A 123,733-nucleotide genomic window follows, 5' to 3' on the forward strand; every position below is an offset into this window, starting at 1 on the left:
CCTGTATACTGCTGTTCTGAGTATATAGGGCCTGGGGGCCCCACGTCTTTCTTTTTTTTAATATGGGTACGGGGTTCCCCTTAATACCCGTACAAGACCCAAAGGGGCTGGTAATGGGCAGGGGGGCTACCCATGCCATTTTTCTCAATGATTTTCATCCATATTGCAGGAACCAGATATTACATTAAAACCGCAAGCAGTTTTAAATGACTTTTTTTAAATGTCATTTTGTGCAGGGACTGTTCTAAACACGGGAATCACGTGGCACTTCACAGGCATACTATAGACACCCCCAGGCACGATATTTAAAGGAATATTTCACTTTTTTTTCACTTTAATCGTTATTAAAGTCAGTGCTCCAGAAAAAACTGCAGTTTTTAAAAACATTTTAGGCATTGACCCATGTCCCCTGGGGCAGGAGCCAGGTCCCCAAACCCTTTTTAGGACAATATCTTGCATATTAGCCATTCAAATTAGCACTTTTTATTTCGAACATTCGAGTCCCATAGACTTCAATGGGGTTCTAAAGTTTGCACGAATTTGCGGTGCGAACCGAACTGGGGGGTGTTCAGCTCATCCCTAATGTACATGTTTTCTGGAGCACCTCCCCCAAAAGAGAAGCCCTCCCAGCAGGACTGTAAGAATAGCAGGAACAGTCCTAAAAGTCCAGAACTAGACGACAGCCGTTCATGATGGTACTGCAAGAAACAGAAGAAAATACATCCTCAGACTAAACGAATTATCTGTACATTCTGCTAACAGGAGGTTATAATCCTGCTGGCAAAAAATAAAACTTTGTACATAAAAGTTTGTGAAGCAGGAGCCCCTCCGCAGTAGTGATGCCACATGACACTAGGCCTCACCCAAGGATCTTCTTCAGGAGACCATCACTGGAAGCAGATTAGGGAACTAGTCCACAAGAAATGAATTTAAGGGGTAGCAGACCCTTGTTTGCAGCTAGAGTTTGGTGAACAGTTTGAGCCAAGCAAAAGTTCGGGCCGAACATCGCCTGTTTAGCGAACACCTGAATTTGCGGGGCTCTTAGGGTTGCCACCTTTTCCTCAAGCCAAACCTGAACACTTTAGCGGCGCATGGCAAATTTTTTTGTGGTATGCACTATAGGATTTTACTGAAACTACTGGTACCATCCACTGCCCTACCGACACCGTCCTCTGCTCTACCGACACCGTCCTCTGCTCTACCGACACTGTCCTCTGCCCTACCGACACCGTCCACTGCCCTGGTGACATCGTCCACCTCCCTCCCCACAGACTCCCCTTCCTTATATTGGTCACCCCCCTCAATTAGATCAGGGAACCCACCCAAAACCCCTGCCCCAAAAGACCCCCATTGGACTGCCTTACCGAGAGCCGCTTCGAGCCAGGAAGTGTGGGAGCTGGAGTTTGGGGGTGGAGCTCCTCTACTGTAGTGCTGTTTTCCTTCCTTCCATTGTGTGGGGAGCCTTGGGGAGAAGTGTGCCGGCAAAACACAGGATTCAGGACACGTGAAATTGTGCATTCACTCACTAGGCTGCTGTTGGCAATTATTGGGGCCCCATAGAGCTATACTCCTGGGGCCCCCATCCCCTGAGGAGGGAAATAGGTGGGGGGAGGCAGGCGAGAAAGGGGAAGGTAAGAGGAGGAGGTGAGAGAGAGGCGGTGGTGGGGGGGTGATAGAGGGGAGGAGGGTTAGTGAAAGGGCGTGAGAGTGGGATGAGATGGTGGGGGTGAGAGGGATGGGGATGAGAGAGAGGGGGTGGGGGTGAGAGGATGGGGATGAGAAGGTGGGGGTGCAAGAGGGGGGATTAGAGAAAAAAGTGGTGGGTGCGAGAGAGGGGGTGAGCGAGAGGCAGAGAGAGAGAGAGGGGGTGAGAGAGAGGGAATGAGCGAGAGAGAGGGGGTGAGCGAGAGAGAGAGGGTATTGAGCGAGAGAGAGAGAGAGGGTATTGAGCGAGAGAGAGAGAGGGTGTTGAGCGAGAGAGAGAGAGAGAGAGGGTGTTGAGCGAGAGAGAGGGTGTTGAGCGAGAGAGAGAGGGTGTTGAGCGAGAGAGAGAGAGAGGGTGTTGAGCGAGAGAGAGAGAGAGGGTGTTGAGCGAGAGAGAGAGAGAGGGTGTTGAGCGAGAGAGAGAGGGTGTTGAGCGAGAGAGAGAGAGAGAGAGAGAGAGAGAGAGAGGGTGTTAATCGAGAGAGGGTGTTGAGCGAGAGAGAGAGAGAGAGGGGGGGTTTGAGCGAGAGAGAGAGAGAGGGTGTTGAGCGAGAGAGAGAGAGAGGGTGTTGAGCGAGAGAGAGAGAGGGTGTTAAGTGAGAGAGAGAGAGGGTGTTGAGAGGGTGTTGAGCGAGAGAGAGAGAGAGGGTGTTGAGCGAGAGAGAGAGAGAGGGTGTTGAGCGAGAGAGAGAGGGTGTTGAGTGAGAGAGAGAGGGTGTTGAGTGAGAGAGAGAGGGGGATGTTGAGCGAGAGAGGGTGTTGAGCGAGAGAGAGGGTGTTGAGCGAGAGAGAGAGAGAGGGTGTTGAGCGAGAGAGAGAGAGAGGGTGTTGAGCGAGAGAGAGAGAGAGGGTGTTGAGCGAGAGAGAGAGAGAGGGTGTTGAGCGAGAGAGAGAGAGGGTGTTAAGTGAGAGAGAGAGAGGGTGTTGAGAGGGTGTTGAGCGAGAGAGAGAGAGAGGGTGTTGAGCGAGAGAGAGAGAGGGTGTTGAGTGAGAGAGAGAGGGTGTTGAGTGAGAGAGAGAGGGTGTTGAGTGAGAGAGAGAGGGTGTTGAGTGAGAGAGAGAGGGGGGTGTTGAGCGAGAGAGAGAGGGGGATGTTGAGTGAGAGAGGGTGTTGAGCGAGAGAGAGGGTGTTGAGCGAGAGAGAGAGAGAGGGTGTTGAGCGAGAGAGAGAGGGTGTTGAGCGAGAGAGAGAGAGAGGGTGTTGAGCGAGAGAGAGAGAAAGGGTGTTGAGCGAGAGAGAAAGGGTGTTGAGCGAGAGAGAGAGAGGGTGTTGAGCGAGAGAGGGTGTTGAGCGAGAGAGAGAGAGAGAGAGAGAGAGAGAGGGTGTTGAGCGAGAGAGAGAAGGGGGTGGGCGAGCGAGAGAGAGAGAGAGGGGGGGTGGGTGAGAGAGAGAGAGGGGTGGGCGAGAGAGAGAGGGGGTGAGCGAGAGAGAGGGGTGGGCGAGAGAGAGAGGGGGTGTCACGTACCTGGTGTAGGAGCCCAGAATGCAGGGAGAGGCCTCTCGTAAGCCTCTGGCTCGAGAACCCCTGAATGTTGGGACAGGGACTCTAGAGTTCAGAGGGCACAAGTGCCAAGCAGGTGTAGAGCTGGTCCGGACCTCAGGGAAGGCGTAAGAACACACGAGCGCTGGATCAGCAGGCAGCAGGAGATGCACAGGAACTTGGCAGAGCGCTGGATCAGCAGGCAGCAGGAGATGCACAGGAACTTGGCAGAGCGCTGGATCAGCAGGCAGCAGGAGATGCACAGGAACATGGCAGGGACACTGGAGCAGCTGACAGTGAGGAGGTGTCCTGAAGCACAGAAGAAGCTGGAGGCCGGTACACTCGGCAGGCAGGCTGGAGCAGAAGGTAGCAGAAGGAACACAACAGTCGAGCAGGAACAGCAGAAAGCCAGGGGTAGTCAAGGTACAAGCCGGGTCGGTAACAGACGGGCAGCAAACAGTTCCAAGGAAGAGGCAAAAGCGTAGTCAGACAGGCCGAGGGTCGGAGGCTGGCAGCAAACAGACATCATCAGGAACAGGCCGGGTAAACAGGAATCAAGAACAACAGAGTAGCAGAAAGCAGGAACACCGGACACGCTGTAGACTGGACAGCAGGGAGGCACAGTAACAGGTTCCCTTAAGTAGCCTTCTTGGCGGAAAAAAACATTGAACGGCGCGTCTGCGCGCACCCGCGTGTAACCATACGCCCGTTCGTGACCTCGCGCACCCGTGTGCGCCCGTTCGTACCAACGCACACCCGCGTGCGCCCGTTCGCGCCAACGTACGCCTTAGGATACCGGTTAGTTCTTAACATAGGAATTCTGCGGGCAGGCCTCCCATGTACCATTGGATTACCGGAACGACCATGACATTGCCCCCCCCCCCCAAGGGGCAGCCTCCGGATGCCCAACTGTGCCATCTTACCCGGATGGGACTTCTCAAAGGCAACAATCAATCTCCTGGCATGGGTATTGGATTCCAGCTCCCAGGAATTTTCCTCAGGCCCATACCCCTTCCATTTCACCAGAAATTGAATATGATTACATCTTCTCCTGCAATCCAAAATGGATTCAACCTCGCATTCGACTTCTCCATCGACGATCACAGGTTCAGGGGGACCGACCTTCCGGTTGGCAAAGGAATCTGGAACTGCAGGTTTGAGTAGGGCCACATGAAAAACCGGATGGATCTGAAATGATTCTGGTAACTTCAGCTCATATGCCACGCTATTCTACCTTCCTTACAACCGGAAAGGGACCCACAAACCTTGGACCCAATTTCTTGGACGGGCAAGCCAGCTTCAAATTCAAGGTGGATAACCAAACCTGATCCCCGACCTTGAGATCAAGTATCCCCCTTCTTTTTCTGTCAAACACCTCCTTGTTGTAGTTCTGAGTCTTTGTCATGGTCTCCTGTAGAAGCCTATTGTTTGCCTTGAAGAAGTTAAGGTTTTCTTGGACAGCTGGTACCGGGCATTCAGGGAGGTTGTTGGATAGGAACAGAGGATGAAAACCGTAATTCACAAAAAACGGGGATTGCTTCGTGGCAGAATGAACAGAATTATTGTATGCGAATTCGGCAAAGGGTAGAAGCGGAGCCCAGTCATCTTGAGAGAACGAGGAAAAGCAGCGTAAATACTGTTCCAGCGTCTGATTCGTTCTCTCAGTTTGGCCTTTGGTTTGGGGATGATAGGCAGAGGAGAAGCAGAGATCTATCTTCAGAGTCCCACAAAGTGCCCTCCAGAACTTGGAAGTGAATTGCACCCCCCTATCTAACGTGATATTTGCGGGGATGCCATGGAGCCTCACAATTTCCCTGATAAACGTCTTGGCCGTCTCCGCAGCAGAGGGAGTGCCGAAAGCCCGGTATAAATCCAAGGGTGATCGGAGATTCGCTGTCCAAGGGCCTCGGCTATGGAATGCTCTACCAATCAACATCCGCCTGGAAGAAAATCACCTGGCTTTTAGGAAAAAACTCAAGACCTTCCTCTTTTAGCAGATGATCAAAGCTCGCCACAGCGCCTAGAGGCGATTCAGTTCGCATTGTGCGCTATACAAGTATTTCATTCATTCATTCATTGGCAAAAAGTGGGCCATTTTAGATAGTCTATTCACCACCACAAAGACAGTAGAATAATTCTCCGAAAGTGGCAGCTCGACAATGAAGTCCATGGAGATCATCCTCCATGGTCTGTCCGGGACGGGTAACGGCTTTAACAAACCCCATGCTTTAGACTTGCTGCCCTTGTTCTGAATGCAGGTGACACATGCCTCCACATACTCTTTACAATCCTTCTTCAATTTTGGCCACCAGAGTGCACATTGAAGCAGTTCAGTGGTCTTAAGTACCCCAAAATGGCCAGCAAGTAAGTGGTCGTGACAGGAACTCAGGACCGAAACTCGCACTTCCTGGGGGACGTAGATCTTATCCTCATACCATAGGAGGTCATCCCTGGCCAGTAGGGGGGTATCAGGCGGAAAAACAGCACTAGAGGAAGCTTGCTTGATTTGGGACAATAAATCCCCCTGGAGCAGGAGGAAGTTTCCTGAGGACAGGATGGTGTCTGGGGACAAAGGAGTTTCAGGTTTGCTGTACATACGTAACAAGGGGTCAGGCTTGGTGGTCTACGAACCAAGGCGATAGGTGATATGGAACGAGAATCTGGTGAAGAAAAGTGCCCACCTGGCCTGTCGTGGTCTCAGTCTTTTAACAGTCTTCAAGTATTCTAGATTCTTATGATCCATATACACAAGGATCGGGTGGGCTGCTCCTTCCAGAAGATAGCGTCATTCTTCAAGTGCCGCTTTAATAGCCAGTAGCTCACGATCACCTACGTCGTAGTTCCTCTCTGCCTCGGATAATTTACGAGAGAAGAATGCGACTGGGTGCAGAAAGGATTTAGGCCCTTGTCTCTGAGAAAGCACTGCTATCTCTGAGGCATCCACTTCTAAGATATATGGCAGGGTCGAGTTGGGATGCTTTAGAACTGAGGCTGAGATGAACAAGTCCTTCAGAGTAGTAAAGGCTTCTTGAGCTTCGGGAGTCCAATGGAACTTTAAGCCCTGCTTGGTCAGTCCTGTGATGGGAGAAATGATAGTGGAGAATCCCTTTATGAACTTCCTATAAAACTTTGCGAAGCCCACAAACCGTTGGATCCCCTTCCTGTCAGTAGGTGCGGGCCAGTCCCGGATGGCAGAAACCTTCTTGGGGTCCATCTTAATGCCTTCCACTGAGATGATCAGACCAAGGAACTGGATACTTCGTTGCTCAAAGACACATTTTTCTGGCTTGGCGTAAACACCGTGAAGTCGGAGTCGCGATAAAACGTTTCTAACGTGTTCCCGATGTTCGGCTAGGGAGGAAGAAAAGATTAGAATATCATCCAAATAGATAATTACGAATAGATCAAGGTAGTCTCTGAAAATGTAATTTACAAAGTGTTGGAACGTGGCGGGGGCGTTGCACAGACCAAAAGGCATAACCAAATATTCGAAGTGCCCGAAACGTGTACGGAAGGCGGTCTTCCACTCCTCTCCCTTCCGAATGCGAACGAGATTGTAGGCACCCCGAAGATCCAACTTGGAAAATACTACAGCTGATCCCAGTCTTTGAAACAATTCAGGCACTAAAGGCAAAGGATATCGGTTCTTGATGGTGACCTTATTAAGTGCCCGATAATCAACACAAGGACATAGGGAGTGGTCTTTCTTCTCAACGAAGAAGATTCCTGCACCCGCCGGGGAGGTGGAAGGTCGGATGAACCCCTTCTCCAGGTTGTCATCCAGGTAAGACCTCAGGGTCCCTAATTCCGTTTCTGATAGAGGAAAAATTCTTCCAAAGGGAATCTCTGCTCCGGGAAGTAGTTCTATCGCACAGTCGTACGGCCTATGTGGAGGTAGGGTTTCTGCACCCTTCTTACTAAAAACATCCAGGAAGCTGTGATAGACTTCGGGTACAGCTTGTCGGACCTCAGCGTCTACTTCCATGCAAAGTAGAGGAGGAGGGGCTTCGTTGACACCCGGAAGACAATGCTGGAGACAGTAGGGTGAGAGAAATTCGATTTTCCCAGAGATCCAGTTGATTAGTGGATTGTAGACTCTCAGCCAGGGCATGCCTAGTATAATAGGAAATAGAGGAGACTTCATGACGTCTAAGCACAGTAACTCCTGGTGAGTCCCGGCAATGGTGGTAAGCAGAGGTGAAGTCTCCTGGGTCACCGGTCCGGATTCAAGGGTAGAGCCATCAGCCAGATACACAGAAAGTCCTTTTGCCCTAGGCCGAAGGGGAATGTCATATTTTAAGGCAAAGGACGAGTCCATGAAGCCACTACAGGCCCCAGAATCAATTATTGCGCTGGTTCGGAGGTTTAGCAGGGCAAGTGCGAACATAATGTTCTGGTTCTCCGCAGTACAGGCAAAGGTTGCCCGCCCGACGGCGTTGGCGCTCTTCAGGTGTCAAGGAAGGTCGGAGCAAACCCAGCTGCATGGGTTCTGGAGTGTCCAGGGCGGCCGTTGCTGGAGCAGAAGAGGCTGAATGGGAGGAACTAGGCACTCGTGGTAACATCCAAACGGGACGAGGGGTTGCAGAAGAACGTTCCAAGCGACGCTCTCTTAGGCGTCTGTTAATCTGAACAGATAGGTCTATGAGGGCTTCCAGAGTCTCAGGGATGCCCACTCGGGCCAGTTCATCTTTCAAAGGCTCTGAAAGACCCATACGAAACTGGTATCGTAAGGCAGCATTATTCCAGTCCGTGTCGGAACTCCAGCGTCTAAATTCCGACACATAGTCTTCCACAGGTCTGCGGCCTTGCTGCAGCGCGTGCAAAGCTGCCTCTGCGGTGGCAGTTAGCTGAGGGTCCTCGTACAATCGCGACATAGCCTGAAAGAAGGTAATCAAGGTATCCAGAGAGGGATCTTTCCGTTCCAGGAGATGATGGGCCCAGGCCTGGGGTTCATCTGCCAGCAGAGAGATGACAAACCCCACTTTGGTAGCCTCAAGAGAGAGGGTACTTGGTTGCAAGGCAAAGAAATGTTCACAGGAGTTGCGGAAAGCCCTGAATTTACCCAGGTTGGCAGAAAATCTTTCAGGTGTAGGAACCCTGGGTTCAGGCGGCATCATCACCACCGAAGGTGGAGCAGAAGTCCTGGAAACAGCTGGCGTAGATACAGATAGGGCTTGGACACGTTCCTCCAGTCGGCGATAGCCTTCCTGCAGACTCTTCACCACCTGAGTAAGTCCAGCTAAGTGGCGGCAGAGTTCATCCATAGGGGAGGCTCCCTGCGTGGGCTCGGATATGGCTGTTCAGTACTGTCACAAACCTGGTGTAGGAGCCCAGAATGCAGGGAGAGGCCTCTCGTAAGCCTCTGGCTCGAGAACCCCTGAAAGTGGGGACAGGGACTCTAGAGTTCAGAGGGCACAAGTGCCAAGCAGGTGTAGGACTGGTCCGGACCTCAGGGAAGGCGTAAGAACACACGAGCGCTGGATCAGCAGGCAGCAGGAGATGCACAGGAACTTGGCAGAGCGCTGGATCAGAAGGCAGCAGGAGATGCACAGGAACTTGGCAGAGCGCTGGATCAGCAGGCAGCAGGCGATGCACAGGAACGTGGCAAGGACACTGGAGCAGCTGACAGTGAGGAGGTGTCCTGAAGTGCAGAAGAAGCTGGAGGCCGGTACACTCGGCAGGCAGGCTGGAGCAGAAAGTAGCGGAAGGAACACAACAGTCGAGCAGGAACAGCGGAAAGCCAGGGGTAGTCAAGGTACAAGCCGGGTCGGTAACAGACGGGCACCAAACAGTTCCAAGGAAGAGGCAAAAGCGTAGTCAGACAGGCCGAGGGTCGGAGGCTGGCAGCAAACAGACGTCGTCAGGAACAGGCCGGGTAAACAAGAATCAAGGACAACAGAGTAGCAGAAAGCAGGAACACCGGACACGCTATAGACTGGACAGCAGGGAGGCACAGTAACAGGTTCCCTTAAGTAGCCTTCTGGGCACCAAAAACGGTTGAACGGCACGTCTGCGCGCACCCGCATGTAACCGTGCGCCCGTTCGTGTCGTCACGCACCCGCGTGCGCCCGTTCGCACCAACGTGCACCCGCGTGCGCCCGTTCGCGCCCTAGGATACCGGTTAGTTCTTAATATAGGAATTCTGCGGGCCAGAACGACCATGACAGGGGGGTGGGCGAGAGAGAGAGAGGAGGGTGGGCGAGAGAGGGGGGTGGGCGAGAGAGAGGGGGTGAGTGAGAGAGAGGGGGGGTGAGCTAGAGAGAGATGGGGGGTGAGCGAGAAAGATGGGTGGTGAGCGCGAGAGAGGGATGGGGGTGAGTGAGAGGGGGTGAGCGAGAGCGAGGAGGGGGGTGACACAGAGGAGATGGGGGGTGACACAGAGGAGATGGGGGTCGCACAGAGGAGTAGGGGGGTCACACAGAGGAGGAGGGGGGTCACACAGAGGAGATGGGGGGCACACAGAGATGGGGGGTCACACAGAGGAGGAGGGGGTCACACAGAGGAGATGGGGGTCACACAGAGGAGGAGGGGGTTCACACAGAGGAGGAGGAGGGTCACACAGAGGAGATGGGGGGCACACAGAGGAGATGGGGAGTCACACAGAGGAGATGGGGGTCACACAGAGGAGGGGGGTCACACAGAGGAGGAGGGGGGCACACAGAGGAGGAGGGGGGCACACAGAGGAGGAGGAGGGTCACACAGAGGAGATGGGGGGATCACACAGAGGAGGAGGGGGGGTCACAATGAGGAGATAGGGGTCACACAGAGGAGATGGGGGGCACACAGAGGAGATGGGGGGGCACACAGAGGAGGAGATGGGGGCACACAGAGGAGGAGATGGGGGGGGTCACACAGAGGAGCTGACAGAGCAGATGAGACCTCAGGAAACACATCGTGAGGCAGGACTCCAGGAGGAAGCAGGCGCAATGATCAAATCCACAGTGCAGCCCCGCCCCCGCCTCCGCCTCCACACCTGACTAGCACCAGCTCTGCAGGGCCATTCACAGACCCCCATGTCTGCTGCCCGGCCCATGGCCCATTCGGCCAATCGCAGGGCTCCTGCTGGCTCAGAGCACCGTGCACCTGTGTCATAGTGATAGCGGGCATGGAATCATGCGCACAGCCCCTCTAGATGTTGCGGCCGGGAGACAGAGATCTGGCGGCCATAGGTCTGTGGAATGTGTGCCTGGGTTTCCAGCAGGAGGAAACCCGGGCACATGTGTCAAAACCCGGACTGTCCGGGTCAAAACCGGACAGGTGGCAACCCTAGGGGCTCTCTGTGGGATGTTCGCCCACCAAGCACCCTACAATGCACAGTACATAGTAGGGCCCTGATTGGCTGAAGCAATGTATCTGACCGCTGGTCAGGTGCAAAGCTTCACCTAATCGGTGCACAGAACACTGTCAGAGCCATGATTGGACAAAGTCATGAAGACTTTGCTCAATGATTTCTCAGTGATCATAGTCCCACCCCACACTATAAAAGGTTCCTTCCCACAGGAAGCTTTTGCAGTGTGTTGTTGGAGTGGCGATAGATAGAGCAGGGCTCAGTTTGCTACTAGAGAGTTAGTGTGTTATTGTGGCTCAGTGGAAAGTGTTAGTATAGTGTGAGTATAGTTTGAGTATAGTGTGTCAATATTGTGTAGTTTCAGTGTAGGGTTTCAGTATGGTGTGAGTATAGTGTACTGTGTCAGTATAGTGGGATTATAGTGTAGTGTGTCCTTCCTAAGTCCACAAACACAAGACCAATATTTTGGCTATAGCGTGGTCAGCATGTGGTTAACCACTTCCCACCCGCCATATAACAAAATTACATCTGAGAAGTGGTTTAATTATCCTGACTGGGCGACATATAGCGTCCAACAGGATAAGACGCGATTGTGTGCCCGTGAGGGCGTGCATCGCAGCAATCGGTGGTGTGTCAGTTTGACATACTGCATCTTCGATCGAGCTAAGGAGCCTCTGACATAGGTTCTTTACCATGTGATCAGCTGTGTCCAATCACAACAAATGTTAGATGACATGCTAGTAAATTTTTGGCAGACAACGGTCTGTTGTCAGATTTTTGCATCGTATGTACACAAGCTCGTTGCACAAAAGTCCAAAGTACAAACACGCATGAGCGGAATCAATGCTCACCAAACATGACATTAGCAGAAGGTGCCCAAAGGGTGGCGCTCAAGATCTGAAATTCCACGTAGTACATCACTGCATTCGTGTTTGTTGCCCGACAATTGTGTACAATTTTGTATGCAGGACAAGTTCACGGCACACGCCTTTCAGACAAAAGTCTGACGTTTTGTTGGCCAACAATCCGATCATGTGGACGAGGCTTAAGGCTTGGTAGACAGATGTGGCTCGCGGCAGGGGTCCAGTTAGAGTTGCCCTCTCATCGATTTAAAACCAAACACCTGTGAATTTCTCGGGTTCTGTGGCTGATTCAGGTGGTAATTAAACTCACTTGGTGCCTTATCTGCATTAAATTGGTTTCAGAACCTGAGTAATTCATATGTGTTTGGGTTTAAAGGGATGAGGTGGCAACTCTAGGTCCAGTTAGGCCAAATTTTTACCTGAATTCTGCCCTGAAATGGAGCCAAAGATGCACAGGACCCCTGCCACCCCTCCACAGCCACCAGAGATACGTGAACAGGCTCCATAGTAGAGTTGCCCCACATCCCTTTAAACCTGAACACATATGAATTACACAGGTTCTGAGGCTAATTTCATGCAGATAAGGCACCAAGTGAGTTTAATTATCACCTAATCAGCCACAGAAACTGTGCAATTAATATGTGTTCAGTTTTAAAGGGATGAGGTGGCAACCCTACTCCATAGAGAGCCGGTCACAATCTCCTGATATGCAAATTAGCAGTGGGGAAACCCATTTCCAGTTCACACTAGTGTGAACCCAGTTTTATAGCTGTAAAGGGTGGGCCAACTCAATATTGAACCCTAGAGACTAAGACTGGGATGCCATTAAAGTTCATGTGCGTGTAAAGGCAGGTGTTCCAATACTTTTGATAATATAGTATTTATATTATAAGACCTAGAAACAAATCTGGCAGAACATTGTGCTGGGTTATAGGGTTGACCTTACCAACATCAACACCAGTAATGAATCAGATACTCACTCACTGGTTCAGGGATGTGTTGGAGAAGGTGGATCCTCACATTCAGTTTTTCTAAGGGTACAATGGCTACCTGACATCAAGAAGGTAAGACAATGTTAGATTTGGATCACAAACTGTATTTCCATGTACTATGGCTCACGCCTTTCAATAAAGTCTGATTACCCTCCATCCAGCCACCACCATGGAACCAAACCAAGCTTTGTATATTATATCAAGTTTTCCATTGCACCATATAGTAGAAGTTCAAATCTTTGGCTTGCAACCTTGTCCCTGTATCACCCTCTCCACTAGGGATGAGCTCAGGTGCGTTTGCATGGTCCACGTGCAGAGCCCACCAGGAAGTCGGCGCAGCGCTGTGCTAATCACAGCCTGTGAGACATTGCCCGATCTCTGCAGCCGTGCATTCGGGGCAATGTCTCACTGCCTGTGATTAGTGCAGCGCTGCGCCGACTTCCTGGCAGGCTCTGCACGTGGACCATGCAAACACGCCTGAGCTCATCCTTACTCTCCACATTGCATACCCATTTGCAATTTATGGCCACAAAGTGGCATTCAGAGCTTCCGATCTGGAAGATTTTACCCTACAGTCTAATGTACAATACTACGGTGCTGCTTGTAAATTTACTTTGGAGGAGAGTTTTGCCAAATGCTGTGTGTAACTAAATTATCTTCAGGCCTCCTTGACCCCTGTGTATTAGGACGTGTTATATATACACGTTAATGTATGTGATGTTTACCCCCCCTTCATGACCAGGCCATTTTTTTGCGACATGGCACTGCATTACTTTAACCCTTTCATCCCGAAGCCTATTTCTGACATTTGTTGCTAACATGTTAAAATCAGTTTTTTTATGCTAGAAAATTACGTGGTACCCCCAAACATTAATAAATATATATATATATATATATATATATATATATATATATATATATATATATAATTTTTTTTTTTTTTTTTTTTTTTTTACTAGAGACCCTAGCGAATAAATTGGTGATCGTTGAAATTTTTTATTTATTTTTTGTCTCATGATATTTGCGCAGTGCTCTTTCAAATAAATTTTTTGGGGGGAAAAACTACACTTTTATGAAAAAAAAAAACCCCATAAAGTTAGCCCAATTTTTTTCTATAATGTGAAAGATGATGTTACGCCAAGTAAATAGATACCGAACATGTCATGCTTGTGAACATTACTTGAATGGCGACAAACTAAGGTACCTAATAAATCTCCATAGGCAGCGCTTTTAAAAATAATGTAACGGTTACCAGGTTAGAGTTACAGAGGAGCTCTAGTGCTCTAGTATTATTGCTCTTACTCGACGATTGTGGCAATACCTCATGTGTGATTTGAACACCATTTATATATTCGGTGTGACTTATGTATGCGTTTTCTTTGCTGCGCAAGCATGCGAAGACGGGAGGGGGGTGCTTTAAAAAAAAAAAAATCTTCTTTTTTTGCATTGTCCCTTTTAAAAAAAATAAATAAAAATTCTGATCACTTTTATTGCTGTCACAAGGAATGTAAAAATCCCTTGTGACAGTAATGGGCATGTGACCGGTACTCTTTATGGAGGCATCAGGGGTCTAAAAGACCCTCCTTTTGCACTTACAAGTATTCAGAACACAAAAATCAGCAATTCTGAATACTGTTTTTTTTTTTTATAAATCGGTGCCGTTGGGATTTTACATGGGAGACCCGATCCAAACCAAATCTGGCTTTGTTCAGGTCTCAGCCTAGGCGGCGGACGTGCCGACTGGTGGCTCAGGTCTACCAGTGGGACAGGAAGAGCGGCAGGAGGGGGGGTTGGACGCCTCCTCTCGAACGGCATCAAGCAGCGCCGAAACACTGACACAAACTGGAATCTCGATAGGAAAGACCCATCCTCGTGTATAAGGAATGGACCTCGACTTCCCGGCCTCACCTCCCGATAACCCCGAACCGCGGCCACCGGGCAAACTTGTGACCCCACCAACTGGAACAAGCAAATTTCCACACCCTTACCCTGTTGGTCCGTTTTAGATCTTCTAAGAATTAGCCACACCTCCGTCTCCCCCACCCGCACATCCTGATCCCACAGCCCCCTCGGCACCTTCCGAGACGGGCTGACCAACTCCCCGATCCGAAAAGCCCCATAAAAAGCCAAGGAAAAAGCCAAGGAAAACAACCGTACTTCGAACTGCGACGTGCAAATTGAGCCCAAGTTAGCACCTATGGCCACTAAAATCCCAAACGTCACCGGACGTCTCGTGTCGCCCCGTCTTGTCTGCTTACGAAAACCCTGCAGCATCTGACGCACCCAGAAATCTTTCGTCCAGTCCTCCGACCGCAGCAATTTAAAAAGGAATGACAAGCCTGCCATTTTTTTGTCGATTGCGGACGCCGAGCGCCCACCCTCCATATTCCGGACAACAAAATAAAGTACCAGCAGGCGCCAGTCGCCGGCCTCCCCGTCCCCGGACACCTCTTGTACCAAACCCGCCATTACTGCCATACCTTCTCGTATGCCTTCCAGGTAGACCCACTTACAGACCTCCGTATCCAGCCCGCGGCGACTCCAAGGGCAGCGCCCAAATCCACCCCGGGCAAGGAATCCTGACCGGAGCCGCTCCCGGCGCCAATTCCCGCAACTTTTCCCACTGGAAACGAGACAGGGAGTCAGCTAATTAATTCTCCACCCCTGGGATGTGAACTGCATACAAGAATATGTTTAACCGTAGGCACCTAAGGACTAATTGGCGCAAAAGTCTAATAACCGGGGGGGATGATGCAGACATGCGATTCACCACCTGAACCACCCCCATGTTATCACAATTGATGCGCAACTTCAAGTCCCTGCAACTCTCCCCCCACAGCTCCAATGCCAGCACGATCGGAAAGAGTTCCAGCAACACCAGGTTGCCCAGGAAACCCGCTTCCTTCCACGAACGCGGCCAAGGTTCCGCACTCCACTTGCCCTGAAAGAACGCCCCATAACCCGTAGACCCGGCCGCGTCAGTGACCAATTCCACGTCGAAATTGCTCACTGGCCCGGTCATCCAAACCGCCCTGCCATTATAAGAGGACAAGAAAGCATGCCACACACCCAGATCGTCCCTGTGTTCCTTAGTCAAGCGAATGAAGTGCGTCTGTGCTTTCACCCCAACCGTCGCTGCCGACAGCCGCCGGCAGAACACCCACCCCATTGGAATGATGTGGCACGCAAAGTTCAGCTTACCCAGCAAGGACTGCAAGGTCGTCAACTGAACCTTCCGACGGCCCTCAATCTCCCGAATGTCCCTTTGCAAGTCCACCAGTTTGTCCTCCGGCAACCTGCACTCCATGGCCTCTGAATCAATCACTATGCCCAAAAAACTCAACACCCCCACTGGGCCCTCAGTTTTTTCTGCCGCAAAGGGCACCCCGAAAATGCTCGCGATGTGCTGCAACGTGGACAAGAGAATCGCACACACAGCGGAGGCCCGGGGACCAATGCAGAGAAAATCGTCTAAGTAGTGAATGATGGATTCGATGCCCGAAACATCCCTCACCACCCACTCCAGGAACTAGCTAAACTGCTCGAAAACGGAGCACGAAATGGAGCAGCCCATAGGCAAACACTTGTCCATGTAGAACTGCTCCCTCCAGTGACAACCCAACAAGCGAAAGCTGTCCGGGTGCACTGGTAGCAACTTAAATGCTGACTCGATATCTGCCTTGGCCATGAGTGCCCCCCGGCCGTACCAGCGAACCCACCGGACAGCCGCGTCAAAGGACGTATAGGACACCGTGCAGATTTCTGGGTCAATGAAACCATTGACAGATCCACCCTTGGGAAAAGATAAGTGGTGTATGAGCCGAAATTTTCCCGGCTCCTTTTTGGGGATAACCCCCAGCGGAGACACCACCAGATCCTCCCACGGCTTCCCCACAAACGCCCCCCCCATGCGACCCAGGGCCACCTCCTTTCCCAATTTTTCCTCCACCACTGCAGGGTGCAGCAAGGCTGACCGTAGGTTTTTTGCTACAGGCGGCACCACCCGCAGGTCGCAAGGTATCCGGAAACCCTCCCCGAACCCCTCCGCCAACAGCCTAGCCGCCACCCTGTCCGGATACTTACTTAGGAAAGGAAGCATCCTTTCCACTCTCACCGGCGTCTTCCCTCTTGTTAGCAGTGTCGCCAGGATGCTTCCTCTTTTTAAAGCACCGAGGCAACGCGTGGGCCCCCCCGCAGCCGGAACATTCGTGCTTGAATCTGCACGCCCCCCCAAACTTCCAGGCGCCCTCGTTGAATTGCCAGCACACTCACCACTTCTTTCCGGCTGACAGTCCTGAGGAGGGTGTACCCCCGGCCCCCCCCCTGAAAAAACGGAGGCGGAGCCCGGGCCGAGGACATGAGCCTCATCCAGAGGCTGATGTTCTTGTGATCCCATCGCAACTCTGGATGCACCGCCTTCCTCTGCCGGAACTGTTCGTTGTACCGGAGCCATGCCACCCCCCCGTAAACCCGGTGGGCTTCCCCTATGGCGTCCATATAGCAAAACAACGCCGAGCAGTGCTCGGGGTTCTTTTCACCAATGACGCTCGCCAAAATCGCAAACGCCTGCAACCAATTTGCAAACGTCCGCGGGATCAACCTATAACGCCTTTTTTCTTCATCATCTTTTTTTGTGTCGTTAGGCTTGACCCGATCCAATTTAAATTTTTCTAACGGGAGCAGCGGGAATATCTCCACATACTCACCTTTAGCGATCTTCTCCCGGACCTTCGGCTTCAAGTGCGCTCCGAGCGGGCCCTCGAAGCAGACGTACACTTCACACCTAGCCGCATCCCCAATCCTCACCACATCAGTCCGCCTGGCCGGTACCTCTGCCACCTTGTCGCCACTAGGCCCCTCACTCGCCACCGGCCCTGTGGCCGTGGGAACCGGGGGTTCCACACCCACTGCCGGCGTAACCACAGCCGCCCCAACGACCGCACCCGCCACCCATGGCGCTGCTAGGGCTGGAGTGCCCTGACCCCCCCAAATCTATCCACCAATGCCCGCAATCCCTCTAACAGACCCTGCATTGGAGGCGCGAGCCCCGGGTCTGCCGGGCCCGACCCCGGCCCTTTGTCACCCCCCAGAGGTGCCACCGGCACCACGTTCCCAGGCACCCCGTGCACCGCCCCCAGCAACCCCTGCAAAACATCAGTTAAAACATTAGTTACTGACTTACCGGGCCGACCAGGAACTCGTCCCACAGCCGCACTGCCGCTCTCCACCGCCGGAGTCGCCACCTCTTCGTCCGTGGATAGCTCCCCCTCCGACCGGTCCACTGCATCTCGCTTCGCCATGGATTGTAGCCCCCTGGGCGACCCCCCCAGAGGCTGCATCGATCGGGCGGCTGGGAAGTGCTTTCCCCACTGGGGCCTTGCCCCCTGACTGGCGATGGGAACCAGACCTGGGGCGCCCCCCCGCACCACCCTTGGGTGTCTGCCGTCTGATGCCACCTTCCGCCAGGCCCTCCTCCGCTCTGCGTTCCCCCGCCCCCGGCCGAGACCGCCGGGATGCCGAATCAGCGCCTCTGTCCTCCATGCTCAAGCCGCTCGCAGTCCCCCTGCTCGTGCTGGGCCCCCCACGCGACCGGATGCCGGGCTAGATGGCGGGGAGCTGGTGCCATTGCGGCCCGTGACCGCCCTGGGCCCCGAGAATCCCGTGTTCTCCGTTTGGCTGATGGGACCGACCTGTGCTCCCCCGGGCTCCGCTGTTCACGAGGTGGCCGGGGGGCGGGGCCTGGCAAAAAGCGCGTCGAGACCTCCGGGCCACCAGCACAGGCTCCCCGCTGGCATTCCCCTCTCTGTCCTCACCCATTAAGCTGTCCACCTGCCGCGCCAGCCACGCCGTCCCTCGCACCACTGCTTGCTCGCGCAGCCACTCCAGAACCGCTTCAATCGCCGCCATTGTATCACGGAGGAGCAGTGGTAAAAAACTGCCTCCTCCAATGCTTGACTCTCGTGACTGGTCCCGCTCTGCCTCCGCCCCCTTTTATATATGGCTCCTCCTACCCCTTCAACCATTTCGTCTCCACCTATCCCCTATCAAGGCGTTCGTACGGCTACGTCGAGTACGTTATGCGTTCATATCATCACCGCGTATGCACACTTGATCAGACGTAGCGTCGCGTTCGTCTTGGAACTACATTGTACCTCCGTGTGCGCTGACGCGCGTTAACACGAACATACCTCGTGAGGTTGCGCCTATTTCCCTGACAGTGCCTCCCCCCAAGGGGCAGCCTCCGGATGCCTAAACGAGCCCATTTTTCAGGATAACGGTTGCGAAACCTGTGTATAAGCCTAGGAGCATGTACATAACTTGCAGGTTCCCAAGAATTCTCTTCAGCAGAATACCCCTTCCATTTAATTAGAAACGGAATTGTCTTACCTCTCCGACGACAGTCAAGGATAGACTCAACTTCGAATTCAGTTTCATCACCAACCTGAACTGGAGGCGGGGGCACTTCTTCTCTTCCTTAAAAAGGGCTGAAGATAACACGTTTAAGAAGAGAAACATGAAATACTGGATGAATTCTAAAAGATTCAGGCAAAACAAGTTCAAATGCTACGGGATTAATCTCCCGTTTAATCTCGAAAGGACCCAGGAATTTAGGTCCCAATTTCCGTGATGGACATGGCAGTTTAAGATTTGCTGCTGAGAGCCACACCTTAAAGGTAGGGTTAACTCTCTTCCTTTTGTTGTAATGTCTCTTGTACTCTTCCTGAGCATTTGGTAGTTTGCTTGAATGAGGTTTACTCTATCTTGAACTGCCGGGGCAGAGGATTCAGGGATGGTATTAAGCAGAAATGAGGGGTGGAATCCGTAATTTTCCCAGAAAGGTGATTGGTTGGTAGAGGCGTGCACTGAGTTGTTATAGGCAAATTCTGCACAAGGTAGCAAGGAAACCCAATCATCCTGGGAAAAAGAACAGAAGCATCGCAGGTATTGTTCCAACGTCTGGTTGGTTCTTTCGGTTTGACCGTTACTCTGTGGGTGATAGGCCGAAGACAAACATATTCCAATTGAAAATAATTTACAGAGTTCTTTCCAAAACCTGGAGGTAACTTGTACCCCTCTATCCGATACGATGCTGTCGGGTACCCCGTGTAATCAAACAATTTCCTTTATAAAGGTTTTTGCTGTATCCAAGGCAGAGGGAGTCCCTTTCATCGGCAAAAGTGCGCCATCTTGGACAGACGGTCTACCACCACCAAGATGGTTGTAAACCCTTCTGAGAGAGGTAATTCTACAATAAAATCCATGGAAATTTCTTTCCACGGTTTCTCCGGGACTGGTAGCGGCCTTAACAGGCCCCAGGGTCTGGCGTTAGATCCCTTGTTACGTTGGCAGGTAGTACAGGAGTCAACGTATTCTTTACAGTCTGCTCTTAAGGTAGGCCACCATAAGGACCGCTGCACAAGGTCAATTGTCTTCCGGACTCCAAAGTGGCCTGCTAGTTGATGGTCATGGAAAGTTTTTAATACAAGTAACCTGGCTTGCTGGGGAACAAAAATCTTATCCCGATGCCATAGAAGCCCTCCTTGGCTTCTCAGGGAAGAAACTTCAGTTTCTGTACACTGGCTAGAGGCCTGCTCGATTGAAGATCTTAGATCCGGTTGAATCAGTAAGAAATTTTGGGGGGACAAAATTGTACTGGGTGGAACTTCTTCCGGGGTATCAGGGAACATACGGGACAAAGCATCTGCTTTGCTATTCTTAGATCCTGGGCGATAGGTTATGTGGAAATTAAACCTTGAAAAGAATAAAGCCCATCGGGCCTGTCGGGGTCTCAGACGTTTGGTCGTGCGGAGGTACTCTAAGTTTTTATGATCTGTAAAAATTATGATGGGGTACACCTTCCAAGAGATACCTCCATTCTTCGAGAGCGGTTTTAATCGCTAGAAGTTCCCGATCCCCCACATCGTAGTTCCTCTCTGGGGAACTCATTTTTCGTGAGAAAAAGGCTACGGGATGCAGTAATGCCTTGGAACCTTGACGTTGGGATAAAATCGCCCCTGTGGCCACCTCTGAGGCGTCAACTTCCAGCACATAGGGCAAGGCGGGATCTGGATGCTGCAGGATTGGCGCTGTGGTAAAGAGGGTCTTGAGCTGGTCAAAGGCGGACTGCGCTGCTGGGGACCAATGGAACTTGGTGTGTTGATGAGTGGTCTGAGTAATGGGTGCTACAATGGTGGAGAAGTTCCTTATGAATCTTCGGTAAAAGTTTGCAAACCCAATGAATCTCTGGACACCTTTTTTGTCAGAAGGGGCGGGCCAGTCCAGGATAGACTTCACCTTTTGGGGGTCCATGGCAATTCCACCTGTGGTGATGATGAGTCCCAAGAATTGAATGGATTCCTTTTCAAAATCACACTTCTCGGCCTTAACATATAATCCATGTGTTCTAAGGATACATAGTACTTTCTTAAGATGCACCCTGTGAAGTTCCAGAGAGGTTGAAAAAATAAGAATGTCATCAAGATAGGCGACAACAAAGTGGTCTAAATGCTCCCGGAGGATGTCATTAATGAAATGCTGAAAGGTTGCCGGGGCATTACATAGTCCGAATGGCATGACTAGATACTCGAAATGCCCGAATCTCGTTCTGAAAGCCGTCTTCCACTCGTCCCCCTCCCGGATACGGACAAGGTTGTAAGCTCCACGTAGATCGAGGGACGAATGAATCCCTTGGCCAGGTTCTCATCAATATATTGTCTCAGGGCCTCAAGTTCAGTCTCAGAAAGGGGAAATATCCGGCCAAAGGGAATGGGAGCCCCTGGTAATAACTCGATGGGGCAATCATAGGGGCGGTGTGGAGGTAGGGTATCGGCTTTCTTCTTGTCGAACACATCCTTAAATTCCTAGTAAACTGCTGGTATGTGAGGAACTGGACTGGGTACGGGTTGTACGGTCAGACAACTGGACAAGTCTCTCGATTCGGATACCAGACAATGTTGCTGGCAATAGGCAGATGTGAAGGATATCTCCTTCTTGAGCCAATCAATCCAGGGGTTGTGTGCCTGCAGCCATGGAATTCCTAGGATAACGGGGAACATCGGAGAACTCAGAACATCGAATTTAAGGAATTCCCGATGACCTGAATCGGTGATTGTCAGGATGAGTATTGTTTCCCTGGTGACGTGGCCAGAGCTAGGTAAGGAGCCATCGGCCAGATGGACAGTCAATCTCTGTTTCTTGAGATTGAGTGGAAGAGCCAGACTCTTAGCCAGGGTTAAATCCAGAAAACAGCTACAGGCCCCGGAGTCAAGTATTGCCTGTAGAAGAACTCTTTTGCCTGCCACCATCAACGTGACAGGAAGGGCGATATGGGCTGAAGCCGACTTCGTTACCTGAAGGGGAAATGGAGTACAGAGGACTGGTTTACTTGGTCTTGTGGGGCAGTTGTTTATGAAATGTCCTGATTCCCCACAATAGAAACAAAGGTGTGCCTGTCGTCGACGAAGTCTCTCTTCAGAGGTTAAGGCAAACCGAAGGTGGAGCCTGGATAGAACAATGAATCCGAGCGCGTTCAGACTGGCGTTCCCGTAGACGCCTGTCGAGCTGAATAGTGAGTTGGATAAGATCCTCAAGAGTAGAGGGAATCTCTAATCTGGCTAGCTCGTCCTTGAGGGCTTCAGACAACCCCACCCGATATTGATATCTTAGTGCTGCTTCATTCCAGCCGGAATCAGTACACCATGTGCGGAATTCCACTGTATAGTCCTCTGCAGGCCGCTCACCCTGGCGCAGGGCGTACAAGGTTGCTTCAGCTGTTGTTGTCCGAAAGGGGTCATCATATAGGCGTGCCATAGCTTTGAAGAACTGATCCAAAGTATTCACAGAAGGGCTGCATTGCTCCAGCAGGCCATGGGCCCACGTCTGGGGATCGTCCCTTAATAGTGAAATGGTGAAACCCACTTTGGTCACTTCAGAAGAAAAAGTCTGAGGTTGCAGGGAGAAGTATAGATAACACGAGTTCTTGAAGGATTTGAATTTTCTTCGGTCCCCATAAAAGCGCTCTGGAGCTGGAACTCGTGGTTCCGGAGAGGTCGAAATTACGGGAGCAGAAACTTGACCGGAGGAGATGGGCGGCTCAGGAGAGTGCTGCAGATGTTCCTTCAGCCAGAGGTATCTTTCTTGGAGTTCCTGAATAGCTGGAGTAAGGGCCATGACTTCTTGTAGAATGGCCTCCATTGGGGAGTCACCTCTGTGGGCCTCCGGCATGGCTGGATTATACTATCACAATCAGGAGCAAGGCCGAGATGCTGAGAGGGCTCCCCTTGCGGCCGAGTGCAGCACAACCCTGAAGATGACACAGGGATGCAGTGCCCACAGTAGCACAGGTTGCCAGGTAGCAGCAGCAGAAGACGGGGGCTGAGTAAACAAGTCTCCGGGGGCAACCATGCTAGGAAGTCCAAGAGAGGGATAACAGAAGTCCAGTAGCAGAGTCAAGGCCAAGCCGAGGTTCAAGCACAGAGGATCAGTCCTAGGATCAGAGCAATGGGTCCTGAGCTGAAGACCGGAGAGCAGGAATCTAAGCCAAGCCGGGATCGGGTGCAGGGAGCAGACAAGGAACGTCGGGTACAAGCCAGAGGTAAGAGCCAGGAGAACAACAGGAGCAGGTTGAACAAGCCGGGTCGGTACACAGGAGATCAGACAGCAGGAATCACGGACACAGGTACACAGGAGAGCTGATGATAATCCAGCGCTGCAGCACTGTCAGGCGAACGTTTAAATAGGCAAGGTGCCTAGGTCACGTCGTGAGCGCTTCAAGGCGTTCGTACGGCTACGTCGAGTATGTTATGCGTTCGTATCATCACCGCGTATGCACACTTAGACGTAGCGTCGGGCGTTCGTCTTGGAACTACATTGCGCCTCCGTGTGCGCTGACGTGCGTTAACACGAACGTACCTCGTGAGGTTGCGCCTATTTCCCTGACACTGTGGTTCCCTAGGCACCCGGTCATGCCCACCCCTCCATTACCCCTCCCCTTCGGGCGGATCATTACGGGGCTCCCTGGGCCGTGAGTATGCCCTCCTTGTCTGAACCAAGTCAGGAGGAGGAGGTGGATAAGGAGAGGTTACCAAGGTCATTAGCGTCCTCTAGGACAGAGTCTACTTCTGAGTCAGAGGGGGAGGAAGAATCCATTAGATCATCCAGATACAAGCTGTCTTTGGACGATGTGGGTGACCTCCTCAAGGCAATATATGACACTTTGGAGATCAGGGAAGAACAGGTCCAGCTTTCAAAACACGACATGATGTATCAGGGGTCAAGTGTACTGAAAGACAGGGTATTCCCCATCCATAAATCGCTGATTAAGGCGATTCTGCTGGAGTGGGAACAACCGGAAAAAAGGCAATTTTTTTCAGGTAGCCTTAAAAGGAGGTTCCCTTTTGAGACGGATGCGGTGCATCCCTGGAACTAGGTTCCCAAACTTGATGCTCCCTTGGCTAAAATCTCTAAAAAGACAGATTTGGCCTTTGATGATATGGGTTCTCTCAGGGATCCCATGGATAAAAGGGGAGACGTGCTGCTTAAGAGGGCCTGGGATGCCTCTTCCATTGGGCTTAAACCAGCCTTAGCAGCTACCTGTGTGGCCAGAAACTTAAAAAACCCAAAGTGTTGGCTTACACAGTTACAATCGCATATTTCAGCGGGCACTTCCAGGCAACAGCTGTTGAAGTCCTTTCCGCTACTGTTCAAGGCAGTGGGGTTTTTGGCCGATGCCTCTGCAGAATCAGTCAAATTGGCTGCTAGATCTGCCGCATTAGTGAACGCTGCCAGAAGGGCCGTTTGGCTTAAAACCTGGACAGGCGACGCAGCTTCGAAATTCAAGCTATGTGGATTACCTTTTTCAGGGGACCATTTGTTTGGGCCCGGCCTGCAAGAGGTGTTAGAGCGCACGCAGGATAGGAAGAAAGCTTTCCCAGAAAAGAAAAAGAAAGCTGAAGGAAGGCGCTTTTTTCGAGGCTCTAGGCAGCAGAACCTGCAGGAAAGGGAGGTTCGCCCCACAAAACATTGGTCGGGTCACAAGGGAAGGGGCAGAGGAGGAATCTTATTCAATCCTCCTCAACCCTCCCCTAAAACCCAGTGACTCCTGTGTCCCAGTGGGAGGAAGGCTAGGGAAGTTCCTTCCACAATGGGATACTTAAACCGAAAGTCCGTTCATACGAGAAGTATATGCAAAAAGAGAAGGAGGGGTTTTTAGGGACTTTCAGGAAATCATGGCCTGGTAAGGTCACACATTTCCATCCCTAGGGACTTTTATTGAAACCATGGCCCGGTAAGGTCATACATTTCCATCCCAATGTAAATGATGAAGAGAGGGGGCTTTTTCAGCCCCCAAAAAAACGGGGGGGGGGGTTGGACTTTATATGAAGCACGTGACTGCAAAAAAGTAAATAGGTGATCATAAGGGAATTTTATTAGCGTGATCCTAAAGCATACAAATGATAAACACAATTTACATTTATGCATAAAATACAAAAATGAGTCATAGGATAGGTAGACATACATCGTAATATTCATATCAATTGTAAAATGATAAACAATAACAACAAGAGATAATAATGGGTAGAGCAATCAAACACTCAATAAAATTTCCCTAGTTCACCAACAATCCGAATGGAACATAGCAATAATTAGACAAACAGTATAACCTGCAGGACCTAAGGCCTCATTTAGACCTGTGAGGATGAGTAATTAATCATATTGTAGAAAATGTAAAAGGAACACGGCAGATGTTAGCTCTACGCGTTTCGTGGCTTCCATGCCACTCGTCAGGAGCAAGGCACATGTAATATCGATAACTGTAAAGATATGAGTAGAAGCAAGAGCGGGATGAACAAGAGCATGTATAATCAAGGATGAGGTATAAAAACCCCTATAACTACGGTATGTAATTATACTCACTAGAGTTCTATATAATGGTGGTGTAGTGGTGGGGGACCATAAACCATCAGGGGTACCCCCAACCAGGAGCCGCGGCAGGGGGCCCCACAGAGACGAAACGGGCGCCAAACAAGGCTGGCGCGAGAACCGAGGTATATCTAAAAGAAAGGTGGGGTGATGATTAATTCATCAACCTATAATAGTGGTACAAAGGGGTGAAATTAAAAAGCTGAAAAACCGGTTCAGGTAAAACCATCAGTGAAGGTAAGAGGCAAGATTGCCACTGGGTGAAAAGTGAAAAGGAAAGGGGGATTAAGCGTCCCATAAGTAAGGAGTGGAGTGTTAGGAAGTGAAGATAAAGGACATAGAGCCTAAGCTAAAGGGGAGTGGACAAGGAGTGACCAGACAACACAGAAGGTTGTCAGTAAAGAAAAAGAGGTAGGAACCGATTAAATCTGTGAAGATCAAAAAGGCAGTGAGGGGAGTGAAGAGTTTACCTGACAAGATTTTAAATCCCAGGGAAGGAGAATATAAAAACCCAAGTGTAGTGGTGTCCGGTGTGAGGAATTCCTCGAGTGCCCTAACCGCCCAGAGAGACACCCATATAACGCCAACGCGGGACCGCCCACCAACGTCACGCCGTGTGGCGAGAGGGGAAGAGCGTCGCAAGCATGGCCGGAAATATACGACCAAACGGCACGCTACTGACTCCCCTCAAGCCCACGAGTCTGGAAAACAAGCATCAGTGCGCAGCGCCACCGTCAAGGGGACGTCGCACGCATAGCGTGGGTGCGTGACGTTGACGCTCAAAGGCGGAGTATCCACCCACCCCAAGGAACAGAGGTGGGAGGAGACCCAAAATGCACGTCACAGCTCCCGGACAGGGAGAAAAGAACCCGACGGCAAAACAGTCCCACCAACCAACCAACATCAATAACAGAACACCTAGCTAGTTCAGATGATAATGAACATATAAAAATAGATAAGGATATGAAGTAATAAAAAAATTTGTCAAAAAGTTTGAGATAATTGAAAGATATAGACCATAAGTAATTATAAGAACAGGGGAGGATACACAATAGGTCATAGGAGCAGGGGAAGTAATCAAGTTAAACCAATAGAGCAACGACACATGCTTCCATCCCTAATGTATATGCAAAAAGAGAAGGAGGGGTTTTTAGGGACTTTCAGGAAATCATGGCCTGGTAAGGTCACACATTTCCATCCCTAGGGACTTTTATTGAAACCATGGCCCGGTAAGGTCATACATTTCCATCCCAATGTAAATGATGAAGAGAGGGGGCTTTTTCAGCCCCCAAAAAAAAGGGGGGGGGGGGGTGGGACTTTATATGAAGCACGTGACTGCAAAAAAGTAAATAGGTGATCATAAGGGAATTTTATTAGCGTGATCCTAAAGCATACAAATGATAAACACAATTTACATTTATGCATAAAATACAAAAATGAGTCATAGGATAGGTAGACATACATCGTAATATTCATATCAATTGTAAAATGATAAACAATAATAACAAGAGATAATAATGGGTAGAGCAATCAAACACTCAATAAAATTTCCCTAGTTCACCAACAATCCGAATGGAACATAGCAATAATTAGACAAACAGTATAACCTGCAGGACCTAAGGCCTCATTTAGACCTGTGAGGATGAGTAATTAATCATATTGTAGAAAATGTAAAAGGAACACGGCAGATGTTAGCTCTACGCGTTTCGTGGCTTCCATGCCACTCGTCAGGAGCAAGGCACATGTAATATCGATAACTGTAAAGATATGAGTAGAAGCAAGAGCGGGATGAACAAGAGCATGTATAATCAAGGATGAGGTATAAAAACCCCTATAACTACGGTATGTAATTATACTCACTAGAGTTCTATATAATGGTGGTGTAGTGGTGGGGGACCATAAACCATCAGGGGTACCCCCAACCAGGAGCCGCGGCAGGGGGCCCCACAGAGACGAAACGGGCGCCAAACAAGGCTGGCGCGAGAACCGAGGTATATCTAAAAGAAAGGTGGGGTGATGATTAATTCATCAACCTATAATAGTGGTACAAAGGGGTGAAATTAAAAAGCTGAAAAACCGGTTCAGGTAAAACCATCAGTGAAGGTAAGAGGCAAGATTGCCACTGGGTGAAAAGTGAAAAGGAAAGGGGGATTAAGCGTCCCATAAGTAAGGAGTGGAGTGTTAGGAAGTGAAGATAAAGGACATAGAGCCTAAGCTAAAGGGGAGTGGACAAGGAGTGACCAGACAACACAGAAGGTTGTCAGTAAAGAAAAAGAGGTAGGAACCGATTAAATCTGTGAAGATCAAAAAGGCAGTGAGGGGAGTGAAGAGTTTACCTGACAAGATTTTAAATCCCAGGGAAGGAGAATATAAAAACCCAAGTGTAGTGGTGTCCGGTGTGAGGAATTCCTCGAGTGCCCTAACCGCCCAGAGAGACACCCATATAACGCCAACGCGGGACCGCCCACCAACGTCACGCCGTGTGGCGAGAGGGGAAGAGCGTCGCAAGCATGGCCGGAAATATACGACCAAACGGCACGCTACTGACTCCCCTCAAGCCCACGAGTCTGGAAAACAAGCATCAGTGCGCAGCGCCACCGTCAAGGGGACGTCGCACGCATAGCGTGGGTGCGTGACGTTGACGCTCAAAGGCGGAGTATCCACCCACCCCAAGGAACAGAGGTGGGAGGAGACCCAAAATGCACGTCACAGCTCCCGGACAGGGAGAAAAGAACCCGACGGCAAAACAGTCCCACCAACCAACCAACATCAATAACAGAACACCTAGCTAGTTCAGATGATAATGAACATATAAAAATAGATAAGGATATGAAGTAATAAAAAAATTTGTCAAAAAGTTTGAGATAATTGAAAGATATAGACCATAAGTAATTATAAGAACAGGGGAGGATACACAATAGGTCATAGGAGCAGGGGAAGTAATCAAGTTAAACCAATAGAGCAACGACACATGCTTCCATCCCTAATGTATATGCAAAAAGAGAAGGAGGGGTTTTTAGGGACTTTCAGGAAATCATGGCCTGGTAAGGTCACACATTTCCATCCCTAGGGACTTTTATTGAAACCATGGCCCGGTAAGGTCATACATTTCCATCCCAATGTAAATGATGAAGAGAGGGGGCTTTTTCAGCCCCCAAAAAAAGGGGGGGGGGGTGGGACTTTATATGAAGCACGTGACTGCAAAAAAGTAAATAGGTGATCATAAGGGAATTTTATTAGCGTGATCCTAAAGCATACAAATGATAAACACAATTTACATTTATGCATAAAATACAAAAATGAGTCATAGGATAGGTAGACATACATCGTAATATTCATATCAATTGTAAAATGATAAACAATAATAACAAGAGATAATAATGGGTAGAGCAATCAAACACTCAATAAAATTTCCCTAGTTCACCAACAATCCGAATGGAACATAGCAATAATTAGACAAACAGTATAACCTGCAGGACCTAAGGCCTCATTTAGACCTGTGAGGATGAGTAATTAATCATATTGTAGAAAATGTAAAAGGAACACGGCAGATGTTAGCTCTACGCGTTTCGTGGCTTCCATGCCACTCGTCAGGAGCAAGGCACATGTAATATCGATAACTGTAAAGATATGAGTAGAAGCAAGAGCGGGATGAACAAGAGCATGTATAATCAAGGATGAGGTATAAAAACCCCTATAACTACGGTATGTAATTATACTCACTAGAGTTCTATATAATGGTGGTGTAGTGGTGGGGGACCATAAACCATCAGGGGTACCCCCAACCAGGAGCCGCGGCAGGGGGCCCCACAGAGACGAAACGGGCGCCAAACAAGGCTGGCGCGAGAACCGAGGTATATCTAAAAGAAAGGTGGGGTGATGATTAATTCATCAACCTATAATAGTGGTACAAAGGGGTGAAATTAAAAAGCTGAAAAACCGGTTCAGGTAAAACCATCAGTGAAGGTAAGAGGCAAGATTGCCACTGGGTGAAAAGTGAAAAGGAAAGGGGGATTAAGCGTCCCATAAGTAAGGAGTGGAGTGTTAGGAAGTGAAGATAAAGGACATAGAGCCTAAGCTAAAGGGGAGTGGACAAGGAGTGACCAGACAACACAGAAGGTTGTCAGTAAAGAAAAAGAGGTAGGAACCGATTAAATCTGTGAAGATCAAAAAGGCAGTGAGGGGAGTGAAGAGTTTACCTGACAAGATTTTAAATCCCAGGGAAGGAGAATATAAAAACCCAAGTGTAGTGGTGTCCGGTGTGAGGAATTCCTCGAGTGCCCTAACCGCCCAGAGAGACACCCATATAACGCCAACGCGGGACCGCCCACCAACGTCACGCCGTGTGGCGAGAGGGGAAGAGCGTCGCAAGCATGGCCGGAAATATACGACCAAACGGCACGCTACTGACTCCCCTCAAGCCCACGAGTCTGGAAAACAAGCATCAGTGCGCAGCGCCACCGTCAAGGGGACGTCGCACGCATAGCGTGGGTGCGTGACGTTGACGCTCAAAGGCGGAGTATCCACCCACCCCAAGGAACAGAGGTGGGAGGAGACCCAAAATGCACGTCACAGCTCCCGGACAGGGAGAAAAGAACCCGACGGCAAAACAGTCCCACCAACCAACCAACATCAATAACAGAACACCTAGCTAGTTCAGATGATAATGAACATATAAAAATAGATAAGGATATGAAGTAATAAAAAAATTTGTCAAAAAGTTTGAGATAATTGAAAGATATAGACCATAAGTAATTATAAGAACAGGGGAGGATACACAATAGGTCATAGGAGCAGGGGAAGTAATCAAGTTAAACCAATAGAGCAACGACACATGCTTCCATCCCTAATGTATATGCAAAAAGAGAAGGAGGGGTTTTTAGGGACTTTCAGGAAATCATGGCCTGGTAAGGTCACACATTTCCATCCCTAGGGACTTTTATTGAAACCATGGCCCGGTAAGGTCATACATTTCCATCCCAATGTAAATGATGAAGAGAGGGGGCTTTTTCAGCCCCCAAAAAAAGGGGGGGGGGGGGGGTGGGACTTTATATGAAGCACGTGACTGCAAAAAAGTAAATAGGTGATCATAAGGGAATTTTATTAGCGTGATCCTAAAGCATACAAATGATAAACACAATTTACATTTATGCATAAAATACAAAAATGAGTCATAGGATAGGTAGACATACATCGTAATATTCATATCAATTGTAAAATGATAAACAATAATAACAAGAGATAATAATGGGTAGAGCAATCAAACACTCAATAAAATTTCCCTAGTTCACCAACAATCCGAATGGAACATAGCAATAATTAGACAAACAGTATAACCTGCAGGACCTAAGGCCTCATTTAGACCTGTGAGGATGAGTAATTAATCATATTGTAGAAAATGTAAAAGGAACACGGCAGATGTTAGCTCTACGCGTTTCGTGGCTTCCATGCCACTCGTCAGGAGCAAGGCACATGTAATATCGATAACTGTAAAGATATGAGTAGAAGCAAGAGCGGGATGAACAAGAGCATGTATAATCAAGGATGAGGTATAAAAACCCCTATAACTACGGTATGTAATTATACTCACTAGAGTTCTATATAATGGTGGTGTAGTGGTGGGGGACCATAAACCATCAGGGGTACCCCCAACCAGGAGCCGCGGCAGGGGGCCCCACAGAGACGAAACGGGCGCCAAACAAGGCTGGCGCGAGAACCGAGGTATATCTAAAAGAAAGGTGGGGTGATGATTAATTCATCAACCTATAATAGTGGTACAAAGGGGTGAAATTAAAAAGCTGAAAAACCGGTTCAGGTAAAACCATCAGTGAAGGTAAGAGGCAAGATTGCCACTGGGTGAAAAGTGAAAAGGAAAGGGGGATTAAGCGTCCCATAAGTAAGGAGTGGAGTGTTAGGAAGTGAAGATAAAGGACATAGAGCCTAAGCTAAAGGGGAGTGGACAAGGAGTGACCAGACAACACAGAAGGTTGTCAGTAAAGAAAAAGAGGTAGGAACCGATTAAATCTGTGAAGATCAAAAAGGCAGTGAGGGGAGTGAAGAGTTTACCTGACAAGATTTTAAATCCCAGGGAAGGAGAATATAAAAACCCAAGTGTAGTGGTGTCCGGTGTGAGGAATTCCTCGAGTGCCCTAACCGCCCAGAGAGACACCCATATAACGCCAACGCGGGACCGCCCACCAACGTCACGCCGTGTGGCGAGAGGGGAAGAGCGTCGCAAGCATGGCCGGAAATATACGACCAAACGGCACGCTACTGACTCCCCTCAAGCCCACGAGTCTGGAAAACAAGCATCAGTGCGCAGCGCCACCGTCAAGGGGACGTCGCACGCATAGCGTGGGTGCGTGACGTTGACGCTCAAAGGCGGAGTATCCACCCAGTCACGTCACGTGCTTCATATAAAGTCCCACCCCCCCCCCTTTTTTTGGGGGCTGAAAAAGCCCCCTCTCTTCATCATACGAGATGTAATAAGGAACAGTTACAGGTTGGAGTTTGGTTCAGTTCCCCTCCCGAATTTTCAGGTAACCAGGTTACCAAGGGACCAAGAGAAGGCAAAGGCTCTGAGTCTTCTTCTGGGGGATCTGGTGGACCAAGAAGTACTGGTGCAGGTGCCTCCGGAGGAGCGAGGCTTGGGGGTTTACTCCCACGTATTCGTGGTAAAGAAACCTTCGGGGAAATTCAGGCTGATACTGAATCTCCGCCCCCTGAACAGGTTAAAAAAAAACAAGCGGTTCCGTATGGAGTCAATCTTCTCGGTAACCAAGTTCCTGTTTCAGGGTTGTCACATGGCCACCGTGGATCTTAAGGATGCATATTTGCATATCCCGATTCATCCGGAGTCCCAGAGGTTTCTCAGGTTGGCCGTGAGGATGGACACGGGAGTGGTACACCTCATGTTTCGAGCTCTCCCTTTCGGGCTTTCGGCCTCGCCAAGGATCTTTACAAAGGTTCTGGCAGAGGCGCTGGCCCCGTTAAGGTTCAAGGCTATAACGGTGATTCCATATCTGGACGATCTACTGTTTATAGCTCAGTTGGCCCAACAGCTGCAAAAGGACGTGCAGGAGGCCTTGGGTTTCCTGCGCTCACTGGGGTGGCTGATAAACCAGGAAAAATCCCCAAGATCTCTTCGGTGGAGATGAGGGTGTTTCTTCCTGCAGAAAAGATCAACAAGCTAGAGCAGGCGGTAGCCCAGCTTCAATCAGGTCGGGAAGTCCAGATCAGGGAGGTTATGAGAGTCCTGGGATTGATGACATCATGCTTTCCAGCGGTGGCGTGGGCAAGGCATCATCAGCGCCCTTTGCAGAGACTTATGCTCCGTTATTGGGATGGCAGGGAGCAGAGCCTGGATCAGGTTATGCCCCTATCTTCTGCCGTCAGGAGGTCTCTGTGGTGGTGGTGGGCCCAGGTCAACCAGGACAATGGTTTTCCCTGGTCCCCACAAGCTACGGTGCGGGTCACAACCGATGCCAGTGCGCTGGGTTGGGGTGCCCACCTAGAGGGAATCTTAGCCCAAGGAACCTGGTCGAATGTAGAGGCAGGTCGTTCCTCAAACCAGAAGGAGCTTCTGGCAGTTTGGAATGCTATAAAAACCTTCCAGTCCCAGTTACAGGGCAGGGATCTGCAGGTTCGGTCAGACAATGTGGCAGCAGTAGCTTATCTGAACAAGCAAGGGGGAACCAGAAGCCCCGCGCTGCAGGCTATTGCGGACAGAATCTTCTGCTGGGCCGAGAAGAACTTGTCCTCGATATCAGCCATTCATCTGAAGGGAACTCAGAATTTGCTGGCCGACTTTCTCAGTCGGCAGAAGATATGCCAGGACAAGTGGTCCCTCAACAAGGAAGTGTTCGAGGAGATTGTGTCATGCTGGGGAAGGCCAGAAATAGACCTATTTGCAACAGAAAGCAACAGGAAGGTGACACAATTTTTTTGCGGTTCACCCACAGGATCGGGCCAGGGGGATAGACGCCCTTGCCAATCCTTGGCAGTTCTGCCTGTGTTATGCCTTCCCTCCTGTAAGGATGGTGGCGGGGGTTCTTCAGAAGTTCCGGTTGGAAGCTACGGACCTAATTTTAGTGGCTCCTTTTTGGCCAAGGAGACCCTGGTTTGCCAGCATAAAGAAGTTGGCTGTTCATCCTCCGATATTACTGCCAGTCAGGGAGGATTTGCTTTCCCAGGGGCCTATCTTGCATCCTCAGATAGAGAGAATCAAGCTTGCGGCCTGGTATCTGAGGAACAGATCTTAAGATCACAGGGTTTTTCAGAGAGAGTGGTTAAGACCTTGTTAGAATGCCGTAAACCAGTAACTAGAGCGATTTACACCAAGATAGAGAAAAGGTTTAATTCCTGGTTGCGAGAACAGGGGATTGCACGTCCCGGGGTCCCGGCAGTCCTAGATTTTCTGCAAGCAGGGGTAGAGCTGGGCCTCTCTATCAGCACCCTAAAGGTACAGGTGGCGGCCTTAAGTGTTTTCCTTCAGTCCTCTCTCCAGCAGAATCCTTGTGTCAAGAACTTCTTCAAGGCTTTGGCTAGATCCAGGCCTGTGAAGATGAAGACCTGTCCTACTTGGGATTTGTCCTTGGTCCTTAGGGCTTTGACCTGAAATCCATTTGAGCCCTTATAGAAAGCATCACTTAAGTGGATGGTACTAAAAACAGTTTTTTTTATAGCGATCACGTCAGCTAGAAGGGTCAGTGATCTGCAGGCGCTCTCGGTCAGAGAGCCATTTTTGTTAATTTTAGAGGACAGGGTAGTGCTTAAGACTGACCCTAGTTTTCTCCCTAAGGTTGTGTCCACTTTTCATAGGACACAGGATATTATTTTACCAACATTTTTCTCAGCCTCAGACGGAGATGAGGCGAGATCTTTAAGTTTGTTAGATGTCAGAAGAAGTCTATTCATTTTTTTAGAAGCCACTACAGTCTTCAGGAAGTCAGACTCACTTTTTGTTAATTTTTCGGGCGCCCGCAAGGGCTGCAAGGCGTCCAAATCATCTATCGCCAGGTGGATACGAATGGCGATAGTTAAAGCCTATGAATTAGAGGGGAAGCAGACTCCCTTAGTTAAGGCACACTCTACCAGGGCGGTTTCCGCAATCTGGGCAGAGAGGGCTGGAGCCTCTCTGGAGGAGATCTGTAAGGCAGCAATGTGGTCCATCTACTCTACGTTTGCAAGACATTACCGTCTGGAATTATGGTCTGATAAAGAGCAGACTTTTGGACGAAAGGTCCTCCAGGCAGTGGTCCTGCCCTGACAAGGTGAGCTCCCTGCTTATCATCTCAGAGGCTGTCCTGGAAGACGATATGAGAAAACCGAAGTTAGACTTACCGGTAACTCTTTTTCTAGGAGTCTTTCAGGACAGCCTGGTTTCCCACCCAAAGTTGTTTAAGTTGGACTAAGTGGTGAGGATGTGTACTAACGTGATTGTTAGTGTGTTATGTCTTTCAGAGCATTCCGGCGGTTCTTGGAGTAAAACTAAGGGCCAGGTCCACCAGGTGCTCCCCCCCCCAGGACAACCCCTGAGAAGAAGGAGCTCCCCTACTAGTTCCGACGTGCTCCTTCCCATCCGGCAGGAAACACAAAAACTGAGGAGGGCCTGGAGGACCACTCCTTTTATTTGATTGGGTTGATGTGTTTCCTGTCCCGGAGGGAGGAGCCCTATATCTCAGAGGCTGTCCTGGAAGACTCCTAGAAAAAGAGTTACCGGTAAGTCTAACTCCGTTTTTTTTCCCACAAATAAAACTTTCTCGTGGTGGTATTTGATCACCTCTGCGTTTTTGTTTTTTTAATCCATTTTTTTTTTTTTGCAATATAAACAAAAAAAAGACTGAAAATTTGGGGGAAAAAAAAATCTAATTTTCTGCTATAAAACATATTCAATAAAAAAAATGGAAAAAAATAAAAAATTGTCTTCAGTCATTTAGGCCAATATGTATTCTGCTACATATTTTTGGTAAAAAAATAAATAAGTAAATGGTGGATAAATCGGACACTAAGTGCCACTTTTGACACTTTTTTTGGGGACCAGTGAAATTAACCGCTTCCAGACCGCTCCACGCATATATACTGTAGCAGGCCGGCCCGGCTGTGCGAAATCACGTTCCCGTACGTGATTTAGTGCACAAGGTTTGGGGGGCGCGCGTGACTCACTCGCGCTGTGATTGGACACAGTGGGAGCCAATCAGTGGGTCCAATGGGACGCGATGTCCACCAGGACCAGCTGGTTGTTCACAGGAATGGCAGAACGGCAGTCTACCTATGTAAACAAGGCAGATTGCCAATCTGTGAGAAAAAGATAGCATTCTTGTGTTTCTGATCTCTTTCTTTCCCCAGTCACAGCAACCCCCCAGTTGGAAAGCACCCCTTAGGGAACAAGTTTAACCCTTTTATTGCCCCTGATGTTAACCCCTTCCCCTCCACTGTCACTAGTACAGTGACAGTGCATATTTTTAGCACTGATCACTGGACTGGTGTCACTGGTCTCCAAAAAATGTCAAAAGTGTCTGATCTGTCTGCCACAATGTCGCAGATCGCCACCATTACTAGTTAAAAAAAATCTATAAAAATTCCATAAAAATATCCCTTAGTTTGTAGAAGCTATAACTTTTGCTCAAACCAATCAATATACGTTTATTGGGATTTTTTTTTACCAAAAATATGTAGAAGATATATTGGCCTAAGCTGATGAAGAAATTAGATTTCTTACATTTTTTTTGGATATGTTTTATAGCAGAAAGTAAAAAAAAAATTAGTTTTTTTCTTTTTTTTTTCAAAATTGTCGGTCTTTGTTTATAGTGCAAAAAATAAAAACTGCAGAGGTGATCAAATACCACCAAAAGAAAATGAAAGTGAACCTTGCGGGGCTGAAGTGGTCAATGGTGATCAGTGCTAAAAATATGCACCGTATCTGTACTAATGACACTGACTGGGAAGGGGTTAACATCAAGGGGCGATTAAAGGGTTAAATGTGTTCCTAGGGCAGTGGTGGCGAACCTTGGCACTCCAGATGTTTTGGAAGTACATTTCCCCATGATGCTCAACTACACTGTAGAGTACATGAGCATCATGGGAAATGTAGTTCCAAAACATCTGGGGTGCCAAGGTTTGCCATCACTGGTCTAGGGAGTGCTTACTGTGTGGGGGAGGTACTTCTACTGTGGGAAGGCAGAGATCCATGTTCCTGTTTTGAGAAACACAGGATCACTATCTCCCCTCCTCACAGAATGGCGCTCTGCCTGGTTTACATAGGTAGATCACCTTTCTGTCTCTCTTGGGAACAATCGGATCTCATCTGCTGGACCCACTGATTGTCTCCCTCTGTGTCCAATTACAGCGGAAATGGGGTTGTTGAGGGCACCTACAGGTACGTGATTCTGTGCAGAGGAGCCACTTTGCCGCTGTATATATCGTACACAGTCATGTTGGAACAGGAAGGCGCCATCCCCAAACTGTTCCTACAAAGTTGCGGGTATGAAATTGTCCAAAATGTCTTGGTATGCTGACACCTAAAGAGTTCCCTTCACTGGAACTAAGGGGCCAAGCCCAACCCCTAAAAAAACTACCCCAAACCATAATCCCCCCCTCCATCAAATGATTTAGACCAGTGCACAAAGCAGGGTCCAAAACCACTTCAATACCGGGCACTTTCACCCCCTTCCTGCCCAGGCCATTTTTCAACTTTCAGTGCTGTCACACTTTGAATGACAATTGCACGGCAATGTGAAATTGTTATCATTTTCTTCACACAAATAGAGCTTTCTTTTGGTGGTATTTAATCACTCCTGTTTTTTTTTTCCTGAAAGAAATTTAAAAAAGGCAAAAAATTTTGAAAAAATCATTTTTTTTTAGTTTCTGTCAGTAAATTTTGTGAATAAGTAATTTTTCTCCTTCACTGATGGGTGCTGATGAGGCTGCACTGATGAGGAGGCACGAATATGCCACACTTATGGACACTGATAGGTGGCATTGATATGTGGCACTGATGAGTACTGATGGGTGGCACTGATGGGTACTGATTGGCGGCACTGATGGGCAGCAGTGATGGGCATTTATGGGCAGCACTGATAGCCAGCACTGACTTGCATCACTATTGGCGCTGGTGGGCATTAATGGGCGGCATTGATGGGCAGCAGTGATGAGCATTGATGGGCAGCACTGATAGCCAGCACTGACTGGCATCACTATTGGCCACTGATTGCTGGCACTGGTGGGCACTGAATTGTAATTGGGCACTGATTATGCCCCTATCTTCTGCCGTCAGGAGGTCTCTGTGGTGGTGGCGGGCCCAGGTCAACCAGGATAATGGTTTTCCCTGGTCCCCACAAGCTACGGTGGGGGTCACGACCGATGCCAGTGTGCTGGGTTGGGGTGCCCACCTAGAGGGAATCTTAGCCCAAGGAACCTGGTCGAATGTAGAGGCAGGTCGTTCCTCAAACCAGAAGGAGCTTCTGGCAGTTTGGAATGCTATAGAAATCTTCCAGTCCCAGTTACAGGGCAGGGATCTGCAGGTTCGGTCAGACAATGTGGCAGCAGTAGCTTATCTGAACAAGCAAGGGGGAACCAGAAGCCCCGTGCTGCAGGCTATTGCGGACAGAATCTTCTGCTGGGCCGAGAAGAACTTGTCCTCGATATCAGCCATTCATCTGAAGGGAACTCAGAATTTGCTGGCCGACTTTCTCAGTCGGCAGAAGATATGCCAGGACGAGTGGTCCCTCAACAAGGAAGTGTTCGAGGAGATTGTGTCATGCTGGGGAAGGCCAGAAATAGACCTATTTGCAACAGAAAGCAACAGGAAGGTGACACAATTTTTTTCGGTTCACCCACAGGATCGGGCCAGGGGGATAGGCGCCCTTGCCAATCCTTGGCAGTTCTGCCTGTGTTATGCCTTCCCTCCTGTAAGGATGGTGGCGGGGGTTCTTCAGAAGTTCGGGTTGGAAGCTACGGACCCAATTTTAGTGGCTCCTTTTTGGCCAAGGAGACCCTGGTTTGCCAGCATAAAGAAGTTGGCTGTTCATCCTCTGATATTACTGCCAGTGGAGGGAGGATTTGCTTTCCCAGGGGCCTATCTTGCATCCTCAGATAGAGAGACTCAAGCTTGCGGCCTGGTATCTGAGGAACAGATCTTAAGATCACAGGGTTTTTCAGAGAGAGTGGTTAAGACCTTGTTAGAATGCCGTAAACCAGTAACTAGAGCGATTTACGCCAAGATAGAGAAAAGGTTTAATTCCTGGTTGCGAGAACAGGGGATTGCACGTCCCGGGGTCACGGCAGTCCTAGATTTTCTGCAAGCAGAGGTAGAGCTGGGCCTCTCTATCAGCACCCTAAAGGTACAGGTGGCGGCCTTAAGTGTTTTCCTTCAGTCCTCTCTCCAGCAGAATCCTTTTGTCAAGAACTTCTTCAAGGCTTTGGCTAGATCCAGGCCTGTGAAGATGAAGACCTGTCCTACTTGGGATTTGTCCTTGGTCCTTAGGGCTTTGACCTGAGATCCATTTGAGCCCTTAGAGAAAGCATCACTTAAGTGGATGGTACTAAAAACAGTTTTTTTTATAGCGATCACGTCAGCTAGAAGGGTCAGTGATCTGCAGGCGCTCTCGGTCAGAGAGCCATTTTTGTTAATTTTAGAGGACAGGGTAGTGCTTAAGACTGACCCTAGTTTTCTCCCTAAGGTTGTGTCCACTTTTCATAGGACACAGGATATTATTTTACCAACATTTTTCTCAGCCTCAGACGGAGATGAGGCGAGATCTTTAAGTTTGTTAGATGTCAGAAGAAGTCTATTAATTTTTTTAGAAGCCACTACGGACTTCAGGAAGTCAGACTCACTTTTTGTTAATATTTCGGGCGCCCGCAAGGGCTGCAAGGCGTCCAAATCATCTATCGCCAGGTGGATACGAATGGCGATAGTTAAAGCCTATGAATTAGAGGGGAAGCAGACTCCCTTAGTTAAGGCACACTCTACCAGGGTGGTTTCCGCAATCTGGGCAGAGAGGGCTGGAGCCTCTCCGGAGGAGATCTGTAAGGCAGCAATGTGGTCCATCTACTCTACGTTTGCAAGACATTACCGTCTGGAATTATGGTCTGATAAAGAGCAGACTTTTGGACGAAAGGTCCTCCAGGCAGTGGTCCTGCCCTGACAAGGTGAGCTCCCTGCTTATCATCTCAGAGGCTGTCCTGGAAGACGATATGAGAAAACCGAAGTTAGACTTACCGGTAACTCTTTTTCTAGGAGTCTTTCAGGACAGCCTGGTTTCCCACCCAAAGTTGTTTAAGTTGGACTAAGTGGTGAGGATGTGTACTAACGTGATTGTTAGTGTGTTATGTCTTTCAGAGCCTTCCGGCGGTTCTTGGAGTAAAACTGAGGAGGGCCTGGAGGACCACTCCTTTTATTTGATTGGGTTGACGTGTTTCCTGTCCCAGGGGGAGGAGCCCTATATCTCAGAGGCTGTCCTGGAAGACTCCTAGAAAAAGAGTTACCGGTAAGTCTAACTCAGTTTTTTTTTCCCACAAATAAAACTTTCTCGTGGTGGTATTTGATCACCTCTGCGTTTTTGTTTTTTTAATTCATTTTTTTTTTTTTTGCAATATAAACAAAAAAAAGACTGAAAATTTTGGGGGAAAAAAAATCAAATTTTCTGCTATAAAACATATTCAATAAAAAAAAATGGAAAAAAATGGAAAAAATAATAAATTGTCTTCAGTAATTTAGGCCAATATGTATTCTGCTACATATTTTTGGTAAAAAAAAAAATAAGAAAAAAAAAAAAAAAAGTAAATGGTGGATAAATCGGACACTAAGTGCCACTTTTGACACTTTTTTTGGGGACCAGTGAAATTAACCGCTTCCAGACCGTTCCACGCATATATACTGTGGCAGGCCGGCCTGGCTGTGCGAAATCACGTTCCCGTACGTGATTCAGTGCACAAGGTTTGGGGGGCGCGCGTGACTCACTCGCGCTGTGATTGGACACAGTGGGAGCCAATCAGTGGGTCCAACGGGACGCGATGTCCACCGGGACCAGCTGGTTGTTCACAGGAATGGCAGAACGGCATGTAAACAAGGCAGATTGCCAATCTGTGAGAAAAAGGATAGCATTCTTGTGTTTCTAAACTCTTTCTTTCCCCAGTCACAGCAACCCCCCAGTTGGAAAGCACCCCTTAGGGAACAAGTTTAACCCTTTTATCGCCCCTGATGTTAACCCCTTCCCCTCCACTGTCACTAGTACAGTGACAGTGCATATTTTTAGCACTGATCACTGGACTGGTGTCACTGGTCTCCAAAAATGTCAAAAGTGTCTGATCTGTCTGCCACAATGTCGCAGATCGCCACCATTACTAGTTAAAAAAAATCTATAAAAATTCCATAAAAATATCCCTTAGTTTGTAGAAGCTATAACTTTTGCTCAAACCAATCAATATACGTTTATTGGGATTTTTTTTACCAAAAATATGTAGAAGATATATTGGCCTAAGCTGATGAAGAAATTAGATTTCTTACATTTTTTTTGGATATGTTTTATAGCAGAAAGTAAAAAAAAATTAGTTTTTTCCTTTTTGTTTTTTTTCAAAATTGTCGGTCTTTCTTTGTTTATAGTGCAAAAAATAAAAACCGCAGAGGTGATCAAATACCACCAAAAGAAAACGAAAGTGAACCTTGCGGGGCTGAAGTGGTCAATGGTGATCAGTGCTAAAAATATGCACCGTATCTGTACTAATGACACTGACTGGGAAGGGGTTAACATCAAGGGGCGATTAAAGGGTTAAATGTGTTCCTAGGGCAGTGGTGGCGAACCTTGGCACTCCAGATGTTTTGGAAGTACATTTCCCCATGATGCTCAACTACACTGTAGAGTACATGAGCATCATGGGAAATGTAGTTCCAAAACATCTGGGGTGCCAAGGTTTGCCATCACTGGTCTAGGGAGTGCTTACTGTGTGGGGGAGGTACTTCTACTGTGGGAAGGCAGAGATCCATGTTCCTGTTTTGAGAAATACAGGATCACTATCTCCCCTCCTCACAGAATGGCGCTCTGCCTGGTTTACATAGGTAGATCACCTTTCTGTCTCTCTTGGGAACAATCGGATCTCATCTGCTGGACCCACTGATTGTCTCCCTCTGTGTCCAATTACAGCGGAAATGGGGTTGTTGAGGGCACCTACAGGTACGTGATTCTGTGCAGAGGAGCCACTTTGCCGCTGTATATATCGTACACAGTCATGTTGGAACAGGAAGGCGCCATCCCCAAACTGTTCCTACAAAGTTGGGGGTATGAAATTGTCCAAAATGTCTTGGTATGCTGACACCTAAAGAGTTCCCTTCACTGGAACTAAGGGGCCAAGCCCAACCCCTAAAAAAACTACCCCAAACCATAATCCCCCCTCCACCAAATGATTTAGACCAGTGCACAAAGCAGGGTCCAAAACCACTTCAATACCGGGCACTTTCACCCCCTTCCTGCCCAGGCCATTTTTCAACTTTCAGTGCTGTCACACTTTGAATGACAATTGCACGGCAATGTGAAATTGTTATCATTTTCTTCACACAAATAGAGCTTTCTTTTGGTGGTATTTAATCACTCCTGTTTTTTTTTCCTGAAAGAAATTTTAAAAAGGCAAAAAATGTTGAAAAAATATTTTTTTTTTAGTTTCTGTCAGTAAATTTTGTAAATAAGTAATTTTTCTCCTTCACTGATGGGTGCTGATGAGGCTGCACTGATGAGGAGGCACGAATATGCCACACTTATGGACACTGATAGGTGGCATTGATATGTGGCACTGATGAGTACTGATGGGTGGCACTGGTGGGTACTGATTGGCGGCACTGATGGGCAGCAGTGATGGGCATTTATGGGCAGCACTGATAGCCAGCACTGACTTGCATCACTATTGGCGCTGGTGGGCATTAATGGGCGGCATTGATGGGCAGCAGTGATGAGCATTGATGGGCAGCACTGATAGCCAGCACTGACTGGCATCACTATTGCCCACTGATTGCTGGCACTGGTGGGCACTGAATTGTAATTGGGCACTGATTATCAGTGCCCTGACTACATACCTAGCAAGATTGCCTACGGCCATATCACCCTGAATGCGCTCGATCTCATCTGACCTCGGTTGCTAAGCAGGGTCGGGCCTGGTTAGTACATGGATGGTAGGCCGTCTGGGAATACCAGGTGTCGTAGGCTTTTTTTTATTATGTTGTTGGCGTCAACGACCTGTTTTATTTTTCTGCTTGTTTGCCGAGGTGAACATCTTGGCATTTGTCAAGAGGGTTGAGATTGGCCAGCAAGATCGTCTATGGCCACATCACCCTGCTGAGGTGACTATCTTGGCGTTTGTCAAGAGGGTTGAGAGTGGCCAGCAAGATCAGCTATGGCCACATCACCCTGAATGTGCCCGATCTCATCTGATCTCGGATGCTAAGCAGGGTCAGGCATGGTTAGTACCTGGATGGGAGACCGCATGGGAATACCAGGTACCGTAGGCTTTTTTCTAATATGTTGTTGGCATCGACGACCTATTTTATTTTTCTGCTTGTTTGCCGAGGTGACCACCTTGCCGTTTTTCAAGAGGGTTGAGAGTGGCTAGCAGGATCGCTTATGGCCACATCACCCTGAATGCACCTGATCTTCTATGATCTTGGATAATAAGCAGGGTTGGGCCTGGTTTGTTCCAGGATGGGAGACCGCCTGGGAATACCAGGTGCCGTACGTTCTTTTTTTAATATGTTGTTGGTGTCGAAGACCTGTTTTATTTTTCGGCTTGTTTGCCAAGGTGACCATCTTGGCGTTTGTCAAGAGGTTTAAAAGTGGCCAGCAAGATCGCCTACTGTACATCACCCTGAATGCGCCCAATCGCGCCCAATCTCGTCTGATCTCGGTTGCTAAGCAGGGTCGGGCCTGTTTAGTTCCTGGATGAGAGACCACCTGGGAATACCAGGTTTCATAGGCATTTTTTAAATATGTTGTTGGCGTCGACGACCTGTTTGATTTTTCTGCGTTTTTGCCGAGGTGACCATCTTGGCGTTTGTCAAGAGGGTTGAGAGTGGCCAGTATGATCGCCTACAGCCACATCACCCTGAATGCGCCCGATCTCGTTTGATCTCGGATGCTAAGCAGGGTCGGGCCTGGTTAGTACGTGGATGGGAGACCGCCTGGGAATACCAGGTGCCGTAGGCTTTATTTTATATGTTGTTGGCGTCGACGACATGTTTTATTTTTCTGCTTGTTTGCCGAGGTGACCATCTTGGCATTTGTCAAGAGGGTTGAGAGTGGCCAGCAAGATCACCTATGGCCAAATCACCCTGAATGCGCCTGATCTTGACTGATCTCGGATGCTGAGCAGGGTCGAACCTGGTTAGTACCTGGATGGGATTCCGCCTGGGAATACCAGGTGCTGTAGGCATTTTTTTAATATGTTGTTGGCGTCGACGACCTGTTTAATTTTTCTGCTTGTTTGCCGAGATGACCATCTTGGCGTTTGTCAAGAGGGTTGAGAGTGGCCAGCAAGATCGCCTATGGCCACATCACCCTGAATGCGCCGATCTCGTCTGATCTTGGATGCCAAGCAGGGTCGTGCCTGGTTAGTACCTGGATGGGAGATCGCCTGGGAATACCAGGTGCGTAAGCTTTTTTTTAATTTGTTGTTGGCGTCGACGACCTGTTTTAATTTTCTGCTTGTTTGCCGAGGTGACCATCTTAGCATTTGTCAAGAAGGTTGAGAGTAGCCACCAAGATCCCCTACAGCCACATCACCATGAATGTTCCCGATTTTGTCCGATCTCGGATGCTAAGCAGGATTGGATCTGGTTAGTATCTGGATGGGAGACCGTCTGGGAATACCAGGTGCCGTTAGCTTTTTTTTAAATATGTTGCTGGCATCAACGACCTGTTATGTTTTTCTGCTTGTTTGCTGAGGTGACCATCTTAGCATTTGTCAAGAGGGTTGAGAGTGGCTAGCAAGATTGCCTACGACCACATCACCCTGAATTCGCCTGATCTTGTCTGATCTCGGATGCTAAGCAGGGTCAGGCCTGGATAGTACCTGGATGGGAAACCGCCTGGGGATTCCGGGTGCCGTAGGCTTTTTTTTAATATGTTGTTGACGTCGACGACCTGTTTTATTTTTCTGCTTGTTTGCCAAGGTGACCATCTTGGCGTTTGTCAAGAGGGTTGAGAGTGGCTAGCAAGATCGCCTACGACCACATCACCCTGAATTCGCCCAATTTCGTCTGATCTCAGATGCTAAGCAGGGTCGGTGCTAGTAAGTATCTGGATGTGAGACTGCATGGGAATACCAGGTGCCGTAGGCTTTTTTTAATGTGTTGTTGGCGTCGACGACCTGTTTTATTTATTTTTTTGTTCCACAATTTTTTTTTAAATTATTTTTAAAAGTAACATCAATCCGTTCAGGGCACGTTTACTGGTCAACGTGACCTTACATTTTCTCAGTAACAAGCCAATGTTGTAGTAATCATATACAGTAAATTCCAAACAATACGTTTCCAATTAGGCAACTGTAAATATTGTATCACCTGGGTACTCGCCTTCATTCCAGCTTGCCTAAGTGAGTACTGCACCCTATTTGCGCTCCGATCCGTTGCACCCATGATGTCAATTGCGCGTATGGTTGCTAGCAACTCCTACCAGACAGCGAGGGGGCCTGGGAGCCCCAATAACATTTGGTTGTTTGTCCCTAAGACTCCCAAGGGTGAATGATGCCTGCTGACATGGCTCTCCAACCCCACCCACCTCACTGCAATCGCTATTAAGGATGCCTAGATGACCATAGGATGCGGTTGGTGCAGTATATGAGTTGGACAGGAGAAAAGGGAGGGGAAGGAGGGGAAAAAAAAAAAAAGAGGGCAGGGGGTGGAGGTGGGAAGAGGAAGAGGGGGCCAGCTGGGACTTAGAGGGGGAAGACAATGAGCTGGGGGGTAAGGGGGAGAGGCTTGGACAAGCCCTCGGACGGGATGGGGGTGGGGTCGCCAACCAGCTACCCTCTCCATCTCAATTAAGCAGCCAAGGGGGAAGTAACTGTACACTCCAGAGCATCAGCTATGTCCAGATAGGCAGTACCATAGGCACTACCCACTGGGGGAATGGCAGTCAGGAAAAATCCCTCTTTCAGGGTTCTATTTTCTCTTAATTCTGCATTAAAGTAAGTTATCTTTGAGACGATTTGAAAGTCCGCCACGCTTCCCAGACTGCTGAGAAGCTGGCTATTCTGTCATGTGCATGTGCCGTGCGAATCAGCTCCTCCATTGTCTCTATACGGTTAATGTGGTGAATCCAGCTTTTAATTGGGGGGGGGGACATAGATCTCCAATGTACCGGAATACAGAGCCTTGCGGCATTGATCATATGCATCGCCAGGGACTTAAAGCGGAGGTCCACCCTAAAGTGGACCTTCCGCTCATCGGAACCCTCCCCCCCTCCGGTGCCACAATCGGCACCTTTCAGGGGGGAGGGGGGTGCAGTTACCTGGATAATCCAGGTAACTGCACCCACTTCCGGGATAGCTCTCTGCGGAAAGGGGCGTAACGTACGCCCCTTTCCGCAAGTGCCTGCCCCTTCCCGCAAGTGCCCCGCTGCCTGCTGGGAAACCCACAGATCCCAGAGGCAGCGGGGAGCGTCCTTATTGCGCAGTGCGATTCGCGCATGCACAGTAGGGAACCGGGAAATTAAGCCGAAAGGCTCCATTTCCTGATTCCCATAACCAAGATGGCGGCGGCAGGACCCGACAGGCGACCTAGAGATCGGCTTCGGGTGCCGACATCGCGGGCGCGCTGGACAGGTAAGTGTCACTATTTTAAAAGTCAGCAGCTGCAGTATTTGTAGCTGCTGGCTTTTAAAAAAAAAAAAAAACATGGAGTCCCGGTGGACTCCCGCTTTAAAATACTTATTTTGGGGATCTTTAGATAGATGCAGTAGATTTTGTGCAGGGGAGAACTCCAAAGCTAGGGACGAAATGTCTGTGGTTACCTCGTGGACTTGCCTCCAGTAAGGCTAAATTAAAGAGCATCCCCACCATATATGGAGGAGGGGGCCGGGCTCCTGACCACATCGCCAACATTGATCAGAAACTGTCGGAAAGATTCTATGGAGCAAGTCCGGGATTTTGTACCATCTCGTTTTTAGTTTATATCCATTTTCTTGCGTGCTTACGTTAAGGGACCCTTTGTGGATGTATAAGTGTATGCGATCCTACTCTCCACCCGTTACCTCCCGGTCCAGCACGGACCCCCAGAAAGCCTGATCTGAGCGCCTACCAGAATGCTGCGTCTCAAACATGGATGCACACAGAGTTGAGATCACATGGTTCTGGGGAGTCGTGCTTGAACACAGGGCTTCAAACACAGTGGGCTTTGTCAGGTACCCCTGTCTCCTCCCCCGGATCATCTAAGAAATGCTTTAGCTGCATATAGGACCAGTGCAGGAATGACTTTGTGTTGGATAGCGTGGCTAAGTCATGATGGCTCAAAAATTTGCCTCTCCGAAAGAACTGTTTCGCTACCATCTCTGTATACGGCCATTCCCGAGCTAAAAAGCTGGCGGATAACCCCGGGGGGAAGTCAGGGTTTCCCCTAATATGGGTGATCGGTCTCTCGGTGTGTGAAAGCGCTAGCGCCTTGCAGGCCATGGTAAATTCCTGCAAGGTCGCCCCAACGAGAGGGTGCGCAGGGAGCTGGGGTCCACTGGGTTGTTTGTTACACCAGGGAAGCACTCGCAAGTCGTGACCTACAGCAAGTCGTTCCAGTTCCACCCAGTCTTTGCAGTGCGTATGGATCTTCCAGTCAACTACCCTGGTCATGTGTACTGCCCAATAATAGCGCAGACCAATTCCTCCCTTAGCTTTGGGTAAAACAAGGTGATGTGGCTGTAAGCGATCTTGCTGGCCACTCTCAACCCTCTTGACAAACGCCAAGATGGTCACCTAGGTAAACAAGCAAAAAAATAAAACAGGTCGCCGATGCCAACAACATATTAAAAAAAGCCTACAGCAACTGGTATTCCCAGGCGTTCTCCCATCCAGGTACTAACCAGTCCTGACCCTGCTTAGCATTCGAGATCAGACGAGATTGGGCGCATTGAGAGTGATGAAGCCGTAGGCCAACTTGCTGCTCACTCCAAACCTTCTTGACAAACGCCAAGATGGTCACCTCGGCAAACAAGCAGAAAAATAAAACAAGTTGTCGATGCCATCAACATATTAAAAAAAAGCCTACGGCACCTGCTATTACCACGCGGTCTCCCATCCAGGTACTAACAAGGCCTGACTCTGCTTAGCATCCGAGATCAGATGGTATCAGGCGCATTCAAGGTGATATAGCCATAGGGGATCTTGCTGGCCACTCTCAACCCTCTTGACAAATGCCAAGATGGTTACCTCGGCAAACAAGCAAAAAAGAAACAGGTCGTCGATGCCACCAACATGTTAAAAAAAAGCCTACGGCACCTGGTATTCCCAGGTGGTGTCCTATCAAGGCACTATCCAGGCCGGACCCTGCTTAGAATCTGAAATTAGACAAGATTTCGCACATTTAGAGTGATGTGGCCGTAGGCGATCTTGCTGGCCACTCTCAACCCTCTTGACAAACGCCAAGATGGTCACCTCAGCAAACAAACAGAAAAATTAAACAGGTCGTCGATGCCAACAACATATTAAAAAAAAGCCTACGGCACCTGGTATTACCAGGCGGTCTCCCATCCAGGTACCAACGAGGCCCGACCCTGCTTAGCATCTGAGATCAGATGTATCAGGCGCATTCAGGGTGATGTGGCCGTAGGGGATCTTGCTGGCCACTCTCAACCCTCTTGACAAATGCCAAGATGGTTACCTCGGCAAACAAGCAGAAAAATAAAACAGGTTGTCGACGCCAACAACATATTAAAAAAAAGCCTACAGCACCTTCTATTCCCAGGCGAACTCCCATCCAGGTACTAACCAGGCCCGACCCTGCTTTGTATCCCAGATCAGATGAGATTGGGAACATTCAGGGTGATGTGGCCCTAGGGGATCTTGCTGGCCACTCTCAACCCTCTTGACAAACGCCAAGATGGTCACCTCAGCAAACAAACAGAAAAATTAAACAGGTCGTCGATGCCAACAACATATTCAAAAAAAGCCTACGGCACCTGGTATTACCAGGCAGTCTCCCATCCAGGTACCAACGAGGCCCGACCCTGCTTAGCATCCGAGATCAGATGTATCAGGCGCATTCAGGGTGATGTGGCCGTAGGGGATCTTGCGGCCACTCTCAACCCTCTTGACAAATGCCAAGATGGTTACCTCGGCAGACAAGCAAAAAAGAAACAGGTCGTCTACGCCACCAACATATTTAAAAAAAAGCCTACGGCACCTGGTATTCCCAGGTGGTGTCCTATCCAGGTACTATCCAAGCCAGACCCTGCTTAGCATCTGAAATCAGACAAGATTTCGCACATTTAGAGTGATGTGGCCGTAGGTTGTCGATGCCAACAACATATTAAAAAAAAGCCTATGACACCTGGTATTCCCAGGCGGTCTCCCATCCAGTTACTAACCAGGCATGACCCTGCTTAGCATTCAAGATCAGACAAGATCTGGTGCATTTAGGGTGATCTGGCCATAGGCACTCTTGCTGGCCACTCTCAACCCTCTTGACAAACGCCAAGATGGTCACCTTGTCAAACAAGCAGAAAAATAAAACAGGTTGTCGACGTCAACAACATATTAAAAAAAGCCTACGGCACCTGGTATTCCCAGGCGGTCTCCTATCCAGGTAATAACCAGGTCCGACCCTGCTTAGCATCCGAGATCAGACGAGATCGGGCGCATTCAGGGTGATGTCGCCGTAGCCCAGCTTGCTAGCCACTCTCAACCCTCTTGACAAACGCCAAAATGGTCACCTCGGCAAACAAGCAGAAAAATAAAACAGGTCGTTGACGCCAACAACATATTAAAAAAAAAGCCTACGGCACCTGGTATTCCCAAGCGGTCTCCCATCAAGGTACTAACCAGGCCCAACCCTGCTTAGCATCCGAGATCAGATGAGATCGGGGACATTCAGGGTGATGTGGCCATAGGCAAACTTGCTGGCCAAACCCTCTTGACAAATGCCAAGATGGTCACCTCGGCAAACAAGCAGAAAAATAAAACAGGTTCTCGACGCCAACAACATATTAAAAAAAAGCCTACGGCACCTAGTATTCCCAGGCAGTCTCCCATCCAGGTACTAACCAGGCTCGACCCTGCTTAGCATCCCAGATCAGACGAGATCGGGCGCATTCAGGGTGATGTACAGTTGGTGATCTTTCTGGCCACTCTCAACCCCCTTGACAAACGCCAACATATTCACCTCGGCAAACAAGCAGAAAAATAAAACAGGTCGTTGACGCCAACAACATATTAAAAAAAAGCCTACGGCACCTGGTATTCCTTGGCGGAATCCCATCCAGATACTAACCAAGCCCCACCCTGCTTAGCATCCGAGATCAGACGAGATTGGGTGCATTCAGGGTGATGTACAGTAGGCGATCTTGCTGGCCACTCTCAACCCTCTTGACAAACGCCAAGATGGTCACCTCGGCAAACAATCAGAAAAACAAAACAGGTCTTCGACGCCAACAACATATAAAAAGAAGCCTACGGCACCTGGTATTCCCAGGCGGTCTCCCATCCAGATTCTAACCAGGCCCGAACCTGCTTAGCATTCGAGATCAGACTAGATCGGGCGCATTCAGGGTGATGTGGCCTTAGGCGAACTTGCTGGCCACTCGCAACCCTCTTGACAAACGCCAAGATGGTCACCTCAGAAACAAGCAGAAAAATAAAACAGATCGTCGACGCCAACATATTAAAAAAAGCCCATGGCACCTGGTATTCCCAGGCGGTCTCCCATCCAGGTACAAACCAGGCCCGACCCTGGTTAGTATCCGAGATCAGATGAGATCGGGCGCATTCAGGGTGATGTACAGTAAGCAATCTTTCTGGCCACTCTCAACCCTCTTGACAAACGCCAACATATTCACCTTGGCAAACAAGCAGAAAAATAAAACAGGTTGTCGACGCCAACAACATATTAAGAAAAAGAATACGGCACCTGGTATTCCCTGGCGGTTTCCCATCCAGGTGCTAACCAGGCCCGAACCTGCTTAGCATCTGAGATCAGATGAGATTGGGGGCATTCATAGTATCCTGAATGCGCCTGATCTCCGATGCTAAGCAGGGTCGGGCCTGGTTAGTACTTGGATGGGAGACCGCCTGCGAATATCAGGTGCCGTAGTCTTTTTTTTTATATGTTGTAGGCGTCTACGACCTGTTTAATTTTTCTGCTTGTTTGCCGAGGTGACCATCTTGGCGTTTGTCAAGAGGGTTGAGAGTGGCCAGCAAGATCACCTACAGCCATGTCACCCTGAATGTCCCTGATCTTGTCTGATCTCAGATGCTAGGCAGGGTCGGGCCTGGTTAGTACCTGGATGGGAGACTGCCTGGGAATACCAGGTGACGTAGGCTATTTTTAATATGTTGTTGGCGTCGACGACCTGTTTTGTTTTTCTGCTTGTTTGCAGAGGTGACCATCTTTGCGTTTGTCAAGAGGGTTGAGAGTGGCCAACAAGACTGCCTACGGCCACATCACCCTGAATGCGCCCGATCTCGTCTGATCTCGGATGCTAAGCAGGGTTGGGCCTGCCGGGGGGTGGGCATTGTGATACTTGTCTCCACCCGGGCCCAGGGATACGATGCTCCCCTGGCGTTCTTTTGCGGCAGACCTCGCTATGGCTCAGATGAGGCTGCTGTCCTGGAACGTCCGGGGACTGAACGATAAATTAAAACGCTCCTTGGTATGGGCATATCTTAAGCAGCATAGCCCACATGTGTGCATCCTACAGGAGACACATCTTGTGGGGGGTAGGATCTTGAGCCTGCGGAGGCAGTGGGTGGGCAGGGGTTATCACTCTACGTACTCGTGCTATGCACGAGGGGTTAGTATACTGATACATAAATCCCTGACGTGTGAAATACTGAATGTCCAACTGGACCCGGGGGGCAGATATGTGATCCTGCATGCTGTTATAGACACAGTGGAAATGGTAATTGTGGGTCTTTACATCCCGCCACCAGCTGCCACTGCCCTGTTAAAGCTACTGGTTCCCCTCCTGTCTAGTTACCCCACCAATAACATTATTATTGCGGGTGATTTTAACATGGTACCAAACCCTGCATTGGATAGGATGTCCCTGGGGTGTGGAGTGGACTCCCCGCTATCGAGATGGGCTGACCTTTATGGCCTTACTGATGTTTGGCGGTGGAGACCCGGGGGAGAAGGCCTATACATGTCACTCCTATAGAGCTATGTCACGGATTGACCTGGTGTTGGTTAGTGGCGAGATTCTCTCACGGGTGCGGGTGGTGGACATGCTTCCGAGAGGCATATCGGATCATGCCCCCATGCTATGTACCTTTCAAATGCTGACTCCCCCCACGGAGAGAATCTGGCGCTTATCTAGGTATTGGATCTCTGACCCGCTGGTGAAGATGGAGATTTCTAAACATATCCAGACTTACTGGCTAACAAATGCGGGTTCGGCCTCAGAACTTAATGTGTGGGATGCGTTTAAGGCATACATTAGGGGGGCATACCAATCCTCTATAGCTAAGGCCCGACATGAGTTGGCGATTACTTTGGCGGAAGCTGAGGTATCTGCCAGGGAGCTGGAGGCTTGCTATGTCTCCACCCAGAACCCTATTACTTATCTAGACATGTAAATGGGTTACAGGGAGGTGATGCTTCTTAGGGTGTCGGGGGCAAAAAAGCAACAACTGGCTCAGACGCACCGCATTTTTGAGCAGGGGGCTCACCCGCCTGCTGGCCTGGTTGGCTAGAGAGCAACAGCCTATCACCTCTATTGCCTGTATTTGGGGCTCGGATGGCACGGTTCTGGTGGACCCCTTGCTCATAAATGCCCGGTTCGCTTCCTACTATAGCGATCTCTATAGCTCTCGGGTGGACTACTCCAGCGCTGACCTTGACCGGTTCCTGAACCATATCCAGTTCCCTACTCTCTCTCCTGAGGCCCGGGACTCTCTGGAGGCCCCCATAGCGGAGGAGGAGGTTCGGCGGGCGCTGGGGGAACTCCAGGCGGGGGAAACTCCGGGCCTTGATGGGATTCCTCTGGAATTTTATAGGCAGTATGGGGACGAGTTGGTCCCCAGGCTGCACTATATGATAGTCCAATCTCTTCGGGGGGAGGCCCTACCGGCGTCAATGGCTGAGGCGATCATAGTGGTTATACCCAAGCCGGGTAAGGACCCGGAGCTGTGTTCCTTATACCGACCCATATCCTTACTTAATGCCGACGCCAAGGTCCTTACTAAAATCTTGGCGTGGAGATTAAATGAGGTAATCCTCACCCTGGTTCACGAGGACCAGACTGGTTTTATGCCGGGCAAGGGTATGGATATACTGTAAATCTCTGGAGGTTATACACGGTTCTGGGATCTGATGCCCACCTGGCTCCGGCGGATGCAGTGGCCTCCCTGGATGCTGAAAAAGCATTCGACTCTGTCGAGTGGGAGTATCTTTGGGGGGTCCTGCTCCGCTTTGGCCCCAGATTTGTTTCCTGGGTGAAGGCTATCTACGGTGCCCCTAGGGCACGAGTGCGCACTGGATGGGTTGTTTCTCCCCCTTTTCTCCTCCGCAGGGGTACTCAACAGGGATGCCTGCTCTCTCCGGCGCTCTTTGCGCTAGCTATAGACCCAATGGCCATGTTGATCAGATCTTCTTCGGTGATCCCTGGCATCCCCTTGGGCTCTGTGGAGGAGAAAATTTCCCTTATTTGCCGACGACACCCTTTTGTACCTCCGGGAGGTGTCCACGTCATTGGAGGAGGCCCTCTCCCTTATCGACACCTTTGGCAGGTACTCAGGTGTCCGAGTAAACTAGGACAAGTCTGTCCTGTTTGCCCTTCACCCCTCGGATGCTGGGCTCCCAGTTATTGCCCCACTTCAGTTGGTCACACAGTTTAAGTATTTGGGGGTGATAATCCACAGAGACCTGACCCGATTCATACCTCTTAATCTTGACCCGGTTTTGTCCTCACTGACGCGACAGTGCTCAGGTTGGAGGACTTTGCCTCTTTCGCCAGGGGGCAGAGTTAACATGATCAAGATGACGGTCCTGCCCAAGTTCACCTACTTATTTAGACAAACCCCAGTGCATATTCCCCAGGCTTTCTTTCGGAAGCTAAACAGTCTGATTATTTATTTTATCTGGAACAGCGGCACCCCGAGAATAGCACAGAGCAAGATTCAGCTTCCGCTCTCTTTAGGGGGTTTAGCTTTACCGTCCTTTGTTAAATACTACTGGGCCGCAGTCCTGGTAATGGTGCGGTGGTGGTTGTGGGCAGAGCCGGCAAACCCTGCAGCTACCCTTGAGGTGGCACTCCTGGGCTCTTATTCCGAACTCCGGAATTTGGTCCACAGAGGCCCTAGGTCCAATTCCGGGGTTACTCCCTCGATGCGGACCACACTGAGGGTCTGGGATGCAGTTAGGACCAGGATAGGAAAACCGCATAGCTGGTCCCCTGCTACTCCGTTGTGGGGGAACCCGCGGCTGCCCCACTTTCAAACCATTCCGGCCCGCTGTTATGGGCCCGGAGTGGTATCAAAACTTTGGCGGATGTCTCCTCCTCACAGGGGTTGCTTCCATTTGATGAACTGAAACGTAGACACGAGATGCCTAACTCCATGTTTTTTAGATACATCCAGCTCCGGCATGCCTATCGAGCACAGTTTACATGTGCTATCACTCTGGAGGCGACCCCTGTGGAGACCATTCTGGCCCTATCGAATGAAAAGAAAACATTGTCGACCCTATATGATGTTTTAAACAGTATTGATACCTCTGTTTTCTCCCGTCTGTTCTCCAGATGGCAGCGAGATATACCAGAATTAGAGGAGGGGGATTGGGAGGAGGGTGTCTAACAATATCTACCTCTCATGATATCCTCTAGAGACAGATACACCCAGCTTAGGTTTCTTCACTGAGCTTACTACTCCCCGGAACGTCTGGCCAGAATTTACCCTAACAGAAATGATATGTGCCCTAAATGCGGCTTGGCCTCTGGTACTTTCTTCCATATTACATGGTCCTGTGTGTGCTTGCAGACCTTCTGGAGGGGGGTGGCATCGGAGATCAGTTCTATAGGCCAGTTTGAAGTCCCCTGTGATCTGCTACCCCTTTTATTGGGAATTGTAGATACGCTCCCAGCATCGCAGGCTAAAAAACTATTGGTATTCTACTCAGCCTTCTATGCTAGGAAAGCTATCCTAATTAAATGGCAGGACCCTAGTCCCTCAATGGTTTCTCAATGGAGAGCCCTGATTGATGCGGCCTTGCCGCTCTATAAATTGAGGTACCTGGGAAGAAACTGTCCCAAAAAATTTGATAAGATATGGGGCCCCTGGACCAAAGAGAGACCACTTCCTTAGTCACTAAGCTGAAGACGGTATAAGAATCTCTAAGTAGGAAGGTGGTGGTGGTAGGGAGGGCCGGGAAATCTGTTTGCCTTTTTCAGTTAGCTGGGGATGACCTGTGTTTGGTATAGACGATGGTACCCCCCCTGTGATGATGTGTACTACACTGACCTTACTTTCTGAATGCAATTCTGGCTTGACAAGGATACTACCTGATTGTATGTTGTAATCTGATATGTTATCTATGCTGCTTAGCCCAGATTGGATTTTTCTCTCTATATACTCTTCTTGGTCTACCGCTGTAAAATGTCATGACAATCACTGCTGAGATTGTACCACTGTTCTGACATGTACTGTACAAATTTCATAAAATCTTATGTTAAAAAAAAAAACAGGCCCGACCCTGCTTAGCATCCGAGATCAAGCGCATTCAGGGTGATGTGGCCGTAGGCAATCTTGCTGGCCACTCTCAACCCTCTTGACAAACGCCATGATGGTCACCTCTGCAAACAAGCAGAAAAACAAAACAGGTCATCGACGCCAACAACATGTGGATGTGGGGAGGCGGGACGTAGGTCCGCCTCCATTTGTGGGAGGAGCCTCGCTGTTATAAGACGGCCTCGGTTCCGCCCTGCTGGATGTTTCCGGAGGTTGTGGGCGTATCTCGGGTTAGGAGTCTGGGTTTCGATCGCACATGTCATTTCCGGTGTGACCGCGGACGGCATTTCCGGTGCATCTTGTGGAGGTGTTCGGCGGTGGTAGGCTCCTATTCTCTCTGCCGTCGTGCAAGGTCAGGTACTTGGTGGGGGGTTGGTGTTTTCTTGGGGGGCATTTATTCCGGGGGAGCGGGGGGTAGTCGCAGGTTGTCAGAGGGGGTCATTTCAGGTTAGAGGTATGGTTGCGTTCTGATGGGGGTAGGGGGGATTGTCAATGTGTGGTTCATTTTAATCATTTGTAGGGATGGGGGTGGTCACAGCCAGCAGAAGTCGCTGCCTAATTTTTTCATTTTGGGGGGGAGGGGGGTGGCACTGGTGTCATTATAGCAGTGCATTCTATAGGGGTATCACTGGCCAACATAGGTACGTTCTTGCTGGAGGTTGTGGGCGTTTCTTAGGGATCATGTTGGGGGGAGGGTAGTCTGACAGAAGGCGCTGCCTGCTGTTTTGCCCGGGGGGGGTTGGTGCAGGGGGGGAGTATGTCACTGATTTGCAAACAGCAGTGTTTCCATAGGGGCCTCACTGTCTGGGATAGGACATTTTTGCTGTCGATATTGTAAGAAGTAGGGCGGTGTCATGGTCATGCACGGGTAACGGCTGGGGTGTTTTGCAGTCATTTCTTTCCGGTTGTCATTTCATTGTCATGTTTCATTTTATGTTCCCAGGCTCTGGCTCCTCACTGCAGGGCACTGTGGAATGTTGGGGGTTTCTCTTTTCAGTTATACTGCAATGTCATTTTATGCTATGTTTTCCTTTCCTTTTCCCTCAGGAACTACTTTGGAGCTGTGTATGGTTGTGAGTGGCCAATACAAGTTATACTTTTGTCAAAACCGTAGTAAGTGCCTGTGCAGTTGGTTCTGGGTTGGTATTGTCGCTGGGAAAGCTCAGTCGGTGTGGGGTCCAGGCAGGGCACACATGCAGGGTTTAGGGTGTTTTTTCTGGGAAAGGGGGGGTGCGTTTGGTCCAGATGGTCAGGGGATGTTTTGGGGGAGGGAGGAAAGGGAGCCTCTCATGTTGCTGCGATCATGGTGGTCGTTATAAGCTCATTTATCATCAGGGCCTCTCTTATTTCCTTCGGGGTATTTTCTCGGTACGTTTTACACGGGTGGGATAAGTTGTATGTTGCTCTGGTCAGGTCTTGGTTTCTGTTGATTCAGTGGCGAGTCGCATGGTTATTTGGCTTGTCTCATTTCTTTTGTCCTTAGTCAGTTCTACGTACTGTCAAGTGTCGGCACGGTTGCAGGACCTCAGGGGTGTTTTCTTCTTTGGATTTGCAGTCTCGGCTATTCAGGTAGGTTCGGGTTACTTAGGGGTTTGTTACCTCATGGTAAGGGCCAGGTGGGAGGTCACCAAATTGGGTTTCGCAACACGGCTTCACCACTGAGGTACTTATTTTATTTGTATGTTTACAGGTTGGGAGAAGGTCGGTCTAGGTTGTTCAGGATTGCTTAGTGGCAAGTCGTTTATTCATTTCCCTCATTTCATGCTGTATCATTTCACCTTTCTTATTATCCTACCTGACACATTTTAAGGTTCATGGGGCCTGAGTGTATGTTTTTAATTGCTTGCAGAATGACAGGTGGCTCGGCTCTATCCATTTCATGTCAAACACTTTTCCAGTTTTCTCTCTTTATCGCAATTTACGCACGGGAAGGTTGGTATGTTGGCAGTGGCAGCTGGTGAAGTTTTAGGATGGGGGGGTGCAAGACCACGCCCCTCAGATTTGGCCCCTCTCACTTCTCACAAGCCACACCCCTTATCGAATCAACATCATATACCAGGCTGCACATTATACACAGGGCTCTACTGAAGCAGATGAATCATGCTTATCTTGTGTATAACCACATCAGGCACCTTTTCTGTAACCTGTAAATCGCACATATTTGCATTCTGCAACCTGTAAATCGCACATAACTGCATTCTGCAACCTGTAAATTGCACATATCTGCATTCTGTAAATCGCATTCTGTAAATCGCACATATCTGCAATCTGTAAATCGCACATATCTGCATTCTGTAAATAGCACATATCTACAACCTGTAAATAGCACATATCTACAACCTGTATATCACACATATCTGCATTCTGCAAGATGTAAATCGCACATATCTTCATTTTGTAAATCACACATCTGCATTCTGTAAATTGCACATATCTACAACATGCAAATCGCACATATCTGCATTCTGTAAGGCCGCGTACACATGGGCGGACTGTTCGCCCAACTTTGTCCGCTGAACAGTGTTTGGGCGGACAGTCCGCTCGTTTGTGGGCTTTCAGCGGACAGTTTCAGCGGACAATTTGACGGACAAGGTTTTTCGGAATTTCCGAAAAACTGTCTGCTGAAACCTTGTTTCAGCGAACAGTCCGCTCGTGTGTAGGCTTGTTCGTCAAACAAAGTTGCGCGCATGCTCAGAAAGGATTTTCACGCCGAAAGCTATAATGCAGTGTATAGGACGTCGTATTTTTCGTCCCGTCGTACGTGCCGTTCACGTCATCGCGCACGGTTTCAGCAAACTGTTCGTTCGTCGTGTGTGGCCATGTCCGTCCATGCTAATTTTGAGCGGACTGTTTGCCGAAACTGTTGGACGGACAAAGTTGGGCGAACAGTCCGCCCGTGTGTACGCGGCCTTAATCGCATTCTGTAAATCGCACATATCTGCAATCTGTAAATCGCATTCTGTAAATCGCACATATCTGCATTCTGTAAATAGCACATATCTACAACCTGTAAATAGCACATATCTACAACCTGTATATCACACATATCTGCATTCTGCAAGATGTAAATCGCACATATCTTCATTTTGTAAATCACACATCTGCATTCTGTAAATTGCACATATCTACAACATGCAAATCGCACATATCTGCATTCTGTAAATCGCATTCTGTAAATCACACATCTGCATTCTGTAAATTGCACATATCTACAACATGCAAATCGCACATATCTACAACATGCAAATTGCATGTATCTACAACCTGTAAATAGCACATATCTGCATTCTGTAAAAAGCATTCTGTAAATTGCACATATCTACAACCTGTAAATCATACATATCTACAACCTGTAAATTGCACATATCTACAACATGCAAATCGCACATATCTACAACCTGTAAATTGCACATATCTACAACCTATAAATCGCACATATCTACAACCTGCAAATCGCACATATCTACAACCTGTGAATAGCACATATCTGCATTCTGTAAATCGCATTCTGTAAATGTCACATATCTACCACCTGTAAATTGCACATATCTACAACATGCAAATCGCACATATCTACACCCTGTAAATCGCACATATCTACAACATGTAAATCGCACATATCTACAACCTGCAAATCGCACATATCTACAACCTATAAATCGCACATATCTACAACCTGTAAATTGCACATATCTACAACCTATAAATCGCACATATCTACAACCTGTAAATCGCACATATCTACATCCTATAAATTGCACATATCCACAACCTGTAAATCGCACATATCTACAACCTGCAAATCGCACATATCTACAACCTGTAAATCGCACATATCTACAACCTATAAATCGCACGTATCTACAACCTATAAATCGCACATATCAACAACCTGTAAATAGCACATATCTACAACATGCAAATCGAACATATCTACAACCTGTAAATCTTGTTGGGGGGCAGGTATGGGGGTTAATGCTGCTGACCACCGATAATAACCCTTTTTTTTAAAACTTGTTTGGGGGGTATGCTGCGGTGGTCGGCAGCATACCCCCCAAACAAGATTTTTAAAAAAAGGGTTATTATCGGTGGTCGGCAGCATTAACCCCCATCCCTGCCCCCCTAAACAAGATTTTAAAAAAGGGTTATTATCGGTGGTTGGCAGCATTTACCCCCCCTTATTATTAATAACCCTTTTTTTTTAAAAGCTTCTTTGGGGGGGGTGTATGCTGCCGGTCACTGATAACACTATTTCTTTAAATCTTGTTTAGCAGGGGGTGGGGGGTTGGGGTATGCTGCCGAGTGCGACCACCATAAGATAGATCGATGTGGAGGGGGTACCGGTGGCTGGGCGGAATAAACGATCAAGATTGTTTAAGCTGCCATGCGGCAGCCCCTTACCTGATCCTCTCAGGCGGGCCGAATAGAGAAGTGCCGTGCCAACGTCACTTCCTTGAGTGACGTCGGAAGCACCGGCCACCGCTCACTCAAGTGCAAGTCTATGCACTTGCTCGGCCAGTCGATCGCGCCGGAAGCTGTGGCGCGATCGGCTACGCCTCAGAGCACTGTTTTTTTGGGCAAATGAAGCGCCTTGTCTCCAATCTTGTGATTGCATAGACGTGGTTCTTCTTATATTGCACTGCCCCGGCGCCAGTGCACATAGGGGGGGAAATTTGAAAAAAATATTTTTTTTTCTTAAATGGACATGTTTAAAAATATATATATATATATATATTTTTTTACTTTTTTTACTACATGGGAGGGGGAGGCGGCGCCCGGGCACCCCCTATGGACGGGCCTCCACTGTATGTTTGTGTCGGGAGGATTGGGCGGTTGGGGGAGGGGGGTGGGGTCATCATTTCAGGGTATCAGCACTCACTCTAGTCTCGGGTTAGGTTTGTCAGGTTGGTTTTCCTAACTCACTGTCGCTTATGTCAAATTAGATCATGTCTCAGGCGGCAGATATCGAGGATTCTGAGATCGTCCCTCCTTCCCAGGCGGGGGAGTCTGAACATGGCAGCACATCCTCCATGAGGTCTTGGACGGTCCCCAGTTTGATGGCTGAACTTCGTCGTAGAGGTGTCGCTTATCTGGCTTCGGCTCGTAAAACTGAACTTTTCAGACTTTTATTCCCCACTGCTTCGGGTGCTACCCCTGAACAAGTGGGTGCATCACTCACGTTGATTGACTCCTCCCTTAGTGTGTTGGTGACATCTTTTCAGGAGTTACGAGCCAGGGTGGAGGTTTTGGAGTGTTCTCCGTGCCCGGCACCAGTGGCACCTGTGGGTCTTGACATAGCAGCAGTCTCGGGGTTACCTCTGGTCTTGCCATCGGCAGCAGGTAATAGTGCTCGTTCATTTTCGGTCACTCCAGCCCATTTTATCCCGGCCAGTATAAAAAAAGATATCTTGGAGGGTAAGGACGTTGACTTGGCCTCCCTCTTGATCGTGGCCCATGACATCGCGGACAACAAGTCATATGCTTGTGGCGACGTGTTGGTGGTAGCCAAGACCAGGGACCATAGGCTCAGTCGCAAACTTTCCATCCCTGATTTCGTGTTAGCCTTTAGCATCTTCAGGGATGTGGTTTGCTCAGTCACCAAGCTTACCTTTGGGTCTAGAAGTAGTCCTTGGCTTTTTAATGTGTTTGCGGAGGCGCTCAATTGGATTCTCAAGCAGAAGGAGTGTTGTCAGGAGGTTATTCATTACCTGGATGACTACCTTCTGATTGAGAGTGAGGGCCAGGTACCTTCGGATCTTCAGAAGTTGGTAGCTGTTTTTTCCGCTCTCAATGTTCCATTGGCAGACAAAAAAATGGAGGGCCAGTTACCACTCTGACCTTTCTGGGTATCGTTCTGGACTCCCAGTCCATGCAGGACCAGCCTGCCGGAGGATAAGTTGGTCAGGATCAGAGAGCGGATCCATGGGTTTCTAATTTCCCAGGCCACTACTAGGAAGGATTTGCAGTCGTTACTGGGCATGTTGAACTTTGCCATGAGGATCATTCCTCCGGGCAGGTCCTTCATTTCCCAGTTGCTGGCTTTGCTACCAATGGCCCCGGACTCGGATTCTAGGGTCATTTTAGATTCCGCAGCTTTGTCCGATTTGCACATGTGGGATGAGTTCCTCCATCACTGGAACGGGATTTCCATGTTTATCCCAGCAGTGTCGTTGTCTTCTTGCAAGTAGTTACCGATACCGCCGCCTCTAAAGGTTATGCAGCCATTTTTGATACGCATTGGCTGGCGGGGCATAGCCAGAAGAATGTGGCATGATTCGCATGTTCTTTCAGACGTCGGCATTATTTGAGATTTACCCCATAGTGGCGGCAGCCCAGGTTTGGGGACATTTATGGACGGGCAATACTGTCATGTGTTTCACGGACAATCAGCTAATTTAGGAGGTCATCAATAAAGGCAGTTCTAGTTCCTTGCTCATCATGTCTTTTTTATGCAGGCTCACTTGGTTGTCACTTAATTTTAGGTTTCACATACCCTGCAGGTTTATTAGTGGCATGCAAAATTCTGCAGCAGATGCTCTGTCCCGGTTTGATTTTTCATCTTTTTTCCGGCAGGTTCCGGACGCAGACGTATCGGCGACCCCCTCCCCGCAGTTTTCACTTCTGAAGATGGATTAGGGTTGCACTTGACAGGCGCATTGGGGTTGATCGACAGGTCTCTGTCCATCAACACCAGGCGGGCTTACCACACAGCTTGGAAAGCTTTTCCGTCGTTTCGTACCCTGTTCCCCAGGTCGGATTGTTTGGATGTGCGGTACATTTTAGTGTTTGTAGCTTACTATCATTCTCAGCTCGGGTTATCTCACTGCACAATCAGGGGTTACTTGGCGGGCGTGCAGTATTTTTTCTCTTTACAATATCCCCGTAGACCCTTGGTGTTTGCGGCTCATGCGGTCAAGGCGGTTCTGAGGGGTATTAAGAAGGGTGCCTCGCCGAGCCCCAGCAATAGGCTTCCTATCACAGGGGACATTTTCCGGGCCTTGTCGGTCACGTTATCTAGATCTCCTTTCGAGGTTTTACCTAGTCTGGTGCGGATGGCGGCAATTTATTTGGCCTTCTATGGTTTTCTTAGGCCAGGGGAATTTGCTTGTACCGGGGCTGGGTCTAGCACGTTGTCCATTAATCAATTAGTTAGGTATCCTGATCATTTTTTATTACATTTAGAGGTTTGTAAGACGCAACAGATTGGGTCCGGCACAGATATCAGGTTTTTCAGGATCAATTCTAGTTGGTGCCCGGTCATGGTTTTTGATCTGTTGTTACTCCAGTTGGCAGGACAACCCAGGGATGGTCCTCTTTTGCCCTTTAACAGGGCCCCGCTCACATCATCACTTTTCATCAAATACTGCCGCACACTTTTGGGGAGTTTGGGGCTCAACCTTCCCAAAGGTTAGGGTGACCGCCAGAGGATTGTGATCGGTCAACCCCCCCACCAGATATGAGGTCTCAGACACATACGGCAACAACACATTATTCCCAAAGGCCAGGTCAAGTGTGTTTCCTGCAGGAGAACCAGGTGTGGCTTAGAAACTTTAAGAAATTGGAACACTGAGGCCCTCTTAAGTCTGTGGTTTAAGGCCTCGAACCTTCCAAGACACAATTCTCAACTCATCCGCCATTATCAAAAGTGGCTTCTATGGCCAGCCAGCATGACCCAAGTGGTGGGAGTTGACTCTTCCACAAGGTTTGTAACAACATCACTAAGACAACTTTAGCATCAATTACATCCCTGTATCGAGCTGTGACCCCTCAAAAAAACACCCATGCTTGTGTACCAGAAACAACCCCAACATGTCCGGCATTAAGCTTAGTCCCAAAACCAAAAAACGTGACCATAACTGTCACTTTGAACTCCCGCCGCACTAATCGAAAGTCCGGCAGTTCCTTAGCTGGTTCCGTAGCGTCTTCACAAGCTCCGATCAGCAATACGGGAGCCAGGCCCGACAGTAGCACCGACCAGAGACTGGTAACCGGCCCAGCACAGCAATCAGTCATTGGACAGACATCCGTTGCAGTAAATGCCAAAGGGGTCCTGTAGGAGTCCGGCACAGGAAAGGGGGTGGGGGACAGGGTGCCACGTTAACCAAAAAGCCCCCGGTTCAAGAAGAACCCCCAGAGTGGCAGAACATGCAACCCCGGCAGTAAAGTCCAGGAGGTAGCACCACATCCCCACCCTTGTACCTCTGTCCCTTTAGTCCGAAACCATGGGCAAAACAGCATGGGAACACACTAACCCCAGGACCCCATCAACCGAGCAGCAATAGCAGGTGGTAAGGGTTCCTTCACGTCAAATATCGCCAATCCATTGTCAATCCACTAGGCCCAAATCAGATGTAAACCCCCCCCCCCAATGTAGAATGGAACCCCTTCACCACGTCTCCGTAGTTGAGGAGACATGGCCTTGCTGGCGTTAATTGCCTCAAGGATAGGCCGGGTAATATCTGTCACTACTATGCCAGAGGGATGTGCATGGCCTGGGAGGATTCCCTCTGCCTCCTGAAGCTGCGCCATACCCCCCTCCCGAAGCGCGGCGTGCTGTGACCTCGGCGGAGAAGACAACGCGGCGGGGGCGGGGCCAGCCTCCATGATCAGTGAGGTGGTGGATTTCCGCGGGGTGCTGCTAGCCTTAGCCGCTCTCTTCGCGGCCGATGAAGGCATCCTCAGCTGCCGCTCGGTTTCCCCTAGCCGGTGGGATACCTGTCGGGCGCGGAATTCGCTGAACAGCGGTCGGATGGCTGACGGAGCAGTGGAGCTGCGAGACGCTGCTGCTGCCGCGATCACATCTGGCCGGAAGTCCTGAGGTGACCATCTTGGCGTTTGCCAAGAGTCTTGAGAGTGGCCAGCAAGATGGCCTATGGACTCATCAACCTGAATGCGCCTGATCTCTTCTAATCTCAGATGCTAAGCAGGGTCGGGCATGCTTAGTACAAGGATGGGAGACCTCCCGGGAATACCAGGTGCCGTAGGCTTTTTGTTATTTGTTGTTGGTATCGACGACCAGTTTTATTTTTCTGCTTGTTTGCCGAGGTGACCATCTTGGAATTTTTCAGGAGGGTTGAGAGAGGCCAGCAAGATTGCCTTTGGCCACATCGTATGCTAAGCAGGGTTGGGCCTGGTTAGTACCTGGATGGGAGACCCACTGGGTGAACCAGGTGCCGTAGGCTTTTTTTTTAATATGTTGTTGGCGTCGACGACCTGTTTTATTTTTCTGCTTGTTTGCAGAGGTGACCATCTTGGCCTATTCCCATCCAGGCGGTCTCCCATCCAGGTGCTAACCAGGCCCGAACCTGCTTAGCATCTGAGATCAGATGAGATTGGGGGCATTCATAGTATCCTGAATGCGCCTGATCTCCGATGCTAAGCAGGGTCGGGCCTGGTTAGTACTTGGATGGGAGACCGCCTGCGAATATCAGGTGCCGTAGTCTTTTTTTTTATATGTTGTAGGCGTCTACGACCTGTTTAATTTTTCTGCTTGTTTGCCGAGGTGACCATCTTGGCGTTTGTCAAGAGGGTTGAGAGTGGCCAGCAAGATCACCTACAGCCATGTCACCCTGAATGTCCCTGATCTTGTCTGATCTCAGATGCTAGGCAGGGTCGGGCCTGGTTAGTACCTGGATGGGAGACTGCCTGGGAATACCAGGTGACGTAGGCTATTTTTAATATGTTGTTGGCGTCGACGACCTGTTTTGTTTTTCTGCTTGTTTGCAGAGGTGACCATCTTTGCGTTTGTCAAGAGGGTTGAGAGTGGCCAACAAGACTGCCTACGGCCACATCACCCTGAATGCGCCCGATCTCGTCTGATCTCGGATGCTAAGCAGGGTTGGGCCTGCCGGGGGGTGGGCATTGTGATACTTGTCTCCACCCGGGCCCAGGGATACGATGCTCCCCTGGCGTTCTTTTGCGGCAGACCTCGCTATGGCTCAGATGAGGCTGCTGTCCTGGAACGTCCGGGGACTGAACGATAAATTAAAACGCTCCTTGGTATGGGCATATCTTAAGCAGCATAGCCCACATGTGTGCATCCTACAGGAGACACATCTTGTGGGGGGTAGGATCTTGAGCCTGCGGAGGCAGTGGGTGGGCAGGGGTTATCACTCTACGTACTCGTGCTATGCACGAGGGGTTAGTATACTGATACATAAATCCCTGACGTGTGAAATACTGAATGTCCAACTGGACCCGGGGGGCAGATATGTGATCCTGCATGCTGTTATAGACACAGTGGAAATGGTAATTGTGGGTCTTTACATCCCGCCACCAGCTGCCACTGCCCTGTTAAAGCTACTGGTTCCCCTCCTGTCTAGTTACCCCACCAATAACATTATTATTGCGGGTGATTTTAACATGGTACCAAACCCTGCATTGGATAGGATGTCCCTGGGGTGTGGAGTGGACTCCCCGCTATCGAGATGGGCTGACCTTTATGGCCTTACTGATGTTTGGCGGTGGAGACCCGGGGGAGAAGGCCTATACATGTCACTCCTATAGAGCTATGTCACGGATTGACCTGGTGTTGGTTAGTGGCGAGATTCTCTCACGGGTGCGGGTGGTGGACATGCTTCCGAGAGGCATATCGGATCATGCCCCCATGCTATGTACCTTTCAAATGCTGACTCCCCCCACGGAGAGAATCTGGCGCTTATCTAGGTATTGGATCTCTGACCCGCTGGTGAAGATGGAGATTTCTAAACATATCCAGACTTACTGGCTAACAAATGCGGGTTCGGCCTCAGAACTTAATGTGTGGGATGCGTTTAAGGCATACATTAGGGGGGCATACCAATCCTCTATAGCTAAGGCCCGACATGAGTTGGCGATTACTTTGGCGGAAGCTGAGGTATCTGCCAGGGAGCTGGAGGCTTGCTATGTCTCCACCCAGAACCCTATTACTTATCTAGACATGTAAATGGGTTACAGGGAGGTGATGCTTCTTAGGGTGTCGGGGGCAAAAAAGCAACAACTGGCTCAGACGCACCGCATTTTTGAGCAGGGGGCTCACCCGCCTGCTGGCCTGGTTGGCTAGAGAGCAACAGCCTATCACCTCTATTGCCTGTATTTGGGGCTCGGATGGCACGGTTCTGGTGGACCCCTCGCTCATAAATGCCCGGTTCGCTTCCTACTATAGCGATCTCTATAGCTCTCGGGTGGACTACTCCAGCGCTGACCTTGACCGGTTCCTGAACCATATCCAGTTCCCTACTCTCTCTCCTGAGGCCCGGGACTCTCTGGAGGCCCCCATAGCGGAGGAGGAGGTTCGGCGGGCGCTGGGGGAACTCCAGGCGGGGGAAACTCCGGGCCTTGATGGGATTCCTCTGGAATTTTATAGGCAGTATGGGGACGAGTTGGTCCCCAGGCTGCACTATATGATAGTCCAATCTCTTCGGGGGGAGGCCCTACCGGCGTCAATGGCTGAGGCGATCATAGTGGTTATACCCAAGCCGGGTAAGGACCCGGAGCTGTGTTCCTTATACCGACCCATATCCTTACTTAATGCCGACGCCAAGGTCCTTACTAAAATCTTGGCGTGGAGATTAAATGAGGTAATCCTCACCCTGGTTCACGAGGACCAGACTGGTTTTATGCCGGGCAAGGGTATGGATATACTGTAAATCTCTGGAGGTTATACACGGTTCTGGGATCTGATGCCCACCTGGCTCCGGCGGATGCAGTGGCCTCCCTGGATGCTGAAAAAGCATTCGACTCTGTCGAGTGGGAGTATCTTTGGGGGGTCCTGCTCCGCTTTGGCCCCAGATTTGTTTCCTGGGTGAAGGCTATCTACGGTGCCCCTAGGGCACGAGTGCGCACTGGATGGGTTGTTTCTCCCCCTTTTCTCCTCCGCAGGGGTACTCAACAGGGATGCCTGCTCTCTCCGGCGCTCTTTGCGCTAGCTATAGACCCAATGGCCATGTTGATCAGATCTTCTTCGGTGATCCCTGGCATCCCCTTGGGCTCTGTGGAGGAGAAAATTTCCCTTATTTGCCGACGACACCCTTTTGTACCTCCGGGAGGTGTCCACGTCATTGGAGGAGGCCCTCTCCCTTATCGACACCTTTGGCAGGTACTCAGGTGTCCGAGTAAACTAGGACAAGTCTGTCCTGTTTGCCCTTCACCCCTCGGATGCTGGGCTCCCAGTTATTGCCCCACTTCAGTTGGTCACACAGTTTAAGTATTTGGGGGTGATAATCCACAGAGACCTGACCCGATTCATACCTCTTAATCTTGACCCGGTTTTGTCCTCACTGACGCGACAGTGCTCAGGTTGGAGGACTTTGCCTCTTTCGCCAGGGGGCAGAGTTAACATGATCAAGATGACGGTCCTGCCCAAGTTCACCTACTTATTTAGACAAACCCCAGTGCATATTCCCCAGGCTTTCTTTCGGAAGCTAAACAGTCTGATTATTTATTTTATCTGGAACAGCGGCACCCCGAGAATAGCACAGAGCAAGATTCAGCTTCCGCTCTCTTTAGGGGGTTTAGCTTTACCGTCCTTTGTTAAATACTACTGGGCCGCAGTCCTGGTAATGGTGCGGTGGTGGTTGTGGGCAGAGCCGGCAAACCCTGCAGCTACCCTTGAGGTGGCACTCCTGGGCTCTTATTCCGAACTCCGGAATTTGGTCCACAGAGGCCCTAGGTCCAATTCCGGGGTTACTCCCTCGATGCGGACCACACTGAGGGTCTGGGATGCAGTTAGGACCAGGATAGGAAAACCGCATAGCTGGTCCCCTGCTACTCCGTTGTGGGGGAACCCGCGGCTGCCCCACTTTCAAACCATTCCGGCCCGCTGTTATGGGCCCGGAGTGGTATCAAAACTTTGGCGGATGTCTCCTCCTCACAGGGGTTGCTTCCATTTGATGAACTGAAACGTAGACACGAGATGCCTAACTCCATGTTTTTTAGATACATCCAGCTCCGGCATGCCTATCGAGCACAGTTTACATGTGCTATCACTCTGGAGGCGACCCCTGTGGAGACCATTCTGGCCCTATCGAATGAAAAGAAAACATTGTCGACCCTATATGATGTTTTAAACAGTATTGATACCTCTGTTTTCTCCCGTCTGTTCTCCAGATGGCAGCGAGATATACCAGAATTAGAGGAGGGGGATTGGGAGGAGGGTGTCTAACAATATCTACCTCTCATGATATCCTCTAGAGACAGATACACCCAGCTTAGGTTTCTTCACTGAGCTTACTACTCCCCGGAACGTCTGGCCAGAATTTACCCTAACAGAAATGATATGTGCCCTAAATGCGGCTTGGCCTCTGGTACTTTCTTCCATATTACATGGTCCTGTGTGTGCTTGCAGACCTTCTGGAGGGGGGTGGCATCGGAGATCAGTTCTATAGGCCAGTTTGAAGTCCCCTGTGATCTGCTACCCCTTTTATTGGGAATTGTAGATACGCTCCCAGCATCGCAGGCTAAAAAACTATTGGTATTCTACTCAGCCTTCTATGCTAGGAAAGCTATCCTAATTAAATGGCAGGACCCTAGTCCCTCAATGGTTTCTCAATGGAGAGCCCTGATTGATGCGGCCTTGCCGCTCTATAAATTGAGGTACCTGGGAAGAAACTGTCCCAAAAAATTTGATAAGATATGGGGCCCCTGGACCAAAGAGAGACCACTTCCTTAGTCACTAAGCTGAAGACGGTATAAGAATCTCTAAGTAGGAAGGTGGTGGTGGTAGGGAGGGCCGGGAAATCTGTTTGCCTTTTTCAGTTAGCTGGGGATGACCTGTGTTTGGTATAGACGATGGTACCCCCCCTGTGATGATGTGTACTACACTGACCTTACTTTCTGAATGCAATTCTGGCTTGACAAGGATACTACCTGATTGTATGTTGTAATCTGATATGTTATCTATGCTGCTTAGCCCAGATTGGATTTTTCTCTCTATATACTCTTCTTGGTCTACCGCTGTAAAATGTCATGACAATCACTGCTGAGATTGTACCACTGTTCTGACATGTACTGTACAAATTTCATAAAATCTTATGTTAAAAAAAAAAACAGGCCCGACCCTGCTTAGCATCCGAGATCAAGCGCATTCAGGGTGATGTGGCCGTAGGCAATCTTGCTGGCCACTCTCAACCCTCTTGACAAACGCCATGATGGTCACCTCTGCAAACAAGCAGAAAAACAAAACAGGTCATCGACGCCAACAACATGTGGATGTGGGGAGGCGGGACGTAGGTCCGCCTCCATTTGTGGGAGGAGCCTCGCTGTTATAAGACGGCCTCGGTTCCGCCCTGCTGGATGTTTCCGGAGGTTGTGGGCGTATCTCGGGTTAGGAGTCTGGGTTTCGATCGCACATGTCATTTCCGGTGTGACCGCGGACGGCATTTCCGGTGCATCTTGTGGAGGTGTTCGGCGGTGGTAGGCTCCTATTCTCTCTGCCGTCGTGCAAGGTCAGGTACTTGGTGGGGGGTTGGTGTTTTCTTGGGGGGCATTTATTCCGGGGGAGCGGGGGGTAGTCGCAGGTTGTCAGAGGGGGTCATTTCAGGTTAGAGGTATGGTTGCGTTCTGATGGGGGTAGGGGGGATTGTCAATGTGTGGTTCATTTTAATCATTTGTAGGGATGGGGGTGGTCACAGCCAGCAGAAGTCGCTGCCTAATTTTTTCATTTTGGGGGGGAGGGGGGTGGCACTGGTGTCATTATAGCAGTGCATTCTATAGGGGTATCACTGGCCAACATAGGTACGTTCTTGCTGGAGGTTGTGGGCGTTTCTTAGGGATCATGTTGGGGGGAGGGTAGTCTGACAGAAGGCGCTGCCTGCTGTTTTGCCCGGGGGGGGTTGGTGCAGGGGGGGAGTATGTCACTGATTTGCAAACAGCAGTGTTTCCATAGGGGCCTCACTGTCTGGGATAGGACATTTTTGCTGTCGATATTGTAAGAAGTAGGGCGGTGTCATGGTCATGCACGGGTAACGGCTGGGGTGTTTTGCAGTCATTTCTTTCCGGTTGTCATTTCATTGTCATGTTTCATTTTATGTTCCCAGGCTCTGGCTCCTCACTGCAGGGCACTGTGGAATGTTGGGGGTTTCTCTTTTCAGTTATACTGCAATGTCATTTTATGCTATGTTTTCCTTTCCTTTTCCCTCAGGAACTACTTTGGAGCTGTGTATGGTTGTGAGTGGCCAATACAAGTTATACTTTTGTCAAAACCGTAGTAAGTGCCTGTGCAGTTGGTTCTGGGTTGGTATTGTCGCTGGGAAAGCTCAGTCGGTGTGGGGTCCAGGCAGGGCACACATGCAGGGTTTAGGGTGTTTTTTCTGGGAAAGGGGGGGTGCGTTTGGTCCAGATGGTCAGGGGATGTTTTGGGGGAGGGAGGAAAGGGAGCCTCTCATGTTGCTGCGATCATGGTGGTCGTTATAAGCTCATTTATCATCAGGGCCTCTCTTATTTCCTTCGGGGTATTTTCTCGGTACGTTTTACACGGGTGGGATAAGTTGTATGTTGCTCTGGTCAGGTCTTGGTTTCTGTTGATTCAGTGGCGAGTCGCATGGTTATTTGGCTTGTCTCATTTCTTTTGTCCTTAGTCAGTTCTACGTACTGTCAAGTGTCGGCACGGTTGCAGGACCTCAGGGGTGTTTTCTTCTTTGGATTTGCAGTCTCGGCTATTCAGGTAGGTTCGGGTTACTTAGGGGTTTGTTACCTCATGGTAAGGGCCAGGTGGGAGGTCACCAAATTGGGTTTCGCAACACGGCTTCACCACTGAGGTACTTATTTTATTTGTATGTTTACAGGTTGGGAGAAGGTCGGTCTAGGTTGTTCAGGATTGCTTAGTGGCAAGTCGTTTATTCATTTCCCTCATTTCATGCTGTATCATTTCACCTTTCTTATTATCCTACCTGACACATTTTAAGGTTCATGGGGCCTGAGTGTATGTTTTTAATTGCTTGCAGAATGACAGGTGGCTCGGCTCTATCCATTTCATGTCAAACACTTTTCCAGTTTTCTCTCTTTATCGCAATTTACGCACGGGAAGGTTGGTATGTTGGCAGTGGCAGCTGGTGAAGTTTTAGGATGGGGGGGTGCAAGACCACGCCCCTCAGATTTGGCCCCTCTCACTTCTCACAAGCCACACCCCTTATCGAATCAACATCATATACCAGGCTGCACATTATACACAGGGCTCTACTGAAGCAGATGAATCATGCTTATCTTGTGTATAACCACATCAGGCACCTTTTCTGTAACCTGTAAATCGCACATATTTGCATTCTGCAACCTGTAAATCGCACATAACTGCATTCTGCAACCTGTAAATTGCACATATCTGCATTCTGTAAATCGCATTCTGTAAATCGCACATATCTGCAATCTGTAAATCGCACATATCTGCATTCTGTAAATAGCACATATCTACAACCTGTAAATAGCACATATCTACAACCTGTATATCACACATATCTGCATTCTGCAAGATGTAAATCGCACATATCTTCATTTTGTAAATCACACATCTGCATTCTGTAAATTGCACATATCTACAACATGCAAATCGCACATATCTGCATTCTGTAAGGCCGCGTACACATGGGCGGACTGTTCGCCCAACTTTGTCCGCTGAACAGTGTTTGGGCGGACAGTCCGCTCGTTTGTGGGCTTTCAGCGGACAGTTTCAGCGGACAGTTTGACGGACAAGGTTTTTCGGAATTTCCGAAAAACTGTCCGCTGAAACCTTGTTTCAGCGAACAGTCCGCTCGTGTGTAGGCTTGTTCGTCAAACAAAGTTGCGCGCATGCTCAGAAAGGATTTTCACGCCGAAAGCTATAATGCAGTGTATAGGACGTCGTATTTTTCGTCCCGTCGTACGTGCCGTTCACGTCATCGCGCACGGTTTCAGCAAACTGTTCGTTCGTCGTGTGTGGCCATGTCCGTCCATGCTAATTTTGAGCGGACTGTTTGCCGAAACTGTTGGACGGACAAAGTTGGGCGAACAGTCCGCCCGTGTGTACGCGGCCTTAATCGCATTCTGTAAATCGCACATATCTGCAATCTGTAAATCGCATTCTGTAAATCGCACATATCTGCATTCTGTAAATAGCACATATCTACAACCTGTAAATAGCACATATCTACAACCTGTATATCACACATATCTGCATTCTGCAAGATGTAAATCGCACATATCTTCATTTTGTAAATCACACATCTGCATTCTGTAAATTGCACATATCTACAACATGCAAATCGCACATATCTGCATTCTGTAAATCGCATTCTGTAAATCACACATCTGCATTCTGTAAATTGCACATATCTACAACATGCAAATCGCACATATCTACAACATGCAAATTGCATGTATCTACAACCTGTAAATAGCACATATCTGCATTCTGTAAAAAGCATTCTGTAAATTGCACATATCTACAACCTGTAAATCATACATATCTACAACCTGTAAATTGCACATATCTACAACATGCAAATCGCACATATCTACAACCTGTAAATTGCACATATCTACAACCTATAAATCGCACATATCTACAACCTGCAAATCGCACATATCTACAACCTGTGAATAGCACATATCTGCATTCTGTAAATCGCATTCTGTAAATGTCACATATCTACCACCTGTAAATTGCACATATCTACAACATGCAAATCGCACATATCTACACCCTGTAAATCGCACATATCTACAACATGTAAATCGCACATATCTACAACCTGCAAATCGCACATATCTACAACCTATAAATCGCACATATCTACAACCTGTAAATTGCACATATCTACAACCTATAAATCGCACATATCTACAACCTGTAAATCGCACATATCTACATCCTATAAATTGCACATATCCACAACCTGTAAATCGCACATATCTACAACCTGCAAATCGCACATATCTACAACCTGTAAATCGCACATATCTACAACCTATAAATCGCACGTATCTACAACCTATAAATCGCACATATCAACAACCTGTAAATAGCACATATCTACAACATGCAAATCGAACATATCTACAACCTGTAAATCTTGTTGGGGGGCAGGTATGGGGGTTAATGCTGCTGACCACCGATAATAACCCTTTTTTTTAAAACTTGTTTGGGGGGTATGCTGCGGTGGTCGGCAGCATACCCCCCAAACAAGATTTTTAAAAAAAGGGTTATTATCGGTGGTCGGCAGCATTAACCCCCATCCCTGCCCCCCTAAACAAGATTTTAAAAAAGGGTTATTATCGGTGGTTGGCAGCATTTACCCCCCCTTATTATTAATAACCCTTTTTTTTTAAAAGCTTCTTTGGGGGGGGTGTATGCTGCCGGTCACTGATAACACTATTTCTTTAAATCTTGTTTAGCAGGGGGTGGGGGGTTGGGGTATGCTGCCGAGTGCGACCACCATAAGATAGATCGATGTGGAGGGGGTACCGGTGGCTGGGCGGAATAAACGATCAAGATTGTTTAAGCTGCCATGCGGCAGCCCCTTACCTGATCCTCTCAGGCGGGCCGAATAGAGAAGTGCCGTGCCAACGTCACTTCCTTGAGTGACGTCGGAAGCACCGGCCACCGCTCACTCAAGTGCAAGTCTATGCACTTGCTCGGCCAGTCGATCGCGCCGGAAGCTGTGGCGCGATCGGCTACGCCTCAGAGCACTGTTTTTTTGGGCAAATGAAGCGCCTTGTCTCCAATCTTGTGATTGCATAGACGTGGTTCTTCTTATATTGCACTGCCCCGGCGCCAGTGCACATAGGGGGGGAAATTTGAAAAAAATATTTTTTTTTCTTAAATGGACATGTTTAAAAATATATATATATATATATTTTTTTTTACTTTTTTTACTACATGGGAGGGGGAGGCGGCGCCCGGGCACCCCCTATGGACGGGCCTCCACTGTATGTTTGTGTCGGGAGGATTGGGCGGTTGGGGGAGGGGGGTGGGGTCATCATTTCAGGGTATCAGCACTCACTCTAGTCTCGGGTTAGGTTTGTCAGGTTGGTTTTCCTAACTCACTGTCGCTTATGTCAAATTAGATCATGTCTCAGGCGGCAGATATCGAGGATTCTGAGATCGTCCCTCCTTCCCAGGCGGGGGAGTCTGAACATGGCAGCACATCCTCCATGAGGTCTTGGACGGTCCCCAGTTTGATGGCTGAACTTCGTCGTAGAGGTGTCGCTTATCTGGCTTCGGCTCGTAAAACTGAACTTTTCAGACTTTTATTCCCCACTGCTTCGGGTGCTACCCCTGAACAAGTGGGTGCATCACTCACGTTGATTGACTCCTCCCTTAGTGTGTTGGTGACATCTTTTCAGGAGTTACGAGCCAGGGTGGAGGTTTTGGAGTGTTCTCCGTGCCCGGCACCAGTGGCACCTGTGGGTCTTGACATAGCAGCAGTCTCGGGGTTACCTCTGGTCTTGCCATCGGCAGCAGGTAATAGTGCTCGTTCATTTTCGGTCACTCCAGCCCATTTTATCCCGGCCAGTATAAAAAAAGATATCTTGGAGGGTAAGGACGTTGACTTGGCCTCCCTCTTGATCGTGGCCCATGACATCGCGGACAACAAGTCATATGCTTGTGGCGACGTGTTGGTGGTAGCCAAGACCAGGGACCATAGGCTCAGTCGCAAACTTTCCATCCCTGATTTCGTGTTAGCCTTTAGCATCTTCAGGGATGTGGTTTGCTCAGTCACCAAGCTTACCTTTGGGTCTAGAAGTAGTCCTTGGCTTTTTAATGTGTTTGCGGAGGCGCTCAATTGGATTCTCAAGCAGAAGGAGTGTTGTCAGGAGGTTATTCATTACCTGGATGACTACCTTCTGATTGAGAGTGAGGGCCAGGTACCTTCGGATCTTCAGAAGTTGGTAGCTGTTTTTTCCGCTCTCAATGTTCCATTGGCAGACAAAAAAATGGAGGGCCAGTTACCACTCTGACCTTTCTGGGTATCGTTCTGGACTCCCAGTCCATGCAGGACCAGCCTGCCGGAGGATAAGTTGGTCAGGATCAGAGAGCGGATCCATGGGTTTCTAATTTCCCAGGCCACTACTAGGAAGGATTTGCAGTCGTTACTGGGCATGTTGAACTTTGCCATGAGGATCATTCCTCCGGGCAGGTCCTTCATTTCCCAGTTGCTGGCTTTGCTACCAATGGCCCCGGACTCGGATTCTAGGGTCATTTTAGATTCCGCAGCTTTGTCCGATTTGCACATGTGGGATGAGTTCCTCCATCACTGGAACGGGATTTCCATGTTTATCCCAGCAGTGTCGTTGTCTTCTTGCAAGTAGTTACCGATACCGCCGCCTCTAAAGGTTATGCAGCCATTTTTGATACGCATTGGCTGGCGGGGCATAGCCAGAAGAATGTGGCATGATTCGCATGTTCTTTCAGACGTCGGCATTATTTGAGATTTACCCCATAGTGGCGGCAGCCCAGGTTTGGGGACATTTATGGACGGGCAATACTGTCATGTGTTTCACGGACAATCAGCTAATTTAGGAGGTCATCAATAAAGGCAGTTCTAGTTCCTTGCTCATCATGTCTTTTTTATGCAGGCTCACTTGGTTGTCACTTAATTTTAGGTTTCACATACCCTGCAGGTTTATTAGGGGCATGCAAAATTCTGCAGCAGATGCTCTGTCCCGGTTTGATTTTTCATCTTTTTTCCGGCAGGTTCCGGACGCAGACGTATCGGCGACCCCCTCCCCGCAGTTTTCACTTCTGAAGATGGATTAGGGTTGCACTTGACAGGCGCATTGGGGTTGATCGACAGGTCTCTGTCCATCAACACCAGGCGGGCTTACCACACAGCTTGGAAAGCTTTTCCGTCGTTTCGTACCCTGTTCCCCAGGTCGGATTGTTTGGATGTGCGGTACATTTTAGTGTTTGTAGCTTACTATCATTCTCAGCTCGGGTTATCTCACTGCACAATCAGGGGTTACTTGGCGGGCGTGCAGTATTTTTTCTCTTTACAATATCCCCGTAGACCCTTGGTGTTTGCGGCTCATGCGGTCAAGGCGGTTCTGAGGGGTATTAAGAAGGGTGCCTCGCCGAGCCCCAGCAATAGGCTTCCTATCACAGGGGACATTTTCCGGGCCTTGTCGGTCACGTTATCTAGATCTCCTTTCGAGGTTTTACCTAGTCTGGTGCGGATGGCGGCAATTTATTTGGCCTTCTATGGTTTTCTTAGGCCAGGGGAATTTGCTTGTACCGGGGCTGGGTCTAGCACGTTGTCCATTAATCAATTAGTTAGGTATCCTGATCATTTTTTATTACATTTAGAGGTTTGTAAGACGCAACAGATTGGGTCCGGCACAGATATCAGGTTTTTCAGGATCAATTCTAGTTGGTGCCCGGTCATGGTTTTTGATCTGTTGTTACTCCAGTTGGCAGGACAACCCAGGGATGGTCCTCTTTTGCCCTTTAACAGGGCCCCGCTCACATCATCACTTTTCATCAAATACTGCCGCACACTTTTGGGGAGTTTGGGGCTCAACCTTCCCAAAGGTTAGGGTGACCGCCAGAGGATTGTGATCGGTCAACCCCCCCACCAGATATGAGGTCTCAGACACATACGGCAACAACACATTATTCCCAAAGGCCAGGTCAAGTGTGTTTCCTGCAGGAGAACCAGGTGTGGCTTAGAAACTTTAAGAAATTGGAACACTGAGGCCCTCTTAAGTCTGTGGTTTAAGGCCTCGAACCTTCCAAGACACAATTCTCAACTCATCCGCCATTATCAAAAGTGGCTTCTATGGCCAGCCAGCATGACCCAAGTGGTGGGAGTTGACTCTTCCACAAGGTTTGTAACAACATCACTAAGACAACTTTAGCATCAATTACATCCCTGTATCGAGCTGTGACCCCTCAAAAAAACACCCATGCTTGTGTACCAGAAACAACCCCAACATGTCCGGCATTAAGCTTAGTCCCAAAACCAAAAAACGTGACCATAACTGTCACTTTGAACTCCCGCCGCACTAATCGAAAGTCCGGCAGTTCCTTAGCTGGTTCCGTAGCGTCTTCACAAGCTCCGATCAGCAATACGGGAGCCAGGCCCGACAGTAGCACCGACCAGAGACTGGTAACCGGCCCAGCACAGCAATCAGTCATTGGACAGACATCCGTTGCAGTAAATGCCAAAGGGGTCCTGTAGGAGTCCGGCACAGGAAAGGGGGTGGGGGACAGGGTGCCACGTTAACCAAAAAGCCCCCGGTTCAAGAAGAACCCCCAGAGTGGCAGAACATGCAACCCCGGCAGTAAAGTCCAGGAGGTAGCACCACATCCCCACCCTTGTACCTCTGTCCCTTTAGTCCGAAACCATGGGCAAAACAGCATGGGAACACACTAACCCCAGGACCCCATCAACCGAGCAGCAATAGCAGGTGGTAAGGGTTCCTTCACGTCAAATATCGCCAATCCATTGTCAATCCACTAGGCCCAAATCGGATGTAAACCCCCCCCCCCAATGTAGAATGGAACCCCTTCACCACGTCTCCGTAGTTGAGGAGACATGGCCTTGCTGGCGTTAATTGCCTCAAGGATAGGCCGGGTAATATCTGTCACTACTATGCCAGAGGGATGTGCATGGCCTGGGAGGATTCCCTCTGCCTCCTGAAGCTGCGCCATACCCCCCTCCCGAAGCGCGGCGTGCTGTGACCTCGGCGGAGAAGACAACGCGGCGGGGGCGGGGCCAGCCTCCATGATCAGTGAGGTGGTGGATTTCCGCGGGGTGCTGCTAGCCTTAGCCGCTCTCTTCGCGGCCGATGAAGGCATCCTCAGCTGCCGCTCGGTTTCCCCTAGCCGGTGGGATACCTGTCGGGCGCGGAATTCGCTGAACAGCGGTCGGATGGCTGACGGAGCAGTGGAGCTGCGAGACGCTGCTGCTGCCGCGATCACATCTGGCCGGAAGTCCTGAGGTGACCATCTTGGCGTTTGCCAAGAGTCTTGAGAGTGGCCAGCAAGATGGCCTATGGACTCATCAACCTGAATGCGCCTGATCTCTTCTAATCTCAGATGCTAAGCAGGGTCGGGCATGCTTAGTACAAGGATGGGAGACCTCCCGGGAATACCAGGTGCCGTAGGCTTTTTGTTATTTGTTGTTGGTATCGACGACCAGTTTTATTTTTCTGCTTGTTTGCCGAGGTGACCATCTTGGAATTTTTCAGGAGGGTTGAGAGAGGCCAGCAAGATTGCCTTTGGCCACATCGTATGCTAAGCAGGGTTGGGCCTGGTTAGTACCTGGATGGGAGACCCACTGGGTGAACCAGGTGCCGTAGGCTTTTTTTTTAATATGTTGTTGGCGTCGACGACCTGTTTTATTTTTCTGCTTGTTTGCAGAGGTGACCATCTTGGCCTATTCCCATCCAGGCGGTCTCCCATCCAGGTGGTCTCCCATCCAGGTGGTAACCAGGCCCGATACTGCCAATCTTGCTGGCCATTCTCAACCCTCTTAACAAACGCCAAGATGGTAACCTCAGCAAACAAGCAGAAAAAAAAACAGGTCGTTGACGTCAACAACATATTAAAAAAAAGCCTACGGCACCTGGTATTCTTAGGCGGTCTACCATCAAGGTACTAACCAGGCCCGACCCTGCTTAGCATCCGAGATCAGACAAGATCGGGCACATTCAGAGTGATGTGGCCATAGGAGATCTTGCAGGCCACTCCCAACCCTCTTGACAAACGCCAAGATGGTCACCTCAGCAAACAAGCAGAAAAATAAAACAGGTCGTCGACACCAACAACAGATTAAAAAAAGCCTACGGCACCTGGTATTCCCAGGTGGTCTCCCATCTATGTACTAACCAGTTCCGACCCTGCTTAGCATCCAATATCAGATGAGATCAGGCACATTCAGGGTGACGTGGCTGTAGGCAATCTTGCTGGCCACTCTCAACCCTCTTGACAAATGCCAAGATGGTCACCCCAGCAAACAAGCAGAAAAATAAAACAGGTCGTATACGCCAACAACATATTTAAAAAAAGCCTACGCCACCTGGTATTCCCAGGTAGTCTCCCATCCAGGCGGTCTCCCATCCAGGTGGTCTCCCATCCAGGTATTAACCAGGCCCGATACTGCCAATCTTGCTGGCCATTCTCAACCCTCTTGACAAACGCCAAGATGGTAACCTCAGCAAACAAGCAGAAAAAAAAAACAGGTCGTTGACGTCAACAACATATTAAAAAAAAGCCTATGGCACCTGGTAATCTTAGGCGGTCTCCCATCAAGGTTCTAACCAGGCCCGACCCTGCTTAGCATCCGAGATCAGACAAGATCGGGCACATTCAGAGTGATGTGGCCGTAGGCGATCTTGCAGGCCACTCCCAACCCTCTTGACAAACGCCAAGATGGTCACCTCAGCAAACAAGCAGAAAAATAAAACAGGTTGCCGACGCCAACAACATATTAAAAAAAAGCCTACGGCACCTGATATTCTCAGGCGGTTTCCCATCCAGGTACTAACCAGGCCCGACACTACTTAGTATCCGAGATCAGATGAGTTTGGGCACATTCAGGGTGATGTGGCTGTAGGCAATCTTGCTGGCCACTCTCAACCCTCTTGACAAATGCCAAGATGGTCACCTTGGCAAACAAGCATAAAAATACTATACTACTTTTACTATATGCTGCAATGGTATAACTTGATATAATATGCAAAGCTTGGTTTGGTTCCATGGTGGTGGCTGGATGGAGGGTAAGCAGACTTTATTGAAAGGCGTGAGCCATAGTACATGGAAATACAGTTTGTGATCCAAATCTAACATTGTCTTACCTTAAACTGAATGTGAGGATCCACCTTCTCCAACACATCCCTGAACCAGTGAGTGAGTATCTGATTCATTATTGGTGTTGATGTTGCTAAGGTTAACCCTATAACCCAGCACAATGTTCTGCCAGATTTGTTTCTAGGTCTTATAATATAAATACTATATTATCAAAAGTATTGGAACACCTGCCTTTACACGCACATGAACTTTAATGGCATCCCAGTCTTAGTCTGTAGGGTTCAATATTGAGTTGGCCCACCCTTTACAGCTATAAAACTGGGTTCACACTAGTGTGAACTGGAAATGGGTTTCCCCACTGCCAATTTGCATATCAGGAGATTGTGACCGGCTCTCTATGAAGTAGGGTTGCCACCTCATCCCTTTAAAACTGAACACATATTAATTGCACAGTTTCTGTGGCTGATTAAGGTGATAATTAAACTCACTTGGTGCCTTATCTGCAAATTAGCCTCAGAACCTGTGTAATTCATATGTGTTCAGGTTTAAAGGGATGAGGTGGCAACTCTACTATGGAGCCTGTTCACGTATCTCCGGTGGCTGTGGAGGGGTGGCAGGGGTCCTGTGCATCTTTGGCTCCATTTCAGGGCAGAATTCAGGTAAAAATTTGGCCTCACTGGACCTAGAGTTGCCACCTCATCCCTTTAAACCCAAACACATATGAATTGCACAGGTTCTGAAACCAATTTAATGCAGATAAGGCCCCAAGTGAGTTTAATTACCACCTGAATCAGCCACAGAACCCGTGAAATTCACAGGTGTTTGGTTTTAAAGGGATGAGAGGGCAACTCCAACTGGACCCCTGCTGCGAGCCACATCTGTCTACCAAGCCTTAAGCCTCGTCCACATAATCGGATTGTTGGCCAACAAAACGTCAGACTTTTGTCCGAAAGGCGTGTACCGTGAATTTGTCCTGCATACAAGATTGTACACAATTGTCCGCCAACAAACACGAACGCAGTGATGTACTACGTGGAATTTCAGCTCTTGAGCGCCACCCTTTGGGCACCTTCTGCTAATGTCGTGTTTGGTGAGCATTGATTCCGCTCATGCGTGTTTGTACTTTGGACTTTTGTGCGACGAGCTTGTGTACATACGATGCAAAAATCTGACAACAGACCGTTGTCCGCCAAAAATTTACTAGCATGTCATCTAACATTTGTTGTGATTGGACACAGCTGATCACTTGGTAAAGAACCTATGTCAGAGGCTCCTTAGCTCGATCGAAGATGCAGTATGTCAAACTGACACACCACCGATCGATGCGATGCACGCCCTCACGGGCACACAATCGCGTCTTATCCTGTTGGACGCCATATGTTGCTCAGTCTGGATAATGAAACCACTTCTCAGATGTAATTTTGTTATATGGCGGGTGGGAAGTGGTTAACCACATGCTGACCGCGCAATAGCCAAAATATTGGTCTTGTGTTTGTGGACTTAGGAAGGACACACTACACTATAATCCCACTATACTGACACAGTACACTATACTGAAACCCTACACTGAAACTACACAATATTAACACACTATACTCAAACTATACTCACACTATTCTAACACTTTCCACTGAGCCACAATAACACACTAACTCTCTAGTAGCAAACTGAGCCCTGCTCTATCTATCGCCACTCCAACAACACACTGCAAAAGCTACCTGTGGGAAGGAACCTTTTATAGTGTGGGGTGGGACTATGATCACTGAGAAATCATTGAGCAAAGTCTTCATGACTTTGTGCAATCATGGCTCTGACAGTGTTCTATGCACTGATTAGGTGAAGCTTTGCACCTGACCAGCGGTCAGAAGCATTGCTTCGGCCAATCAGGGCCCTACTATGCACTGTGCATTGTAGGGTGCTTGGTGGGCGAACATCCCACAGAGAGCCCCTAGGGTTGTCACCTGTCCGGTTTTGACCCGGACAGTCCGGGTTTTGACACATGTGCCTGGGTTTCCGCCTGCTGGAAACCCGGGCACACATTCCACGGACCTATGGCCGCCAGATCTCTGTCCCCGGCCGCAACATCTAGAGGGGCTGTGCGCATGATTCCGTGCCCGCTATCACTATGACACAGGTGCACGGTGCTCTGAGCCAGCAGGAGCCCTGCGATTGCCCGAATTGGCCATGTGCGGGACTGGCCGGGCGGCAGACATGGGGGTCTGTGAATGGCCCTGCGGAGCTGGTGCTGGTCAGGTGTGGAGGTGGAGGTGGGGGCAGGGCTGCACTGTGGATTTGATCATCGCGCCTGCTTCCTCCCGGAGTCCGGCCTCACGATGTGTTTCCTGAGGTCTCATCTGCTCTGTCAGCTCCTCTGTGTGACCCCCCCATCTCCTGCTCTGTGTGTCCCCCATCTCCTCCTCTGTGTGCCCCCCATCTCCTCCTCTGTGTTACCCCCCATCTCCTCTGTGTGACCCCCCCTCCTCCTCTGTGTGATCCCCCCATCTCCTCTGTGTGACCCTCCTCCTCCTCTGTGTGACCCTCCTCCTCCTCTGTGTGACCCCCCTCCTCCTCTGTGTGACTCCCCATCTCCTCTGTGTGACTCCCCATCTCCGTGTGCCCGCCCATCTCCTCTGTGTGACCCCCCTCCTCCTCTGTGTGACCCCCTCCTCCTCTGTGTGACCCCCTCCTCCTCTGTGTGACCCCCATCTCCTCTGTGTGACCCCCATCTCCTCTGCGTGACCCCCTCCTCCTCTGTGTGACCTCCCATCTCCTCTGTGTGAATCCCCTACTCCTCTGTGTGACCCCCCTCCTCGCTCTCGCTCACCCCCTCTCGCTCACCCCCCATCCCTCTCGTTCACCCCCCATCTCTCTCTCGCTCACCCACCCTCTCTCTCGCTCACCCCCCCTCTCTCGCCCACCCCCCTCTCTCTCTCTCTCTCTCGCCCACCCCCCTGTCATGGTCGTTCCGGTAATCCAATGGTACATGGGAGGCCTGCCCGCAGAATTCCTATGTTAAGAACTAACCGGTATCCTAGGGCGCGCGTTGGCGCGAACGGGCGCACACGGGTGCGCGTTTGTACGAACGGGCGCAAACGGGTGCGCGACGACACGAACGGGCGCACGCGGGTGCGCGAGGTTACGAACGGGCGCACGGTTACACAGGGTGTGCGCGCAGACGCGCCGTTCGACCGTTTTTGGCGCCCAGAAGGCTACTTAAGGGAACCTGTTACTGTGCCTCCCTGCTGTCCAGTCTACAGCGTGTCCGGTGTTCCTGCTTTCTGCTACTCTGTTGTCCTTGATTCCTGTTTACCCGGCCTGTTCCTGACGACGTCTGTTTGCTGCCAGCCTCCGACCCTCGGCCTGTCTGACTACGCTTTTGCCTCTTCCTTGGAACTGTTTGCTGCCTGTCTGTTACCGACCCGGCTTGTACCTTGACTACCCCTGGCTTTCCGCTGTTCCTGCTCGACTGTTGTTCGGTCTTCTGCTCCAGCCTGCCTGCCAAGTGTATCGGCCTCCAGCTTCTTCTGCGCTTCAGGACACCTCCTCACTGTCAGCTGCTCCAGTGTCCTTGCCACGTTCCTGTGCATCGCCTGCTGCCTGCTGATCCAGCGCTATGCCAAGTTCCTGTGCATCTCCTGCTGCCTGCTGATCCAGCGCTCCTGTGTTCTTACGCCTTCCCTGAGGTCCGGACCAGTCCTACACCTGCTTGGCACTTGTGCCCTCTGAACTCTAGAGTCCCTGTCCCCACTTTCAGGGGTTCTCGAGCCAGAGGCTTACGAGAGGCCGCTCCCTGCATTCTGGGCTCCTACACCAGGTTTGTGACAGTCCTGGACAGCCATGTCCGAGCCCACGCAGGGAGCCTCCCCTATGGATGAACTCTGCCGCCACTTAGCTGGACTTACTCAGGCGGTGAAGAGTCTGCAGGAAGGCTATGGCCGACTGGAGGAACGTGTCCAAGCCCTATCTGTATCTACGCCAGCTGTTTCCAGGACTTCTGCTCCACCTTCGGTGGTGATGATGCTGCCTGAACCCAGGGTTCCTACACCTGAAAGATTTTCTGGCAACCGGGGTAAATTCAGGGCTTTCCGCAACTCCTGTGAACTTTTCTTTGCCTTGCAACCAAGGACCTTCTCTCTTGAGGCTACCAAAGTGGGGTTTGTCATCTCTCTGCTGGCAGATGAACCCCAGGCCTTGGCCCATCGTCTCCTGGAACGGAAAGATCCCTCTCTGGATACCTTGAATACCTTTTTTCAGGCTATGTCGCGATTGTACGAGGACCCTCAGCTAACTGCCACCGCAGAGGCAGCTTTGCACGCGCTGCAGCAAGGCCGCAGACCCGTAGAAGACTATGTGTCGGAATTTAGACGCTGGAGTTCCGACACGGATTGGAATAATGCTGCCTTACGATACCAGTTTCGTATGGGTCTTTCAGAGCCTTTGAAAGATGAACTGGCCCGAGTGGGCATCCCTGAGACTCTGGAAGCCCTCATAGACCTATCCGTTCAGATTGACAGACGCCTAAGAGAGTGTCGCTTGGAACGTTCTTCTGCAACCCCTCGTCCTGTTTGGATGTTACCACGAGTGCCTAGTTCCTCCCATTCAGCCTCTTCTGCTCCAGCTACGGCCACCCTGGACACTCCAGAACCCATGCAGCTGGGTTTGCTCCGACCTTCCTTGACACCTGAAGAGCGCCAACGCCGTCGGGCGGGCAACCTTTGCCTGTACTGTGGAGAACCAGGACATTATGTTCGCACTTGCCCTGCTAAACCTTGTAAGTGCTTTTCCATCTCTCCTGCTCTTCCTCCTGTTTTGCCGAACAGTGCTTCTCATCTGGCTGTTCCTATTCTCTTGCAGCTCCCAGGAGGGACTATCCGAACCAGCGCAATAATTGATTCTGGGGCCTGTAGTGGCTTCATGGACTCGTCCTTCGCCTTAAAATATGACATTCCCCTTCGGCCTAGGGCAAAAGGACTTTCTGTGTATCTGGCTGATGGCTCTACCCTTGAATCCAGACCGGTGACCCAGGAGACTTCACCTTTGCTTACCACCATTGCCGGGACTCACCAGGAGTTACTGTGCTTAGACGTCATCAAGTCTCCTCTATTTTCTATCATACTAGGCATGCCCTGGCTGAGAGTCCACAATCCACGAATCAACTGGATCTCTGGGAAAATCGAATTTCTCTCACCCTACTGTCTCCAGCATTGTCTTCTGGTTGTCAACGAAGCCCCTTCTCCTCTACTTTGCATGTAAGTAGACGCTGAGGTCCGACAAGCTGTACCCGAAATCTATCACAGCTTCCTGGACGTTTTTAGTAAGAAGGGTACAGAAACCCTACCTCCACATAGGCCATACGACCGTTCGATAGAACTACTTCCCGGAGCAGAGATTCCCTTTGGAAGAATTTTTCCTCTATCAGAAATGGAATTAGGGACCCTGAGGTCTTACCTGGATGACAACATGGAGAAGAGGTTCATCTGACCTTCCACCTTCCCGGCGGGTGCAGGAATCTTCTTCGTTGAGAAGAAAGACCACTCCCTACATCCTTGTGTTGATTATTGGGCACTTAATAAGGTCACCATCAAGAACCGATATCCTTTGCCTTTAGTGCCCGAATTGTTTCAAAGACTGGGATCAGCTGTAGTATTTTCCAAGTTGGATCTTCAGGATGCCTACAATCTCTTTGGCATTCGGAGGGGAGATGAGTGGAAGACCACCTTCCGTACACGTTTCGGGCACTTCGAATATTTGGTTATGCCTTTTGGTCTGTGCAACGCCCCCGCCACGTTCCAACACTTTGTAAACGACATTTTCAGAGACTACCTTGATCTATTCATAATTATCTATTTGGATGATATTGTAATCTTTTCTTCCTCCCTAGCCGAACATCGGGAACACGTTAGAAACGTTTTATCGAGACTCCGACTTCACGGTCTTTACGCCAAGCCAGAAAAATGTGTCTTTGGGCAACGAAGTATCCAGTTCCTTGGTCTGATCATCTCAGTGGAAGACATTAAGATGGACCCCCAGAAGGTTTCTGCCATCTGGGACTGGCCCGCACCTACTGACAGGAAGGGGATCCAACGGTTTGTGGGCTTCGCAAACTTTTATAGGAAATTCATAAAGGGATTCTCCACTATCATTTCTCCCATCACAGGACTGACCAAGCAGGGCTTAAAATTTCATTGGACTCCCGAAGCTCACGAAGCCTTTACTACTCTGAAGGACTTGTTGATCTCAGCCTCAGTTCTAAAGCATCCCGACTCGACCCTACCATATATCTTAGAAGTGGATGCCTCAGAGATAGCAGTGCTTTCTCAGAGACAAGGGCCTAAATCCCTTCTGCACCCAGTCACATTCTTCTCTCGTAAATTATCCGAGGCAGAGAGGAACTACGACGTAGGTGATCGTGAGCTACTGGCTATTAAAGCGGCACTTGAAGAATGGCGCTATCTTCTGGAAGGAGCAGCCCACCCGATCCTTGTGTATACGGATCATAAGAATCTAGAATACTTGAAGACTGCTAAAAGACTGAGACCACGACAGGCCAGGTGGGCACTTTTCTTCACCAGATTCTCGTTCCATATCACCTATCGGCCCGGTTCGAAGAACACCAAGCCTGACCTCTTGTCATCTATGTACAGCGAACCTGAAACTCCTTTGTCCCCAGACACCATCCTGTCCTCAGGAAACTTCCCCCTGCTCCAGGGGGATTTATTGTCCCAAATCAAGCAAGCTTCCTCTAGTGCTGTTTTTCCGCCTGATACCCCCCTACTGGCCAGGGATGACCTCCTATGGTATGAGGATAAGATCTACGTCCCGCAGGAAGTGCGAGTTTCGGTCCTGAGTTCCTGTCACGACCACTTACTGGCTGGCAATTTTGGGGTACTTAAGACCACTGAACTGCTTCAACGTGCGTTCTGGTGGCCAAAATTGAAGAAGGATTGTAAAGAGTATGTGGAGGTATGTGTCACCTGCATTCAGGACAAGGGCATTAAGTATAAAGCATGGGGTTTGTTGAAGCCGTTACCCGTCCCGGACAGACCATGGAGGATGATCTCCATGGACTTCATTGTCGAGCTGCCACTTACGGAGAATTATTCTACTGTCTTTGTGGTGGTGGATAGACTCTAAATGGATCAAAGGATCTAAAATGGCCCACTTTTTGCCAATGAAGGGCACTCCCTCTGCCGCAGAGACGGCCAAGACGTTTATCAGGGAAATTGTGAGGCTCCATGGCATCCCCGCAAATATCACGTCAGATAGGGGGGGTGCAATTCACTTCCAAGTTCTGGAGGGCACTTTGTGGGACTCTGAAGATAGATCTCTGCTTCTCCTCTGCCTATCATCCCCAAACCAATGGCCAAACTGAGAGAAAGAATCAGACGCTGGAACAGTATTTGCGCTGCTTTTCCTCATTCTCTCAAGATGACTGGGCTCCGCTTCTACCCCTTCCGAATTCGCATAAATAATTCTGTTCATTATGCCACAAAGCAATCCCCGTTTTTTGCAAATTACGGTTTTCATCCTCTGTTCCTATCCAACAACCTCCCTGAATGCCCGGTACCAGCTGTCCAAGAAAACCTTAACTTCTTCAAGGCAAACAATAGGCTCCTACAGGAGACCATGACAAAGACTCAGAACTACAACAAGGAGGTGTTTGACAGAAAAAGAAGGGGGAAACTTGATCTCAAGGTCGGGGATCAGGTTTGGTTATCCACCTTGAATTTGAAGCTGGCTTGCCGTCCAAGAAATTGGGCCCAAGGTTTGTGGGTCCCTTTCCAGTTGTAAGGAAGGTGAATAGCGTGGCATATGAGCTGAAGTTACCAGAATCATTTCAGATCCATCCGGTTTTGCATGTGGCCCTACTCAAACCTGCAGTTCCAGATTCCTTTGCCAACCGGAAAGGTCGGTCCCCCTGAACAAGTGATCATCGATGGAGAAGTCGAATACGAGGTTGAATCCATTTTGGATTGCAGGAGACGTAATCAGATTCAATTTCTGGTGAAAGTGAAGGGGTATGGGCCTGAGGAAAATTCCTGGGAGCCGGAATCCAATATCCATGCCAGGAGATTGATTGTTGCCTTTGAGAAGTCCCATCCGGGTAAGATGGCACAGTTGGGCATCCGGAGGCTGCCCCTTGGGGGGGGGGGCAATGTCATGGTCGTTCCGGTAATCCAATGGTACATGGGAGGCCTGCCCGCAGAATTCCTATGGTAGGAACTAACCGGTATCCTAGGGCGCACGTTGGCGCAAACGGGCGCACGCGGGTGTGCGTTGGTACGAACGAGCGCACACGGGTGCGCGATGACACGAACGGGTGCACGCGGGTGTGCGAGGTTACGAACGGGCACACGCGGGTGTGCGAGGTCACGAACGGGCGCATGGTTACACGCGGGTGCGCGCAGATGCGCCGTTCGACCAGTTTTGGCTCCCAGAAGGCTACTTAAGGGAACCAAAGCAGGGTCGGCCTGGTTAGTACCTGGATGGGAGTCCGCCTGGGAATAGCAGGTGCTGTAGGCTTTTTTTTAATATGTTATTGGCGTCGACAACCTGTTTTATTTTTCTGCTTGTTTGCCGAGGTCACCATCTTGGCGTTTGTCAAGAGGGTTGAGAGTGGCCAGCAAGATCGCCTACGATCACATCACTCTAAATGTGCAAAATCTTGTCTGATTTCAGATTCTAAGCAGGGTCTGGCCTGGATAGTGCCTTGATAGGACACCACCTGGGAATACCAGGTGCCGCAGGCTTTTTTTTTCATATGTTGGTGGCGTTGACGACCTGTTTCTTTTTTGCTTGTTTGCCGAGGTAACCATCTTGGCATTTGTCAAGAGGGTTGAGAGTGGCCAACAAGATCCCCTATGGCCATATCACCCTGAATGCGCCTGATACCATCTGATCTCAGATGCTAAGCAGAGTCGGGCCTTGTTAGTACCTGGATGGGAGACCGCCTGGTAATAGCAGGTGCCGTAGGCTTTTTTTTAATATGTTGTTGGCATCGACAACTTGTTTTATTTTTCTGCTTGTTTGCCGAGGTGACCATCTTGACATTTATCAAGAGGGTTTGGAGTGACCAGCAAGTTGGCCTACGGCTTCATCACGCTGAATGTGCCCAATCTAGTCTGATCTCGAATGCTAAGCAGGGTCAGGACTGGTTAGTACCTGGATGGGAGACCGCCTGGGAATACCAGTTGCTGTAGGCTTTTTTTTAATATGTTGTTGGCATCGGCGACCTGTTTTATTTTTTTGCTTGTTTGCCTAGGTGACCATCTTGGCGTTTGTCTAGAGGGTTGAGAGTGGCCAGCAAGATCGCTTACAGCCACATCACCTTGTTTTACCCAAAGCTAAGGGAGGAATTGGTCTGCGCTATTATTGGGCAGTACACATGACCAGGGTAGTTGACTGGAAGATCCATACGCACTGCAAAGACTGGGTGGAACTGGAATGACTTGCTGTAGGTCACGACTTGCGAGCGCTTCCCTGGTGTAACAAACAGCCCAGTGGACCCCAGCTCCCTGTGCACCCTCTCGTTGGGGCGACCTTGCAGGAGTTTACCAGGGCCTGCAAGGCGCTAGCGCTTTCACACACCGAGTGCCCGATCACCCCTATTAGGGGAAAACCTGACTTCCCCCCGGGGTTATCTGCCAGCTTTTTAGCTCGGGAATGGCCGTATACAGAGATGGTAGCGAAACAGTTCTTTCGGAGAGGCAAATTTTTGAGCCATCACAACTTAGCCACGCTATCCAACACAAAGTCATTCCCGCACTGGTCCTATATGCAGCTAAAGCATTTCTTAGATGATCCGGGGAGACCGGGATACCTGACAAAGCCCACTGTGTTTGAAGCCCTGTGTTCAAGCACGACTCCCCAGAACCATGTGATCTCAACTCTGTATGCATCCATGTTTGAGACGCAGCATTCTGGTAGGCGCTCAGATCAGGCTTTCTCGGGGTCCGTGCTGGACCGGGAGGTAACGGATGGAGAGTGGGATCGCATACACTTATACATCCACAAAGGGTCCCTTAACGTAAGCACGCAAGAAAATGGATATAAACTAAAAACGAGATGGTACAAAACCCCGGACTTGCTCCATAGAATCTTTCCGACAGTTTCTGATCAATGTTGGCGATGTGGTCAGGAGCCCGGCCCTCTCCTCCATATATGGTGGGGATGCTCTTTAATTCAGCCTTACTGGAGGCAAGTCCACGAGGTAACCACAGACATTTCGTCCCGAGCTTTGGAGTTCTCCCCTGCACAAAATCTACTGCATCTATCTAAAGTTCCCCAAAATAAGTATTTTAAGTCCCTGGCGATGCATATGATCAATGCCGCAAGGCTCTGTATTCCGGTACATTGGAGATCTATGTCCCCCGCTCAATTAAAAGCTGGATTCACCACATTAGCCGTATAGAGGCAATGGAGGAGCTGATTCACAGGGCACATGCACATGACAGAATAGCCAGCTTCTCAGCAGTCTGGGAAGCGGGGCAGACTTTCAAATCGTCTCAAAGATAACTTACTTTAATGCAGAATTAAGAGAAAATAGAACCCTGAAAGAGGGATTTTTCCTGAATGCCATTCCCCCAGTGGGTAGTGCCTATGGTACTGCCTATCTGGACATAGCTGATGCTCTGGAGTGTACAGTTACTTCCCCCTTGGCTGCTTCATTGAGAAGGAGAGGGTAGCTGGTTGGCGACCCCACCCCCATCCCATCCGAGGGCTTGTCCAAACCTCTCCCCCTTACCCCCCAGCTCATTGTCTTCCCCCTCTAAGTCCCAGCTGGCCCCCTCTTCCTCTTCCCGCCTCCACCCCCCACCCTCTTTTTTTCCCCCTCCTTCCCCTCCCTTTTCTCCTGTCCAACTCATATACTGCACCAACCGCATCCTATGGTCATCTAGGCATCCTTAATAGAGATTGCAGCGAGGTAGGTGGGGTTGGAGAGCCATGTCAGCAGGCATCACTCACCCTTGGGAGTCTTAGGGACAAACAACCAAATGTTATTGGGGCTCCCAGGCCCCCTCGCTGTCTGGTAGGAGTTGCTAGCAACCATACGCGCAATTGACATCATGGGTGCAACGGATCAGAGCGCAAATAGGGTGCAGTACTCACTTAGGTAAGCTGGAATGAAGGCGAGTACCCAGGTGATACAATATTTACAGTTACCTAATTGGAAACTTATTGTTTGGAATTTACTGTATATGATTACTACAACATTGGCTTGTTACTGAGAAAATGTAAGGTCATGTTGACCAGTAAATGTGCCCTGAACGGATTGATGTTTTAACATTGTCTTGTATTTGCTTGCTGTTACTTAAAAAAAAAAAAAAAAAAATTTGAGGAACAAAAAAATAAATAAAACAGGTCGTCGACGCCAACAACACATAAAAAAAAAAGCCTACGGCACCTGGTATTCCCAGGCTCATATCCAAATACTAACCAGGCCCGACCCTGCTTAGCATCCGAGATCAGACGAAATTGGGCGAATTCAGAGTGATGTGGTCGTAGGCGATCTTGCTAGCCACTCTCAACCCTCTTGACAAACGCCAAGATGGTCACCTTGGCAAACAAGCAGAAAAATAAAACAGGTCGTCGACGTCAACAACATATTAAAAAAAAGCCTACGGCACCCGGAATCCCCAGGGGGTCTCCCATCCAGGTACTATCCAGGCCTGACCCTGCTTAGCATCCGAGATCAGACGAGATCGGGCGAATTCAGGGTGATGTGGTCGTAGGCAATCTTGTTAGCCACTCTCAACCCTCTTGACAAATGCTAAGATGGTCACCTCAGCAAACAAGCAGAAAAACATAACAGGTGGTTGATGCCAACAACATATTAAAAAAAAGCTAACGGCACCTGGTATTCCCAGGCGGTCTTCCATCCAGATATTAACCAGACCCAATCCTGCTTAGCATCCGAGATCGGACGAAATCGGGAACATTCATGGTGATGTGGCTGTAGGGGATTTTGGTGGCTACTCTCAACCCTCTTGACAAATGCTAAGATGGTCACCTCAGCAAACAAGCAGAAAGTTTAAACAGGTCGTCGACGCCAACAACATATTAAAAAAAAAGCTTACGGCACCTGGTATTCCCAGGCGGTCTCCCATCCAGGTACTAACCAGGCACGACCCTGCTTAGCATCCGAGATCAGACGAGATCAGCGCAATCAGGGTGATGTGGCCATAGGCGATCTTGCTTGCCACTCTCAACCCTCTTGACAAACGCCAAGATGGTCATCTCGGGAAACAAGCAGAAAAATTAAACAGGTCGTCGACGCCAACAACATATTAAAAAAATGCCTACAGAACCTGGTATTCCCAGGCGGAATCACATCCAGGTACTAACCAGGTTCGACCCTGCTCAGCATCCGAGATCAGACAAGATCAGGCGCATTCAGGGTGATTTGGCCATAGGCGATCTTGCTGGCAACTCTCAACCCTCTTGACAAATGCCAAGATGGTCACCTCAGCAAACAAGCAGAAAAATAAAACAGGTCGTCGACGCCAACAACAACATATAAAATAAAGCCTACGGCACGTGGTATTCCCAGGCGGTCTCCCATCCAGGTACTAATCAGGCCCGACCCTGCTTAGCATCCGAGATCAAACGAGATCGGGCGCATTCAGGGTGATGTGGCTGTAGGCAGTCTTGCTGGCCACTCTCAACCCTCTTGACAAACGCCAAGATGGTCACCTCTGCAAACAAGCAGAAAAACAAAACAGGTCGTCGACGCCAACAACATATTAAAAAAAGCCTACGGCATCTGGTATTCCCAGGCAGTCTCCCAACCAGGTACTAACCAGACCTGACCCTGCTTAGTATCCGAGGTCAGACAAGATCGGGTGCATTCGGGGTGATGTGGCCATAGGCGATCATACTGGCCACTCTCAACCCTCTTGACAAACGCCAAGATGGTCACCTCGGCAAACACGCAGAGAAATCAAACAGGTCGTCGACGCCAACAACATATTAAAAAAATGCCGTTTTTAGAAGCAACTGACCTCTCGGGGAGATGACGTAGGAACGCTCTAGCAGGAGGGAGGGGTTACGAGGAGGCTGAGAAGGAGAAGGCGTGCGGCGTGCGGAAGAGGAATGCAGAGCGGAAACACGCCGGAGAGTGAGAGGCTCCGGTTATGAATGACACCGCCGCAAATCACCGCTCCGGAATCTGCCTACCCGCCGCTCGGAGATAACAGCTGACACCGCTCTCCTCCCTGCCGCTCCCCCCCCCCCGTCTCTCTGGAATGCGCAGCTTAAAAGAACGTAGCAGGCTGGCTGGGAAAACCGGAGGGAGATAACTGAAGATATCCAGATAAAGATAAGTGCTGTATACCTATACAACTACCAGTACTATTAAACAAATAACTTGCCCAATTTGTTAGGGGTAAAGAAATACATGTAACAGCAGTAATGGGGCAACATGAAGGATGACACATATTTTTTCTGGGATACATAAAGATGGTGCCTGTCGCTGGGATTATTTGTAATTAGACACTGAATACAAAACCACCAGGCTCAAGGCCATGAATGTGTCAGAGGAATGGTATAAATACTATTAATGCATTGAAAGTGGACAGCAGGTCATTAGACCGTTCCCCTCTGCTCTCCCACTTCTTTGAAAACAGCATAACAGCAGTTTAATAGAGTGCGGAGGATTATCCCCAGGCTGGGGCGAGCCGAGGAAGATAAATGAGTGTTAATAGATAAGTGCTATATCTCTCTGTAAAACGTGATTGTCTCAAAGAAAATCCTGCTTAAACCACTGTGGGTAATAAAACTGGAACAAAAGTAAAAAGAAAGCATGAAATGACAATACACGGTTTACCTGGGGCATATAAGCCAGATTAACGCTTTACTCCCTACTGAGATCTACAACAAACAGATATAAAATAAAAGATATAAGGCAGTAGGTGGGAGTGAGGGGAATACCCTGGGCAAATGTACGAATATTGTTAACCACATTGAAAACGTTTAATGGGAATGAAATGTGCACGACATTTGATCTTGATTGGACGAATGGGACATCTCCTTGCCAGTTAATCAATTCAGAAAATCAATCTGGATCTCTAACTGCAAACGATAAGAGTATAACATAAGGTAACCCTCCTGAATAAAAAGAATTGCACGGTCGCCTAAAAACTGCACACTCTCCAGCATCTGAGCAGAGGTGTAACTCCGTTGAGCAATATAGATATAGATTGCAGGAATCTATATGAAAGACTCCATTTGCATGGAAAGCGATTCTATCTCCCTTTTTCCTTGCTCATTCCCTCTATTTTCCCTCCAGGGAGCCCAATAGGAAGTTCTCAAAGTAAATAAATCTATATCAGTGTGTTTGTCCCTATAGAACTGGATGACCTGCTAACAAAGAGGTAAAACATCAGGTGAGGCATAAAAGCCGGGGAAATCCCCCAGTAACCCATAAATGAAATATTATGGCATGTGATCCATAGGCGTGTATTAAGGTAATTGGGACGGAGGACATTATGATGTAAGAGACAAATTCCACTGGGGCGCCACAGACCTTTATATTGGACTCTCCTTTTCGGTCCCCAAAAAAAAAATTAAAAAAAAATAAATAAATAAATGTTTTGGACAGAAAATACTGGCTCCAAGCTGATCACAAATTAGGAGGAGAAACATTTATAGAAGTACAACGGCTGATAGACTCAAACTACCTGTTGTTGAAAAGAGGACGTGAGGAGATTAACAAACTGGGGAGACGATCACGTGAAACGAAAAAAAGCTAAATGAGTAGAGCCTCAAAGCAAACCGCTAAGGGGGGCCTCAAGACCCCAAAAAGCTCCATCACGGAAAGCACCATAAAACAATATATGACCCAAGGAGCCAGCCCAAGAGGAGGAGGAGGAAAGGAAAAGGTACCTTCAAACCAGGGAAAGAATAGGGGGGCGGAAAAAACAATAGAGGAGACCCCGGATCAATCCAGAGATGAATTGACAACGGAGAGCGAATTCGAACTAAGTAAAAATGAAGATCAAAAGACGGACGATCTGGGAATAACAAAAGGCGCCATGAGGGAGATGCTCCAAAAAATGGAGAACTCTATTAGATCAGACATCAGTATGCTAAGAAGCGATCTGGGACATTTGCTAACGAGAGTGGAAGCCGTGGAAGAAAGAACTGAGAACCAAGAACAGAAGTTAAATAAAGTACAGACGCAAGTCAATTCAATCTTTCGGAATCAGAGAAAAATTTTCTATCGACTTGAAGATCAGGAAAATAGAAATAGAAGACCAAATCTGAGAATAAGAAATGTCCCAGAGAACAAGAAAGAAGATCTAAGGGAGGTTCTGAAAGAAATACTTCGCCCCATACTGGGGAATGCAGAGGAGGCACTCCCTATGTTAGAAAGGGTGCACCGGGTCGGGAGGATGGGATCTGAAGAAACTGGAAGGGGAAGACCCCGTGATATTATCGTAAGGTTTGAACGTTACGAAGATAAAGCGGAGATCTGGAGAAAATTAAGGGGTAACCCCCCATTAAAATATATGGAAGCAGAAATACAAATCTTTCCAGACCTAGCATCTGAGACTTTAGCCAGAAGACGCCTCCTGAAACCTCTCTTGGAACAGATGAAAGCACGAAATATTAGATACAGATGGGGCTTCCCGGCTTGCCTGTGGGCATTTAAAGATGGAATAACAGCTAGATTAAGGTTCCCCGAAGAGTTAAGAGAATTCTGTGAAAAACTGGAGATTCAAATTCCAAGTTTACCCGGCTGGACAGATGAGCTTGAGGAAATACCTTAAAGGTCACTAACCTCAAGTGTTAAAATGAAGAGGATGAGATAAAAATCTCGGGGGAGATGGGGGGGGGGGTGGAGAGGGGAGGCGGTGTGGGGGGTCTGACCGGTGGGGGGGGCAGTCCCTCTCCCCCCCTTCTGAGTAGGGAGGGAGAGGAGGCTAATAGGCGAACCCCACCTTAGAGCACGAAGACTTAGATATGGCCAGAGTCTTGAGGCCAATTGATAAGTCGAGGGCCGTATGGCGGCCAAAACCAGGGGGGGGGGGGGTGGGAGGATGAGGAGGTGGGTGGGAAAGGGGGTTATGGGGGAGAGGGATACGGGAGGGAAGGGGAGGGAAGAAGATGTCAGTAGTGAAACCCTGAGGGAAAAAAGGAGGGAAGGAAAAGAAAAACGAAAACATGGTCAGGACAGAGAATACGGATAAAAGGAAACTGGAATTAAACTTCCTGTCTTATAATGTTAGGGGGCTCAACACAGCAAAAAAGAGGCATAAAATCCTGGTAGAACTAAAACAACTAGAGGCAGATGTGATCTTTCTCCAGGAGACACATATAACACATACGTCAAGGAGTAGGCTTTACTCTAAAGACCACCCGAAATGGTACTATGGGGATACGATCTCAAAGAGGGCAAGAGGAGTAGCAATAGGATTCGGTAAGGATATTCGATTCACTGTAGAAGGAAGAGAAGCAGACCCAGAAGGAAGATATCTATTTCTGAAAGGAAAATTAGGAAATATTAGGTATACACTGGCTAACATTTACTCCCCAAATAAAAACCCTATCAATTTTTTGAGGGGAATACTGGCCAAAATACAAGAATTTAAAAGTGGCCATGTAGTTATAATGGGAGATCTGAATCTCTGTCTAGACCCCATACTTGACAGCACGTCCCGGGTACTGGGAAGGAATAGCACTCAATTAAAAAGGTTAATTCAAAATTTGAATAAAAACCAACTAGTTGATGTATGGAGGGCACAACACCCCAAAATAAGGGACTACACATTCTTCTCCCCAGTACACGGGTCGTACTCAAGGATTGATTATATTCTTGTGGAACACAGAGCCCTAGAGATGGTACTAGAAACAAGTATAGAAATAACAACACAGTCAGATCACGCGCCTTTAAAAATGAAAATGCAGATTCCCGGACAAAGTAAATGTTTCTCTAGGTGGCGACTAAATGACACGTTGATTTTTGATAAGGAGGGGGGGGGAAGTAGTGAGTAAGGAATTAGAGAAGTACTTTTTGATGAATGAGACCGAAGGAATCTCTGGGCAGGTCCTGTGGGATGCCCATAAGGCGTATATTCGGGGGATTTTGATTGCACGAGGCTCGCGGAAAAAAAAAGAACGTATAGAGAGGGGCAATAAACTCAGAGAGGAAATCCTCAGATTAGAACAACAACATAAAATGGGGCTTACAGATAAAAAGCTATATCAAAAATTAACGTCCAGGAGAGAAGAACTACGTGGGTTAATGGAACAAGAAACTAAAAAATTTTATAATCAACTTAATAAAGTGAGGTATCAAGAAGAAAACAAACCCACTAAATATCTAGCCAGGATGCTCCAAAAGAAAAAAGCTACGAACTACATAGAGAAAATTCAAACAGAAACCGGGGACATGGTATACGCTTCAAAAGAAATAGCCGAATCATTCAAAACATATTACGGGAAATTATATGCGGTAAAAAACAACTCAATAGATAAAGAAGGTAAACTAAAAGAAACTGATAAATATTTAAATAAGGCGAGACTCCCCAGGATCAGTGAAATTGATAAAGAATACTTAGAAAACCCCATAACGGAAGCAGAAATAAATGAGGTATTAGCGGAATCAGCTCCTGGGAAAAGCCCGGGACCAGACGGTCTGACAATTAGTTACTACAAGAGGTTTAAGAATATACTAGTACCGAAACTCTGTAAGTATATGAACGGGATTGGGACAGAGTACGCCATGAGTAAAGAGGCGCTATCTGCCTCAATAACGATCATACGGAAAGAAGGAAAAGACGAGACCAAGTGCGCAAGTTACAGACCAATATCACTCCTTAATGAGGATACTAAACTATTTGCTAAGGTGTTAGCAAATAGAATGAAAAAAGTAATGAATATACTAGTACATCCAGATCAGACTGGGTTTATCCCCGGGAGAGAGGGAAAGGACAATGGGGTAAGAACTTTATTGATTCTATCTCAAAGGAAGAAGACGGAACCCCCGGCGCTACTACTATCAACAGATGCCCAAAAGGCCTTTGATAGAGTCGATTGGGGATTCATGTTCCAGACAATGGACAAAATGGGCATAGGCCCTAGGATGGCCAGATGGATTAAAATGATGTATGACCACCCGACAGCGACTGTAAACATCAACGGGTTGCCCTCCTCTTCCTTTGAGATGGAAAATGGGACCAGACAGGGATGCCCACTGTCACCTCTTCTTTTTGTGCTCTCGTTGGAACCCCTACTCGCAACAATCAGAAACAACCCGGAAATAAGCGGAATTAAGGCTGAGCAAGAGGAACATAAACTTGCAGCATATGCAGACGACGTGTTGTTTTATATAAGTAACCCAGTAGATTCTCTGCCCAAGATAACAAAGGCCCTGGATGAGTACGGGAAATTATCAAACTTCAAAATTAACCAAATAAAATCTGAAATCCTTAATATAAATGTAGGTGCGACGGAAGTACAACTAATCCAAGAACAAAGTAAATTTAAATGGACAAAAGATCTGAAATACCTGGGAGTAAAATTGGCAAACACTCTGGATAAGATATACTGCCTAAATTATATCCCTTTACTGAATGAAATAAAAACTGAACTCAGAAGAGCAAGTAATAGATCGATCTCGTGGATAGGTCGAATAAACGTGTATAAAATGTTTATTCTTCCAAAAATTGTATATAAATTCCAGATGTTGCCAGTTGAAATCCCACCCAGCTATTTCAAAAAATTAAAAGCAATAATGAGCAAATTTATATGGAATAATAAAAAACCTAGGATCTCCCATGGAGTATTAAAACAAGAAAAAGGGAGGGGAGGATTAGCGGTCCCTGATTTACAATATTACTATCAGGCGGTGGTCTTGTCAAGAATTGTAGAATGGGTAAAAGGGAAAAAAAAAGAGGAAAAAAGATGGGTTAATTTAGAATATACATACAGTAAAGCACAATTAAATAAGATAATATGGAATCCCCCAAAATACAGGGTACTAGATATAGACACAAATAAGTTAACACAGATTGCACTGAAGATATGGGATAAGGAGTATAAAAGATTAAATGGACACTATAATTCGCCACTGATAACCTTAAAAGACAACGAATATTTCCCACCGGGTAGAGGGGTGATAGGAGGGAACTGGATAAGATTAGAGGGGTCACAAATAAAAGATATAATTAAAAAAGGGAAACTTCTTTCACATGAAGAGTTAGTGCACATGGGATTTATGAGAAGGGATAGGTGGCGATATCTCCAGCTGACCCGTTTCATAGAAAAACTACCCCAGCCGATTAGATCTGAAAAGGATTTGACAGGGGTGGAACAACTTTGTACGGCTGACAGTGCAAAGGGTATAATATCAAAGCTATATGGGCTATTGATGCGGACCAGCTGGAAAGATACGCCGCCATATATAAATAAATGGGAAAGGGAATTGGGATCACAAAAAGGTAAAGAAACAATAAATAAAATATTGAAAATGACACACCGCTCGGCAAGGGATAATAAAACAGCTGAGATGAACTACAAACTTATCTCCCGATGGTATAACACCCCGGATAAGGTATCTAAATTCCAGCTAGGCGGGACCGCCGAGTGCTGGCGGGGCTGTGGGAAAACAGGTACCATGACACACATTTGGTGGGAGTGTGCCAAAATTAAACTATACTGGGAAAAGATCCTTCAAATGATTAAGGAAATAACTCAAACAGCATTGAAACCAGACCCCTGGGTAGTACTCTTTCATGGCACGGAGGTTGGGGTTAAACAATACCAGGACACAATCATCCCGCATCTATTAAACGCTGCGAAAAAACTGATCCCTAAAAAATGGCGAGAGGTAGAGTGCCCAACAACATGGGAGTGGGTAGATGCGGTAGAAGAAATATATAATATGGAAAGCCTGTGTTTGAGAGAAGAAGAGGAAAGGGTAATATTTCTAAAAAAATGGGGAGGTTGGAAACAATTTAAGCGGGATTGGAGTTTCTCCGCACAACTAAGACCATAAAGACCAGGATATCAGGAGCAGGGACACTACTGACAAGGGGAAAGGGGAGGGGGGGGGGGGTAGTATCACTTTAATATAATTTCAGTGAAATATTGGGAGTAAGATATAAGAATAGTTTTAAGAAACATGAAATAAAAGTTGGATAAATGTTTTACATTTAATTAAAAAAAAAAAAAAAATGCCTATGACACCTAGTATTCCGAAGTGGTCTCCCATCCAGGAACTAACCAGGCCCGACCCTGCTTAGCATCCGAGATCAGACGAGATTGGGCGCGATTGGGCGCATTCAGGGTGATGTACAGTAGGCAATCTTGCTGGCCACTCTTAAACCTCTTGACAAACGCCAAGATGGTCACCTTGGCAAACAAGCCGAAAAATAAAGCAGGTCTTCGACACCACCAACATATTAAAAAAAGAATGTACGGCACCTGGTATTCCCAGGCGGTCTCCCATCCTGGAACAAACCAGGCCTGACCCTGCTTATTATCCAAGATCATACAAGATCAGGCGCATTCAGGATGATGTGGCCATGGGCGATCCTGCTAGCCACTCTCAACCCTCTTGAAAAACGGCAAGATGGTCACCTCGGCAAAGAAGCAGAAAAATAAAATAGGTCGTCGATGCCGACAACATATTAGAAAAAAGCCTACGGTACCTGGTATTCCCAGGCAGTCTCCCATCCAGGTACTAACCAGGCCTGACCCTGCTTAGCATCCGAGATTAGACGAGATCGGGCGCATTCAGGGTGATGTGGCCATAGCTGATCTTGCTGGCCACTCTCAACCCTCTTGACAAACGCCAAGATGGTCACCTCAGCAAACAACTTAAAAATAAAAAATGTCGTCAACGCCAAAAACATATTAAAAAAATCCTATTGCACCTGGTATTCCCAGGCAGTCTCCCATCCAGATACTAACCAGGTCTGGCCCTGCTTAGCATCCGAAATCAGGCTCATTCAGGGTGATGTGGCCATAGACAATCTTGCTGGCCACTCTCAACCCTCTTGACAAACGCCAAGATGTTCACCTCAGCAAACAAGCAGAAAAATAAAACAGGTCGTTGACGCCAACAACATAATAAAAAAAAGCCTACGCCACCTGGTATTCCCAGACGGCCTACCATCCATGTACTAACCAGGCCCGACCCTGCTTAGCAACCGAGGTCAGACGAGATCGAGCGCATTCAGGGTGATATGGCCATAGGCAATCTTGCTAGGTATGTAATCAGGGCACTGATAATCATTACATAATACACATAATACATAATATACATAATACATCATTACAATTGAGTGCCCACCAGTGCCAGCAATCAGTGGCCAATAGTGATGCCAGTCAGTGCTGGCTATCAGTGCTGCCCATCAATGCTCATCACTGCTGCCCATCAATGCCACCCATTAATGCCCACCAGTGCCAATAGTGATGCAAGTCAGTGCTGGCTATCAGTGCTGCCCATAAATGCCCATCATTGCTGCCCATCAGTGCCGCCAATCAGTGCCCACCAGTGCCACCCATCAGTACTCATCAGTGCCACATATCAATGCCACCTATCAGTGTCCATAAGTGTGGCATATTCGTGCCTCCTCATCAGCGCAGCCTCATCAGCACCCATCAGTGAAGGAGAAAAATTACTTATTTACAAAATTTACTGACAGAAACTAAAAAAAAAATTTTTTTTTTTTTGAATTTTTTGCCTTTTTAAAATTTCTTTCAGGAAAAAAAAACAGGAGTGATTAAATACCACCAAAAGAAAGCTCTATTTGTGTAAAGAAAATGATAACAATTTCACATGGCCGTGCAATTGTCATTCAAAGTGTGACAGCACTGAAAGCTGAAAAATGGCCTGGGCAGGAAGGGGGTGAAAGTGCCCGGTATTGAAGTGGTTTTGGACCCTGCTTTATGCACTGGTCCAAATCATTTGGTGGAGGGGGGGATTATGGTTTGGGGTAGTTTTTTTAGGGGTTGGGCTTGGCCCCTTAGTTCCAGTGAAGGGAACTCTTTAGGTGTCAGCATACCAAGACATTTTGGACAATTTCATACCCCCAACTTTGTAGGAACAGTTTTGGGATGGCGCCTTCCTGTTCCAACATGACTGTGTACGATATATACAGCGGCAAAGTGGCTCCTCTGCACAGAATCACGTACCTGTAGGTGCCCTCAACAACCCCATTTCCGCTGTAATTGGACACAGAGGGAGGCAATCAGTGGGTCCAGCAAATGAGATCTGATTGTTCCCAAGAGAGACAGAAAGGAGATCTACCTATGTAAACCAGGCAGAGCGCCATTCTGTGAGGAGGGGAGATAGTGATCCTGTGTTTCTCAAAACAGGAACATGGATCTCTGCCTTCCCACAGTAGAAGTACCTCCCCCACACAGTAAGCACTCCCTAGACCAGTGATGGCAAACCTTGGCACCCCAGATGTTTTGGAACTACATTTCCCATGATGCTCATGTACTCTACAGTGTAGTTGAGCATCATGGGGAAATGTACTTCCAAAACATCTGGAGTGCCAAGGTTCGCCACCACTGCCCTAGGAACACATTTAACCCTTTAATCGCCCCTTGATGTTAACCCCTTCCCAGTCAGTGTCATTAGTACAGTTACTGTGCATATTTTTAGCACTGATCACCATTGACCACTTCAGCCTCGCAAGGTTCACTTTCGTTTTCTTTTGGTGGTATTTGATCACCTCTGCGGTTTTTATTTTTTGCGCTATAAACAAAGAAAGACCGACAATTTTGAAAAAAAAGAAAAAAATTTTTTTTTTTTACTTTCTGCTATAAAACATATCCAAAACAAATGTAAGAAATCTAATTTCTTCATCAGCTTAGGCCAATATGTCTTCTACATATTTTTGGTAAAAAAATCCCAATAAACGTATATTGATTGGTTTGAGCAAAAGTTATAGCTTCTACAAACTAAGGGATATTTTTATGGAATTTTTATAGATTTTTTTTTTACTAGTAATGGTGGCGATCTGTGATTTTTAGCGGGACTGCGACATTGTGGCAGACAGATCAGACACTTTTGAAATTTTTTGGAGACCAGTGACACCAGTTCAATGATCAGTGCTAAAAATATGCACTGTCACTGTACTAGTGACAGTGGAGAGGAAGAGGTTTAAATCAGGGGCGATAAAAGGGTTAAACTTGTTCCCTAAGGGGTGCTTTCCAACTGGGGGGGTTGCTGTGACTGGGGAAAGAAAGAGATCAGAAACACAAGAATGCTATCTTTCCCTCACAGATTGGCAATCTGCCTTGTTTACATAGGTAGACTGCCGTTCTGCCATTCCTGTGAACAACCAGCTGGTCCCAGTGGACATCGCATCCCGTTGGACCCGCTGATTGGCTTTCACTGTGTCCAATCACAGCACGAGTGAGTCACGCGCGCCCCCCAAACCTTGTGCACTAAATCACGTACGGGAATGTGATTTCGCACAGCCGGGCCGGCCTGCCGCAGTATATATGCGTGAAGCGGTCTGGAAGCGGTTAATTTCACTGGTCCCCAAAAAAAGTGTCAAAAGTGGCACTTAGTGTCCGATTTATCCACCATTTACTTATTTATTTTTTTACCAAAAATATGTAGCAGAATACATATTGGCCTAAATTACTGAAGAAAATTTATTTTTTTTCCCATTTTTTTTATTGAATATGTTTTATAGCAGAAAATTCGATTTTTTCCCCAAAATTTTCAGTCTTTTTTTGTTTATATTGCAAAAAAAAAATGAATTAAAAAACCAAAACGCAGAGGTGATCAAATACCACCACGAGAAAGTTTTATTTGTGGGGAAAAAAAACAGAGTTAGATTTACCGGTAACTCTTTTTCTAGGAGTCTTCCAGGACAGCCTCTGAGATAGAGGGCTCCTCCCTCCGGGACAGGAAACACGTCAACCCAATCAAATAAAAGGTGTGGTCCTCCAGGCCCTCCTCAGTTTTACTCCAAGAACCGCCGGAAGGCTCTGAAAGACATAACACACTAACAATCACGTTAGTACACATCCTCACCACTTAGTCCAACTTAAACAACTTTGGGTGGGAAACCAGGCTGTTCTGGAAGACTCCTAGAAAAAGAATTACCGGTAAGTCTAACTCCGGTTTTCTCATATCGTCTTCCAGGACAGCCTCTGAGATGATAAGCAGGGAGCTCACCTTGTCAGGGCGGGACCACTGCCTGGAGGACCTTTCATCCAAAAGTCTGCTCTTTATCAGACCATAAATCCAGACGGTAATGTCTTGCAAACGTAGAGTAGATGGACCACATTGCTGCCTTACAGATCTCCTCCGGAGAGGCTCCAGCCCTCTCTGCCCAGGTTGCGGAAACCTCCCTGGTACAGTGTGCCTTAATTAAGGGAGTCTGCTTGCCCTCTAATTCATAGGCTTTAACTATCGCCATTCGTATCCACCTGGTGATAGATGATTTGGACGCCTTGCAGCCCTTGCGGGCGCCCGAAAAATTAACAAAAAGTGAGTCTGACTTCCTGAAGACCGTAGTGGCTTCTACAAAAATGAATAGACTTCTTCTGACATCTAACAAACTTAAAGATCTTGCCTCATCTCCATCTGAGGCTGAGAAAAATGTTGGTAAAATAATATCCTGTGTCCTATGAAAAGTGGACACAACCTTAGGGAGAAAACTAGGGTCAGTCTTAAGCACTACCCTGTCCTCTAAAATAAACAAAAATGGCTCTCTGACCGAGAGCGCCTGCAGATCACTGACCCTTCTAGCTGACGTGATCGCTATCAAAAAAACTGTTTTTAGTACCATCCACTTAAGTGATGCTTTCTCTAAGGGCTCAAATGGATCTCAGGTCAAAGCCCTAAGGACCAAGGACAAATCCCAAGTAGGACAGGTCTTCATCTTCACAGGCCTGGATCTAGCCAAAGCCTTGAAGAAGTTCTTGACAAAAGGATTCTGCTGGAGAAAGGACTGAAGGAAAACACTTAAGGCCACCACCTGTACCTTTAAGGTGCTGATAGAGAGGCCCGGCTCTACCCCTGCTTGCAGAAAATCTAGGACTGCCGGGACCCCGGGACGTGCAATCCCCTGTTCTCGCAACCAGGAATTAAATCTTTTCCCTATCTTGGCGTAAATCGCTCTAGTTACTGGATTACGGCATTCTAACAAGGTCTTAACTGCTCTCTCTGAAAAACCCTATGATCTTAAGATCTGTTCCTCAGATACTAGGCCGCAAGCTTGAGTCTCTCTATCTAGGGATGCAGGATAGGCCCCTGGGAAAGCAAATCCTCCCTGACTGGCGGAAATATCGGAGGATGAACAGCCAACTTCTTTATGCTGGCAAACCAGGGTCTCCTTGGCCAAAAAGGAGCCACTAAAATGAGGTCCGTAGCTTCCAACCGGAACTTCTGCAGAACCCCCGCCACCATCCTTACAGGAGGGAAGGCATAACACAGGCAGAACTGCCAAGGATTGGCAAGGGCGTCTATCCCCCTGGCCCGATCCTGTGGGTGAACCGAAAAAAATTGTGTCACCTTCCTGTTGTTTTCTGTTGCAAATAGGTCTATTTCTGGCCTTCCCCAGCATGACACAATCTCCTCAAACACTTCCTTGTTGAGGGACCACTCATCCTGGCCTATCGACTGAGAAAGTCGGCCAGCAAATTCTGAGTTCCCTTCAGATGAATGGCTGATATCGAGGACAAGTTCTTCTTGGCCCAGCAGAAGATTCTGTCCGCAATAGCCTGCAGCGCGGGGCTTCTGGTTCCCCCTTGCTTGTTCAGATAAGCTACTGCTGCCACATTGTCTGACCGAACCTGCAGATCCCTGCCCTGTAACTGGGACTGGAAGGTTTCTATAGCATTCCAAACTGCCAGAAGCTCCTTCTGGTTTGAGGAACGACCTGCCTCTACATTCGACCAGGTTCCTTGGGCTAAGATTCCCTCTAGGTGGGCACCCCAACCCAGCGCACTGGCATCGGTCGTGGCCACCACCGAAGCTTGTGGGGACCAGGGAAGACCCTTGTCCAGGTTGACCTGGGCCCACCACCACCACAGAGACCTCCTGACGGCAGAAGATAGGGGCATAACCTGATCCAGGCTCTGCTCCCTGCCATCCCAATAATGGAGCATAAGTCTCTGCAAAGGGCGCTGATGATGCCTTGCCCACGCCACCGCTGGAAAGCATGATGTCATCAATCCCAGGACTCTCATAACCTCCCTGATCTTGGCTTCCCGACCTGATTGAAGCTGGGCTACCGCCTGCTCTAGCTTGTTGATCTTCTCCGCAGGAAGAAACACCCTCATCTCCACCGAATCCTGAAATACAGGACTTACTGTGAGGGGGTCAACTGTGATTTTTTCTGGTTTATCAGCCACCCCAGTGAGCGCAGGAAACCCAAGGCCTCCTGCACGTCCTTCTGCAGCTGTTGGGCCAACTGAGATATAAACAGTAGATCGTCCAGATATGGAATCACCGTTATAGCCTTGAACCTCAACGGGGCCAGCGCCTCTGCCAGAGCCTTTGTAAAGATCCTTGGCGAGGCCGAAAGCCGAAAGGGAGAGCTCGAAACTGGAGGTGTACCACTCCCGTGTTCATCCTCACGGCCAACCTGAGAAACCTCTGGGACTCCGGATGAATCGGGATATGCAAATATGCATCCCTGAGATCCACGGTGGCCATGTGACAACCCTGAAACAGGAACTTGGTTACCGAGAAGATTGACTCCATACGGAACCGCTTGTATTTTATGAACCTGTTCAGGGGGCGGAGATTCAGTATCAGCCTGAATTTTCCCAAAGGTTTCTTTACCACGAATATGTGGGAGTAAACCCCCAAGCCTCGCTCCTCCGGAGGCACCTGCACCAGTACTTCTTGGTCCACCAGATCCCCCAGAAGAAGACCCAGAGCCTTTGCCTTCTCTTGGTCCCTTGGTAACCTGGTTACCTGAAAATTCGGAACTGAACCAAACTCCAACCTGTAACCGTTCCTTATTACATCTCGTATGAACGGACTTTCGGTTGAAGTATCCCATTGTGGAAGGAACTACCCCAGCCTTCCTCCCACTGGGACACAGGAGTCACTGAGTTTTAGGGGAGGGTTGAGGAGGATTGAATAAGATTCCTCCTCTGCCCCTTCCCTTGTGACCCGACCAATGTTTTTTGGGGCGAACTTCCCTTTCCTGCAGGTTCTGCTGCCTAGAGCCTCGAAAAAAGTGCCTTCCTTCAGCTTTCTTTCTCTTTTCTGGGAAAGCTTTCTTCCTATCCTGCGTGCGCCCTAACACCTCTTGCAGGCCGGGCCCAAACAAATGGTCCCCTGAAAAAGGTAATCCACATAGCTTGAATTTCGAAGCTGTGTCGCCTGTCCAGGTTTTAAGCCAAACGGCCCTTCTGGCAGCGTTCACTAATGCGGCAGATCTAGCAGCCAATTTGACTGATTCTGCAGAGGCATCGGCCAAAAACCCCACTGCCTTGAACAGTAGCAGAAAGGACTTCAACAGCTGTTGCCTGGAAGTGCCCGCTGAAATATGCGATTGTAACGGTGTAAGCCAACACTCTAAGTTTCTGGCCACACAGGTAGCTGCTAAGGCTGGTTTAAGCCCAATGGAAGAGGCATCTCAGGCCCTCTTAAGCAGCACGTCTCCCCTCTTATCCATGGGATCCCTGAGAGAACCCATATCATCAAAGGCCAAATCTGTCTTTTTAGAGACTTTAGCCAAGGGAGCATCAAGTTTGGGAACTTTGTTCCAGGGATGCACCGCAGCCGTCTCAAAAGGGAACCTCCTTTTAAGGCTACCTGAAAAAAATTGCCTTTTTTCCGGTTGTTCCCACTCCAGCAGAATCGCCTCAATCAGCAATTTATGGACGGGGAATACCCTGTCTTTCAGTACACTCGACCCCTGATACATCATGTCATGTTTTGAAAGCTGGACCTGTTCTTCCCTGATCTCCAAAGTTTCATATATTGCCTTGAGGAGATCATCCACATCGTCCAAAGACAGCTTGTATCTGGATAATCTAATGGATTCTTCCTCCCCCTCTGACTCAAAAGTAGACTCTGTCCTAGAGGAGGCTAATGACCTTGGTAACCTCTCCTTATCCACCTCCTCCTCCTGACTTGGTTCAGACAAGGAGGGCATACTCACGGCCCTGGGTAAAGAGACCGAAGGACCCTGCATCCTATCCATCATGCTCTTGAATGACTGGAAGGTGGATGCTATTTCATCCTTTAGAGATGTCAAAACTTTGTGGCAAGCTGCCACTGAGTCCTCTTTCACCTGGCTACTGACACAATCCGGGCAAAGCGGCTTCTCCCAACCGATGCCTAACTTAGCCCCACACACGGCACATTTCCTTCTGGGCAAAGGTATCTGGGCTCTGTCCTGTTTGACCTAAAAACAAAGAAAAACAGGGTCCCATTAAAATACCACCCCTGACCACACCACTGTGCTTCTAGGCTCTGCCTAGGAAGTGCCCCCCTCACCAGCAGGTTCCCCACCCCGAGAGGGTACTAAAGTCAGAGTGACCCCTCCACCCCCCAGTGTGAGTCCTGGTCTGCCCTCACCAAGCTTTCCTGAGAGGTGCTGGAGCCTGTCAAACCGGAGTCCACCTGCACAACTGCGCCCTCCATGGTTCCAGTGTCTTACTCAGACTCCCTGAGCCTTCACACTGCTCCAGGCAACCCTGTAGCCACACCGCTTCACCCAAAGGACTGGAACAGGTCCTGCGGCGCCCCCTGATGACGCGAATCCGGCAGAAGTATGTCTCTCCCACTTCCGGATGCCGGAACGCAAAAACTCCACCCACTCACGCCGTGCGTTCCTTATGAACGCACCGCTTACAGTACCCGAACGCCAGCCAATGGATCCGAACATCTCTTGCCCGCCATCTGACCGACGGGTGCTAAGGGCCAGGTCCACCAGGTGCTCCCCCCCAGGACAACCCCTGAGAAGAAGGAGCTCCCCTACTAGTTCCGACGTGCTCCTTCCCATCCGGCAGGAAACACAAAAACTGAGGAGGGCCTGGAGGACCACACCTTTTATTTGATTGGGTTGACGTGTTTCCTGTCCTGGAGGGTGGAGTCCTATATCTCAGAGGCTGTCCTGGAAAACGATATGAGAAAAAAGGAAAAGGACAATATTTTTTTTTTTTTTTGAGAACAGGAGTGCTTTATTTCAAAGATATCACATCAGGATACAAAACAGAATAAGGCAGAGGAACAACTCAATTGTACAGCCAACTAGTTACAGACTAACATTGTAGTTCAGAGTATCACACAACAGAAAAGGGATAATCGAATACCCCGACAGTGAGGCCAAGAACAGATCATCTATCACCAAACACAATACAGGAGATATACCCATATAAGTAAGCTTAGGTCGTCATAGTAAGCATCGGCGGATGGGAGATGGGGAGGGAAGGGGGGGGAAGGGCAGAGGAAGGGGGACATGAGGGGGGGGGGAAGGAGGGGGAGGGGAGGGGGGGTACCCACCGAGGGGGAGGAGGGGAGAAGGGGGGGAGCAGACCCAAACAAACTGGAGGGCAGGCCAGCCATGATCCCAACTCTATCCTCAAGTGGCTGTCCCGGAGGTCCACGGGAGCCAGATCTTGTCAAACTTCCACGGACAACCCCGATTATGAGACGTTAGCTTGTATAATGGGAGGGCAGCGTCGACTGCTCGTTCCCACCGGGCTACACTTGGGGGGCGCTCCGAAAGCCATTTACACAAAATCACCTTCTTCGCATAGAAGAGGAGATAGGAGGTCAATAGCTTTGAGTAGTAAGGCGTGTGCTCATCTGGATGGATGCCCAATAAGGCTAGTGCAGGGGACCGAGGGACCCCTAACCCCAGCCGGGTATTTAAGTGATCAAAAACGCCTAACCAGAAATCCTCCAGCCGTCGACACTCCCAGAACATATGCAGGTATGTTCCAACCTCAGTTCGGCACCTGGGGCAGTGGGGGTCTCTAGTGGGATATATCCTGGACAAATGCACTGGAGTGAGGTACACCCGATGAAGAAATTTCGTCTGGATGAGTTTATCACTGGCTGATATAGCCAGTTTAGTACCCCTCTCCAGGCATTCCTCCCAATCCTCCCTCTCCAGAGCAGGGATATCAACCTGCCACTTACTCCAAAGCAGATTCAGCCTCGTAGATTCAATTGGGAAGACCACCCGGTACACATCCGAGAGGGGTTTCTTTGGGCCCTCCCCCGTGAATAATTCTTCAAGTGGAGTGAATTGTAAGGTCGGGGATATAGAAAATTTAGTTCTAACAGCATGGCGCAGCTGGAGGTATCTGAAATACATCCAACCAGGCATGGCGCGCGGTTCTGCCAGAAGCATCCCTCCCGACGACAGGATGTCCCCCAGCGTATTTATTCCGAATCGCACCCAGACCTGCGGGTCCGGGATCGACCTAAAGTGCGGCAGGTTCGGGTTACCCCACAATGGCTGGGCCGGAGACCAGCAATTCGGTCTCGCAAACCTTCGCCCTGCTACTCGCCAAACCCTGAGCGTCGTCTTCGTCGGGCCGGGGAGCGCCATGTTCGCCGCCACCCCCCTGTAAACCAGCTTCTGCAAGTCCGTAAGCGAGCCCACAACAGCCGCCTCCAGGCTCACAGCCCCATTCGACCTCGACGCCGCAAACCACCACGAAACCGTATCCAGTATAGCCGCCCAGTAGTAGGCCCTTAAGTTGGGGAGGGAGAGGCCACCGACACTCGTTGGAGACTGTAAAACAGACCTAGCCAGCCTGGGGGACGATCCGTTCCATATAAAGGACCCAATGAGCTTATCCGCCTCCCTGAAAAAAGACCCCGGAATCCAGCCAGGGCAATTTCGAAAAATATAATTAAATTTGGGGAGGAGTACCATTTTCAGAATATTTATGCGCCCTATGAGATTCAATGGGAGTCCGGACCAGGACTGGCATCTCTCTCTCAGGGCGCGGAGAAGAGGGAGCACATTTAGAGCGTAATACCGAGCAGGATCCCTAGCCACCGTCACCCCGAGATACCTGAACTCGGTAGCCCTCTGCAGTGGGATACTACTGGCCGGCGAGGACACTCGGTCATCCACAGGGAACAAGATTGATTTGGACCAATTTATACAAATCCCCGAAAAGGAACCAAATTTGTTGAAAATCGCGAGCGCCTCCGATAGCGACGGACCCGTGTCATTTAAATAGAGAAGGGCATCGTCGGCGTACAGGGAAATCCGTTCCTCCAGGTCCCCCTTCCGAAAACCCCTAATAACCGACGACTCTCTAATGAGGATTGCCAGGGGTTCCAGGGCCAGAGCAAACAACCCCGGCAATAGAGGGCATCCCTGCCGGGTGCCCCTCTGAAGAGAGAGGGGCTCTGACAGCCAGGCGTTTGTGCGCACCCTGGCCCTGGGAGCTCTGTAGAGCAATCTGAGCCATCTCGTAAATACAGGGCCGAACCCGAAGCAACCGAGCACCCCCCAGAGGAAGCCCCACTCTACCGAGTCAAATGCCTTCTCGGCATCGAGAGGGGCAATTGCACGGGACCCCGGAGTCTCATGAGCTATAGAGAGGTTAAGGAACAAACGCCTAATGTTGATATCGGTGCCCTTTCCAGGCATAAAACCCGTTTGATCAGCGTGAATCAGGGTCGAAATCACCGAATTCAATCTAGTGGCTAGAATCTTCGCTAACAGCTTGGCATCCACATTCAAGAGAGAAATTGGACGATAAGCCCCACAATCCCGAGGGTCTTTGCCCGGTTTTGGAATGAGGACAATGATAGCATCCCCCATGGAATCCGGAAGGCAGTCCTCCTCTCCGAGCCCATCAAGGAGGCTCTTAAATTTAGGAGCCAGCACATCACTATGTTGGGAGTAAAACTCCGCCGGCAGACCATCAGCGCCCGGAGCCTTGCCCGCTTGAAGGCCTCCAATCGCCAACTGGATCTCCTCCAGCGAAATCGCCCCGTCCAGCATCGTCCTCTGCTCTGCAGACAACACCGGAAAGGGGATGCCCGCCAGATAGCTCGTCAGTGCAGCGCCCGAGTAGCCTCACCTAGACTCGTACACCCCTTTAAAAAATTCATAAAACCTATTATTTATGTCCTCAGGGGAGGTGAGCTCCCGTCCCTGAGCATCACGGATACTGGCAATGTGTGTGGAAGCCGAGCGAACCCTCGCCAGCCACGCCAACAGCCTACCGTTCTTGTTGCCATGTTCAAAAATCCTCTGCTTAGAGTGTAGCAGCGATTCCTGGGTCTGGGTCACAGCCAGCAGGGAAACATCCCGGACTGCCTCCTGCCACCTCCGATAGGCCTCCTCCCCTCCCGTGCGAACATACTCCGCCTCCCACCTACCACACCGCCCCTCCAGGTCTGTAAGGGATTGAGACGCTGCCTTGCGCAAGGAGGCAATATTGGAGATGTAATGTCCCCGGAGCACAGCTTTAAAGGAGTCCCACACAATAGAACCTTTCTCAAAGTCAGCATTGTGCTGCCAAAAATTACTGACAGCCTCTTCAGTTTTTTCCCGCAACCGCTCATCAGTGGCCCAGAACCCGGACAGACGCCACACCCTCGAATTTGGCGGGCGGGACAAGGACAAGGTAAGCATGAGAGGGGCATGGTCAGAGATCCCTCTAGGCAGGTATCGCACAGACCTGGTCCATCTCAGGGCCCCAGGAGAGGCATAAGCCAGGTCTATGCGAGACATCGCTCGGTGAGTAGCAGAGTGGCAAGTGAATTCACGGCCACTGGGATGAAAGTGGCGCCAGAGATCAGTAAGGGAAAAGGTGTCAGCCCAACTCTGAAGTTCCCCACCAGCCCGGGAGGTAGAGCGCAGTCTTTCCAGGTCCTGTTGAGGCACTAAGTTAAAATCCCCAACTAAGAGGATCTCCGAGGTATGAAAACCCAAGGCCAAATGCATAATGTCATATAGCAGCTGCCCGTTCGCTGGGGGGGGGAGGTAGAGGCCCACTAACACCATATCTTTATCATATACAGACATATGTAGAAGCACAAACCGGCCCCCAGGGTCCGTCCGTACCTCCTTGATCTGAACCGGGAGGGACCTGTGGATCAGGACACTGACACCTCTAGCGTAGTTGGAATAAGTTGCGTGATAATGAGTGCCCACCCAGGCCCTGCGGACCCCAAGTATCCGCGAGCCAAGCAGGTGGGTTTCTTGGAGTATACAAATGTGGGGGTTAAATCTCTGTAAAAATTTGAACACTAGGGAACGCTTGGTCGCCGAGTTAAGGCTTCGGACATTCCAAGAGATAAGCGAGATCTCACCCATCAGGCCAGGAAAGCATATAAAGTGTCACAATCCACAGGATCCCCCCCCTCCCCGGACCCCCCCCCAGCAGCCCCTCAGAGAAAGGTGCAAGCTGAACATATCCATACCAGGCTATAGAGAAAAGTGAGCATGTCCCCCTGAGCCACAAAGACACTCCAACACAAACGAAAATAACAAAAAACAGAAAAAGAAACACAACCCCACCTGCAACGGCAGATATAAACAGTCCCCCCCTCCCCGCACCCCCCCCCCCCAAACCCGGGGGCACTTTAATCCCCCAAACCAGTAACCAAGTCATCTGCTATGGAGGGCACAGAAACATAGCGTGAGGTTCTGCGCAAAGGCACCAGTGGGCCATAGAGGTGCTGACCAAGTATAACAAATCTCCCACCTCCCGGTGGGGGTTCCAAACTTAGGTTGCTACAGAAAGTCCCGGAATAACCTCCCCGAGCGGGAGACCTGCAGGGGAGAAAATAAACAGTTCGGTCTCAAGACATGCAATAAACACATCCCCCCCCCCGGGCTCCGAATGGCCACAAGTCCAGGATAATAAAGAAAGTACTTCTCAAGAGCTACTCCCCGCCACAGTAGCGCATATTTTCCAGGGTCCCATGTCCCCAACGCTCCGCCACTAAGTCCAGACTGTGCAGTCAGTTTCCAGCAAATCCAGCGGAGGCAAACGACCCCAGGCCCCGACCTGATGGGGGGCCGCAGCAACTGCAATAGGTATTGACATCAGCCATCGAAGCCCTCAACGGACGTTAGTTACAGGCGTTCGCTCCAAAAACGTTCGCTGATGTACATGTCCATGCGTACAGTGGGGGGCAAGGCATGAGTACAAAGAGTGAGAAATCCCCTCGAATCTCACGACCTACAGGAGAGTCTCACACAGGAGGTAAGTAAGAGGGGCCGGGGGGAGAAAAGTACATCTAAATCAAGACAGGGATGACAGCAAAAGTGTACCTTTACCACCGAATCTCACCGACGCGGAGGGAGGGAGTCCAGCCAGGCCGCAGCTTCACGCGGGTCAGTGAAAAATCTGGTGGCCTCTCCATCCTGTACCCGCAGCCGAGCCGGGAAAAGAACGCTGTACTTAATATTTCGAGCGCGCAGACCAGCCTTCACATGATCAAATGACCTTCGCAGCTTCTGTGTCTCCAGAGAGTAATCCGGGAACAGCATTACGGTGGCATTCTGGTATTTGAGATCTCCCGTCCGACGGGCCGCCCTAAGAGCTTCGTCCCGATCCCGAAAGTGCAGGAGCCTGAAGATGAGTGTGCGCGGCCGCGCACCCGGAGGTCCCAGGGTGGGGGGAACCCGATGCGCCCTCTCAACTGTAAAATAGGGCGAGAATTGCGCTTCAGGAAGAAGGCCACGCAACATTTCCTCCACAAATACGGTGGGGTTCCTCCCCTCAACTCCCTCACGCAGGCCGACGATACGGAGATTGTTCCGCCGGTTCCTGTTCTCGGCGTCGTCGGCTTTGTACTCCAGGGACCGCACTCGTGTATGGAGGGTGCGTATGGACTCCACGTGCTCCGAGGTAAGATCCTCCACTCTGCTCACACGTTGCTCCGTCTCTGCCACCCGCGACCGCAGCTTATCTAGGTCCTGACGGACCAGGCCGACATCCAGTTGCACAGCCTCAAACTTGTTAGTCAGCGCCGCTTGACAGGTGGCAATAGCCGCCATGACCTCCCGGAATCCAATCTCGGCGTCCACCTCCCGGTCCTCCATCTCCGTTTGGGACGCCATATTGCGCGCCTGCACGAGGGGAGCCGCCGCCTGCAGGGCCAGAACCGGGGCTGGGTCCGGGTAAGAATGCTTTTTTCCCTTGCGTTTTGTCCTGCCTGACATCCGGATGTAGGTACCAGGTGGATTCAAAGTATGGAAATTAGTGGCCGGATAAGAAAAGTCAGCAGAGCTCTGGCAACCACAACCTCTCAGGTCGCCATCTTGGACACGCCCCCCGAAAAGGACAATATTTGGACACAACGTCGCTCTTACTGTATGCAAATTTGCGTTTGTGGCTTGAAGAGGTTACTTTTTTTTTTTTTAGAACGGGTGTTTGGCTTTTTAGTGATAACAACCAAAGGCGGCTAAAAGCCGTTCGAGAGGGGGCATCCAACCCCCCCTCCTGCCACTCTTCCTGTCCCACTGGTAGACCTGAACCACCAGTCGGCACGTCCGCCGCCTAGGCTGAGACCTGAACAAAGCCAGATTTGGTTTGGATCGGGTCTCCCAACGGCACCGATTTATAAAAAAAATAACAGTATTCAGAATCGCTGATTTTTGTGTTCTGAATACTTGTAAGTGCAAAAGGAGGGTCTTTTAGACCCCTGATCCCTCCATAAAGAGCACCGGTCACATGCCCATTACTGTCACAAGGGATTTTTACATTCCTTGTGACAGCAACAAAAGTGATCAGAATTTTTTTTTTTTAAATGGGACAATGCAAAAAAATAAAAAAAAGAAGATTTTTTTTTTTTTAAAGCACCCCCCTCCCATCTTCGCATGCTTGCGCAGCAAAGATAACGCATACATAAGTCACGCCGCATATATAAATGGTGTTCAAATCACACATGAGGTATTGCCACAATCGTCAGAGTAAGAGCAATAATACTAGAGCACTAGAGCTCCTCTGTAACTCTAACCTGGTAACCGTTACATTATTTTTAAAAGCGCTGCCTATGGAGATTTATTAGGTACCTTAGTTTGTCGCCATTCCAGTAATGTTCACAAGCATGACATGTTAGGTATCTATTTACTTGGCGTAACATCATCTTTCACATTATAGAAAAAAATTGGGCTAATGCCCCGTACACACGAGCGGACTTAAGTCCGACAGACTTCCAAAGGAGTTCCGTCGGAGTTCTGCTGGAATTCCGACGGAGTTCTGACAGACTTTTCGGCCGAACGGACTTGGCCACACACAATCACACTAAACTCCGACGGATTCGAACGTGATGACGTACGACTGGACTCGAATAAGGAAGTTCATAGCCAGTAGCCAATAGCTGCCCTAGCGTCGGTTTTAGTCTGTCGGAGTAGCATACACACGAGCGGAGTTTTCGAAGGGGACCGGGTCCGGCGGAGTTCCGTCGGGAAAATTTGAAGCATGCTTCATTTCTAAAGTCCGTCAGACTTTGGCGAATCAAAAGTCCGTTGCAGCCCACACACGATCGGATAGTCTGACGGACTCGGTCCTTCGGACTTTGGATGTTGAAAAGTCCGCTCGTGTGTACGGGGCATAACTTTATGGGCTTTTTTTTTTTTTCATAAAAGTGTAGTTTTTCCCCCAAAAAAATTTATTTGAAAGAGCACTGCGCAAATATCATGAGACAAAAAATAAATAAAAAATTTCAACGATCACCAATTTATTCGCTAGGGTCTCTACTAAAAAAAAAAATATATATATATATATATATATATATATATATATATATATATATATATATATATATATATTAATGTTTGGGGGTACTACGTAATTTTCTAGCATAAAGATATTAACATGTAAGCAACAAATGTCAGAAATAGACTTTGGGATGAAAGGGTTAAAGTAATGCAGTGCCATGTCGCAAAAAATGGCCTGGTCATGAAGGGGGGTAAACATCACATACATTAACGTGTATATCTAACACATCCTAATACACAGGGGTCAAGGAGGCCTGAAGATAATTTAGTTACACACAGCATTTGGCAAAACTCTCCTCCAAAGTAAATTTACAAGCAGCACCGTAGTATTGTACATTAGACTGTAGCAATGTAGAAGTTTCATCATCAACTACTAGCTGATATACGTCGGCACAATGGCAGCAGTGGGCAAATGGGTGTACCTGTACATCCTCTTTAACTGTACAGGCTGGGCTAGTGCGCACAGCATGACCGTGCCCGTGGAACTGGCAAATCGTGTCACAGAGTGGCAGAATGGGGAAGTGCCTATGTAAACAAGGCATTTCTCTGTCATCAGGAGCAGTGATTGCTGTCTTGTGAGTAGTAGCCCCCCCCATATTTAGAATCACTCACAAGGACACACTTAACCCATTCATTGCCCCCTAGTGGTTAACCCCTTCCCTGCCAGTCTCATTTACACAGTAATCAGTGCATTTTTATAGCATTGATCACTGTATAAATGCCAGTGGTCCCAAAATAGTGTCAAAATTGTGTCCGCCGTAATGCCACAGTCACAATAAAATCTCAGATTTTATTGCTCTGGTCAGGGAGGGGGTAAAATCTTCCAGATCGGAAGCTCTGAATGCCACTTTGTGGCCATAAATTGCAAATGGGTACGCAATGTGGAGAGTAAGGAGAGTAAGGATGAGCTCAGGCGTGTTCGCATGGTCCACGTGCAGAGCCTGCCAGGAAGTCGGCGCAGCGCTGCACTAATCACAGGCAGTGAGACATTGCCCCGATGCACGGCTGCAGAGATCGGGCAATGTCTCACAGGCTGTGATTAGCACAGCGCTGCGCCGACTTCCTGGTGGGCTCTGCACGTGGACCATGCGAACGCCCCTGAGCACATCCCTAGTGGAGAGGGTGATATCAGGGACAAGGTTGCAAGCCAAAGCTTTGAACTTTTACTATATGCTGCAATGGTATAACTTGATATAATATACAAAGCTTGGTTTGGTTCCATGGTGGTGGCTGGATGGAGGGTAAGCAGACTTTATTGAAAGGCGTGAGCCATAGTACATGGAAATACAGTTTGTGATCCAAATCTAACATTGTCTTACCTTCTTGATGTCAGGTAGCCATTGTACCCTTAGAAAAACTGAATGTGAGGATCCACCTTCTCCAACACATCCCTGAACCAGTGAGTGAGTATCTGATTCATTACTGGTGTTGATGTTGTGCCAGATTTGTTTCTAGGTCTTATAATATAAATACTATATTATCAAAAGTATTGGAACACCTGCCTTTACAGGCACATGAACTTTAATGGCATCCCAGTCTTAGGCCGCGTACACACGGGCGGATTGTCTGCCCAACTAAGTTTGTCAGACAATCCGACAGACAGTCCGTTCAACTTTTGAATGAACGGACTTGACCACACACGATGAACAGACAGTCCGCTGAAAGCTTGCACGATGATGTGTACAGCACGTACGACGGGACTAGAAATACGACGTCCAATACATTGCAATGCAACCTTCGGCGTGTAAATCCTTTCTGAGCATGCGCCATATTTAGTCCGTCCAACTTGCCTACACACAAGCGGACTGTCCGCTGAAACCAAGTTTGGACGGACAAAATTACGGAAATTCCGAAAGACTTAGTCCGTCAGACTGTCCGCTGAAAAAGTCCGCTGAAGCCCACACACGAGCGGATTGTCCGCTGAAACACGTTTCAGCGGACTAAGTTGGACGAACAATCCTCTCGTGTGTACGCAGCCTTAGTCTGTAGGGTTCAATATTGAGTTGGCCCACCCTTTACAGCTATAAAACTGGGTTCACACTAGTGTGAACTGGAAATGGGTTTCCCCACTGCCAATTTGCATATCAGGAGATTGTGACCGGCTCTCTATGGAGTAGGGTTGCCACCTCATCCGTTTAAAACTGAACACATATTAATTGCACAGTTTCTGTGGCTGATTAGGTGATAATTAAACTCACTTGGTGCCTTATCTGCATGAAATTAGCCTCATAACCTGTGTAATTCATATGTGTTTAGGTTTAAAGGGATGAGGTGGCAACTCTACTATGGAGCCTGTTCACGTATCTCCGGCGGCTGTGGAGGGGTGGCAGGGGTCCTGTGCGTCTTTGGCTCCATTTCAGGGCAGAATTCAGGTAAAAATTTGGCCTCACTGGACCTAGAGTTGCCACCTCATCCCTTTAAACCCAAACACAGATGAATTACACAGGTTCTGAAACCAATTGAATGCAGATAAGGCACCAAGTGGGTTTAATTACCACCTGAATCAGCCACAGAACCCGAGAAATTCACAGGTGTTTGGTTTTAAATCGATGAGAGGGCAACTCTAACTGGACCCCTGCTGCGAGCCACATCTGTCTACCAAGCCTTAAGCCTCGTCCACATGATCGGATTGTTGGCCAACAAAACGTTAGACTTTTGTCCAAAAGGCGTGTGCCGTGAACTTGTCCTGCATACAAAATTGTACACAATTGTCGGGCAACAAACACGAACGCAGTGATGTACTACGTGGAATTTCAGCTCTTGAGCGCCACCCTTTGGGCACCTTCCGCTAATGTCATGTTTGGTGAGCATTGATTCCGCTCATGCGTGTTTGTACTTTGGACTTTTGTGCGACGAGCTTGTGTACATACGATGCAAAAATCTGACAACAGACCGTTGTCCGCCAAAAATTTACTAGCATGTCATCTAACATTTGTTGTGATTGGACACAGCTGATCACTTGGTAAAGAACCTATGTCAGAGGCTCCTTAGCTCGATCGAAGATGCAGTATGTCAAACTGACACACCACCAATCGCTGCGATGCATGCCCTCACGGGCACACAATCGTGTCTTATCCTGTCGCCCAGTCAGGATAATGAAACCACTTCTCAGATGTAATTTTGTTATATGGCGGGTGGGAAGTGGTTAACCACATGCTGACCGCGCTATAGCCAAAATATTGGTCTTGTGTTTGTGGACTTAGGAAGGACACACTACACTATCATCCCACTATACTCACACCATACTGAAACTCTACACTGAAACTACACAATATTGACACACTATACTCAAACTATACTCGCACTATACTAACACTTTCCACTGAGCCACAATAACACACTAACTCTCTAGTAGCAAACTGAGCCCTGCTCTATCTATAAGCCACTCCAACAACACACTGCAAAAGCTTCCTGTGGGAAGGAACCTTTTATAGTGTGGGGTGAGACTATGATCACTAAGAAATCATTGAGCAAAGTCTTCATGACTTTGTCCAATCATGGCTCTCACAGTGTTCTGTGCACCGATTAGGTGAAGCTTTGCACCTGACCAGTGGTCAGATGCATTGCTTCAGCCAATCAGGGCCCTGCTATGCACTGTGCATTGTAGGGTGCTTGGTGGGTGAACATCCCACAGAGAGCCCCTAGGGTTGCCACCTGTCCGGTTTTGACCCGGACAGTCCGGGTTTTGACACATGTGCCCGGGTTTCCGCCTAATGGAAACCCGGGCACACATTCCACGGACCTATGGCCGCCAGATCTCTGTCCCTGGCCGCAACATCTAGAGGGGCTGTGCGCATGATTCCGTGCCCGCTATCACTATGACACAGGTGCACTGTGCTCTGAGCCAGCAGGAGCCCTGCGATTGCCCGAATTGGCCATGTGCGGGACTGGCCGGGCGGCAGACATGGGGGTCTGTGAATGGCCCTGCGGAGCTGGTGCTGGTCAGGTGTGGAGGGCGGAGGCGGGGGCGGGGCTGCACTGTGGATTTGATCATCGCGCCTGCTTCCTCCAGGAGTCCTGCCTCACAATGTGTTTCCTGAGGTCTCATCTGCTCTGTCAGCTCCTCAGTGTGACCCCCCATCTCCTCCTCTGTGTGCCCCCATCTCCTCCTTTGTGTGCCCCCATCTCCTCTGTGTGACCCCCCATCTCCTCATTGTGACCCTCCTCCTCCTCTGTGTGCCCCCCTCCTCCTCTGTGTGACCCCCCTCCTCTGTGTGACCCCCCTCCTCTGTGTGACCCCCATCTCCTCTGTGTGACTTCCCATCTCCTCTGTGTGACCCCCTCCTCCTCTGTGTGACCCCCATCTCCTCTGTGTGACCCCCCCATCTCTGTGTGCCCCCATCTCCTCTGTGTGACCCCCCTCCTCCTCTGTGTCACCCCCCTCCTCGCTCTCGCTCGCCCCCTCTCGCTCACCCCCATCCCTCTCTCGCTCACCACCCATCTCTCTCGCTCACCCCCCATCTCTCTCTCTCGCTCATCCCCCTCTCTCTCGCTCACCCCCCCTCTCTCTCACTCACCCCCTCTCTCTCGCCCACCCCCTCTCTCGCCCACCCCCTCTCTCTCTCTCGCCCACCCCCCTGTCATGGTTGTTCCGGTAATCCTATGGGACATGGGAGGCCTGCCCGCAGAATTCCTATGTTAAGAACTAACCGGTATCCTAGGGCGCGCGTTGGCGCGAACGGGCACACGCGGGTGCGCGTTGGTGCGAACGGGCGCACGCGGGTGCGCGGCGACACGAACGGGTGCACGCGGGTGCGCGAGGTTACAAACGGGCACACGCAGGTGCGCGAGGTCACGAACGGGCGCACGGTTACATGCAGGTGCGCGCAGACGCGCCGTTCAACCGTTTTTGGTGCCCAGAAGGCTACTTAAGGGAACCTGTTACTGTGCCTCCCTGCTGTCCAGTCTACAGCGTGTCTGGTGTTCCTGCATTCTGCTACTCTGTTGTCCTTGATTCCTGTTTACCCGGCCTGTTCCTGACGACGTCTGTTTGCTGCCAGCCTCCGACCCTCGGCCTGTCTGACTACGCTTTTGCCTCTTCCTTGGAACTGTTTGCTGCCCGTCCGTTACCGACCCGGCTTGTAGCTTGACTACCCCTGGCTTTCCGCTGTTCCTGCTCGACTGTTGTGTTACTTCCGCTACTTTCTGCTCCAGCCTGCCTGCTGAGTGTACCGGCCTCCAGCTTCTTCTGCGCTTCAGGACACCTCCTCACTGTCAGCTGCTCCAGTGTCCTTGCCATGTTCCTGTGCATCGCCTGCTGCCTGCTGATCCAGCGCTCTGCCAAGTTCCTGTGCATCTCCTGCTGCCTGCTGATCCAGCGCTCTGCCAAGTTCCTGTGCATCTCCTGCTGCCTGCTGATCCAGCGCTCTGCCAAGTTCCTGTGCATCTCCTGCTGCTTGCTGATCCAGCGCTCCTGTGTTCTTACGCCTTCCCTGAGGTCCGGACCAGTCCTACACCTGCTTGGCACTTGTGCCCTCTGAACTCTAGAGTCCCTGTCCCCACTTTCAGGGGTTCTCGAGCCAGAGGCTTACGAGAGGCCGCTCCCTGCATTCTGGGCTCCTACACCAGGTTTGTGACAGTACTGGACAGCCATATCTGAGCCCACGCAGGGAGCCTCCCCTATGGATGAACTCTGCCGCCACTTAGCTGGACTTACTCAGGCGGTGAAGAGTCTGCAGGAAGGCTATGGCCGACTGGAGGAACGTGTCCAAGCCCTATCTGTATCTACGCCAGCTGTTTCCAGGACTTCTGCTCCACCTTCGGTGGTGATGATGCCACCTGAACCCAGGGTTCCTACACCTGAAAGATTTTCTGGCAACCGGGGTAAATTCAGGGCTTTCCACAACTCCTGTGAACTTTTCTTTGCCTTGCAACCAAGGACCTTCTCTCTTGAGGCTACCAAAGTGGGGTTTGTCATCTCTCTGCTGGCAGATGAACCCCAGGCCTGGGCCCATCGTCTCCTGAAACGGAAAGATCCCTCTCTGGATACCTTGAATACCTTTTTTCAGGCTATGTCGCGATTGTACGAGAACCCTCAGCTAACTGCAACCGCAGAGGCAGCTTTGCACGCGCTGCAGCAAGGCCGCAGACCCGTGGAAGACTATGTGTTGGAATTTAGACGCTGGAGTTCCGACACGGACTGGAATAATGCTGCCTTACGATACCAGTTTCGTATGGGTCTTTCAAAGCCTTTGAAAGATGAACTGGCCCGAGTGGGCATCCCTGAGACTCTGGAAGCCCTCATAGACCTATCTGTTCAGATTGACAGACGCCTAAGAGAGCGTCGCTTGGAACGTTCTTCTGCAACCCCTCGTCCCGTTTGGATGTTACCACGAGTGCCTAGTTCCTCCCATTCACCCTTCTCTGCTCCAGCTACGTCCGCCCTGGACACTCCAGAACCCATGCAGCTGGGTTTGCTCCGACCTTCCTTGACACCTGAAGAGCGCCAACGCCGTCGGGCGGGCAACCTTTGCCTGTACTGCGGAGAACCAGAACATTATGTTCGCACTTGCCCTGCTAAACCTCGTAAGTGCTTTTCCATCTCTCCTGCTCTTCCTTCTGTATTGCCGAACAGTGCTTCTCATCTGGCTGTTCCTATTCTCTTGCAGCTCCCAGGAGGGACTATCCGAACCAGCGCAATAATTGATTCTGGGGCCTGTAGTGGCCTCATGGACTCGTCCTTCGCCTTAAAATATGACATTCCCCTTCGGCCTAGGGCAAAAGGACTTTCTGTATATCTGGCTGATGGCTCTACCCTTGAATCTGGACCGGTGACCCAGGAGACTTCACCTCTGCTTACCACCATTGCCGGGACTCACCAGGAGTTACTGTGCTTAGACGTCATGAAGTCTCCTCTATTTCCTATCATACTAGGCATGCCCTGGCTGAGAGTCCACAATCCAAGAATCAACTGGATCTCTGGGAAAATCGAATTTCTCTCACTCTACTGTCTCCAGCATTGTCTTCCGGGTGTCAACGAAGCCCCTCCTCCTCTACTTTGCATGGAAGTAGATGCTGAGGTCCGACAAGCTGTACCCGAAGTCTATCACAGCTTCCTGGACGTTTTTAGTAAGAAGGGTGCAGAAACCCTACCTCCACATAGGCCGTACGACTGTCCAATAGAACTACTTCCCGGAGCAGAGATTCCCTTTGGAAGAATTTTTCCTCTATCAGAAACGGAATTAGGGACCCTGAGGTCTTACCTGGATGACAACCTGGAGAAGG

At 49.2% G+C, this 123,733-nt stretch overlaps 2 non-coding genes and 33 pseudogenes across 2 annotated transcripts; 13 read left to right on the forward strand and 22 right to left on the reverse strand.

The window, feature by feature from the left end:
* Positions 1-42,325: 42,325 nt before the first annotated feature.
* LOC143957229 (5S ribosomal RNA) lies at positions 42,326-42,444 on the forward strand (annotated as a pseudogene).
* A 183-nt stretch (positions 42,445-42,627) lies between these two features.
* LOC143957260 (5S ribosomal RNA) lies at positions 42,628-42,746 on the forward strand (annotated as a pseudogene).
* Positions 42,747-42,854: 108 nt separating this feature from the next.
* On the forward strand, positions 42,855-42,973 carry LOC143957521 (5S ribosomal RNA; annotated as a pseudogene).
* A 345-nt stretch (positions 42,974-43,318) lies between these two features.
* Positions 43,319-43,437, forward strand: LOC143957590 (5S ribosomal RNA). The gene has a single exon (XR_013270066.1). It is a non-coding gene; the product is annotated as a 5S ribosomal RNA (ribosomal RNA).
* A 107-nt stretch (positions 43,438-43,544) lies between these two features.
* Positions 43,545-43,663, forward strand: LOC143957354 (5S ribosomal RNA; annotated as a pseudogene).
* A 108-nt stretch (positions 43,664-43,771) lies between these two features.
* On the forward strand, positions 43,772-43,888 carry LOC143957548 (5S ribosomal RNA; annotated as a pseudogene).
* Positions 43,889-44,224: 336 nt separating this feature from the next.
* Positions 44,225-44,343, forward strand: LOC143957342 (5S ribosomal RNA; annotated as a pseudogene).
* Positions 44,344-47,252: 2,909 nt separating this feature from the next.
* On the reverse strand, positions 47,253-47,371 carry LOC143957570 (5S ribosomal RNA; annotated as a pseudogene).
* Positions 47,372-47,931: 560 nt separating this feature from the next.
* Positions 47,932-48,049, reverse strand: LOC143957504 (5S ribosomal RNA; annotated as a pseudogene).
* Positions 48,050-48,157: 108 nt separating this feature from the next.
* On the reverse strand, positions 48,158-48,276 carry LOC143957593 (5S ribosomal RNA; annotated as a pseudogene).
* A 479-nt stretch (positions 48,277-48,755) lies between these two features.
* LOC143957565 (5S ribosomal RNA) lies at positions 48,756-48,874 on the reverse strand (annotated as a pseudogene).
* A 107-nt stretch (positions 48,875-48,981) lies between these two features.
* LOC143957352 (5S ribosomal RNA) lies at positions 48,982-49,100 on the reverse strand (annotated as a pseudogene).
* Positions 49,101-49,209: 109 nt separating this feature from the next.
* Positions 49,210-49,328, reverse strand: LOC143957345 (5S ribosomal RNA). Its single transcript, XR_013270064.1, has one exon. It is a non-coding gene; the product is annotated as a 5S ribosomal RNA (ribosomal RNA).
* Positions 49,329-49,431: 103 nt separating this feature from the next.
* On the reverse strand, positions 49,432-49,549 carry LOC143957538 (5S ribosomal RNA; annotated as a pseudogene).
* A 108-nt stretch (positions 49,550-49,657) lies between these two features.
* LOC143957617 (5S ribosomal RNA) lies at positions 49,658-49,775 on the reverse strand (annotated as a pseudogene).
* A 107-nt stretch (positions 49,776-49,882) lies between these two features.
* Positions 49,883-50,001, reverse strand: LOC143957431 (5S ribosomal RNA; annotated as a pseudogene).
* Positions 50,002-50,104: 103 nt separating this feature from the next.
* LOC143957509 (5S ribosomal RNA) lies at positions 50,105-50,222 on the reverse strand (annotated as a pseudogene).
* Positions 50,223-50,636: 414 nt separating this feature from the next.
* LOC143957395 (5S ribosomal RNA) lies at positions 50,637-50,755 on the forward strand (annotated as a pseudogene).
* A 13,269-nt stretch (positions 50,756-64,024) lies between these two features.
* LOC143957585 (5S ribosomal RNA) lies at positions 64,025-64,143 on the forward strand (annotated as a pseudogene).
* A 564-nt stretch (positions 64,144-64,707) lies between these two features.
* LOC143957396 (5S ribosomal RNA) lies at positions 64,708-64,826 on the forward strand (annotated as a pseudogene).
* A 13,269-nt stretch (positions 64,827-78,095) lies between these two features.
* On the forward strand, positions 78,096-78,214 carry LOC143957586 (5S ribosomal RNA; annotated as a pseudogene).
* Positions 78,215-78,660: 446 nt separating this feature from the next.
* Positions 78,661-78,779, reverse strand: LOC143957263 (5S ribosomal RNA; annotated as a pseudogene).
* A 107-nt stretch (positions 78,780-78,886) lies between these two features.
* On the reverse strand, positions 78,887-79,005 carry LOC143957503 (5S ribosomal RNA; annotated as a pseudogene).
* A 313-nt stretch (positions 79,006-79,318) lies between these two features.
* LOC143957270 (5S ribosomal RNA) lies at positions 79,319-79,437 on the reverse strand (annotated as a pseudogene).
* Positions 79,438-79,545: 108 nt separating this feature from the next.
* Positions 79,546-79,664, reverse strand: LOC143957381 (5S ribosomal RNA; annotated as a pseudogene).
* Positions 79,665-88,713: 9,049 nt separating this feature from the next.
* LOC143957320 (5S ribosomal RNA) lies at positions 88,714-88,832 on the forward strand (annotated as a pseudogene).
* Positions 88,833-88,940: 108 nt separating this feature from the next.
* On the forward strand, positions 88,941-89,059 carry LOC143957518 (5S ribosomal RNA; annotated as a pseudogene).
* A 2,189-nt stretch (positions 89,060-91,248) lies between these two features.
* Positions 91,249-91,363, reverse strand: LOC143957646 (5S ribosomal RNA; annotated as a pseudogene).
* Positions 91,364-91,471: 108 nt separating this feature from the next.
* Positions 91,472-91,590, reverse strand: LOC143957364 (5S ribosomal RNA; annotated as a pseudogene).
* Positions 91,591-91,926: 336 nt separating this feature from the next.
* Positions 91,927-92,044, reverse strand: LOC143957461 (5S ribosomal RNA; annotated as a pseudogene).
* A 108-nt stretch (positions 92,045-92,152) lies between these two features.
* Positions 92,153-92,271, reverse strand: LOC143957505 (5S ribosomal RNA; annotated as a pseudogene).
* Positions 92,272-92,381: 110 nt separating this feature from the next.
* Positions 92,382-92,500, reverse strand: LOC143957667 (5S ribosomal RNA; annotated as a pseudogene).
* A 107-nt stretch (positions 92,501-92,607) lies between these two features.
* On the reverse strand, positions 92,608-92,726 carry LOC143957300 (5S ribosomal RNA; annotated as a pseudogene).
* Positions 92,727-100,498: 7,772 nt separating this feature from the next.
* LOC143957296 (5S ribosomal RNA) lies at positions 100,499-100,617 on the reverse strand (annotated as a pseudogene).
* Positions 100,618-100,940: 323 nt separating this feature from the next.
* Positions 100,941-101,059, reverse strand: LOC143957223 (5S ribosomal RNA; annotated as a pseudogene).
* Between the last annotated feature and the right edge of the window lie 22,674 nt (positions 101,060-123,733).

Source organism: Lithobates pipiens, unplaced genomic scaffold (genome assembly GCF_037356315.1).
Source record: "Lithobates pipiens isolate NorthernLeopardFrog02 unplaced genomic scaffold, aLitPip1_a1.2 Scaffold_52, whole genome shotgun sequence".
NCBI lineage: Eukaryota > Metazoa > Chordata > Amphibia > Anura > Ranidae > Lithobates > Lithobates pipiens.